The following is a 144,179-nucleotide window of genomic DNA, read 5'->3' as shown; positions in this document are numbered from 1 at the left end:
CCGCGGCTCGGGCCTGGCTGCTGTTTGTAGTGTGTGTAAAAAAATAAATAAACAAATAAATCAACAGAAGGCGGCCCGGACGGGCCCCCAGTGGCGTAGGGCCCCATAGCCACTGCTATGGTTGCTATGGCGATCCCTACGCCACTGCTGCCCGGTATTTCACAGTAAATTCATAGTTGGCAAGGCGGGAGGCCCATCTTTGCTCCAGAGCCCCTAACTTGGCTGTATTCAGATGCGCCAGGGGATTGTTGTCAGTGAAGGCGACAAACGGAGTGGCAGCAAGGTAGTCCTTGAATTTTTCAGTCACAGCCCACACTAAAGCAAGGAATTCCAGCTTGAAGGAACTATAATTCTGATCGTTTTTCTCTGCTCCCCTCAGGGATATGCTGGCGTAGGCAATCACCCTCTCTTTATTGTCTTGCACCTGAGCCAACACGGCTCCCAGGCCTCTTTTACTGACATCTGTATAGAGGTGGAACGGCTTCTGATAATCCGGATAACCCAGGACAGGAGGTTCGGTCAGCTTCTTCTTCAGGAGCTGGAAGGCAATCTCCCGTTCTTCATTCCATTCAACAGGGATAGGAGTCTTTGGACTCTTTTCGGGATGCCCCCTCAGAAGTTCCTGGATCGGATCGCAATTTGTGCAAAATGCGGGATGAAGCGTCTGTAATACCCTGCAAAACTGAGGAAACTTCTCACCTCTTTCACGGTGGTGGGAGTAGGCCAATTACGAACAGCAGCAAGTTTATCAGGATCAGGCTGGACTCCTTCTGCACTAACAACATGTCCCAGGTACTTTACCGCTGGTTTCAGCAGATGGCACTTGGACAGCTTGACTTTAAGACCATATTTAATGAGGACTTGAAACACTTCAGCCAGATTTTTTAAATGATCCTCATATGTCTTGGAGTAGATAATGACGTCATCCAAGTATAGCAATACAGTCTCAAAGTTCTTATGGCCTAAACAACGCTCCATCAACCGCTGGAACGTCCCTGGAGCATTACACAGTCCGAAAGGCATGTAGTTGAATTCGAACAGGCCCATAGGCGTGGTGAAAATGGTCTTTTCCCGGTCTTCTGGGGCCATAGGTACCTGCCAGTATCCACTGGTTAGGTTAAGAGTTGAGAAACAGGCTGATGACCCCAGGGCTGTCAAAGACTCTTCAATGCGTGGCAACGGATAAGCGTCTTTGTGGGTGATTTGATTGATTTTTCTATAGTCCACACAGAACCTGATGTTGCCATCTTTTTTACGAACAAGAACTAGGGGCGCAGCCCAGGGACTATGACTGTCCCGGATTATATTAGAGTCCTTAATTTCTCGTATCATCTCCTTTACGGACTGGTAGGTAGTAGGTGGTATGGGTCTGTATCTCTCCTTGATAGGAGGATGAGAGCCAGTGGGTATGGTGTGTTTGATTACACTGACCTCTCCATAGTCCGTGGAGTGCTTGCTAAAGGCCTGGTGGTGCTCTTTCACCAGATTCAGGACTCCTTCTATTTAATTCTTCGCGGTGGATTCGTTCCCCACATGAAGTTCCTCCCACCAGGATACTGAAGAGGCGCTGGCAGGGGCACTGCTGCTCTGTACAGTTTGAGACGTCTCCGTGGCAGGCAGACGGATAACATCCTGGAAGGATACCTGGAAAAGCTGAGCAACAGGGCAGTGCTTAGAGAGAGCAACAGGGTGATCACTGAAATTAATCAGACCGACAGGCACTTTACCTTGGGATACGGTCACCAGGCTCTTGGCTGCTCGCACGAAGGGATGATTTTCAATTTGGATAGGCTCCACCAGGGCTTGATAGTTTTGGCCCTGGATCCCTAGTACAGCACGGCACCACAGGATGATTTGAGAATTCGGTTGCAGGATTACTGGCCGGTTATCCCGGATCCGTGCAGTACAGTTTTCTCCTTTTCCATTTGCGAATTTTTGCTGAGCACACAGCACACTGATAGTCTTTTGAATGACTCTTTTAGAAGCAGGTGAAGCTGAAGGTATGGATTGGCTCAGTGCCTCAAGTACCTCGGAGTAACAATTTTTAAAGACATTAGTCCCTAAGATCACGGGGTGCCCCCTTTATCTCCGGCTTGCACTACAATCACACCTTGCTGTGGTAACGTGGCTTCTCCCACCTGAAAGGTAGGTTCCCAGTACCCATGGACTTTCACCGGCTTGCCGTTGCTAGCAATGATATCCAGCCAGGATTCTGGTGGCTGGGTGAGGAGACTTGCATCCCAGAATTTGTCAAAGGTGGGTCGTTGGATGGTGGTGACCTGAGACCCAGTATCCAGCCAGCAGGGCTTCAAAAGGTATCCCGTTAATGCATATGTTAATTTTTGGACGAGATCCTACATATCTGGGCATCCAACTTGGATCTTTTGGACCTACTGTTCTACCTCCCGAGGGGCGGTCCTCGGCCTCGAGGGTGGCCCGTTTAACTGCCAGCACGTTGTCTCAGTATGGCCATATTTTTTACAATAGGTGCAGACAGGCTGCTTACTGTTCTTAGACCGGTAACTCGGTCGTCCACCGGGATCTTTGGAGTAGACCTCTTTATATGCAGGCGGGAAGAGCCTTTGAGGTAGGGGGCCTTCGTCTTCTAGTAACAATGGTTTCTCCCATTCCTCTATTTTCCTGCACACCTTCTCCAGGCTCTTAGTGAGGTGGTTAACTTGCTCCATCAATGCCGCCACCACATCCGTTACTGGAGCCTGGGCGGCTTGACTGGCTCCTGACGGCTTCACATCCATAATTTCTGGCTGGCAGACCGGTGGTTCAAAGTAGGCCGCCGGCCCTGTGGGTGGATTTTGACCCAGGATACTGATGGCCAGCTCTTTAAAGGGTCCGGTCCTGGTTCTCAGCCTCCCGGGGGTCCACCTGGACTACGGCCCTCAGGGTCTCTTGCAGGGACAAAGCAAAATTACGGAGTGACTCACCGGGCTGTTGCTTCTTGCTAAAAAAAACGCATCTTAACCTCTGACACCGTCCTAGCTTCAAACGTGGTGCCAAGGCGATCAAAGATCTGTTCCATGATATTTTTTTCGGAGCTGGGCCATGACATGACCTCCCTGCAGGCAGCCCCTTCTAACTGCGCTAAGAGAATTTCCATCTGTTGCTCAGCGGAGATAGGATAGAGCCGAAATAAGGCCATGATCTGATCTTTAAAGTCTTTCAAGTTGTGGGCTTCCCCGGAATATCGCGGGAACCAGGGGGCCCCAAAATAATATGGCATGGTCAGCGGCATCAGGCTAGATGCTGCCGCAGCAGTGGGCGCCCTGTTCTCAGCTGCGTTAGTTGCAGAAGGCTCGTTGGGGGCCACTTGCCTTGTTTCCTCAGATGCGGACATGGTGGGGTCTAGGGATGCAAGCTCTGCAGGCAGACTCACGCGGGACTTCGCTCTCACAGGCCGTTGTTAGGGGTGACCACGGAGAGTGTATGGCCCTTTAAGGAGCGGCGGAGCAGGCCAAAATCCAATTTGGGCATGCATTCCCCGAATCGAGTCCTTTATTACTAATGAGGGATCTCCCCCCAAACTTCCAGCAAGGATCGGAATCTCCCCGGTACTTGAACACAAAGGGGCCGGTTAATGCCGAAGCTTTACTCAGTCCGGTGATGCGCAGTCCAAGTCTCGCAAGGTACGTGATTACGTTGTGTGGAGGTCCCACGCGCAGCGTCAGGAGATAGGCGTGGCCTTCCTAAGCTTCAAGATTCGCGGTAGGCTGTATCTTCTTTGCAGGCAGGGCAGCGCCTTCTCTTCTTTTTCGCGCCAGGCGCAACAATAATTCCAGACAGCTTAAGCAGCCATCTTGAAGCATAACGCTGTCGATTCACTGACAGCAAGCGGTGGCTCGGAAACCAGCAAACAGTCCACAATGCACACTTTCACACCGCGATTTTCCACAGTTCTTTGGCCCCAAAATTTTCAGATAAACAGATAGGGCATCAATCACTTAGTAGGCAATTATGGCACACAGTTCAGATTCCACTATGGCTTAGAAATATTCGCATCCTGTTCGTGACGGCAAAATATGCAGTACGCCAGTCCTTCAGGGTGAGCGAGTGTGAGGTCACAGGGGTCAATTAACAGACCGAGGGTTACTCTTAGTACTCACAGTTTGTAGTATACCCTGGGCAGGCGTACAGTCAGTGATGAAGAGGCTGGCACGTAGATCCTCTGGGGCACTCTCTAGATATAGGGACCAGGCCGGGTGATAGGTGAGGTGCCCTGGGTGTTGAAGGTTTAGCGTGCCTGTGGCAAGATCACTTACAATTCGTGACGCCAGTGCCGGTAACGGTGGCACACCGATTGTTAGGAGGAATAATGGAGGTACACACGATTGCAGTAAACTAGAATTCTTCTTTACTGAACAGTTCAAACTATGTACAAACTCCAAACAGTTCCATATGAAGAATATTTAGTAGCAGGCAGGCTTTACCCAGGTGGCAGGTAGAATCCTAGCAAGATAACTCAGGGGGGATTAAACTCACAGATCAGGCTGTACTTTCTGCAGAATCCTGTCTGGCTTTCTCCAAGGCCCGTATGCCTAATAGCTGGCTTTATCCTTGGGTAAGGAAACCTCCTCTGGTATCAATTCTCTTGCTGACAATAAACTTCTGCCCCTCAGCTTTCCACTTGGCTGTATAGGATTAGCACTGCTCTGTACTCTGCAGGGTGCAGGATAACTCCAGAGGAAACTCCTCTCCTGGATTAACCTCTGAGCTTCACTAACTCAGGACTTCAGGCAGGCTAGACTGAACTGTTTAGCCTCCTGGACTAAACTGAACTTCCCTTTCCTGTCTGGGCCTAACTATGTATACTAGGGGGTTCCCTAGCTCCCTCTACAGCTCAGGAGGGGAAACTACACCCCTAGCAGGCCTGGTACACAGGAAATAACATGGAAATATGCAGTCATACAATACAAAATAGCATAAGCAATCTCCCACAGGAGGTGGGCAACAACATGACCCAATTGACCTTTAGTAGTGCCCACCTTTACGTAGTGGAACACTACACCAGCTTGGGGGATGTCCATGCACAGTCTGACAAAATAGCAGCACTGACTGGACAGAGTGAGACTGTGCAGGGAAACACCCCCAACTGGTTCACACCCCTCTGTACCATTACTACAGACTGCTCGCAATTCATTCATAACTCATAAGAGCAGATGCTCCAGAATGATTACACCAAGACAAAAGATAAATGTGTCTGTGATTTTTTTTGAGGCTGGTGGTACATGATTAGATTATTTTGGTGGTAATTACCATAATTTTACAGCTCATAGTAAAGGCTGGTAACAAGTTCTTATCAGTACAGGTATAATGAGCTATAGACATTCAACATTATGGTTTAACAATTCGTCTGTAAAAGATGTTGGCTGTCTGTGATTTTGGATAAGTTATCCAGAAAAAGAAACAATTCCTGGTTGGCAACCCTGATGAGTTGTCTGTGGCTTCAGTATCTTAGTGTACTGCCATATGGCCGCACCTGTGTGCATGAACCCTAATTTTGGGGTTTTGCTCTGCAGCATTTAATTACCATATTTTTCGCTTTATAAGACACACTATTTTTTCCCCAAAAGTGGGGGGAAAATGGCTGTGTGTCTTATAAAGTGAATACTAGTGACCATTATGGAAGCGCTCACTAGTATGCAGTAGGTGCGGGGAGCGGGCAGTGAAGCGCTGTGAGCGTTTCCTGTAGTCACCCTCCCTGGTCTTCTTCCCTGGGGCCGCTCTGCACTGCAGGTCCTGACTGCATACAGCTTCAGGACCTAGTGTATGCACTATAACCCTTTGCTCTATGGGCCAGGGAAAACAAGGGAGCGCAACTTCTGCAGAAACCACTAGACCTGGAGAGTAGTGGCGGAGCAGGAGAGGTAGGTGAAGTTATTTATTTTAATAGTCTGATCTGAAGTCTGATGGAGGTCTGATAATGGTCTGGCATGGAAATCTGATCTGAGGTCTGATGGGGGGTGTCTGGCATGGAAGTCTGTTGGGGTCTGATGAAAAATATTTTTTTATTTTCCTCCTCTAATACCTGGGGTGCTTCTTATAAAGCAAACAATACGGTACATTTTATAGACAAATCGCCAGGACCAGATGGCATACACACCCGTATCCTAAGCATTTTAAGTAATGTCATAGCCAGACCACTATTTCTTATTTAAGAACTCTATACTGACAGGGAGTGTTCCACAGGATTGGCGCATAGCAAATGTGGTGCCAATATTCAAAAAGGGTCCAAAAACAGAGCCCGGAAACTATAGGCCGGTAAGTTTAACATCTGTCGTGGGTAAACTGTTTGAAGGTTTTGTAATAGATGCTATCTTGGAGTACCTTAATGAAAATAAGCAAATAACGCCATATCAGCATGGCTTCACGAGGGATCAGTCATGTCAAACTAATTTAATCAGTTTCTATGAGGAGGTAAGTGTAAGTTCTAGACTTGACAGCGGGGAATCAATGGATGTCGTATATATGGACTTTTCAAAAGCATTTGACACTGTACCGCATAAAAGGTTAGTATATAAAATGAGAATGCTTGGACTGGAAGAAAATGTCTGTACGTGGGTAAGTAACTGGCTCAGTAATAAAAAACAGAGGGTGATTATTAACGGTACACACTCAGATTGGGTTACTGTTACTAGTGGAGTACCTCAGGGGTCAGTATTGGGCCCTATTCTCTTCAATATATTTATTAATGAATGTTGTAGAAGGGCTTGCACAATAAAATATCATTTTTGCAGATGACACTAAACTGTGTAAAGTACAGTAATTAACACAGAAGAGGACAGTAAACTGCTACAGAGCGATCTGGATAGATGGGAGGCTTGGGTAGAGAAGTGGCAGATGAGGTTTAACACTGACAAATTTAGGTGTGCACATGGGAAGGAATAATGCAAGTCACCGGTACATACTAAATGGTAAAACACTGGTAACACTTACATGGAAAAGGACCTAGGAATTTTAGTGAACAGCAAACTAAGCTGTAGAAACCAGTGTCAGGCAGCTGCTGCCAAGGCCAAAAAGGGGCATAGAGGCCCGTGATCAGAACATAGTCCTTCTACTTTACAAATCACTAGTCAGACCACACATGGAGTACTGTGTACAGTTCTGGGCTTCTGTGAACAAGGCAGACATAGCAGAGCTGGAGAGGGTTCAGAGGAGGGCAACTAAAGTAATAACTGGAATGGGGGGGACTACAGTACCCTGAAAGATGATCAAAATTAGGGTTATTCACTTTAGAAAAAAGACAACTGAGGTGAGATCTAATAACTATGTATAAATATATAAGGGGTCAGTACAGAGATCTCTCCCATCATCTATTTATTCCCAGAATTGTGACTGTGAATCTGGAGGAAAGAAGGTTTGTACACATAGAGGATTTTTTACGGTAAGAGCAGTGAGACTATGGAACTCTCTGCCTGAGGAGGTGGTGATGGTGAGTTCACTAAAAGAGTCCAAGAGGGGCCTGGATGCAGGGGGCGTAGCTATAGGGGGTGAAGAGGTAGCAGTCGCTACCGGGCTCAAGAGCCTGAAGGGTCCAAAGACTCTTGTGCCACATGAGAAGACACCGGTACTATAGAAAGTGCTTTATGGTCAAGTCACACCTCTAGCTGGAGGGAAGGGGTTAGGTCAAGAATTTGGCATGGGTGGTGGTGACGTGTCTCGGGCAGCACGAAGGCTATATGCTTACCTGTCCACAAAGCATTGAGTAAAGGGTGGCCCAAGCTGAACCCTTGCACCAGGGCCCATGAGCCTTTAGCTACGCCCCTGCCTGGATGTATTTCTGGAGTGTAATAATATTATAGGCTATAGCTACTAGAGATGGGTCGTTGATCCAGGAAGTTATTCTGATTGCCTGATTGGAGTAGGGAAGGAATTTTTCCCCTTAAGTGGGGAAAATTGGCTTTTACCTCACAGTTTTTTTTTGCCTTCCTCTGGATCAACTTGCAAGATAACAGGCCGAACTGGATGGACAGATGTCTTTTTTCGGCCTTATAAGCTATGTTACTATGTTATTGTAACATGTAGTGCATATCACAATATGGCGCATGTCTACTGAGGGATATGATACAGCTACTAAACTGCACCAGGCATACATCGCCACTACAACGCTGAACAGAAACATGTCAGAAGAAGGCAATGTCCCTATTTCTGACATACTGTACATGAAAATTCTGATGATGATAGGAAAAAAAAAAATGGAGGCTGGCCTGCTAAATCCAGCGCCCATGCTGACCTCCATTTTCCATGTTCCAGGAGGCGCTATATTCACAGAACACACGACAATGGCATTTATACTGGGATGTAAAAAAAATTCAGATGGAGAAATATTGCTTTGTCGCCAGGGTCACAATAAAGTCTACGCACAAATTACCAGTCATATTAGCTGAATTATCAGTGATCTTGGCCAACCTCACAATAATATCTTATTAGGATAATGCATGAAACACAAAAGGGCCACTCATTATAGTGCTTCTTTATAGGGGAACCAGCAGGGGGGCAGTAATAATCCCCATGCCCTTACTATAGGTTCACGGCCCCCAGTTCTGCCATTCCAGGCTCCCCAGCTTCAGCAGCGCTCTATCAGGATCCTTTCCACTCTCAGCCCCCAGGCTCCCTGAGGTCAGCACTTCCCCAAACTGTTGCATCTAGAATGGTGTTGTTTCTGGTAGGTCCTCCCTACAGCACCTCCACTCTTGACAGCTCACTAGTTGACTAGACTGGAGTTGCTGGTGATAGGATCTACCAGGAGCAACTCCATTCTAGACAGTCAGTAATGAGGATGCTAGAATGAAGTATATATATATATATATATATATACATATATACATATATATACACTGTATATATATATATATATATATATATATACTTAAATGCTGCCAGTAATGCCCCCCCCCCCCCATCACGGGTGCCCCCCCAGCTGCTGAATCCTCCTGCAGGTACCTGCCAGCGCGCTGACAGGCGGGAGATGTCGCCCGGATAACTGGACGAATGTGTCCAGATGCGGGGCACATCAAAAGACAGAGGATCAAAGAGAACCCTCTGCCTTTTGCTAAACACCTCCGGCAGGGGCCGGAGATGTTTGGGTATAACAAGGACAGGGGGAACAAAGCGCTCCCCTGCCCTTGTTTGCCGTGTACCTCCGGCCCTGTAATTATCAGTGCCAGAGGTACGCGGTCAATTCAAAGGCTGGAAGCGCCAGGATGCGCGGGCTGGTGCGGTGATGTCATATCACCGCGCCTGCCCACGTGCACTTGCCTGCAGGCGTGCTCGCACACCTGCAGTGCGTGCTGCTTGGGAGCGAGTGGCGCCGAATTTAAATAGTCCGGCGGCTGAGCACTCATCAGTTGAGCTTCACAGCCCCACTGAAGCATGAATCATTCTCAGGGCGACGAGCATACATGCGAGAATCATCCCCTGGAACGATCAGTAACCCTCTAGGAACCCCTTAAGGTTGACTGAGTATTATTAACCCCTGAATCCATGCATTTTTATCCCACTGCCACCAATCCCTTTTTGTAATTACCCCTTGCATTACCTACCCATAATAAACCCCTGCCCTGCATTGCCCTGTACCTCTGAATCCACCCTGCTTATACCCCTGGCCTGCATTGTTCTGTACCCCTGAATTGGTATTAACCCTTGCAGTGCCACTACCACACACCACCTGTTAACTCTCTACTGCATTATTGCATTTTACCCTTTTTTTCCTGTAGGGACAGCTCATAGTTAGGTTTGGGAGGGTGCTGCTGCGGTTACGTGTGTGTGTGAGTGTATGTCTAGCTAGATTTTGGGGTGGAATTATAGTTGGGATTGTATAGTGTTAGTGTAATTAGGTTTATTATAGTGCTGTTAGTATATTACTGTGTGCGTCTATATGTATATATATATTTATATACCCATTGAAATAAATATATATACAGGGAGTGCAGAATTATTAGGCAAGTTGTATTTTTGAGGATTAATTTTATTATTGAACAACAACCATGTTCTCAATGAACCCAAAAAACTCATTAAAGAGGACCTTTCACTTGTAAAAACAATGTGAACTAAGTATGCTGACATATAGAGCGGCGCCCGGGGATCTCACTGCACTTACTATTATCCCCGGGTGCCGCTCCGTTCTCCTGCTATGCCCTCTGGTCCCTTTGCTCTGTAAGTTATAGTAGGCGGGTCTTCCCTTGTTCTGTGGGCGTATCCTTCTCCTAGGCTGCAGTGCTGGCCAATCGCAGCGCACAGCTCACAGCCTGGGAGGTTTTTTTCTCCCAGGCTGTGAGCTGTGCGCTGCGATTGGGCCATCGCTACAGCCTAGGAGAAGGAGACGCCCACAGGACAAGGGAAGGCACCGCCTTCTATAACTTACAGAGCAAAGGTACCGGAGGGCATAACGGGAGAACGGAGCGGCGCCCGGGGATAATAGTAAGTGCAGTGAGATCCCCGGGCGCCGCTCTACATGGCAGCATACTTAGTTCACAATGTTTTTACAAGTGAAAGGTCCTCTTTAATATCAAAGCTGAATATTTTTGGGAAGTAGTTTTTAGTTTGTTTTTAGTTTTAGGCTATTTTAGGGGGATATCTGTGTGTGCAGGTGACTATTACTGTGGCATAATTATTAGGCAACTTAACAAAAAAACAATATATACCCATTTCAATTATTTATTTTTACCAGTGAAACCAATATAACATCTCAACATTCACAAATATACATTTCTGACATTCAAAAACAAAACAAAAACAAATCAGTGACCAATATAGCCACCTTTCTTTGCAAGGACACTCAAAAGCCTGCCATCCATGGATTCTGTCAGTGTTTTGATCTGTTCACCATCAACATTGCGTGCAGCAGCAACCACAGCCTCCCAGACACTGTTCAGAGAGGTGTACTGTTTCCCTCCTTGTAAATCTCACATTTGATGATGGACCACAGGTTCTCAATGGGGTTCAGATCAGGTGAACAAGGAGGCCATGTCATTAGATTTTCTTCTTTTATACCCTTTCTTGCCAGCCACGCTGTGGAGTACTTGGACGCGTGTGATGGAGCATTGTCCTGCATGAAAATCATGTTTTTCTTGAAGGATGCAGACTTCTTCCTGTACCACTGCTTGAAGAAGGTGTCTTCCAGAAACTGGCAGTAGGACTGGGAGTTGAGCTTGACTCCATCCTCAACCCGAAAAGGCCCCACAAGCTCATCTTTGATAATACCAGCCCAAACCCGTACTCCACCTCCACCTTGCTGGCGTCTGAGTCGGACTGGAGCTCTCTGCCCTTTACCAATCCAGCCACGGGCCCATCCATCTGGCCCATCAAGACTCACTCTCATTTCATCAGTCCATAAAACCTTAGAAAAATCAGTCTTGAGATATTTCTTGGCCCAGTCTTGACGTTTCAGCTTGTGTGTCTTGTTCAGTGGTGGTCGAAATATGGCCAAACTGGTGGCAAGTGGCATCTTGGCAGCTGCACGCTTGACTTTTCTCAGTTCATGGGCAGTTATTTTGCGCCTTGGTTTTTCCACACGCTTCTTGCGACCCTGTTGACTATTTTGAATGAAACGCTTGATTGTTCGATGATCACGCTTCAGAAGCTTTGCAATTTTAAAGAGTGCTGCATCCCTCTGCAAGATATCTCACTATTTTTGACTTTTCTGAGCCTGTCAAGTCCTTCTTTTGACCCATTTTGCCAAAGGAAAGGAAGTTGCCTAATAATTATGCACACCTAATATAGGGTGTTGATGTCATTAGACCACACCCCTTCTCATTACAGAGATGCACATCACCTAATATGCTTAATTGGTAGTAGGCTTTCGAGCCTATACAGCTTGGAGTAAGACAACATGCATAAAGAGGATGATGTGGTCAAAATACTCATTTGCCTAATAATTCTGCACTCCCTGTAGATATATCAGAAATAATTGACTGTAGACTTGTTAATTGTTTAACCACCTCCGGACCGCTGTACGCACAGACGCGTCCTGGAGGTGGTTGATTCATTCCTCCTGGACGCGCCGGCGCGTCCTCTCGCGAGACGCGAGATTTCCTGTGAACGCGCGCACACAGGCGCGCGCGCTCACAGCAACGGAAGGTAAGAGAGTTGATCTCCAGCCTGCCAGCGGCGATCGTTCGCTGGCAGGCTGGAGATGTGTTTTTTTTAACCCCTAACAGGTATATTAGACGCTGTTTTGATAACAGCGTCTAATATACCTGCTACCTGGTCCTCTGGTGGTCCCCTTTGTTTGAATCGACCACCAGAGGACACAGGTAGCTCAGTAAAGTCCCACCAAGCACCACTACACTACACTACACCCCCCCCCCCGTCACTTATTAACCCCTTATTAGCCCCTGATCACCCCATATAGACTCCCTGATCACCCCCCTGTCATTGATCACCCCCCTGTCATTGATTACCCCCCTGTCATTGATCAACCCCCTGTAAAGCTCCATTCAGATGTCCGCATGATTTTTACGGATCCACTGATAGGATGGATCGGATCCGCAAAACGCATCCGGACGTCTGAATGGAGCTTACAGGGGCATGATCAATGACTGTGGTTATCACCCCATATAGACTCCCTGATCACCCCCCTGTCATTGATCACCCCCCTGTCATTGATTACCCCCCTGTAAAGCTCCATTCAGACGTCCGCATGATTTTTACGGATCCACTGATAGATGGATCGGATCCGCAAAACGCATCCGGACGTCTGAATGAAGCCTTACAGGGGCATGATCAATGACTGTGGTGATCACCCCATATAGACTCCCTGATCACCCCCCTGTAAAGCTCCATTCAGATGTCCGCATGATTTTTACGGATCCACTGATAGATGGGATCGGATCCGCAAAACGCATCCGGACGTCTGAATGAAGCCTTACAGGGGCATGATCAATGACTGTGGTGATCACCCCATATAGACTACCCTGATCACCCCCCCCTGTCATTGATTACCCCCCTGTAAAAGCTCCATTCAGACGTCCGCATGATTTTTTACGGATCCACTGATAGATGGATCGGATCCGCAAAACGCATCCGGACGTCTGAATGAAGCCTTACAGGGGCATGATCAATGACTGTGGTGATCACCCCATATAGACTCCCTGATCACCCCCCCCTGTCATTTGATTACCCCCCTGTCATTGATCACCCCCCTGTAAAGCTCCATTCAGACGTCCGCATGATTTTTACGGATCCACTGATAGATGGATCGGATCCGCAAAACGCATCCGGACGTCTGAATGAAGCCTTACAACGGGCGTGATCAATGACTGTGGTTATCACCCCATATAGACTCCCTGATCACCCCCCCTGTCATTGATCACCCCCCCTGTCATTGATCACCCCCCTGTCATTGATCACCCCCCTGTCATTGATCACCCCCCTGTCATTGATCACCCCCCTGTCATTGATCAACCCCCTGTCATTGATCAACCCCCCTGTCATTGATCACCCCCCTGTCATTGATCACCCCCCTGTAAGGCTCCATTCAGACATTTTTTTTGGCCCAAGTTTAGCGGAATTATTATTTTTTTTTCTTACAAAGTCTCATATTCCACTAACTTGTGACAAAAAATTAAATCTCACATGAACTCACCATACCCCTCACGGAATCCAAATGCGTAAAATTTTTTAGACATTTATATTCCAGACTTCTTCTCACGCTTTAGGGCCCCTAGAATGCCAGGGCAGTATAAATACCCCACATGTGACCCCATTTCGGAAAGAAGACACCCCCAGGTATTCCGTGAGGGGCATATTGAGTCCATGAAAGATTGAAATTTTTGTCCCAAGTTAGCGGAACGGGAGACGTTGTGAGAAAAAAATAAAAAATATCAATTTTCCGCTAGCTTGTGCCAAAAAAAAAAAAATTCTATGAACTCGCCATGCCCCTCATTGAATACCTTGGGGTGTCTTCTTTCCAAAATGGGGTCACATGTGGGTATTTATACTGCCCTGGCATTCTAGGGGCCCCAAAGCGTGAGAAGAAGTCTGGTATCCAAATGTCTAAAAATGCCCTCCTAAAAGGAATTTGGGCCCCTTTGCGCATCTAGGCTGCAAAAAAGTGTCACACATCTGGTATCGCCGTACTCAGGGAGAAGTTGGGGAATGTGTTTTGGGGTGTCTTTTTACATATACCCATGCTGGGTGAGAGAAATATCTGGTCAAATGCCACTTTGTATAAAAAAATGGGAAAAGTTGTCTTTTGCCAAGATATTTCTCTCACCCAGCATGGGTATATGTAAAAAGACACCCCAAAACACATTCCCCAACTTCTCCCGAGTACGGAGATACCAGATGTGTGACACTTTTTTGCAGCCTAGGTGGGCAAAGGGGCCCATATTCCAAAGAGCACCTTTCGGATTTCACTGGTCATTTACCTACTTACCACACATTAGGGCCCCTGGAAAATGCCAGGGCAGTATAACTACCCCACAAGTGACCCCATTTTGGAAAGAAGACACCCCAAGGTATTCCGTGAGGGGCATGGCGAGTTCCTAGAATTTTTTATTTTTTGTCACAAGTTAGTGGAAAATGAATGATTTTTTTTTTTTTTTTTTTCATACAAAGTCTCATATTCCACTAACTTGTGACAAAAAATAAAAAACTTCCATGAACTCACTATGCCCATCAGCGAATACCTTGGGGTCTATTCTTTCCAAAATGGGGTCACATGTGGGGTAGGTATAATGCCCTGGTATTTTAGGGGCCCAAATGTGTGGTAAGGAGTTTGAAATCAAATTCTGTAAAAAATGACGAGTGAAATCCGAAAGGTGCTCTTTGGAATATGGGCCCTTTTGCCACCTAGGCTGCAAAAAAGTGTCACACATCTGGTATCTCCGTACTCCAGGAGAAGGTGGGGGAATGTGTTTTGGGGTGTCATTTTACATATACCCATGCTGGGTGAGATAAATATCTTGGTCAAATGCCAACTTTGTATAAAAAAATGGGAAAAGTTGTCTTTTGCCAAGATATTTCTCTCACCCAGCATGGGTATATGTAAAAAGACACCCCAAAACACATTCCCCAACTCTCCTGAGTACGAGATACCACATGTGTGCACTTTTTTGCAGCCTAGGTGGGGCAAAGGGGCCCATATTCCAAAGAGCACCTTTTGGATTTCACTGGTCATTTACCTACTTACCACACATTAGGGCCCCTGGAAAATGCCAGGGCAGTATAACTAACCCCACAAGTGACCCCATTTTGGAAAGAAGACACCCCAAGGTATTCCGTGAGGGGCATGGCGAGTTCCTAGAATTTTTTATTTTTTGTCACAAGTTAGTGGAAATGATGATTTTTTTTATATATATTTTTTTTTCATACAAAGTCTCATATTCCACTAACTTGTGACAAAAAATAAAAACTTTCATGAACTCGACTATGCCCCATCAGCGAATACCTTGGGGTCTCTTCTTTCCAAAATGGGGGTCACTTGTGGGGTAGTTATACTGCTCTGGCTTCTAGGGGCCCAAATGTTGTGGTAAGGAGTTTGAAATCAAATTCTGTAAAAAATGACGAGTGAAATCCGAAAGGTGCTCTTTGAATATGGGCCCCTTTGCCCACCTAGGCCGCAAAAAAGTGTCACACATCTGGTATCTCCGTATTCAGGAGAAGTTGGGGAATGTGGTTTTTTGGGGTTCTTTTTACATATACCCATGCTGGGTGAGAGAAATATCTTGGCAAAAGACAACCTTTTTCCCCATTTTTTTATACAAAGTTGGCATTTGACCAAGATATTTATCTCACCTCAGCATGGGTATATGTAAAATGACACCCCAAAACACATTCCCCAACTTCTACTGAATACGAGATACCAGATGTGTGACACTTTTTTGCAGCCTGGTGGGCAAAGGGGCCCACATTCCAAAGAGCACCTTTCGGATTTCACTGGTCAGTTTTACAGAATTTGGATTTCAAACTCCTTACCACACATTTGGGGCCCCTAGAATGCCAGAGCAGTATAACAAACCCCACAAGTGACCCCATTTTGGAAAGAAGAGACCCCAAGGTATTTCGTGATGGGCATAGTGAGTTCATGGAAGTTTTTATTTTTTGTCACAAGTTAGTGGAATATGAGACTTTGTAAGAAAAAAAAAAAAAAAAATCATCATTTTCCGCTAACTTGTGACAAAAAATAAAAAGTTCTATGAACTCACTATGCCCATCAGCGAATACCTTAGGGTGTGTACTTTCCGAAATGGGGTCATTTGTGGGGTGTTTGTACTGTCTTGGGTCATTGTAGAACCTCAGGAAACATGACAGGTGCTCAGAAAGTCAGAGCTGCTTCAAAAAGCGGAATTCACATTTTTGTACCATAGTTTGTAAACGCTATAAACTTTTACCCAAACCATTTTTTTTTACCCCAAACATTTTTTTTTATCAAAGACAGTAAACAATAAATTTAGAGCAAAATTTATATATGGATGTCATTTTTTTTTTGCAAAATTTTACAACTGAAAGTGAAAAATGTCATTTTTTTGCAAAAAAATCGTTAAATTTCGATTAATAACAAAAAAAAGTAAAAATGTCAGCAGCAATTAAATACCACCAAATGAAAGCTCTATTAGTGAGAAGAAAAGGAGGTAAAATTCATTTGGGTGGTAAGTTGCATGACCGAGCAATAAATGGTGAAAGTAGTGTAGGTCAGAAGTGTAAAAAGTGGCCTGGTCTTTCAGGGTGTTTAAGCACTGGGGGCTGAGGTGGTTAATAAATACTTTATTGTTCAAGTACAGCATATAGTCTTTTGTGTATTCAGGAGAGAGATGAGAAGGAGACAGCGGCACTCACCAATTCTAAGATAAAACGTCCAGTTTATTAGGCTTCTATAAAATAGGGTACAGGCAGGTCTGTGCACATAGATCAAATTGGAGGTATCGGCTACAGCTGTTTCAAGCTAAGAGCGCTTCATCATGCCTTTCATGCTGTGGAGGTGAGTGACTGACCTATAAAGGTCAGGTCAGGCCACTCCCCCCACCGCATCACATAGAGGAACACAGTGTTAACTCATTCAATACTCTATTGCACCAAAAAATCACAGTGTGTCAAACAAAAACAAATAAATCATTCCTATTATTAAAATCTGATGGTCCCATCGCTTCTGTCTTGATGATCCATAATGCTTCTCTCTTTAGGAGAAGCTCTTTTCTGTCTCCGCCGCGAGGCGGTAATTTTTCACTATTTCTAGACCTCAATCTGTAGGAGGTCCTCGCGGTTTTGGTGCGATTCTTTCATATGTTGATTATCTAGTGGCTTCCAATTTCTGTTTTAAGGCTATACTTGTGCTCTCTAGAGAGAAGCATTCTCCTAAAGAGAGAAGCATTATGGATAATTATGCATAATTCAGCGCACGCAGTTCAGGAAAGAGGGAGAGCAACAGGTAGAATAAAGAATAAATAGGCGGAGTCAGCAATAGATTATCTACGTCTATTTAGTTATATTAATTATTAATTAATATTAAGCCAAAATATTAATAATTTATATTTCCTTTTGCATTGGCGAGCCAAGCCCACTGCTAGGAATTTGTTTCTGTGTTTGGCTTTGGTGAAGAAAAACGCTTACTCTGTGAACTAGTCAGGCAAGAGAGACGCGGACAGTGGATTCTGTGTGTCCAGAGCCTGATAGTTCGGACAGGTAACTTGGTTTTTCAATCAGAGCTGAACACAGAGCAATATCTATAGCAGAGTACCTAAATCTTTTGTTTTGTATTTAAACAATTTTCTGTTGCCTTACAAGCCCCCTGAACACATGCGAGCGTCCATAGAAGAAGTCGCATACAGTCGCTTTGAGAGAACTATCGCCGTTGGTGCTGATCAGAAGAAGTCCGGCTGGTCGGGAGAAGGCGTTCCGGGTACTAGAGGACCTCCTCCAAGCAGCAAATGAAGGACCGGAAAAGACAGCACCAGAGAAGATGGCATCTCAAAAAAAAAGTATGGACTTCTCGACACTACAGCACTTGGCAAAACACAGTACATTTAACCCCCACCACTTACAAATCCACTTTGTTGGACCAAGCATACGCTCACGATAAAATATGTATCAGTAAAAGTGTCTTTAATAAAACTAACAAATGGCTCCAAATGTTAGCTAAATTGGTGCACCCCTTTGAAGATACCATTTGGAAGCCAGAACATGCAGAGACACTCACCAGCATAAGAAGGGCAGAGGAAATTTCCAACACGGCAAACTTTCACTGCAATTGTTGTGTTGAGACCATCGGACAAGTACACACATTAGCATCTCAACTTCAAGAAAAGGCCCAGTGTACAATCGAGAGGGGCAGAGAAATGTGTCCGCAAACGCAAACAATCTTGAATCTGTCACTGGCTGGTGCTAACGTCATGTTGCCCACGAAACAGGTTTTGCCTTTCGGGAACAGCACAGGGGAGTTAGCGGCAACGGAGCCGATGTCTCCCACGGATCAAACATCCGACACTCTAGACACTAGGGGACAGGTGAAATCGAACGCTACAGTTCTCCCCAACACCCAGGGAGAACAGATATAGCAGCCGTATCCCAGGATTAGGACAAACACTTAGGGAGGGGGAAGTGGTCGCAATATACCACTTCCAATCCGCTAACTCGTCCGGAAAGACAGGAGGAATTTTATCCTAACCACACCAGTATGGAAAGGATACTTTCCTGTTACGGATCTGCAAGGAGATCCCAAAATACGATCCCAATGAGATCTGTTCACTTCATGCGATATCTTCGAGGGTCATTGTAACAAAACATCCAGTGGCCCCCGAATATCGTATGGAGTTATTCAAATTATGGTTACCTACACACCTGAATCAAAGGTATGAGGTAACAGGGAGGACGCAACGCAAAAATGGACAGTTTCATGATAAGGAGGAACGTCTCTCTATGCTCATGAGACTAGCAATGGGCCATTGGGACGCTACTACAGATATCCTTACTAAATTCAAACCCACTATACATGATGAGCCTTTGTCTCTGTGTAGTCGATTTGAAGCTATGTACAGAAAGGTTACAAAGGATCAAGGTATCGGAATTCCACAGGGTATGATCAGCATGTTTGTAGAAAAATTCCCATACCTTGATACTGCAATCCAGCTGAGTGCAGCTCACGAGCCATCTCTCACGGATGTGGCCATGATTATTGAGCAGCATAGACAAGATATACTGCACATAAAAAAATCTGTCAAAGTGAGGGAGCATGTGCCTGTACATGTTAAATATCAAGATGAACATATACAGGACACTAAATTAAATTCAACTGTTCGCCCTACGGCCCTGCCATTGGAAAAGACAGGAAGCATTCAATGCTTTTTGTGTTTACAATATGGGCACATAAAGAGGAATTGTCCACAATGGCCACTAAATAATCGTGCCAATACTGAAAAAACTGGCAATAATAATGGTTTCAAAATGAAACCTAATTATGCCAAAACAGGGGGGGGGAACAGGTTGAGAAAAACTTGGGGCATTTACAAGGGCAGACACCAAAACGTGTGGCCATTGTAAATACCCCAGCCCATACAGTAGGGGGTGTGAAATCCAAGGAATCCACACCAAGTGTTCAGGGTGATAACCCACAGGTGGCAGTATGTACCTCACAGGTACCTACTGGGAGTCTGGTAGAAATTGATTGAAGATCAGGGATCCCTAAATATCTGGCGCCAGTATGTCCCATTATACTGGATTCTTCAGGGAGACCCCACATTAAAGCCAGAATAAAAGATCAAGATACTAAAATCATGCTTGATACTGGTGCGGAAATTTCCATTACCAATGTCAAACATGATTTACACCCCAACAGCCCTCAGTGTGTTGTGATCGGATTTGATCACTAACAAGGAGGGGTGAAGGCCCACAGAATTGAAGAAGTAATCGTCCAGATTGCCAGATACATGACCCTCAGGATCCCAATGTGGTATTACCCCCCGGTTCTGACAACATCATCGGGGACCCACGTAATGACCCAAAATGGGTGGATCATAGATCTGGCAAACTGCATTGTATGGAAGGGCCCCAGACAATCAGGTGTTTGCCATTCAACGCCAGTGTCTGGGACCACCTTTGCCAACAATAGAAAATTCGACTGACATGCTCGAGCACAAATGGCTGGAGGTCTCACACAATCCAGACCTCGAGCCCATTGTGTATGAGCATCCCGATCTGTGGGCCCAGAGCAAAAATGACTGTGGCAGACTGATTGAAGTTCAGGTGGACATACAAGGACCTGACACTTAATTTCAACGCCAATACCGCTTTCCACTAGAAGAACAACCCAGCAATTATGGACACGAGGGGTGTGAGTCCATAGAGGGAAATTCAAAATGCAAACAATGCTCTTTGGCCAGTAAAGAAGAAGGATCACCAGCTGCATGGAGGCTCACCATAGACCTCCGGGTACTTAATAAGTACACCCCATGTCCACTATCCGGACATCACGGCCAGAATAAGCGGCAAAAGTCGTGTATTCTCGACCATAGATGTTGCCAAATGGAGTTCTTTTCCATTGAACTTACAGACAACTGCAGTACAAATTTTCCTTTATGATGGGAAACAAACAGTACATGTTTTGTGTACTCCCCCAGGGGTTCCACAGCAGTCCCACGTAATTTTCACCAGGCATTAGTGGCTGTATATTGAGTGTGTTTTCACGTCCAGAATGTCTTCTCTGCAATATGTGAACGACTTGTCTCTTACATATAGAAACCATGGAAGAACACTTTGGTTCTGTTGAGAGAGCTGTTGGGACTTCTGGCTAGGGCCGGACTCAAGTTGAATCCCCACAAGGCAAATTTGGCTATAGCAGGAGGTGACTTTCCTTGGGGTTCAAATTTCTTTTGAAGCCAAAAGAATAATGGAGGCCCGAGTGGAAAGCCATGGTAAAGTTACATAGGCCTGGCACTTTACAGGATTTGAGAAAATTCCTGGAGTAGGCAACTTTATGAGTGAGTTCATAGAAGATTTCGCTGTCCAAAGCGAAACCTCTCTATGAACTCCACCGAGGAGAAGAGCCTTCACTCAAAGGTTGGACTGATGCTCAGGAAGAGGCCTTTTCTACCTTGAAAAGGGACCTCTCCTCTGCCCCTGTATTGGCCACTCCCCATCCAGCAGGGGAAATGGCCATACAGGCGCATGCAGGGATGGAGTCTATCTCATGGGTCCTTCTACAGCAGATAGAGTACGAGACTAGACTGCTGAGATACTTCTCCAGGCTACTTTCGCCCATTGAATGAGGGTTCGATGAGTGTGCTAAACAACTGGCAGCCATACATTATGCCATCAAAACCACTAAGCATATTGTAGGCTTCAGGGCCCCATCACCTTGCAGACTCCACATTCTCCTTTGGCCCCTCTTGCTCCGTGATACACTTCCCGAGTCTCTCAACAGAGATTCGGGAGGTGGATTATGGATCTCAGTGGCGCAATCTGAAGGTCAACACACAAAGCCAAGTATGTCTGTCCCAATACTGAACATGACTGGAACCGAACATGACTGTGCGCAACCAGAGCAAATCAAAGCGCCACAAATTTTCATGACCGACAGACATCCAGAAGACAGAGTCATCTTTGTTGATAGCTCTCTATTCTACATGGATAAGTCCTATTTGATGGATTTTGCTGTGCAAGATGAGATCACAGGTACCCAGAGTCTCGTCAGGTTGCCAGGTCACATGTCGGCACAGCGGGCAGAACTAGAGGCTGTCAAGGGAGCACTGCTCCTTCGACCCCCATGGAAACAAACTATATATAGCGACAGTTCATATGTAGTTCGCTCCCTCACCCTGCACCTGGACACATGGAAAAGATGAGGATTTGTGGACAGCCAGATCAAACCTCTGGCCCATGTGTCGGTCCTGAAAGAACTGTGGGAATGGGGCATTGCACACCCAGCGGAAGCAGCCATGATTAAAATCCCTGCTCATCAGAAAGGGGGCAAGCCCTTGACGCTAGGCAACAGCGAGGCAGATGAATTGGCCAAACTAGCAGCAGTGTCTGGAACCCTTCGGGAACCAGGCACTGAGCCGCTAGCAGCTTACCGGATTGCAGTAAGGCGAACCAATCTGAAAGATGGCCCTGTGTCATTTGAAGAGGGACAAACAAAAGATCCTCTTCTAATGACACACATCACATCACCACAGCATCCCTGGTCAATACGACAAGGGATCCTGTGTCATGATACTGGTACGCAACTTCCTCTTCCTGTGGTCCCGCAGCATCTGCAAGCAGAAGTGACGAGACTAAATCACATACTGTTTGGACACCGTGGCCGGGATAAACTCTTGTCTCTTCTAAAGGACAAATTATACTGGCCAGGAATGTCCAGTACGGTGGAGGAAGTTACCCAACAGTGCCTGGTATGCACTCAGGTTAACCCAAGGGCGTCAGCCCTGAAGCCGGTGTTGCAGCGAGTTCCTCCTGCAGATGGTCTGTGGTCCGCAATCCAAATTGGGAGACCTCCTCAACGATAGATTCTTCAATCAAGATGAAAGGAGAAGTGTCGTGCCTTTGCTGCAAGGAGGCCATTCTATGGTTGACATACTCCACAAAGAAGGAGGTGCTACGTGGATCGACCTAGAGACTGTGAGGGTGAAGCCATCCCAGAGTCTGACCCTAACCCTAACCCTAAAAGACGACATTGGGAGTAGCTGATTCCTGAAGATATCAGCACTGACAGCAGAAATGAAAGAGCTTGATTCTGGAGCAAAGAAAGTTCCAGAGCAAGATTCTGTGGATGGAGATGTTGGGTGATGGTGAAGGGTAGGGAAGAGGTCACAGCCATGAGGGGTGATGTCAAAGTACCTAAGGGCCGAAATATACTGAATTGTGGGGTTTCGCTCTGGTAGATAGGGTAAGCGGGCGCAGTACAGAGGCAAAATACAAGTTCTTAACCTAACTAGCCTATTCCTACTTGTATCTACAGTAGGTGTTTCTGACATTGTGTTTTTAGCACGACAGCGTCGCGCTGATACTCGGCGACATGCTGCCGAGATCTCGCACTCACTGGGATAGTGACAGCACATCCCCAGCAAGCGCGTCATAGAAGCGACGGGAGATCCGACTTGGATTCCCGCCAATTCCACACGTGTGCGGCGTTTGTTATGAATCCTGAGGGGGAAGTCCCCGCCGGATTTTAAATAAAAATCCGGCCTGGGTCCCGCCCTCAGGAGCATACCGGGCCCTTAGGTCTGTTATGGGTTGTAAGGAGAGCCCCCCCCTACGCCGAAAAAAACGGCGTAGGGGGTCCCCCTACAATCCATACCAGACCCGTATCCAAAGCACGCTACCCGGCCAGCCAGGAAGGGAGTGGGGACGAGCGAGCGAGCGCCCCCCCCCCCCTCCTGAGCCGTACCAGGCTGCAATGCCCTCAACATGGGGGGTTGGGTGCTCTGGGGCAGGGGGCGCACTGCGGCCCCCCACCTCAGAGCACCCTGTCCCCATGTTGATGAGGACAGGGCCCCTTCCCGACAACCCTGGCCGTTGGTTGTCGGGGTATGCGGGCGGGAGGCTTATCGGAATCTGGGAGCCCCCTTTAATAAGGGGGCCCCCAGATACCGGCCCCCCACCCTAAGTGAATGAGTATGGGGTACATCGTACCCCTACCCATTCACCTGCAAGAAAAGTGGTAAAAACACAAATAAACCACACAGTGTATTAAAATATTTTATTTTTCTGCTCCGGAGGCCGCCCCCTGTCTTCTTTATTAGCTTTTTTACCAGGGGGGGCTCTTCTTCTTCCGCTATCCCGACGGGTCTTCTCCGCTATCCGGGGGGGTCTTCTCAACTCTCCGGGGTTCTCCTTCTGTCTTCTCCTTCTGTCTTGTTGTCTCCTTCTGTCTTCTGTCTCCGGGGTTCTCCTTCTGTCTTCTCCGCTATCCGGGGGGGTCTTCTCAACTCTCCGGGGTTCTCCTTCTGTCTTGTTGTCTCCTTCTGTCTTCTGTCTCCGGGGTTCTCCTTCTGTCTTCTCCGCTATCCGGGGGGGTCTTCTCAACTCTCCGGGGTTCTCCTTCTGTCTTCTCCTTCTGTCTTGTTGTCTCCTTCTGTCTTCTCCTTCTGTCTTGTTGTCTCCTTCTGTCTTCTGTCTCCGGGGTTCTCCTTCTGTTTTCGCCTCTCTCTGTTGTTGACTCGGCGCACCCCGGTTCTTCGTCTCGCGAGACTCGGCGCACCCCGATTCTTCGTCTCGCGAGACGAAGAATCGGGGTGCGCCGAGTCTCGCGAGACGAAGAACCGGGGTGCGCCGAGTCAACAACAGAGAGAGGCGAAAACAGAAGGAGAACCCCGGAGACAGAAGACAGAAGGAGACAACAAGACAGAAGGAGAAGACAGAAGGAGAACCCCGGAGAGTTGAGAAGACCCCCCGGATAGCGGAGAAGACCCGTCGGGATATCGGAAGAAGAAGAGCCCCCCCCTGGTAAAAGAGCTAATAAAGAAGACAGGGGGCGGCCTCCGGAGCAGAAAAATAAAATATTTTAATACACTGTGTGGTTTATTTGTGTTTTTTACCACTTTTCTTGCAGGTGAATGGGTAGGGGTACGATGTACCCCATACTCATTCACTTAGGGTGGGGGGCCGGTATCTGGGGGCCCCCTTATTAAAGGGGGCTCCCAGATTCCGATAAGCCTCCCGCCCGCATACCCCGACAACCAACGGCCAGGGTTGTCGGGAAGGGGCCCTGTCCTCATCAACATGGGGACAGGGTGCTCTGAGGTGGGGGGGCCGCAGTGCGCCCCCTGCCCCAGAGCACCCAACCCCCCATGTTGAGGGCATGCAGCCTGGTACGGCTCAGGAGGGGGGGGGGGGGCGCTCGCTCGTCCCCACTCCCTTCCTGGCTGGCCGGGTAGCGTGCTTTGGATACGGGTCTGGTATGGATTGTAGGGGGACCCCCTACGCCGTTTTTTTCGGCGTAGGGGGGGGGCTCTCCTTACAACCCATAACAGACCTAAGGGCCCGGTATGCTCCTGAGGGCGGGACCCAGGCCGGATTTTTATTTAAAATCCGGCGGGGACTTCCCCCTCAGGATTCATAACAAACGCCGCACACGTGTAGAATTGGCGGGAATCCAAGTCGGATCTCCCGTCGCTTCTATGACGGCTCTGTCTCCATCGCGGCAAGCCAGCTCGGCGCTGGCTCCCGCGATGGGGCTCGTATGTGCTCAATCTCGCCGAGAAATACAGCGAGATTGACACAAAATCGGGTTCACCTACTGTATGTCCCTGTTACGCCAGAAATCTAACGTTTATAATATCCTAATTAGCTTATTAGATCGGCGGGGGTCCGACACCCAGCATCCCCGCCGATCAGCTGTTTGAAGAGAAGGCACACGCCGTGCCAGCGCCGACTCCTCTTCACTGTTTACCTTCTCGCCGTTGCATCTGCAGAGGTGAGTAGGTGTAATTACACCCAAGCCGACCCATTCATTTCTATGGTACAGATCGCTCCTATACAAGTGTATGGGAACGATCCGTCCCATTGAAATGGGACCTTGCTGGCAGTTCTGCCTCCAGTAGTCCATAGCAGGCTTTAGGGGGCCTGTTTCCCCAGCATGCGGCTCTCAGCCGTCCAGCACGGCACAAAGCCTCAGATCCCAAAAACAGAGACATCTCTGCTGTATTTAACCTCACCTGGCTGGAAACCAGTCCAGCCGCACATGCTGGGAGGAAAATACCTGCCTTGCCAGACACAACCCCTCACTGTGTCACATACCCCCCCCCCTTTGTTCAACCCTAAGGGGGTGGACCCACGCCAGACAATGCACCCGGTAAAGGGCATCTGCGTTTTCCTGCAACCGGCCTGCTCTGTGTTCTATCTAGAACTTAAAGGGGTTGTCCAAGTTATATTTATTGATGACCTATCCTCACTCACTGCGCCTGCGCCGAATACTAAACGGGATGGCGCAGGCGCGTAATACATGGCAGACATGGCCGGCAGGAGGAGACCAAGGCTGCCTGGCCCTGTCGATCAAGTGCAGCAGGGCACGTCCAGAGGTGGGAGAATGGAGCTTCCAGGAGCAACGCCCCCCCTGCTCCTAGAGGCTAATTAGCATATTATAAATGTTAGATTTCTGGCGTAACAGGGGCATAGATACAAGTAGGAATAGGCTAGTTAGGTTCAGCTGACATTAGCACATCGCTAATGTCAGCTAGTTTAATAGAGTTAATTCTGATGACAGAAATCCTTTAACTATGAGTTTGGCCGAGGTATGTCGCAGTGGCACCGCCTCCGGGTACCGAGTGGCGTAGTCTAGAATGACTAAGATGTGTTGATGCCCTTTGGCGGACTTCGGTACTGGGCCTATGAGGTCCATAGCTATTCGGTCAAACGGTACTTCGATAATCGGGAGAGGCACTAGGGGAGTACGGAAATGTGGCTGGGGGCTAGTTATCTGGCAGGTCGGGCAAGACTTACAAAACTTTTCCACTTCTTTGAATATGTTGGGCCAGTAAAACCGCTGTAGAATACGATCCTAAGTTTTCCGCAGCCCCAGGTGACCCCCGAGATCTAACACAAGCTTGCGATAACCTTGGGGACCACCAACTGTTCAATAGGCTCACCCCATAGTTGGTTTACCCGATACAACATATCCTGATGAACCACAAAACGGGGAAACACTGACTCTGCCCCAGGTTGTTGTGGTTCACCATCTACTATTAACACATTTTCCCAGGCGTGGGATAGGGTTGGGTCCTGACCAAAATTATTCCCGGAGACATTGAGGTCTGCCAATTCAGGACCCGGCGGCAAGTCCTCCACGTCTCCCACCATCACACTTAGCGGGGTTGTCTCCCCCTCTTCCACCGAAGTGGCGGTCACCCCTACCGCTGGCCCTTCGGTCTCAGGTACCCAGCCGGGCCACTCTGCTGGGGTTATCCCTGTCTCATGGGTATCAGTCACTCTCATAGCAGGCCAAAGTGCCAGGAAACCCGGGAAGTCTCTCCCTATTATAGGTTCGTAGTGTAAATTTGGGGCAACTGCAACTTCGTGAGTCCATCTGCCAGCCCCTGTGGTTAGAGACACCAGGGCGGTGGGATAGTCTTTTTTTTTTTTTTTTTCATAAATCTCTTTTTATTGTACAAATAAACAACAGCATCAGACATAAACATCTGATTGCAAGAGATCCGCACGCAGGCGGTCTAAGAATCATAAGAAATCAGAAGATATATCTCCATATAATACAGAAGGAGCCCAAGTGTGCATTCCATGCCCAGTTAAATGTCCTGAAGGGTGGATGATCCTGGCAGTGATACGACGATTGAATCTAATCCGGAGTATAAAACCATATATAAAAGGAACTGTTGCTCTGTTGTTAGACTTATATATGCACAATGTAGAACTAGATAACTAGTAAATGACAAATATAATATAAACAAAAATAATAGAATAGAATAGAATATCCGGGACACGCTGCGTACGAGATGGGACCCTAGACACCTGTAGTACTTGAATGATTAACAGATGATGAATGTTAGATATTTTTTGGATGACAATTGCCAGCACAGAGATACTAACAGGAAAATGGTATGAATTATAAAGCTATAGAACTATAGAGCTACATATGAGACATCAGATTTTACAAAAAGCCTTCCAAGGTTCCAATACCCGGAGACATTTCTCATGTCTATGTTCTATCCTTGAGGTAAGTTCTTCCAGTCTGCAAATTTGGTCTACCTTATTTAACCATTCCCGCTGAGAAGGTGGGGAGGAACACATCCAGTGTAACGGTATTAATAATTTTGCTGCAAGTATAAGAAAAGAAGGCAGTTCCTTCTTATCAGGCCTAAAAGGCAGGGAATCTTGTCATAACAATATTAATTGTGGCGATAAGGTCACAGGTACAGGGCAGACTTTCCTGATTGTTTCCTCCACACCTGACCAGAAAGGCCTAATTTTTTCACAGAACCACCAGATATGAGACAAAGTACCTGAACTGGTCTTACATCTGCAACAAACATCGATATCCACTACCCCTCTTTCATAAAAGAATACTGGAGTTTTATACCATCTAGATAAGGTCTTATATGAGTTTTTCTGCAAACTGATACATCTGGAAAATCCATGTGATCTAGAAAGTATCTGTTGGGTCTCTATATCAGAGAAGGAAGTATGTAATTCGTCTTCCCACTCTTTCAAAAAAGTTGGCAACTCATCTTTCCCAACCTTTAGTAATAGCTTGTAAATTTTGGACATTGCTTTCGGCCAGGGGCGAATAGATAACAGTGTGTTCTCAAATTCTATTTGGGGGTACCTAATAGTTTTTGCGAGAGTGATTCTTGCGACGGAATTATCCCCCCGAGAAGGACTGAGATAGGGGAGGAGTGTAGTTGTTTCCAAATTTCTCCTGTGTGAGACGGTGGGGGGGGAACACCCCGAATATAAATGGCAAAAAAGATGCTGGTGTTAAAGGTGATGGGAAAGGTGCAATATATGGATGATTCCTACTACCATGCCAGGATAGCAAAAGGCCCTTAGTCAAAATATTAATATTACGTATAGAGGAGTGGAGTTTGTCTTTAGACCATATCAAGGGAGAAAGTGAGCAGTGCAAACCATCTCTCTCCAGCAAGGCAGACAGGGATCAACCTATATATTTGTTGATATCTAACCAGCGTTGTAGTTGAATGGCTGTATAATATATTTTAATATCTGGTAGACCAATATGCAGATTTATTGGTTACAAGGTTATAAACATAAATAAGTAAATAAACACAATGATACATGCAATTGAATATATACAGCATTGATATAAAGCATTACAACAAGCTTAACAATACATGTGAGTGGAAATAACTTGTCACATTATAACAAAGCTATTATTAGGTTAGGATATCAAAATATGAACATAAGTTATATACATTACTTCTGTTCAGAGGAAACCTCATGATATCAGGATGGGCATGTCTAATCCTAGACATCAATATGGAATGCGCCCCCTTCTAACCAACTACACATCACATAACTTCATGCATGGGCAAATCCATTCAAGGATATAACTTAGAAAAGATAACTGTATCCTTCCGCCCCATCCTGGACTATTTTCACACATATGACTTTGGTAAGACTATTAAGACAAACAGGGATCTAGGATCTTTGCTAGACCATATCTTAAATGGGAAGGACTTGAAACAAGTCTTTCCTGTGGGAATCCATCACTTAGCTTGGCGAAGAATGTTCTATCAATATATTGTAAGAAGGAACAAGGAGCCATCATTGACGGAAGATACGTGTCACTGAGGTTCCTGGCCTCGGTGAGGTAAGAACCAGATGTCAGTTCTGTAGTGCAGTCTGACACTTCAGCTGTCAGAATGGCTGTAAAGCCAATCCGGGCCGGTTCTCATTGGGAGCAGCCAAAGAGCAGGGTGGGTGGCTGTTCCCCACGGTTCCAGGCCGGGTTTTGGCTGGGATATAAAAACCCAGCCAGCATGTTCAGCTGTGTGGATTATCCTCCATCTGCTAGTGGAGTGCTGGCAGTCTGGGTGTTGGAGCTTGAGTGTTTGGGCCTGGACTAGGCCTGCTACATTGTTTGTGGACAAAAGCACATGGACTACTGCTTCCTTCAAGGACTTATGTGCTGCAGCCTGGTGTGAACAAACACCAGACTCAAGGTGACAGTTTTTTCTTGAAACTGTTATTTTGTCACTTTACGTCTGTGTGAATAAAACACTGCACTATTTAAGTTAAAGACGTTATTATTGCCTCTGTACTGCGTCTGCAAGCCTGTCTACCAGAGCAAATCCCCACATTTAGTGTCGGATGCGGGCAGACGCAATGAGGCAGGCCTGAAGGCTGAAAAGTTTTAGTTTTTCCTGGCACAAGTTTATGTCCTATATCAAGCCGGCAAGGTTGCGACCCGTGTCCTCTGACAAAATGGAGGCGGCCGTGAAGGCCGTGAAACTTGCAGCAGCGGGAGGCTAATAAGCAGCAGCAGGAAACTAACCAGCTACTATTGCAGCATGTGATGGCGTTGCAAGCTGCAGGAGCGTCCCACAACATCCCCGATGCCCGGAAAGCTGTCCAGGCGGCGATCCCAAAGATGACCCCGTCTGATGACGTCGAGACCTATCTAGCGGTATTCGAAAAGGTGGCTGTGAGAGAAAAGTTACCCCGAGACCAGTGGGCTAAGGTCGTCGCTCCATTCCTGGCGTCTGGACCCCAGCAAGTTTTCTTTGATCTCCCTGATGATCAAGCGGCTGGCTACCTGACCGTAAAAGGTGAGATCCTGGCGAGACTTGGGGTGAATGTGTTGGTCCGGGCCCAGCGGGTGCATCAGTGGGAATTTAACCCGGCTGAACCCGCTAGACCACAGTACTATGAACTGTTGCACCGGTTGCAAAAATGGCTGCAGCCTGACGTTTTGACTCAAACGGCTATGCTGGACCGTCTGCTGGCGGATGTGTTCTGGAGGGCTTTGCCGTACCCTCTCCAGCACTGGATCGGCCAGATGTCTCCGGGTAATGCCCTGGAGATAATCGACCTGGTCGAGCGCTATGAGGCCACCAGAAATCTACAGGGGGGTTCTTTTGGGAGGGGGCCAGTCAAACCCCGGAAAACTCCACCCCAGACCAGGCGGCCGGTGCCAGCTAGACCCGCCCGGGATGTACCCCCTGCAGACCCAAACCTGCTGGTCTGCTGGTGTTGTCAGGAGCCTGGACACATAAGGGCCGACTGTCCCCTTCAGGGGGAACCCATGGACACCAACTATGGCTACCGCCACTCATTATATGCCAGAAAGTTGTGTGCCACAGGAACCTCCAAGACTATGGACAATAGCCACCTGTGCCAGGTGGAAGTGGGGGGTGCTCTGGTGGTGGCACTGCTGGATTCAGGGAGCCTGGTGTCCCTGGTAAGAGCTGCCCTGGTGCGGCCTGCTGAGTATACTGGCCGAAAGGTCGGCGTAGTCTGTATCCATGGGGACTTAAAGGACTATCCCACCGCATTGGTCTGTCTAAAAACAGTGGCCGGCAGATGGCTGGCGCCACAGGGCTACCTTATGAATTAATAATTGGGAGAGATATGAAAGTCACCAATACACATGAGACAGATGTAACCCTAGCAGAGTGGCCCGGCTCAGGGGGGAGACCAGAACCCTGGGAACCTGAGTCTGAAGGGCCAGCGGTAGGGGTGACCGCCACTTCGGTGGAGGAGGGGGAGACAACCCAGCTAAGTGTGATGGTAGGAGACGTGGAGGACTTGCCGCCAGGTCCGGAGTTGGCAGACCTCAACGTCTCCGGAGATAATTTGGGTACAGCCCAGCACCAGGACCCGACTCTATCTCGAGCCTGGGAAAATGTAGTAGTAGTTGAGGGTGAGCCGCAACAACCGAGCCGAGTCTATGTTCCCCCGTTTTGTGGTTCAACAGGAGATGCTGTACCGAGTAAATCAACTCAGGGTGAGCATATTGAACAGCTGGTGGTGCCCAAGGCGTATCGCAAGCTCGTGTTGGATTTAGCCCACCAACATGTTCTTGGGGGACACCTGGGCCAGCAGAAAACGCAAGACCGGATTCTACAGAGGTTATACTGGCCCAGTGTGTTCAGAGAGGTAGAAGAGTATTGCAAGTCTTGCCCAATCTGCCAGATAACCAGCCCCCAGCCACATTTCCGTAGTCCCCTGGTCCCTCTCCCGATTATTGAGGTTCCATTCGAGCGGATCGCTATGGATCTCATAGGCCCAGTACCAAAGTCAGCTAGAGGGCACCAGCACATCCTGGTCATCCTCGACTACGCCACGCGGTACCCGGAGGCGGTGCCACTGCGTCATACGGCAGCTAAACTCATAGCTAAGGAGTTGATGGAAATGTTTTCTAGAGTGGGTCTGCCTAAGGAGGTTCTAACTGACCAAGGGACCCCATTTATGTCCAAGGTCATGAGAGAACTCTGTAAGTTGCTCCACATAAAACAATTACGGACATCCGTGTATCATCCGCAAACGGATGGCCTGGTAGAGAGGTTTAACCAGACGCTAAAAAATATGTTGAAAATAGCGGTGTCTAAGGATGGGAGGGACTGCGACCTTCTTCTGCCCTATCTCATGTTCGCAGTGCGAGAAGTGCCCCAGGCCTCTACCGGGTTCTCGCCCTTCGAACTGCTATACGGCAGACACCCTCGTGGTTTATTGGATGTCGCCAAAGAGGCGTGGGAACAACAAACCACACCGCACAAAAGTGTTGTTGAGTAAGTCACCCAGATGCAGGGACGGATGGAAACAGTGTTACCTCTGGTTAGGGAGCATATGGAGGCAGCGCAGTGAGCCCAGAGTAGGGTCTATAATTGGCAGGCTCGGGTCCGAAAATTTAACCCGGGTGATCGGGTGTTGGTTCTGGTACCGACTGTAGACAGTAAGTCCCTAGCTAGGTGGCAGGGGCCCTACGAAGTACTTGAAAAAATTGGAGAGGTAGATTACATAGTACACCAGCCAGGGAGGAGAAAGCCGCAGCAGGTGTACCATGTGAATCTGCTGAAGCCGTGGAAGGAAAGGGAAACCTGTACGGAAGACAGCCCACGACCAGGGTTTCTAGGGGATGCGGTTTCGGCCCCTCGGTCTGAAGCAGGGGAAGCGGCTGCCACCGTGAAAATTGCTGACAGCCTCTCCTCTAAACAGGCTCAGGAAGCCAGGGAGTTCATTAGTCGGAACACAGATGTGTTCTCAGATCTCCCTGGACGCACGTCCGTAATCTGGCATGACATTATCACTGAGCCTCAGATGAAAGTCCGGTTAAACCCGTACCGGGTACCCGAGGTTCGGCGACAAGCTATCACGGAGGAAGTGCAGCTAATACTCCAGCTGGGTGTCATTGAAGAGTCAAAAAGTGATTGGGCCAGTCCGATAGGCTTAATACCCAAGCTGGACAGGCTGTATCAGTACAAGGTATTACCCTTTGGTCTACATTGCGCTCCCGCCACGTTTCAAAGGCTAATGGACATTGTACTCTGTCCACATCGTCGGTAGCTTCGGCGTGCCTGGACGATATCGTTATCCTCAGCACCGACTGGGAAAGTCACCTATCTAAAGTACAGGCTGTAGTGGACTCGCTTAGGAAGGCTGGCTTAACCGCTAACCCAAAAAAGTGAGCGATAGGGTTAGAAGAGACCAAGTACCTCGTGTATGTAATTGGGTGGGGAATTATCAAACCTCAGGTGAACAAAATTGAGGCAATTAGTAATTGGCCCCGACCTGTCACTACTCGGCAAGTAAAGTCGTTCCTGGGAATGGTGGGGTACTATATGAGTTTTGTCCCCAATTTTCGCCGCACCATTGACAGGCCTTTTGAAGGGACGCAAGTCAGTGATGGTTCAGTGGAATGAGCAGGCGGAAAACGCTTTCTCCGCTTTGAAGTCTGCCCTGTGTGGGTCCCCAGTATTGGTGACTTCGGACTTGAAGAGGGAGTTTGTGGTACAGACCGATGCCTCTGAAATAGTCCTCGGAGCTGTACTCTCTCAGGACACCAATGAGGAAGAACATCCTGTTTTCCTGAGCTGAAAGCTTACCCCAGCCAAGACTAGGTATAGTATAGTGGAGAGAGAATGCCTGGCCATCAAATGGGCACTCAAATCTCTCCGCTATTATCTGTTGGGGAGAAAGTTCAGTCTGGTGACCGATCACTTCCTTCTCAAGTGGATGAGCCAGGCCAAAGAGAGGAATGCTTGGGTCACCAGGTGGTTCTTGTCATTAGAAAACTTTAAATTTTCCGTGGAACATAGAGCAGGCAGGTTACGGGGAAACGCAGATGCCCTGTCCTGGGTACACTTTCTGGCGGGTGTTCAGCCCCTCAGGGTTGAACAAAGGGGGGAGGTATGTAGGAAGGCGCAAGGGGCCGTCATTGATGAAAGGTATGTGTCACCGAGATTCCTGGCCTCGGTGAAGTAAGACCCGGTAGTTTTAAGTGGCAGCGGCAGCTAGTGCTGGTTGACACTGTTTGTTGTTAGTGTGGCCGCAAAGCCAATCCGAGCCGGCTATTACTAAAAGTAGCCAAAGTGCTGGGTGGGTGGCTTCTCCCCACGCTCCAGGCCGGGTCTTTATTGGCCGATATAAAACCCAGCCAGAAGTCTCAGCAGGGTATGGATTATCCTCCATCTGACAGTGGAGCGCTGTCAGTCTCTGTGTGTTTTGGAACTGAGAACTTGTGCCGTGCTAAAGGGCTGAGAGACGCCTACTGGGAAACAGGCCCTAAAGCCTGCTGTGGACGGCGGTTGGAAAAATTGCTGACCAGGTGAAGGCTTTTGTTCTGTGGACTTTTTATGGTGTGAACAAACACCAAGACCGCAAACCGTTTCTTTTTATTTTTCCTTATGTGTGAATAAAACACCAAACTGTTTAAGTTAAAGTCTTTGTGGTTGCCTCTGTACTGCATCCGCTAGCCTGTCTACCAGAGCAAATCCCCACAATATATACTTAAATGCTGCCAGTAATGCCCCCCCAACTGCTGAATCCTCCTGCAGGTGCATGCCAGCGCGCTGGCAGGGGGGAGATGCTGTCCGGATAACTGGACAAATGTGTCCAGTTGCAGGCACATCAAAAGACAGAGGATCAAAGAGATCCTCTGACTTTTGCTAAACACCTCCGGCAGGGCCGGAGATGTTTGGCATATAACAAGGACAGGGGAACAAAGGGCTTCCCTGCCCTTGTATGCCGTGAGAATCATCCTCTGGAACGAGCAGTAACCCCCTAGGAACCCCTCAAGGCTGGCTGAGTATTATTAACCCCCAAATTCGTGCATTTTTATCCCACTGCCACCAATCGCTTTTTGTATTAACCCCTGCATTACCTACCCCTAATCCCTGATTAACCCCCGCCCCTCTGAATCCACCCTGCCTATACCCCTGCCCTGCATTGTACTGTACCCCTGAATTGGTATTAACCCTTGCAGTGCCACTACCCGCCCCTTCCCATTAACTCTCTACTGCCTTATTGTATTTTACCCTCTTTTCCCTGTAAGGACAGCTCATAGTTAGGTTTGGGAGGGTGCTGCTGCGGTTACACTTGTGTGTGAGTGTACAGTCGTGGCCAAAAGTTTTGAGAATGACACAAATATTAGTTTTCACAAAGTTTGCTGCTAAACTGCTTTTAGATCTTTGTTTCAGTTGTTTCTGTGATGTGGTGAAATATAATTACACACACTTCATACGTTTCAAAAGCTTTTATCGACAATTACATGACATTTATGCTAGGGATCGACCGATTATCGGTTTTACCGATATTGAGGATTTTGAACGTTATCGGCATCTATTTTGCCGATATTCCGATAACATATTGGGAACACAGAACGCGCTGCTCTCAGCGCTCTCCGTGTTCCCTCCGCAGCACAGGGGAGAAGGAAGCATTGTCTCTTCCCCCTGTGATGCTGCTGCTGCCAATGGCAGGAGAGGAGACAAGAAGAGGGGAGGGGCTGTGGCCGCTGCGCCACCAATGAATATGAGTCTTTCATTAATTCATATACAGGAGGCGGGAGCTGGCTGCAGAATCACATAGCCGCCTCCTGACCTCTATGAACTGTAGCTGCGATCCGCGGTAGTTAACCCCTTAGGTGCCGCGGATCGCAGCTACCGCTCATAGAGGTCGGGAGCCGGCTATGTGATTCTGCAGCCAGCTCCCGCCTCCTGTATATGAATTAATGAGAGACTTATTTTCATTGGTGGCGCAGTGTGCCCCCCCCCCCCTCAGTATTAATCATTGGTGGCAGTGGCCACAGGATCCCCTCTCTCCTGCTCCTCCGATCGGAGCCCCAGCAGTGTAATCCTGGGGCTCCGATCGGTTACCATGGCAGCCAGGACGCTATTGAAGCCCTGGCTGCCATGTTACTGTTACTTAATATTTTTTTTTTTTTTTTACTAACTTTTAGCCCCCTTAGGGACTAGAACCCTTGTCCTATTCACCCTGATAAATCTCTATCAGGGTGAATAGGACAAGGGTTCTAGTCCCTAAGGGGGCTAAAAGTTAGTAAAAAAAAAAAAAAAACACACAACACAAAAATATTAAGTATAAATGAAAAAGATTTAAAAAAAAAAATAATAATAATACACGTTAACAATGAACATATTAATTTTCAGCAGATTTGTGTAGTAAAAAAAAAAATTTTCTCAAAAATAAAAATACCCAGAATATCGGTATAAATTATCGGCTATCGGCATGAAAGTTGACAAATTATCGGTATCGGCCCTAAAAAAATCAATATCGGTCGATTCCTAATTTATGCAAAGAGTCAGTATTTGCAGTGTTGGCCCTTCTTTTTCAGGACCTCTGCAATTCGACTGGGCATGCTCTCAATCAACTTCTGGGCCAATTCCTGACTGATAGCAACCCATTCTTTCATAATCACTTCTTGGAGTTTGTCCGAATTAGTGGGTTTTTGTTTGTCCACCCGCCTCTTGAGGATTGACCACAAGTTCTCAACGGGATTAAGATCTGGGGAGTTTCCATTACATGGACCCAAAATGTCATAGTTTTTGTCTCCGAGCCACTTAGTTATCACTTTTACCTTATGGCACGGTGCTCCATCGTGCTGGAAAATGCATTGTTCTTCACCAAACTGTTGTTGGAAGAAGTTGCTGTTGGAGGGTGTTTTGGTACCATTCTTTATTCATGGCTGTGTTTTTGGGCAAAATTGTGAGTGAGCCCACTCCCTTGGATGAGAAGCAACCCCACACATGAATGGTCTCAGGATGCTTTACTGTTGGCAAGACACAGGACTGATGGTAGCGCTCACCTTTTCTTCTCCGGACAAGCCTTTTTCCAGATGCCCCAAACAATCGGAAAGAGGCTTCATCGGAGAATATGACTTTGCCCCAGTCCTCAGCAGTCCATTCACCACACTTTCTGCAGAAGATCAATCTGTCCCTGATGTTTTTTTTGGAGAGAAGTGGCTTCTTTGCTGCCCTTCTTGACACCAGGCCATCTTCCAAAAGTCTTCGCCTCACTGTGCATGCAGATGCGCTCACACCTGCCTGCTGCCATTCCTGAGCAAGCTCTGCACTGGTGGCACTCCGATCCCGCAGCTGAATCCTCTTTAGGAAACGATCCTGGCGCTTGCTGGACTTTCTTGGACGCCCTGAAGCCTTCTTAACAAGAATTGAACCTCTTTCCTTGAAGTTCTTGATGATCCTATAAATTGTTGATTGAGGGGCAATCTTAGTAGCCACAATATCCTTGCCTGTGAAGCCATTTTTATGCAACGCAATGATGGCTGCACGCGTTTCTTTGCAGGTCACCATGGTTAACAATGGAAGAACAATGATTTCAAGCATCACCCTCCTTTTAACATGTCAAGTCTGCCATTTTAACCCAATCAGCCTGACATAATGATCTCCAGCCTTGTGCTCGTCAACATTCTCACCTGAGTTAACAAGACGATTACTGAAATGATCTCAGCAGGTCCTTTAATGACAGCAATGAAATGCAGTGGAAAGGTTTTTTTGGGATTAAGTTAATTTTCATGGCAAAGAAGGACTATGCAATTCATCTGATCACTTCTCATAACATTCTGGAGTATATGCAAATTGCTATTATAAAAACTTAAGCAGCAACTTTTCCAATTTCCAATATTTATGTAATTCTCAAAACTTTTGGCCACGACTGTATGTCTAGCTAGATTTTGGGGTGGAATTATAGTTGGGATTGTATAGTGTTAGTGTAATTAGGTTTATTATAGTGCTGTTAGTATATTACCATGTGCGTCTTTATGTATATACCATTGATATAAATATAGCAGAAATAATTGACTGTAGACTTGTTAATTGTTTAATAAATACTTTATTGTTCAAGTACAGCATATAGTCTTTTGTAGCCGCCGTAATTCAGCGCACGCAGTTCAGGAAAGAGGGAGAGCAACAGGAAAGAATAAATAGGCGGAGTCAGCAATAGATGATCTACGTCTATTCATTAATATTAACTCCAAAATATTAATAATTAATATTCCCTTCTACAAAACTCCATTCTAGAGGACTCCCTACAGAAGGGGCTGGAGTGGACATCCTGTATGGAAGCAAGTTTATTAATACGCAAAGTGTAAAAATAATGTTGGCCTTACTTTTTACACACACACACATATATAAACTTAATTTTTTTTCATTTTTTTATTTTTATTTTTGCCTCCCTACCTTCCAAGACACATAACTTTTTTACTTTTCCATTTACTCAGCCTTAGGCTCCATTCACACATCCGCAATTCCATTCCACATTTTGCGGAACGGAATTGCGGACCCATACATTTCTATTGGGCCGCACAACGTGCGGCTCCAATCTGGAATTGCGGACCCGCACTTCCGGGTCCGCAATTCCGATCCTGAAAAAAATAGAACATGTCCTATTCTTGTCCGCAATAGCGGACAAGAATAGGCATATTCTCTTAGTGCGGTCCGTAAAATGCGGAACGCACATTGCCGCTGTCCGTGTTTTGCGGACCCGTGGATCCGCAAAACACACACCGATGTGTGAATGGACCCTTACAAGGGCTTATTTTTTTTCCAGGACTGGTTCAATATTTTAATAGTACATTGTTTCTTTTTTTTTTCCATTACAATGTTCCCCACACCTTTTTATATTTTAAAAGGGGTTGTCTCACTTCAGCAAATAGCATTTATTAAGTAGAGAAAGTTAATACAAGGCACTTACTAATGTATTGTGATTGTCCATATTGCTTCCTTTGCTGGCTGGATTCATTTCTCCATCCATTTTACTGTGGTTATGACCACAGCTCAGACTCAGTAAGGAAAGTCTCATCATCTATACTAGTTTGATAATCGACATCAATGTGGGCATGATAAAAAATAAAAGAATCCTTTAAAAGGAGTATTTCGGTTGGTACAAGTTATCCCCTATCCTGTGCATACGGGATAACTTGTACCAACCGTAATACCCCTTTAACGAAATCTGTCAGCACTATCTTTGACTATTATGCGCAGTGAAACATGAGTACCATTTTTTTCCCTTAATGCCCTCCATTACTCATCTCAGGGACAGGACTCATCTCAGGTTAATTTGCATACGTATCAAATCGTTTTTTTTACACAATAAAAGCACACAGAGCTATGGGGACTGGGTATTGCGGATGTGCTAGCGGCCATCCAGCAACCCATGTCCTCAGCTCTATACACAAAATCCCGGTGACAGGTTCCCTTTAACCTTTTCTAATAAATCTACAAAAAAAATAACATTTTGAAATTTCACCTCCATTTTCCTTTAATTCTTGTGGAACACCTCAAGGGTTAACAAAGTTTATAAAATCAGTTTTGAATAATTTAAAGGGTTGTAGTTTCTAAAATGGGGTCATTAATGGGTGGTTTCCATTACGTAAGCCCCTTAAAATCCCTTTATAACTTAATAGGTGCTTAAAAAAATAGTTTTGGAAACTTTCTTAAAAATGTAAAAAATTGCTTCTAAAGTTCTAAGGCTTCTAACGTCCTAAAAAAATGAAATGACATTTACAAAATGATCGAACATAAAGTAGACATATGGAAAATATAAAGTACCGTATTTTTTGCCCTATAAGACGCACCTAGGTTTTAGATGAGAACAATAAGAAAAAAATATTTCCATTACACCTCAGGTCAGACCAGCAATCAGGCCCCCATTGTTAATCAGACCTCCGCTTACAGCCCCAATCAGACCCCTAATGTCAATCAGACCTCAGATCAGCCCCCCAATGCCTCAGATCAACCCCCCAAACTTCAGCCATCTATCAGTCCCCATATGTCAGCCATCAGCCCCAGCGCAAATAAAATGAAAAAAAACTCACTTACCTCTCTTCTCCTGGACGCCACCGCTCCTCACCATCGCGATCCTCTTCATCCTGCTGTCGGCTGTGTATCGTGGCGCACAGTGTGAGGTCACAGAGCACCCTCACGCTGTGCGCAGCCAATAGCTGAGCCGAGGACCAGGTAGCGGTGAGTACAGAGCCTTCACCGCTTCCCGGTCCTCCCCCCCCGGTACTAATGAAGCGCTTCCATAATGGAAGCGCTTCATTGGTATTCGCCCCCACTGGGGGGGGGGGGGGGGGAGAGAGAGTGTGTCTTATGGGGTGAAAAATACGGTAATAGCTATTTTGTGAAGTATCACTATCTGCCAAAAAAGCTGAGAAATTCATATTTAGAAAATAGTGAATTTTTATGAAATGAATGAATTTTTTTTGAAAGTTTTGGTTTATCTAATAAATAAAAGAAAAGAAAGTTCAGCAGCTCTCACCTGCCCCACCTTCACCTGTGAGCACGGTGGACCCGTGTCAGGCCCGGGTAACGTATTGCAATATGGTTGAAGAAATCCAGCTCCACTTCGGAAAAGGAAAAATTTATTTTGCTTGCGGTAAAATCACATCCAGTTACAAAGTCGTTGTCAATGACTTTGTAACTGTAACTGGATGTGATTTTACTGCAAGCAAAATAAATTTTTCCTTTACCGAAGTGGAGCTGGATTTCTTCAACCATATTGCAATTTTATAAATAAAGGTAAAACATATTGGGGGACATTTATTAAAGGGTTTCTATCACTTCGTATGACATAATTAGCTCTCAGACACTAGCGATCCGCTAGTGTCTGCTCTGGCCAACCATCCTAATATAAGAGCTTTTTGGGCAGCCGTTTTGCTAAAAAAATAACTTTTATAAATATGCTAATGAGCCTCTAGGTGCTATGTGGGCGTCATTAGCACCTAGAGGCTCCGTCTACCTTCATACACAGCCACCGCCCAGCGCGTCCCTCCAGCCCGCCCATCTCCTGATGAATGCGATCCTCCGTGTGACGCAACGGACGAATTCTCGCGCATGCGCCGTGCGCGGCTGTATTCGGCGCATGCGCAGAGAATGTCTGACCGCTTCCCTGCTCAGACATCTCCACTGCGCCTGTTCCTTGGAGCACTATGACGTCATCGGCGCAGGCGCAGTGGAGATGTCTGAGCAGGGAAGCGGTCAGACATTCTCTGCGCATGCGCCGAATACAGCCGCGCACGGCGCATGCGCGAGAATTCGTCCGTTGCGTCACACGGAGGATCGCATTCATCAGGAGATGGGCGGGCTGGAGGGACGCGCTGGGCGGCGGCTGTGTATGAAGGTAGACGGAGCCTCTAGGTGCTAATGACGCCCACTTAGCACCTAGAGGCTCATTAGCATATTTATAAAAGTTATTTTTTTAGCAAAACGGCTGCCCAAAAAGCTCTTATATTAGGATGGTTGGCCAGAGCAGACACTAGCGGATCGCTAGTGTCTGACAGCTAATTATGGCATACGAAGTGATAGAAACCCTTTAAGCATGTTGCACTAAAATTATGGTGTAAAATGTGCCAAAAAGAATGGTGTTTTAATTTGCACCAAACACATCAACTGTTTTCTCCACAATTTGCACCATAAAGAATGCATCACGCCAGAAACAAGTTATAAATGTCAAAAAGGGCGGGGCTATCAAATTGGCGCACATTACGCCTCATTTATCATCATGTTATGGACATACATGCCTCAAATTGTTGCAGACAATTAAGCCAGCTTATGTGGTGGTGTTGTGTGTAAAAAGTCACATTTATAGCATAAACATGCAACTTTTTGTCAAAAAGTCGCATTTATGAAAAGAAAAACCAACTCGTCGTGGAACAAGTGATGGGTAAGTAATAAAACAGGATGATAGAAATTAGCTAAACAGCAGGGTCTTTGACAGTAAATTGTCATGAACTAACATGACATGAAGTACAACGTGTGACGAGAAAACAATCTCAGAATGGCTTGGATAAGAAAAAGCTTTCCAAAGTTATTATCACAAAAAGTGACATGTCAGATTTGCAAAAGTCGACCAGGGATTTAAAGGGGTTCTGCAGGTTTTTTAAACTGATGATCTATCCTCTGGATAGATCATCAGCATCTGACTGGCGGGGGTCCGACAACCGGGACCCCTGCCGATCAGCTGTTTGAGAAGGCAGTAGCGCCGCGGCCTTCTCGCTGTTTACCGCAGACCCAGTGATGTCACGACTTATATCAACTGGCCTGGGCGGGGCTAAGCTCTGTTCACTTGAATGGAGCTTAGCCCCACCCAGGCCAGTGATACTAGTCGTGACGTCACTGGGGTTGCGGTAAACAGTGAGAAGGCTGCGGCGCTACTGCCTTCTCAAACAGCTGATCGGCGGGGGTCCCGTGTTTCGGACCAACGTCAATCAGATGCTGATGATCTATCCAGAGGAGAGATCATCAGTTTAAAAAAACTGCAGAACCCCTTTAAGGTGAAAAGTGGCTCGGTAGTGAAGGGGTTAACAGTATAGATATGTAAACTAAAGCCACTTTGTAAATTTGTGACAATAAAAAAAAATATCACTACAAGGAGGAGGACAATGCTGGCATTAGACCAATAGGGGAGCGGGGGCTGCTGTTCAGTGACAACACGTCAGGCACTCCGCAGGTTCACCGACCACTTCTCCACGTAACCACGCTGCGGGCTCATACGCTGGGGAGGAAAATAAAACAGCAAAAAAAGTTACACAATCATTTGCAACCTATGAACATAGCTTTATATCTAGTGTTAAGCGAACTTGTGTTTTAAGATCGGCGTCTAAAGTTCGGGTTATCGAAGAATTGCGTTATGGATTCTAAATTCCGTTATGGTCCATGGTAGCGGAATCCATAACGCGATTCTTGGACAACCCGAACTTTAGACAGAACACAAGTTTGCTCAACATTATTTATATCCCATTCTGCAAAACATACAGTCCCATGTAAATACCATCTCTCCCTCCCTTCAGCCCCCCTAACATACAGTCCCATGTAAATAACATCACTCCCTCCCTTCAGCCCCCCTAACATACAGTCCCATGTAAATAACATCACTCCCTCCCTTCAGCCCCCCTAACATACAGTCCCATGTAAATAACATCTCTCCCTCCCTTCAGCCCCCCTAACATACAGTCCCATGTAAATAACATCACTCCCTCCCTTCAGCCCCCCTAACATACAGTCCCATGTAAATAACATCACTCCCTCCCTTCAGCCCCCCTAACATACAGTCCCATGTAAACATCATCCCCCTCCTTTCAGCCTCTCCAACATACAGTCCCATGTAAATTACATCACTCCCTCCCTTCAGCCCCCTCCAAAAAAAACAGTCCAACTGAAACAAAAAAAATTCAAGACAGAACACTTACCTAAGGGGCATGTTTCCGCACCACATACAGTCCCATATAAACAGCATTACTAGTCCCATGTAAATCACTGCCTCCAAAAAATAAACAGTCCCACTGAAAAAAATAATCCAAGACAGAACAAAACCTAAGGGTACGTTTCCGCACCACTCGTCTCCGACTCACATGGCCTCGTCACATGACCGAAACCTCTCAGAAGCCCATACATTCTAGGCATAGGCTGATGTTTCCTGTACCCTGGAGGCTCCGCCTCTTCCTGTGACATTATACCTATCAGGAATAACTCCTCTCCAGTCAGGACCACTGCCGTGTTTACATGTGAGGAACGTGTGACCCTCGGACACTTGCCAGTCACTGGCCGAAGCCGGGAGGAGTCCGGGGCTGGCGGATCTGAAGGTCTGTCTGCATGTGATAGACGTGTGTGTAAATGCATGGGACATTGGGACCCCTCTATACTTTGGGGTGTGATGGACAGACCCTGAGTCTTTATTGTGTGGGGATTGGGTACATGTCTGCAATGTTTGGGAAGGAGCAATACATAGGTGATATGGGTGGTTAGCATAGCACTATCTGTTACTTATAAGGCGGTATGTGGGTGTACAGGGAGAAGGTGCAGGTGGGGTATGAGGGCGTGCGGGACACGTGGGGTATGAGGGCGTGCGGGACAGGTGGGGTATGAGGGCGTGCGGGACAGGTGGGGTATGAGGGCGTGCGGGACAGGTGGGGTATGAGGGCGTGCGGGACAGGTGGGGTATGAGGGCGTGCGGGACACGTGGGGTATGAGGGCGTGCGGGACAGGTGTGGTATGAGGGCGTGCGCGACAGGTGGGGTATGAGGGCGTGCGGGACAGGTGGGGTATGAGGGCGTGCGGGACAGGTGGGGTATGAGGGCGTGCGGGACAGGTGGGGTATGAGGGCGTGCGGGACAGGTGGGGTATGAGGGCGTGCGGGACAGGTGGGGTATGAGGGCGTGCGGGACAGGTGGGGTATGAGGGCGTGCGGGACAGGTGGGGTATGAGGGCGTGCGGGACAGGTGGGGTATGAGGGCGTGCGGGACAGGTGGGGTATGAGGGCGTGCGGGACAGGTGGGGTATGAGGGCGTGCGGGACAGGTGGGGTATGAGGGCGTGCGGGACAGGTGGGGTATGAGGGCGTGCGGGACAGGTGGGGTATGAGGGCGTGCGGGACAGGTGGGGTATGAGGGCGTGCGGGGCAGGGAGGTAGGACAAGTGGGGTATATGAGTTTACTAGAAAGTGGAACATGTGGTGAGGGGGGACATGCTGTATCGTGGGGGATGCACTGTGAGTAGATGTGTTGGGAGGTAAGACGCCGGAAGCAGAACATACCCCGCATGTCCTGCCGTATATGGAGAGGTGAATGATTGCGGGGTACATAGCCATAGGACGGATGGGGTAAATGGTTGTGCAGGGAGAATGGACACATGCAGTAACAGATGGCAGGTGAATATCACTGTCTGGCCTCTCCTTTGGTGCCTTTCCTGGCATCCTTGGTGGCATCTTGTCCTCATGTTTTGCTCAGAGACTTGTATTTTCTACAGACAGGATGGAGGTTCACCGGCAGGAGATCTATAGCAAGGGACAAGAAGATGCAGTTATCATGCAGACCAATGCGACTCCAGATGAGGCAGACCTGGCATTCAGGGTTTACAAGATGCTGGATGGGAATGAAGCCTTCAGTAACATGTCTGAATTCCACGTGATGCCCATACAAGGAGAAGACGGCACAATCGTCAGCGTACAAGTCTCTGGCATCCAGCGAGGAGATGACAGCGAGAGCGGCACCCTGCACACACAGGTGTTTGACATACATGAATTAGGGGACATTTTGCACCTACCGGGTGAACCTTCACAACAGGAGAGAGAGGAGCTCTGCATGGATGCTCCTGATGACCAGCCTGTGAGCCCTGCACAATGTCAGGTAGGTGGAGTCCAGAGGTAGATTATACAGCAAGTTGCTGCGCCAAATTCACTTTTTTCTTGTGCTGTTTTGGTGTCACTTGGAGTCTTGCCTCTCTGTGGAGAGATCCTGTACTTGTGTAGTCACTCACCATTGGGATGAATTGGAGTTACAAAAAAACGTCTCAAATGTGGATGACTAAAAAGACCCTTTAAACCTGTATAATGTAACAGTGTTTTTCAATCTCTTGCAGGACGTGTCCCAGGAGACTGATACCCCAGAGACAGCAAGAGCAGAACCCGAAGAAAGAGCAGAGCCAGAACAGTCCACTGCAGAACAGCCTGTAGCCACAGAGAACACTGGTACGGGTTTATTGTATACTCGGAATTGGCTCTTGTAGGTTTGTGTTGCTTTTATGTATTTGTCTAAGGGCTCATGCACACAAACATATGTATTTTGCGATCCGCAAAAAATACGGATGACATCCGTGTGCATTCCGTATTTTGCGGAATGGAACAGCTGGCCCTTCATAGAAAAGTACTATCCTTGTCCGTAATGCGGACATTAATAGGACGTGTACAGAAACGGAATGCACACAGAGTAACTTCCGTTTTTTTTTGGGGACCCATTGAAGTGAATGGTTCCGCATACGGTCCGCAAAAAACCCCGGAACGGACACGTAAAGAAAATACGTTTGTGTGCATGAGCCCTAAGTCACGATTGATGGTATCCTCATGCCTGCTCTCCATTCAAGACCAGAACAAGTGACGTTAATAGGGTTTCCCTAAAATTACCTTTATCCCATCTCATTGGTGAGGGCATAAACACTAAAACCCAATGATCCTAAGAGCAGGTATTACCTATCCCATAATACTGGTGGAGGCATAGCCGTGGCTGTATATATGGGCTGTTCGTATTGAAGTGAATAGTAGCAGCACTGCAGTAACCAGCTCCGTCCAGTACACTGTGGTTGGGGTCCCAGGTGTCGGACCCCTGCCAATCAGATATTAGGCCATCAACGCCAAAATGGGCTTCAATCTCAAAGGGGTATTCCCAATTCAAGATATGCCTCATAGATCTGGATCCCACAGTTGTCTCCAAAGAGGGATCACTGAAACGGCAGACAGCACTATTGTTTCCATAACTCCTATAGAAAGGAATGGGAGTTATGTCACCTGCATAGTATGAGCTTTGCTGTTTCCATAGTCCCGTCCACCTCTCCTTTTGCAGGTGGGGGCCAGGGTACCAGAGGTGGTGCCCATATCTATCAGACATATATGGCATATCCTTTGAGAAATACCCCTTTAAGGGGTTAAATGTGTCCCACTTCTTATGGTCTACCGTGTGTTCCAGTGACGAAGACGCTGTACAGCTGTGGTCAGTGTAAGTTCAGCTCCTGTAACCTGGCCGCGCTGAGGCGACACATGCGGAGACATTCGGACAAACACAAATGCAAGTTATGTGAGAAAACGTTCGCTTCTGCGACAGAACTGCGGCTTCATGTCAATTTCCACCTGGGTAAGTAAAGCAGAGTTGACTGCTTCTTTCTGTTTAGTGATTGGATTAATTTTTTTGTAAGCAAGATTAAACTTTTTTTTTTCTTATTTATTTTATTTTTTACAAAAAAAATTCACACATTTTTGGCGCCTTTTTTCTTCAGTATAGAAAAAGTTATGGGGAAAAAGGCTTTGAGAGAAAAAAAAAAAGTACTGCAACTGAACAAAAACACAAAAAAACTGTAGTATGTTTCATCATTTTGTATTTACTTTATAACTTCTGACTAGTGGAGATTTTTTTTTTATATTTTTTTTGTGGCAAAAAGAAAAAAAAGACTAAGAAAACACTTTTTCCATCTCCTAAACCCCCCACTCAGAAGCTGAGCGGGCATTATAGCCAGAAGGGGGTGCAGGCTATTTTCCACAGCAGACGCTGTGACTGGAAGCAACTCTCACAGACTTTTAACCCCTCAGAAGCCATAGTCAACGGAGACCATGGCATCTAGGAGGTCATTTATGCCACGCATACGTGACCATGTCCAGGTCAGAAGAAAACGAGCAGGGGACTGGAAGATTGACAAGCAGGAGCCAGCGTGTAGGGCTGGCGCCTTGGGGAGGAAGTAAGTATGAATCTTTCAATAGGTGATACAAGCAACAGAGCATATGTAAAAGGTGCCTAATTACCGGTAAACTCCTTCAAGGAAAATCTTTAAGGTAACAGAGCTGTAAGTAAGCAATGCGGCTCCTTCAGGATTGGTGGCGGTCTGTGAGGTTGGACCCCCAACAATGAATAAATGATTATACCCTAATAATAGGTTACCACTTTATCAGATTGGAATACCCCTTCACCACCTGTTATTTTAATTTCCTTAAAGGGGTTGTCTCACTTCAGCCTTTATCATGTAGAGAAAGTCAATACAAGGTACTTACTAATGTGTTATCCATATTGCTTCCTTTGCTGGCTGGATTCATTCTTCTATCACCTTATACACTGCTTGTTTCCATAGTTATGACCGCCCTGCAATCCATCAGTGGTGGCCGTGCTTGCACACTATAGGAAAAAGCGCCGGCCGAGACCATGGGAGTGAGCATAGACCGGCACTTTTTCCTATAGTGTGCAAGCATGGCCACCGCTGCTGGATTGCAGGGTGGTCGTAACCATGTAAATGAGACGTGTATAATGTGATGGAAAAATAAATCCAGCCAGCAAAGGAGGCAAAATGGATAACAGCAATACATTAGTAAATGGCTTGTAATAACTTTGTCTACATGACAAATGCCACTTGCCTTCAGCAAGTGGCATTTGTCATGTAGACAAAGTTATTACAAGCCATTTACTAATGTATTGCTGTTATCCATTTTGCCTCCTTTGCTGGCTGGATTTATTTTTCCATCACATTAGACAACCCCTTAAATTTTTTTGTATAAGTTGAAAATGAACTTTTTTTGCCTTGGTATTTATTATTACTGTATATTAGGATTCTTTCAGCAGGCCCAGTGTAACGTTGCTCTTTAAAATACAAAATTTGTATTTCAGGGATCAAACCTCATAAGTGCAGCGAGTGTGACATGGCGTATGGGACGGCTGCAGATCTTCTGAGACACACCAGATCTGTGCATAGTCTTGAGAAGCCTTACCAGTGCTGCTACTGTGATTATGCCAGTGCAGAGGTATGTGCGGTATGACAGTGTGCCCATTTTATCTAGTTATTGTCAGTATATTCTGCAGCAGCTTATTCGGTTTGTAATTACACCTGTTGCTTCCAATGAGCCTGTATACGTTTTTCACATAGTCAGAATTTCAAAGGGAGCAAATAAGAAATCAGAATTGACAAACGTTCTAGCCCTTCAATTTTCTGTCTCCGTTAGGATATGGCCACACTTGGCAGAAGAATTTCTGCTGTGGATTTTGCTTTACTTCTTCACCCAATCCATTACTGAGGTTGAAATCTGCACATAAAATATACAGCGTTGGAGATTTAAAGTTCAGCACACAGGTCAATTTATGCTGCAGATTTTCTCACAGATAGATGAGTTCTTAAAATCTCTACTGTTTTGTTGCTACAGTAAAATGCTGCGGGTTTGCCACTCACAAATCTGTAGCGTATCTGGTGCATGTGAACAAACCCTAAAGGGAGCCATTTCCTCTCAAGCACCAAAGACTAAGGCCTCTTTCAGACGGGCGTTGCGGGAAAAGGTGCTGGAACACCCACGATTTTTCCGCGCGAATGCAAAACATTGTAATGCGTTTTGCACGCGCGTGAGAAAAATCGTGCATGTTTGGTACCCAAACCCGAACTTCTTGACAGAAGTTCGGGCTTGGGATCGGTGTTCTGTAGATTGTATTATTTTCCCTTATAACATGGTTATAAGGGAAAATAATAGCATTCTGAATACAGAATGCAAAGTAAAACGGCGCTGGAGGGGTTAAAAAATAAATAAAAAATATTTAACTCACCTTAGTCCACTTGATCGCGGCCCGGCATCTACTTCTGTCTCCTTTGTTGAATAGGACCTGTGGTGAGCATTAAATACAGTTACAGGACCTTTGATGACGTCACTCCGGTCATCACATGATCCATCACCATGGTAAAAGATCATGTGACGTACCATCTGATGACCGGAGTGACGTCATCAAAGGTCCTGTAACTGTATTTAATGCTCACCACAGGTCCTATTCAACAAAGGAGACACAAGGAGATGCCGGGCTACGCGATCAAGTGGATTAAGGTGAGTTAAATTTTTATTTATTTTTTTTAACCCCTCCAGCCCTATTTTACTTTGCATTCTGTATTCAGAATGCTATTATTTTCCCTTATAACCATGTTATAAGGGAAAATAATAATGATCGGGTCTCCATCCCGATCGTCTCCTAGCAACCGTGCGTGAAAATCGCACCGCATCCGAACTTGCTTGCGGATGCTTGCGATTTTCACGCAACCCCATTCACTTCTATGGGGCCTGCGTTGCGTGAAAAACGCAGAATATAGAGCATGCTGCGATTTTCACGCAACGCATAAGTGATGCGTGAAAATCACCGCTCATCTGAACAGCCCCATAGAAATGAATGGGTCGGTATTCAGTGCGGGTGCAATGCGTTCACCTCACGCATCGCATCCGCGCGGAATACTCGCCCGTGTGAAAGGGGCCTAACAGTTATGGAGCCAGTTGTAACCTTTTGACTTTTATTTGAAGTGTGGTGGTAAACTGGGGAACCCGGAGGAAGCTTCTGCCATGGAGAGCATGCAGACTGTGCATTTGTTGGCTAGATTATAATCCCAGCGTTATGTCAAGATGTTGTCCTGTAGGCGAATATTTCTGCACTCTAGAAAGGTTCCAGGTTCTCTTTTATTAATGAAAGTTGATGCTGATGTCTTTTCAGGTGAGTAGGATGAAAATTCACATTCGTTCACACACCGGGGAGCGCCCGTTCACCTGCACTGAGTGTTCTTTTGCCTCAACTGATGCCTTCAAACTGAGGAGACATATAAGGACGCACACAGGTCAGCTATCAATATTAAATTTGAATATAATACTGCAGCAAACCTATCTTCAGAGTACAACATAGGCACTGCTGCCGCACACACAAGCTGCTTGTATTGTGTGTAATAACCCTTGCTTTGTAAAGTTTTGTAGAAACCCTCAGGTGAAGACAGCGGTGACTCTCATCTCACCAACTAGATGCATTCTGATTCCTTATTGATTCATTGTTGTTCCAACGTGCAGAACAGGAGGTAGGGTACATAGCAGACTGCCTATGGCCTCGTGTCCTCCTGGGGGATGCATGCTCCCATAAATCTCCCACAATACATCAGTGGCAACAATATAACACAATTATAATATGATCATATAGAGATGTAAAATGGATACAAAAAGACAAACAAATAACATAACAATATACTATTATAATAAACGTAGAGGTTTGCAGGAATTGGGACAGATCATTGCGGTTATTCAGACCAACCAGGCTAAGTGGTCCGTTTTTATGATCCGATTTGATTCACGCCTTATTACGTTTTTGTGTCTATCTTTAGCATTGGATGGTGAGAAGACACGTTATAAGCCTGCAACCCCTGCCAATCTGATATTGATAACCTATCCTGAGGACAGGTCATCAATATAAAATCCTGGAAAACCCCTTTTAAATAGATGTATATTAGAAAATTGTTCAACATCCTATTCTTCTATACATAAATAACTAATCCTTAAAACCAGAATGCTGCTTTTAAGCGCATAGTCTAAATAGTGTAGACTCTACCTTGTTTTGGGTTCAAAGCCTCATTTAACCCCTTAAGGACCCATGACGTAGCTGTACGTCATGGGTCCGATCCCTAAACATGGCGCGTGCAGCGGGCGCCTTAGCCGCAGGATTTCTGCTATTTTAAATAGCAGAGACCCGCGGCATATGTATTCGATCAGCCATAAGGCTGATCGCATACATCTTACCTTTCAGATGCCGTGGTCAAATGTGACCACGGCATCTGCGCAGACCGGAACCAGAAGTCGCACGCTTCCGGTCCGGTAACAGCGTTCCCCGGCTGAGATCGGGGGACCTGTTACCTTGAGCTAATTGACTGAAGCCTCAAGCAGGATTCAGAGACAATTAGATGTATATATCAATACAGGCCACTAGGTGGCAGGCTTGTATTGATATAGTGCAAATTAAGTCTTCAATGATGGCTATTTAGCCATCACTGAATACTATGGGCAATCGAATGATTACCAGTTATTGTCACCCAAGGTGACTTTAAAAAAAAAAATCAACGTTTTTACAAATATATATAAAAAACAAAACAAAGTTCAAATCACCCCCCTTTTCTTAAAATAAAAATACTTAACCAATAAAAAAAATAAACATCATGGGCATCGCCGCGTGCGAAAATGCCCATACTATTAAAATATAACAATAGTAATGGTATACGGCAAATGGCGTAGCGGGGGGAAAAAATGAAAACTGCCAATTTGCCATTTTTTTGTCACCTCAACTACCCAATCATTTTTTAATAAAAAGTGATCAAAAAGTCACACACTTAAAATCACTGAAAAGAACAGATCGTCCCGTAAAAAATGCACAGCCCCGTACACATAGCTACAAAAAAGTTATAGGGGTCAGAATATGGTAATGAAAAATAAATAAAATTTTCCTCAAAGGTGTTTTTTTTTTTTTTTTTTTTGTATTAAAACGCAAGAAAAATTATACAAGTGACCTGGAGAATGAAGATAACAGGTCAATTTTACCCATGTGAATGGAAAAATAAAAAATTTAGGACTATGGGAAGGCGGGGAGTGCAAAACGAAAACGCAAAAATGGAAAATCCCAGGGTCCTTAAGGGGTTCATTTGCATAAAAATGTCAGTCGCACAAAGGAACAATTTTTCTGCATGGGGATTTTATTAAGTGAATGAAGAAAATCCGGTCAGGAAAAATAAAATAAAATTGACATGCTGCGGATTTTAAAATCCGTACCGCAGGTCAAAATCCACATTGAGAATTTTAAATTATCATAGAAATACAATGTACATGACCTACGGTGCGGATTTTCCAAACGCAAATCCGCACGAATCCTGATCGTGTGCATTTAGCCTAAGTTGCGGACTTCAATATTAATTTTTCCTACCTGATATAAACGTGTGGATTTTTTTATTTTTATTATTATACAGGTGAGAAACCGTACTCGTGTAACATCTGTCAGGCCAAGTTCACACAGAGAAACAGTATGAAGATGCACATTCTCAGGAAACATACAGAAAACTTACCCAAAGAACGCTGTCCTATCTGCAGTGCCGCCCTGTTTGGGAAACATGACATACGTAAGTACTGTCACTCGCTTATCTGACAGCAAAATACAAGCGACACAATAAATGAAGCACAGTTCTGGATAAGCTCCGCTCCAAACTGATAAACAGGAACAATAGCACAACAGCTTATGTCCTTAACCCTTCACCACAGCTGCCGTACATGGAAAAAGCTCCCGAGGCCTGAACAGTTCCCCGCATGGCAATTCAGGTCTTGGTTGTTGTGAAAGACCTGGTCTGTCTGAAGAAAGCAGGGCTTTCATAGCTGCAAATCTGCAATGAATTGCAATAGCAATTCATTGTATTGTAGAACAATCTAATGATTGCTTATTATAGTTATCTAGGGTGACTTTTAAAGCAATATAATTTAAATCATCACCCCTTCCCCAGAATTATAGAAAACTAAACAATAAAAGAAACCATCATAGACCATTGTATTAAAATACAAAAATGGGTATCCCATACAGTGAACAACATAACAGAAAAAATAAAATGCTGATTCACCATTTTTTTTTCTTCGCTTCACCTTCCACAAAAAAATTGAACAACAGGTGTTCAAAAAGTCATACACACTCCAAAATTGTATCAATAAAAACACAGATCGCCCTGCAAAAAATGAGCCCTCATGCAGTTCCTTAGACATAACTACAAAAAAGTTATGGGGGAATATGGCAATAAAGAGTTGTTGTTTTTTTTAAGTATTAAAACACAAGAAAAACTATATAAATGTGTTATTGTTGTATTCGTGCTGACCCAGAGAATGAAAATAACAGGTTAGTTTTACCGTATAGGGAACAACATAAAAACAAAACCCATAAAACTGTGGCGGAATTGTTTTTTTATTTTTCCGGTTCCTTTCCCACTCCATTGTATGCAATATTTCCAATAATGTGATAGAAAAATGAATTCAGCCAGCAAAGGAAGAACATATGGTTAACAACAATACATTAGTAAGTGGCTTGTAGTAACTTTCTCCACATGATAAATGCCACTTGCTGAAGTGAGACAACCCCTTTAAGGGAACATAACATTACTTATCTTCTTTTAGCACGTATGCTGGGAAACCTCCCAATGTACACACCAAACGTATCCATAGGCTTCCATTGCCAGATAGAGGCCAAAAGAGTTTTCTTCTAGTTTCCATCTCTCTGGTATGTCAGTATACCGGGGGAAAAAAAAGTATGGTATTGTACACTATTCCATCCTAAAATGTGTATGTTAAACATATACTTTTGAGTCATCCATCTCAGCCCTTCCTGACGTGCGCCGTATGTTCCTGCTGTGCCATATATGTACACTGTTCTGATCGAGTGGACACAGGGCAGATGCCAGGCCACTGCTGTAACAGCCAGCGTCAGTGAAAACTCCAATGTTGGCGATTTATCCCCCTAGAAGGGGCAGTTAATGCTGACTACCACATCAAAGCAGTTTATAGAGGGGGCTCCCCACAATACAAACACTACAAAGGCCTCTATGCCTGTCAGCAATGGAAGACTATGAGGACCAGCTCCAGGATGGGTCTCATAGGAGAACTAGCAATGTAATACTGACAGTTACAATGCAGTAATATACAGCATTTATTGTAATGCATTGTAAAAGCAGTCGGACCCTCAAAAGCTGAAGTCTCATAGTGGGACTAAAAAGTAAAAAAAAATTGTAAAAGTGTTTTATCAAAATAAAAGTTTCAAGTGAAAAAAAAACTTTTCCCCTCATCAAACCATTTACTATTGTAAAAATAGACATATTGGGTATTGCCACATCCATAATGTCCAGCTGTATAAAATAGGTAAACTCCATAAAAAATAAAAAAACTTATGCCAGAACTACCGTTTTGTGATCACATTGCCTCCCAAAAAAGAGATCACAAACTCTTATGTACCCCAACAATTGGCTTCCCAAAAATGGCGACACAAAAACATGTTTGTTCAAAAATGCTTTAATTGTGCAAAAGTATCAAAACTATATAAAACTGGTATCTCTGTAATCTTACTGCCTAGCAGAATAAAGTTGTCATTTTTCTATCACGGTGTATGCCACAATAACAAAAACCCAGAGAGAAATGGCTGAATTGCTGCCTTTTCTTTATCCTGCTTCGCAAAAAAAAAAAAAAAAAGTGATCAAAAACTTGTATATACCCCCAAAATAGTGCCAATGGTAATGGAAGCTTCTCCAGCAAAATATATGCCTTCACTCAGCTTATCAGAAAATGGTTGTACTGGTACCCCAGAGGCTGTTTGAAAGCAAACAGGCCCCATGCCAGTGCTCCAGACCAAAAAAAATGACCAGGAGCCATTGGCTCCTAAACGAAAAAATTTAGGAGCCAAATTACATTTTTTAGTCGCCAAATTTAAAATGCATATAATTTTTTTTAAAAAAGGACTTTGAGTAGATGAGACGCAGGTGCACTACATATAGGAGAAAACAGCACCACATACCTCTCACATCCAGGGACATTTTCTGGGGGACAAGGTGACTAAAAATGGCGAATTGCGTGGTTTAGAGTTTTTTTTTTTTTTCTGTTACGGCCTTTACCGAGCGGAAATATTTTAATAGCTCACACTTTTTGGGACGTGGCGATATGTAATATGTTTATTCTTTATTGTTTGTAAATTTTATATGTAAAACTGGGCAGGGGGCCATTTAAACTTTTAGTATATTGGTGTTTTTTGTTTTTTTTTACTTTTTGTTTAATAACCATTTCTTCCCTTAGGGACTAGAACCTGGATCTTTTCTTCCCTTGTCCTATTCACCCTGATAGAGCTGTATCAGGGTGAATAGGACCTCACACTCTCCCTGCTGCCCTGGGCTTTGTGCACACAGCAGCAGGGAGCTGAACATGGCAGCCAGGGCTTCAGTAGCGTCCTGGCTGCCATGGTAACGATCTGAGCCCCAGCAGTGTATTCTGCCACTGCCACCAATGAAGGGGATGGGACCCTGTGGCCACCATATAACAATGAGGGGGGGGGACAACGACAACTTGTGGCTAGTGATAATGGTGGGGGGGGGAGGCTTTGGGGGGGGCGCATTGCACCACCAATTAATGTTTAAAGAGGACCTTTCGTGGGTCCAAAGAATAGGAACTTAGTAGCAGGCTGCATAGAGCGGCGCCCAGGGATCTAAGTGCACTTACTATTATTCCTGGGCGCCGCTCCGTTCACCCGCTGTGGCCCCCGGTATTTTCAGCATTCAGAGCAAGGAGGAGGAGACGCCAGTGTCTCTCCTTCTCCCTGACAGCAGCGCTGTCCAATCACAGCTCAGAGCCAGGGAGGTTTTTTTTCTCCCTGGCTCTGAGCTCTGCGCTGTGATTGGACAGCGCTGCTGTCAGGGAGAAGTACAGACACTGGCGTCTCCTCCTCCTTCCTCTGAATGCTGAAAATACCGGGGGCCACAGCGGGTGAACGGAGCGGCGCCCAGGAATAATAGTAAGTGCACTTAGATCCCTGGGCGCCGCTCATATTCTTTGGACCCACGAAAGGTCCTACAATTGTCTGCAGCGGTATCACAGACCCAGCACCCGGCCTCAATAACAGGGCATGCGATCTGGGGCACCTGAGGGGTTAATGGCTGCGGATCACATGCCCTGTTATTGAGGCCGGGTGCCGGGTCTGTGATACCGCTGCAGACACTTATGTACATTCATTGGTGGCGCAGTGGCGACAGCTCCTCCCCTCCTCCTCCCTGCTATCTCCCCATTGGTGGCGCAGTGGCGACAGCTCCTCCCTGCTATCTCCCCATTGGTGGTAGTGGCGGCCGCGTCACAGTGGAGAGGGAGGGACTCCTTCCTTCTCCACTGTGCCGTGTGCTAGTGAAGAGAACGTAGGCTGTGCATGATCGCGGCGGTACAGTTGCAAATGGCGACAAGACTAAAAAGTCTTGTCGCCATCTGCAAATTTTAAGGCGCATTGGCGACCGTTTTGGTCGCCATCTGGAGCCCTGCATGCCTGTAAACAAATTCGTCAAAATCTATGCTGGAAAAGTAAAAAATTGGTCTTTTACTAAATGGAGTTTTTTCAAATGGCAATTTTCACTTTGCACCCAACTCTGCATATTAAAGAAGTTGTCTGGGCTTTTACTATTGATGACCTATCTGGTGTCGGAGCCCCGCCGATTTAATATTGATGACCTATCCTGAGGATAGGTCATCAATAGTAAAAGCCTGGACAAACCTCTTAATTTTTGCAGAATACCTTTTGGCATTAAAATGCTTACTCCACCCCTTAAAGGGGTTGTCTCATCTCAGAGGTGGTGGGGACTGTGTCTCATCTCACATTAGTAACAGTGAGATGAGACCACTTTAATACCTTGAGGGGCAGGTATTCAAAAATGAAGTAACTTCTCGGGGGTTCCATTTAGTATTTCACCCGAGAGCCTGTACACTTGTCAGCACAAGCCATGTAAATCACCATACTGGGCCTCAAAATGCACATGGTGTTTTTTTTTTGTTTTTGTTTTTTTACTCCTGATCACTCTAAGGCCTCATGCACACGACCGTGCTGTTTTTTGCTGGTCCGCAAACCGCGTATCCGCAAAAAACGGAAGACGCCCGTGTTGCCTTCCGCAATTTGTGGAACGGAACGGGCGCCGGCAATATAAATGCCTTTTCTTGTCCGCAAAGAATATTTTTTTAGCGGGGCCGCGGAACGGAGCCACGGATGCGAACAGCACACGGAGTGCTATCCGCATCTTTTGCGGCCCCATTGAATTGAATGGGTCCGCATCCGAGCCGCCAAAACAGCGGCTCGGATGCGGACCCAAACAACGGTCGTGTGCATGAGGCCTTACACTTTCAGGCAAAAGAATAAGGCTACATGTAGGGTGTTTCTAAAACCAAAAAACACAGCTTAGGCTACTTTCACACCTGCGTTAGGTGCGGATACGTCTGGTATTCGCACAGACGGATCCGCACCTATAATGCAAACGATTGTATCCATTCAGAACAGATCCGTTTGCATTATGAAGAACAAAGTCAAAACGGATCCGTCCTGACTTACATTGAAAGTCAATGGGGGACGGATCCGTTTTCAATTGCACCATATTGTGTCAGTGAAGACGGATCCGCTCCCATTGACTTACATTGTAAGTCAGGACGGATCAGTTTGGCTCCGCATCACCAGGTGGACACCAAAACACTGCAAGCTGCGTTTTGGTGTACGCATCCAGAGCGGAATGGAGGCGGAACGGAGCCAAACTGATGCATTCTAAGCGGATCCTTATCCATTCAGAATGCATTGGGGCAAAACTGATCCGTTTTGAACCGTTTGTGAGAACCCTGAAACGGATCTCACAAACGGAATTCAAAACGCCAGTGTGAAAGTAGACTTAAGGGCTCATTCACACGGTCATTGTTTGTTTGCAGTCCCCAATGCACGTGTGGCTGCCGCGACGGATCCAGACCCATTTAACTTGAATGGGTCCGTGATCCGACCGCACTGCAAGAAAAAATTGAACATGTTCTATTTTTTTGCGGTGCTGAGACACGGAGTGAAACTGCGCGGAAGCACTCCGTTCCGCACTGACCTTCCAGATTGCTGACCCATTCAAGTGAATGGGTCTGCATCCATGATGCAGGGTGCACGTGGCCGGTGCCCGCATATTGCGTACCCGCTGTTTGCGGGCCGCAATACTGGCACGGCTAGGCAACGGAGGGCTCACATTTGCACACACTGAGCTCAACATATTTGTTAGGCCTCCTGCACAAGAACGTATTTTTTTGCGGTCCGCAAAAACGGGTCCCGTTTTCCCGTGATCCGTAACCGTTTTTTCGTCCGTGGGTCTTCCTTGATTTTTGGAGGATCCACGGACATGATAAAAAAAGTCTTTTTGGTGTCCGCCTGGCCGTGCGGAGCCAAACGGATCCGTCCTGAATTACAATGCAAGTCAATGGGGACGGATCCGTTTGACGTTGACACAATATGGTGCCATTTCAAACGGATCCGTCCCCATTGACTTTCAATGTAAAGTCTGGAGTCCCTTTTATACCATCGGATCGGAGTTTTCTCCAATCCGATGGTATATTTTAACTTGAAGCGTCCCCATCACCATGGGAACGCCTCTATGTTAGAATATACTGTCGGATATGAGTTAGATCGTGAAACCTCATTTCCGACAGTATATTCTAACACAGAGGCGTTCCCATGGTGATGGCACCGTTTTGCAGCCGCATCCGAGATCCGTGTTTCCTGGCCGTGAAAAAAATATGACCTGTCCTATTTTTTTCACGGCCAACGGTTCACGGACTCATTCAAGTCAATGGGTCCGTGAAAGAACACGGATGCACACAAGATTGGCATCCGTGTCCGTGATCCGTGGCCGTAGGTTAGTTTTTATACAGACGGATCCGAAGATCCGTCTGTATAAAAGCTTTTTCATGGTGATGGGGACACTTCTAGTTAAAATACACTACAAACTGTGTACAAGACTGCCCCCTGCTGCCTGGCAGCCCTGATCTCTTACAGGCCGTGATCAGCACAATTAACCCCTTCAGGTGCCGCACCTGAAGGGGTTAATTGTGCTGATCACGGCCCCCTGTAAGAGATCGGGTGCTGCCAGGCAGCAGGGGGCAGTCTTGTACACAGTTTGTAGTGTATTTTAACTAGAAGTGTCCCCATCACCATGAAAAAGCTTTTATACAGACGGATCTTCGGATCCGTCTGTATAAAAACTAACCTACGGCCACGGATCACGGACACGGATGCCAATCTTGTGTGCATCCGTGTTCTTTCACGGACCCATTGACTTGAATGAGTCCGTGAACCGTTGGCCGTGAAAAAAATAGGACAGGTCATATTTTTTTCACGGCCAGGAAACACGGATCTCGGATGCGGCTGCAAAACGGTGCATTTTCCGTTTTTTCCACGGACCCATTGAAAGTCAATGGGTCCCTGAAAAAAAACGGAAAACGGCACAACGGCCACGGGTGCACACAACGGTCGTGTGCAGGAGGCCTTACTGAAATGGCATATCTGTGGAAAAATTTAAACTTTCACTTTGCACCATCGGCAGTGCAATGATGTTTGCAAAACACCAGTGGGGTCAAAATGTTCACCACACCCCTTGATACATTCTGTGAGGGGTGTGGTTTCTAAAATGGGGTTTTATAAAAAAATGTATTTTATTTTTTATACTTCACTGCAGAGCTTCTTATGACCACTTAGGTGGTATTGTCAAAATTTGGGGTGCTTTTTCTCCTATTACCACTTGTGAAAATGAAACCTTTGAGGCTAAAATGACATTATTGGAATACAATTTTTTTCATTTCATGTCCCAATTTTAAAAAATCGCACACCTTTTGGGTTTAAGACAAACACTAGAACCCTACCCTAGGTGAATTCCTTGGTGAGTTTAGTTTTCAAAGTTGAGTAACTTTTTGGGGTTTTACACTGTACTGTTACCTCAGGAGCTCTGCAAATGTAGCATGGTGCCCAAGAACCATTCCAGTAAAATCTGTGCTCCAAAAACTGAATGGCGCTCCTTTTCGTCTGAACCTGGCAGTCTACCAGTACAGCAGTTTACGACTATATATGGGGTGTTGCTGTATTCAGCAGAAAATTGGTAGCAAATTATAGTGTGCTTTTTCTTCTGTTACCCCTTGTAAAAATTAAAAATCTGGAGCTCACGCAACATTTTATTGGAAAAAAATGTAATTTTTCATGTTCACAGCTAGGGGTCCCTGCATAACGGATATGGGACGGGCGCTGTTTTGCAGCCCATAGACTTCTATTATGACAGAATGAATAACGGAATGCCTCTAAAGGCATTCCGTCATAGAATTGTGTTATGGTCCGTGGTAACAGAATCCATAACGCAATTCACCTTTTACCAACAAACTAAGTGCAAAACGAATTTTAAAATATGAAATTCGCTCATCTCTAGTTACAATCCTTGAGAGGTGTATTTTCCAAAACAGGGTCACTTTTTGGGGTGCAGCAGTGCGGGGTAAGTATATTCACTGTGAGGGGCCTGGCATATGGGGGACATTTTTATAGTATTGGTAACCCCTTTAACTTTGGACTCTTTCTGACATATGCCTCTAACATGTAGCTCCAAGTATGATGTAAAAACCCATTTATAATTATGTGGACACCTTCTTTTGGATTCTTATACAGTATACAGTGAGGAACAGAAATATTTGAACACCCTGTGATTTTGCAATTTCTCCCTCTTAGAAATCATGAGGAAATCACATTGTATGATTTTTAAAGAATGTATTTGTCTTGTACTGCTGAACATAAGTATTTGAACTCTTGAGAAACAGCAAGAATTCTGGCTCTCAAAGACCTGTTACTGTGCCTTTTAAAAAGTCCACCTCTACTCCATTCATTAATCTAACTTAGTAGCACCTGTCTCAGCTCTTTAAAGACACCTGTCCACCCCACAGTCAGTCAGACGTCAACCACTACCATGGGCAAGATCAAAGAGCTGTCAAAAGACACCAGAGACAAAATTGTGGACCTTCACAAGGCTGGAAAGGGCTACGGGGAAATTACCAAGCAGCTTGGTGACAATAGATCAACTGTTGGAGCAATTGTTAGAAAATGGAAGAGGCTAAAAACGACTGTCAGTCTCCCTCGGACTGGGGCTCCATGCAAGATCTCGCCTCATGGGGTATCACTGATGATAAGAAAGGTTTGGAATCAGCCCAGAACTACAAGGGAGGAGCTGGTCAATGACCTGAAGAGAGCTGGGAACACCGTTTCAAACGTTACTGTTGGTAGAACACTACGCCGTCATGGTTTCAAATCATGTATTGCACCGAAGGTTCCCCTGCTCAAGTCATCACAGGTCCAGGCCCGTCTGAAGTTTGCCAATAACCATCTGGATGATCCAGAGGAGGCATGGGAGAAAGTCATGTGGTCAGATGAGCCCAAAGTAGAACTGTTTGGAGGAAAAAGAAGGATGCATCCCAAGAACACCATCCCTACTGTGAAGAATGGGGGTGGCAACATCATACTTTGGGGGTGCTTTTTTGCGAAGGGGACAGGACGACTGCACTGTATTAAGGAGAGGATGAATGGGGCCATTTATTGTGAGATTTTGAGCAACAACCTCCTTCCCTCAGTCAGAGCATTAAAGATGGTTCGTGGCTGGGACTTCCAACATGACAACGACCCGAAGCACACGACCAGGATAACCAAGGAGTGGCTCCGTAAGAAGCATATCAAGGTTCTGGAGTGGTCTAGCCAGTCTCCAGACCTTAATCCAATAGAACATCTTTGGAGGGAGCTGAAACTCCATGTTGTTCAGCGACAGCCCCGAAACCTGACGGATCTAGACAAGATCTGTGTGGAGGAGTGGGCCAAAATCCCTGTTGCCTGGTCAAGAACTACAGGAAACGTTTGACCTCTGTAATTGCAAACAAAGGCTTCTGTACCAAATATTAACACCGATTTTCTCAGGTGTTCAAATACTTATGTTCAGCAGTGTAGGACAAATACATTCTTTAAAAATCATACAATGTGATTTTCTGAATTTTATTTATCTGTCTGTCAGAGTGGGAATGCACCTACAATGTGAAGTTCAGACCCCTCCATGATTTCTAAGTGGGAGAACTTGCAAAATCGCAGGGTGTTCAAATACTTCTGTTCCTCACTGTATTCATCTTTCATAAGTGAGTTCCATCCTTGTAGTCTGCATTTTAATGCCAGTATTCTCAATACTTTTTTTCAGAGGTGCACATCCGCAAGCAGCACACTTACCTTGAGACCCCAGTGAAGTGTCGCTTCTGCCCAGAGACCTTCCATGAGCGTTACAGCCTAAGGCAGCATCAGCAGAGTCACCGGAATGAGAAACAAGCTGTAAACAGACCTGGAATTCCCAATGGAAAGGTGGGCAAGAAGGTGAGGATTATTCCTCTATTCTATGTTGCTGCTATTTTTAGTGTTATTTTTATCTGCGATCAATTGTTATATTGTGGTTTTCTAACTTTGGTTTTTCACTAGGGTGAAGTTGCCATTATAGATGAGCAAGATGCAGAGACTGGTTCAAAAGAAAACCATTTAACATGGAATATCCTCCCCAGCAGCGAGGAGACACAGCTGTTTGTCCACCTTGATGGAAGCGAGCAGCCTGGCACTGAGCTGCACAGCATCCCCATGCAGGTGGAGGATGGCAGCATTGTGCAGGCATTAGTTGTGCACAGCACTGACCAGGTGGACACTGCAGAACTGCATGCTCAGGTGTATGAGCTGCAAGATCTGGGTGCCGTTCTGCAGCCACTGATGGAGCAGCAGTCCTCTTCTGGGTCCATAGTCATTGCTGTGAACAGCACCATGGATCAGTCTATACTGAATGAACTCGAGCAGGTAAATAATCGCTGAACATAGAACATAAAAAATGTCTTCACTGTAAGGCTTTGTAGAAATTTCTCTTTATAACGGAAGCCACAATGCTCTGCAAGATCCATCAAATGATAGACCCCATTGAGGTCTGTTGGGTTCTGAGGTGTCTTGTGAACATAGTCTAATCATGGGAAGAACATAGACATTAGAAGCAATAGAGTGGGCTTGTAATAATGTACAGCATATTACCTCCCTATACAACAGGGCTTGTCCGACAGCATGGTGTACTGAGTAAGTGAAGGCACGTGTGATGCATTGTGGCTAGGGATGAGCGAACTTGTGTTTTCAAGTTTGGCGTACAAGGTTCGGGTTTTCTAAGAATTCCGTTATGGATTCCGCTACCACGGACCATAACTTATGGTCTGTGGTAGCGGAATCCATAACGGAATTCTTGGATAACCCGAACCTTGTACGCCAAACTTGAAAACACAAGTTCGCTCATCCTTAACCACTTCCCGCTACGCTAACGCCGAAAGGCGTCATTGCTGCGGCGCTCCCAGGCTACACTAACGCCGATTGGCGTCATCTCGCGTGAGCCGAGATTTCCTGCACGCGTTCACAGGATCGGAAGGTAAGCGAGTGGATCTCCAGCCTGCCAGCGGCGATCGTTCGCTGGCAGGCTGGAGATGCGATTTTTTTTTTTTAACCCCCAACAGGTATATTAGACGCTGTTTTGATAACAGCGTCTAATATACCTGCTACCTGGTCCTCTGGTGGTCCCTTTTGCTTGGATCGACCACCAGAGGATACAGGCAGCTCAGTAATAAGTAGCACCAAACACCGCTACAATACACCCCCCCCCCCCCTGTCACTTATTAACCCCTGATCACCCCATATAGACTCCCTGATCACCCCCATGTCATTGATCACCCCCCTGTAAGGCTCCATTCAGACGTCCGTATGATTTTTACGGATCCACTGATACATGGATCGGATCCGCAAAACACATACGGACGTCTATTGTACATCGGGAGCTCTTTAGATTTCTGTGGGCAGGGAAAAATTCAAGACTGTCTAGATCCTTATTACATGTGCCGAAGGAAAGGGGGGGCCTGGGGATCCCTGACCTAAGAAAGTATTACGCAGCTTCTATGTTTCAACGGGTGGTAGATTGGTCCCGACATACTCAGTTCAAACAATGGATCTCAATTGAGCAACTCATATCACGGACTCCTTTGGCCCTCCTACCATGGACAGATAGGAAGATCCCTAGTGACCTCTCCTCTCATCCTTTCATAGGCCCTACCCTAGCTCAATTCCGTAAGTACCAACAGATCTCTACAATTTCCCCAGCGCCCTCTCCGATGTTCCCTGTCTTGGGACATCCGGACTTCCCGGCGGGTTGCTCAGGAGGTCCGTTTGCACAGTGGAGATCGAGTGGTAGGTGTAGGGCACCATTCTTTAGAACTTCTGGTAGGTGGCTCACTTACTCTGAATTATTAGGCCTGTCAGATCCATGTCCTCTGGGTCCTTGGAGGTCAAGACAGCTACATCACTTCCTTTCTTCTATCCCGTCCTCTCAGGGATTTGATAGGGCGCTCACTCCTTTTGAAAAGATATGTATAGGCTCCGGCCTTTATCGGCACTATCTCTCAGAATTATACAAGGCATTGGTAACGCCGGGTACGGACTATCTCCCCCCCTACTCAGCTAAATGGGCTCAGGACTTGCAGAGGGATATTTCCTCCGACCAGTGGCTTAGAATTTTCCAGTTTACTCATAAATCATCCATTGCAAGTAAATATCAGGAGGCCAGTTACAAATTACTATCAAGGTGGTATTATGTGCCTACCCGTCTCCAAAAAATGTTCCCATCGGCCTCTCCCCTTTGTTGGAGATGTGAAGCCAACCAAGGTTCCCTCCTACATATTTTCTGGCAATGTGACAAAGTCAAACCTTTCTGGGAATCTGTCCAAAAGGCCCTGGCCTCCATTTTTCCCTTTTCAATTCCTAACACACCAGAGTTTTTCTTACTCTTCCTTTCGGACTTGCCGTTGATATTATTTCGACGATCCTGTCTGCGTTATCTGGTTATAGCAGCCAGAGCTTGTGTCCCTGCAAGGTGGAAGTCTGGTTCTCCTCCCTCTGTGAGAATGTGGATTCAGAAGGTGGAGGAGATGCGGAGAATGGAGGAACTCACGGCATCTTTGAAAGGTGGTAACAGAACATTCGTGGCTATGTGGTCCCCATGGTTTTCCTTCCAGGATACCCCGGAGTATCGGAATTTACTGACATGAAAGTCTCGTCTGGTCCTACACATACAATCCAGTTACCCTCCCCAACCCTCCCCCTATTTTTCTGAACCCAGTGTCCATTAACTCTTCCTTTTGTATCACTGTCTTGTGTCTCCCCCCCCCCCCCCCACCCCTTTCTTTTTTCCTTGTTATTGTCAGTCGAATTTACTTTTATGTTCTGGCAGTGGCCACTTCTTCATTGGCCCTTTGATTTGTATATGGTTTTCGTTAAATGAATCAAGGGGCTTCATTGTCACACTAGGCTGAATACCAAACACAGACTAAAGTGTCATATTTGTTTGTGCGTTGTTGGATTATGCCTCAGATTTGTAATGTATGTGTTTCAACATGCAATAATTTTGTTATTTTTGCAAAATGAGAAATAAAGAATAAAAAAAAAAAAAATAAAAAACACATACGGACATCTGAATGGAGCCTTACAGGTGGGTGATCAATGACAGGGGGGTGATCACCCCATATAGATTCCATGATCACCCCCCTGTCATTGATCACCCCCCTGTCATTGATCACCCCCTTGTAAGGCTCCATTCAGATGTCCGTATGTGTTTTGCGAATCCGATCCATGTATCCGTGGATCCGTAAAAAACATACGGACGTCTGAATGGAGCCTTACAGGGGGGGGTGATCAATGACAGGGGGGTGATCACCCCATATAGACTCCCTGATCACCCCCCTGTCATTGATCACCCCCCTGTAAGGCTCCATTCAGACATTTTTTTGGCCTAAGTTAGCGTATTTATTTATTTTTTTTCTTACAAAGTCTCATATTCCACTAACTTGTGTCAAAAAATAAAATCTCACATGAACTCACCATACCCCTCACGGAATCCAAATGCGTAAATTTTTTTTGACATTTATATTCCAGACTTCTTATCACGCTTTAGGGCCCCTAAAATGCCAGGGCAGTATAAATACCCCACATGTGACCCCATTTCGGAAAGTAGACACCCCAAGGTATTCGCTGAGGGGCATATTGAGTCCATGAAAGATTTAAATTTTTGTCCCAAGTTAGCGGAAAGGGAGACTTTGTGAGAAAAAAAAAATCAATTTCCGCTAACTTGTGGCAAAAAATTTTTTTTTAATGAACTCGCCATACCCCTCATTGAATACCTTGGGGTGTCTTCTTTCCAAAATGGGGTCACATGTGGGGTATTTATACTGCTCTGGCATTTTAGGGGTCCTAAAGCGTGAGAAGAAGTCTGGGATCCAAATGTCTAAAAATGCCCTCCTAAAAGGAATGTGGGCCCCTTTGCGCATCTAGGCTGCAAAAAAGTGTCACACATCTGGTATCGCCGTACTCAGGAGAAGTTGGGCAATGTGTTTTAGGGTGTCATTTTACATATACCCATGCTGGGTGAGAGAAATATCTTGGTCAAATGCCAACTTTGTATAAAAAAATGGGAAAAGTTGTCTTTGCCGAGATATTTCTCTCACCGAGCATGGGTATATGTAAAATGACACCCCAAAACACATTGCCCAACTTCTCCTGAGTACGGCAATACCAGATGTGTGACACTTTTTTGCAGCCTAGGTGGGCAAAGGGGCCCACATTCCAAAGAGCACCTTTCGGATTTCACCGGCCATTTTTTACACATTTTGATTTCAAACTACTTCGCACGCATTGGGGCCCCTAAAATGCCAGGGCAGTATAACTAGCCCACAAGTGACCCCATTTTGGAAAGAAGACACCCCAAGGTATTTCGTGATGGGCATAGTGAGTTCATGGAAGTTTTTATTTTTTGTCACAAGTTAGTGGAATATGAGACTTTGTAAGAAAAAAAATTAATGTATAAAAATCAGCATTTTCCGCTAACTTGTGACAAAAAATAAAAAGTTCTATGAACTCACTATGCCCATCAGCGAATACCTTAGGGTGTCTACTTTCCGAAATGGGGTCATTTGTGGGGTGTTTGTACTGTCTGGCCATTGTAGAACCTCAGGAAACATGACAGGTGCTCAGAAAGTCAGAGCTGCTTCAAAAAGCGGAAATTCACATTTTTGTACCATAGTTTGTAAACGCTATAACTTTTACCCAAACATTTTTTTTTTTTTATCAAATACATGTAGAACAATAAATTTAGAGAAAAATTTATATATGGATGTCGCTTTGTTTGCAAAATTTTACAACTGAAAGTGAAAAATGTCATTTTTTTGCAAACAAATCGGTAGATTTCGATTAATAACAAAAAAAGTAAAAATGTCAGCAGCAATGAAATACCACCAAATGAAAGCTCTATTAGTGAGAAGAAAAGGAGGTAAAATTCATTTGGGTGGTAAGTTGCATGACCGAGCAATAAACCGCTAAAGTTGTGGAGTGCCGATTTGTAAAAAAGGGCCTGGTCACTAGGGGGGTATAAACCTGTGGTCCTTAAGTGGTTAATTGTGGCTGTAATAATCTCTGTTATTGTTTGACTTTTTAAGGACGTGAACCCAAATAGCAGTCCTCAGGAAGCAGAAGCTGTTCCTTCACCCCAGGCAAGCAAACGTAGGAGGCTTCAGCTGATTAACCCTGAAAATCAGATTGGTAAGGACAGAGTATGTGTATTGATTAGCAATTTGTTGATCTAATACATGTTTTATAATTTTCCATATACAGTAGAATTCCTAAAATCCAGCATCCTCAGGAGCAACAAGGTGCTTGATTATCACCTTTTTCAGACTATTCTGGTTTATGCATATGTGCTTGCTCCACTATCCTGTATACCTTTTAAGATTAATGTAAGCCCAAGTATGAGGCCTACACAAATCTATGCCTGGCTATATGTTGTTTTTTTTTTTTTTTTTTTCATGCAGAAATATTTAGTATTCCTTCCTTTGGTTTTGCTGACTGGAGAATTTGAGCAACTATGATTGCACCTGGATTTTCCACAAAAGTTGTGGATGCCACCCAGCTTTCTTAAGCTGCTGTTTCACTTTATTTGTGCTCTCAGAGGCAAGAAGCTTTGGCCCAGATTTTCTATTTCACAGGGTAGACCTCTAGATAAATGAGTCTTTAACCCCTTAAGGACACAGCCTTTATTTCACCTTAAGGACCAGGCCATTTTTTGAAAATCTGACCAGTGTCACTTTAAGTGGTGATAACTTTAAAACGCTTTGACTTATCCAGGCCATTCTGAGATTGTGTTTTTTCGTCACATATTGTACTTCATGACACTGGTAAAATGAAGTCCTAAAAATTTTTTTTTTTGCATAAAAAAAATACCTAATTTACCAAAAATTTGGAAAGATTTGCAAATTTCAAAGTTTCAGTTTCTCTACTTCTGTAATACATAGTAATACCGCCAAAAATTGTGATGACTTTACATTCCCCATATGTCTACTTCATGTTTGAATTATTTTGGGAATGATATTTTATTTTTTCGGGATGTTACAAGGCTTAGAAGTTTAGAAGCAAATCTTGAAATTTTTCAGAGATTTACAAAAACCCAATTTTTAGGGACCAGTTCAGGTCTGAAGTCACTTTGCGAGGCTTACATAATAGAAACCACCCAAAAATGACCCCATTCTAGAAACTACACCCCTCAAGGTATTCAAAACTGATTTTACAAACGTCGTTAACCCTTTAGGTGTTGCACAAGAGTTAGTGGCAAATGGGGATGAAATTTGAGAATTTCCTTTTTTTGCCTAATTTTCCTTTTTAACCAATTTTTTCCACTAACAAAGCAAGGGTTAACAGCCAAACAAGACTGTATCTTTATTGCCCTGACTCTGCTGTTTACAGAAACACCCCATATGTGGCCGTAAACTGCTGTACGGCTACACAGCGGGGCGTAGAGTGAAATGTGCGCTGTTTTGGTTTTTGGAAGGCAGATTTTGCTGGACTGGTTTTTTGACACCATGTCCCATTTGAAGCCCCCCTGATGCACCCCTAGAGTAGAAACTCCAAAAAAGTGACCCCATTTTGGAAATTACGGGATAGGGTGGCAGTTTTGTTGGTACTAGTTTAGGGTACATATGATTTTTGGTTGCTCTATATTACACTTTTTGTGCAGCAAGGTAACAAGAAATAGCTTTTTTGGCACAGTTTTTTATTTTTTTTTATTTACAACATTCATCTGACAGGTTAGATCATGTGGTAATTTTATAGAGCAGGTTGTCATGGACATGGCGATACCTAATATGTATGCAATTTTTTTTATTTATGTAAGTTTTACACAATGATTTCATTTTTAAAACAAAAAAAAAGTTTTAGTGTCTCCATAATCTAAGAGCTATAGTTTTTTTCAGTTTTTGGGCGATTATCTTAAGTAGGGTCTCATTTTTTGCGGGATGAGATAATGGTTTGATTGGCACTATTTTGGGGTGCATATGATTTTTTGATCGCTTGCTATTACACTTTTTGTGACGTAAGAGGACAAAAAATGCCTTTTTTTACACCGTTTTTATTTTTATTTTTTTACGGTGGTCACCTGAGGGGTTCAGTCATGTGATATTTTTATAGAGCCGGTCGATACGGACGCGGCGATACCTAATATGTATACCTTTTTTTTTATTTATGTAAGTTTTACACAATGATTTCATTTTTGAAACAAAAAAAATCATGTTTTAGCGTTTCCATAGTCTAAGAGCCATAGTTTTTTCAGTTTTTGGGCGATTATCTTGGGTAGGGTATGATTTTTGCGGGATGAGATGACGGTTTGATTGTTACAATTTTGGCGTACATGCGACTTTTTTGATCACTTTTATTACCTTTTTTGGAAAGTAAGGTGGGCAAAATTTCTATCTATCGTGCATGGCATTGGGGGACACAGCACCATGGGTACATGTCCAACTACCACTAGGAGGCGACACTAGACATAAAAAAGTGTTGGCTCCTCCCCATTGGGCTATTACCCTCTCCACAGACACTAGGCAGCTCAGTCTTGTTCTAGTGTCCATAGGAGGCAGACCTGACCTGCTTTTTTGTGCAGGTCATCCTGCTACTTTTTTTTTTTTTCTGCTTCCACAGTGGAATTACGGCAGTCCCACGGTTCCCGTGTTGAGTCCGCCGAGGGGGTGGTTACTGCTGCGCCTGAAGACGTCTGAGGGTGAGTATGTTAGTTTAGGGTCTCCCACCCTCCCCCCCCGGGCCTGGACGCGTTCCCTCATCTCCCCCCTTCCCCCATATTTGATACAGCTCCATTGCTGTGTGGGACAATGCCTTTGCCTCTGATAAGTGCCTTTGCCTCTGATAAGTGCCTTTGCCTCTAATAAGTGCCTTGCCTCTGATACAGCAGGTTGTAGGTTCAGACACTTTTTTTTTTTTTAAACTCGTTTTATTGAAAATTTAACAATAAGCATGGTTCAGCATATTTTGAAGCATTGACACCCCACGCAGGGGGGTCTCCAGCTCCACATAGTACAAACGTGATACATAATGTGTCAAGTGATTCTCAGCAATATTTCGCTACTTGGCATCAAACAATACAGCATATCTACTTTCTAGTGTTTAGACATTTAATGCAATGTTACCCTCCGACACAGAGTGCAAGTGCACAGGTTGCAAGGAGTGATTTGAAGAGCACCACTCTCCCCACACTTTCTGAAATTTCCCTGGGCATTTTCTATGTATGTATACTACTTTTTCCATATTCATTGCATGGTTCATCAAGGTCTTCCATTGGTTCACTGTGGGGACTCTATCCGCCATCCACCTCAATGCTACAGCCTTCCTAGCCAGGAAGAGGGCTTCCCCTAGGAATATTCTCTGGTGATGTGTCCACTGTTCCTCCTCTAATATCCCTAGGATACATATTTTTGGGCAGGCTCCTATCGATACAGGCACTATCGTAGACAGAATCTCTAGAACCTTGTTCCAAAATACTTGTAAGTGTCTGCATCCCCATATCAAGTGCCAGAAATCAGCGCTCCCCTCTTGACATCTATGGCAACTGCTGCTAGGTAGTCTCCCCATCTTATAGAGCCTGAGGGGGGTTAAGTAGCTTCTATGCAATATGAATAATTGTATCAGTTTATTATTTACCGACGGGGAAACCTTAGTGGGTACCAACATAGCCTCCTCCCATTCTTCAGCATCAAGAGTTGGGATATTAACCTTCCATTTCGCTTCTACTTCCAATGGCTGAAGAATCATGCGATCACCTAGTAAATATGTGTAGAGTATAGAGATAATGCCCTTAGGTCCCTGCGATCTTAGCACCCCTATCAGAGGATATTTGGAAATGCTGCGACCTGTCCCTCTAAACTGATCATTTAGGGCGTGCCGTAACTGAAGGTACCGAAAAAACAAAGAATGGGGAATCTCAAATTTCTCCTGTAGTTGTTGCAAAGTTCGTAATACGCCCTCTTCATACAGCTCAGCTAATGTCAACACTCCGCATCCCTTCCATATCCCTGCACCCTCCAATGTTTCCAAGTGCGGCCACATGGGATTGTCCCAGAGCGGGATTGCATCTGGTAAATCTGCATACGAATTTAATTTGGCTGCTTTCCATATTTGGTTAGCCAGTCTATGAGCAGGAAGTAGTTTCCTGGATACTGTACTTGGGGACTCCAAGACAGGCCACAGATTAGAAAGATTAAGATATTCCCTCAACCAATATTCCGGTCCTGGTAGTTCTCCCTGTTTGACCCATGCCGCTATATATTTCAACTGGCCGGCTAAGTAATATAGAAAAAAATCGGGTAGAGCCGCTCCCCCCCTCGTCTTAGACCTCTGTAATACTTTCTGCGAGAGCTTCCTCCTAGCCTTTCCCCACACAAACGCCGTTATCAGGGAGTGCAGCCTGTCAAAGAAGGCCTTTGGTACCGGGGCGCATGCATGTGACAGGAGATACAGGCCCTTGGGGAGCAGAATCATTTTGACTAGGTTCAATCTCCCCATCACCGAAATCGGTAATGCCTTCCAAGTTTTAAATTTATCAATAAATAAGGACTCTATCGGTTCTATATTTCTCGTCACAGACACTCCAGGGTCCCTTGTGATCACGATGCCAAGATACTTAAACTGGTCCACTACCGGTAAATTATGTATACTCTCCGGCCACCCATGATCCCAAAGAGGCATAATAGCTGACTTCGTCCAGTTTATGAGCAAGCCCGAGTATGTGCCAAATTTCCCTATTACCTCAATTGCTCTGGGCAGAGTCAGCTCAGGCTCGTCCATAAACAGAAGGAGATCATCTGCATATAAGCCTATCTTCTCCTCTCTGTCTCCTCTAGAAATCCCCATAAAGGACCTGTCCTGCCTCACTCTTAATGCCAAATGTTCGATTACCACCGCAAACAAAAGGGGGGAGAGGGGGCAACCCTGTCTAGTACCTCTATGCAGAGTAAATGAATCTGACATGGTGCCATTTACTAGTATATTTGCCTTAGGTCTCTGGTACAGTATCTCCACCCATCTTATGAACCCTGGGCCAAACCCGAATTCCTTCAGGATCCGAAACAGGAAAGGCCACTCCACAGAGTCAAAGGCCTTAGCCGTGTCAAGTGATGCCATGGCCCATTCACGCCCCTCCGCCACTCCTACCTGAGCAATAACCTGAGCTCTCCTGATATTGTCAGAGGTGGTCCTCCCTGGCATGAATCCCGCCTGATCCTGGTGTACTATAGACGTTATTACTTTATTTAAACGAGAGGCTAATAATCTGGTTAGAATTTTGTAGTCTAAATTGAGCAACGAAATCGGCCTGTAAGAGCCACATACAGTTGGATCCTTGTCTGGCTTTAATATAACAACAATAGTTGCATCATATAAGGTCTCGGGCAGTTGGTGACGCTGGAATGATGCTGAGTACATCTTAAGGAGTTGGGGGCTAAGAGTTTCACTATATCTAGAATAAACTTCAATTGGGATCCCATCCGGGCCCGGTGCTTTCCCAGTTGGTATGTCATGCATGGCTAGCTGGATTTCTTCCAGAGTTATATCCTTGTCCAGGAGGGTCACTTCCGCCTCGCTAAGCTTAGGATGTTCCACCTCTGAAATATAGTTACTTAACTCCCTCTCCGTGTAGTTAGCTGCTGTGCTGTACAGCGATTGATAAAACCGTTTGAAAGCGTCAAGTATTCTCTGCCCGGATTCCTCCAATTGTCCCTCAGGGTTCAGAATTCGAAGTACCGGGGGGGACGACTGGTTGGCTCTAGCAATCTGAGCTAAAAGCTTGCCCGCTCTATCACCAGATTCAAATGACTGCTGCTTCATAAAGAACATTTTGCGTTCACTTTTCTCCTTAAGATGCATCATATACTCCCTTCCTCTAGTCATCCACTCTATCCTATTCCCTTCTGTGGGGTCCGAACAAAACAATACCTCCGCCTCCCTACATTTATTATGCAATTCTACTTCCTGGCGGGACGTGTCCTTTTTTACATAGGATATTGAGGACTTCAGACATCCCCTCAGGAAGGCCTTCAGGGTGTCCCACAATAACAATTCCTCTGTTTCATCTCCCTGCACATCCAGGAATACTCTCAGCTGATCGGGGATTCTATCATTTTTTGTCAATAAAGAGAGCCAGAAGGGATGTATTCTCATCTTCCCCCCTCTAGATGCAATCCCGGGAGTGTCAAAACGTGCCACTACTGCAGCATGATCTGAGGGTCCCCGCGACTCATAGTTAATTGCAATCAAGTCCGTATAACTAGCAGCATTTCCCAGGACATAGTCAATTCTCGAGAGTGCCCCCCTAGCGGGAGTGAAACAGGAGTATTCCCTCAACTGCGGGTTTCTAATCCTCCACATATCTATCCATCCCATTTCTGCAGCAATTCTAAACAGAGTGGTCGTCGAGTGAACTCCAGTCTCTCTCCCTTCAGGCGGCCTAAATCTATCTACCTCTTCCTGCATTACCATATTAAAGTCTCCCATGCAAATCAGCCGGGTTGAGGGATACTGCGCCACAAACCCCAGGATAACATGAAGGAGTGAAATACTCGCCGGGGGGGGATTATATATGTTAATTATTACATACGGGATGTGGTCAATAAAGCCATACGCCATTATATATTGTCCCTCCGGATCAGCAACTGACTGCTGCGGTTCCCACAGGAGGCCCTTGCGCACTAATATAGCCGCGCCTCTAGAATTTGATGAGCCATATGACTGAAGTGACCACTGAACCCATTGTTTTACAATTCTGTGCCCCGTGTCAGCCGTCAGATGAGTCTCTTGAAGTCCCAGAATGTGAGGGCTATAGCGTCGTATATGCGAGAACACCGCTATCCTTTTGTTCGGATTTCCAAGTCCCCTCACATTCCAGGACATCACTACTAGAGGTCCCATAGTACAATCTTAAAGTTATCCTTCCAGTAGTACAGGATGTCATCCGGCCCTTGTGGAGTAACCTCACCCATTTTAATAGTTCGCCCCCCTCCCACACTACTGATGCATAATTGATGTGACCATGCTTTCAACAACTTACAAAACATATAACATAACAGATAAACTTCTAATACCTCTGAGCAAACATCCAGTGCATGCATCATAGTATTAACTAGGTGACAATCTATATTCGGAGACCAGTGCGGGGTGAAGATGTTATGCCCGCACAGGTAGCCGAGCATTCCCTGGTCAATGTGAGTTTCATAGCTGCAGGTACATCTAAGCCTCAATAGGTGCAGACACTCATATTCAGACAGCCTGTGAATCAACATCTACAGTAGGACTATAACCATGCTTACAATGATCTGCTATCTGAAAGAGCACCATATTGCATTCAAGTAATGCATATTGCATTCAGGTAAAGCTAAATATTGCACCATATAATAAGGATAAACCACTCAGTGACAAGGCCTCTATAAAGTGCCTTTTCAGAACTCAGTAATACTTGCAACTCAGTCCCAGTGTTTCAGATCAGTGCATTCTTGGACGTCTAGCAACCCAGTCCTCAGCCTCCTTTGGGTCGGTGAAAAATATCGGCCGTTCGCCATCCACTACGCGTAGTCGCGCTGGGTAGGCCATCGAGTATTGCAAATTTAATTCCCTGAGGCGTCTCTTGACTAAGACGAAGGTGGCCCTCTTTTTCTGCAAATCCGCGGAGAAGTCCGGAAAAAGTGACACGTTGGTGTTTTCGTGCATCAATACACCTTTGCTCCTTGCTTGGCTAAGAATTAAATCTCGATCCTTCCAATTTAATAAACGGGCGAGCAGGGGCCTTGGCGGTGCGCCTGGAGGTGGTGGTCTGGCCGGTACTCTGTGCGCCCTTTCAACTGCATAGGCCGCTGAGAATGTGGCTGTAGGGAACTGGGCCTTAAACCAAAGCTCCAAGAAGCTGGCAGGATCTCTCCCCTCCGCTCTCTCTGGCATCCCCAGGATTCTTACATTATTGCGTCGGGCCCGGTTCTCCAGGTCGTCGCATTTCTGCCTCCATAATCCAACGGCTCTTTCCACCTCCGTCAGCCTCGAATCTAGCGGCCTGGTGTAATCCTCCAGCTCCGACACCCGATCTTCAGTGTGTTTAACTCTTTCCCTCAGCTGTTGCACGTCATGCCTCAACAGGCCCAGGTCGACACGCACCTCCTCAATTTTGCAGGTAAGGGAGGATTGGCAGGAGGAGATCGCTGTGAGGAGCTGCTCTGAGACCGCTTTCAGCGTTATCTCCGGTTCTCCAGCCTCATCATTTTCTATCTGCTGCGCGGCCTGTCCGCGCGTCACCGCTGCACGTGGAGTGGCGGGAGCCGCGGCGCCATGTTGGTTTTCCTGGCGGGCATATTCTTTAAGTTTGTCGGCCGCGGTCTGCGCCTTGCTGGGACCCATATCTTGGTTCCTGGGTTTCCTCCGTCTCCTCTGCACTTGCCACTCTGAGTCTGAGGAATGCAGCTTGGCAGGATTAGTCAGGATTGATACCAGGGACCGGAGCCGCTCTCAAGTGCGTGCGGTCATGCCGGCAGTTAGCCACGCCCCAGGTTCAGACACTTTTAACTCTCTGCTGTATCCTGGCCCCAGAAGCCCCCTGGCCTTCCGTTTCTCTCTCTCTGGGGGTCGCTTCTTCTGTTCTCTCCCCCACCTGGCCCCCGTTCGTCGCGGCTTCTCTGGGGCACTATCGCGATCGCGGCCGTTCTTCTTCTTGCCGGCCGTTCTTCCACTAATTTAGTCCCCGGCTTTTCGGGCCTACTAGGCCGCAACTCCCCGCCCACTTTCTCCCTTCCCGGGCTTTCTCTGTCACCTCTCCTGCCTGCCAGTCCAGCCCCAGGTTCCTTCTCTCTCTCTCTCTCAGAGGGGCGGTTCTTCCTCTGGCTGTCAGCTCCTGCTCTCTCCGGTCGCCATCTTCTGGTCTCCAGCTTGGGGTGCGCTGCAAGTTACTGGGGTCTGGTAGGCAGCCTCTGGCTGAATTTCTCCGCAGGCTCTTTTCCCTCCCTCCCCTCTCTATTGCTGCATTCTCCTGCAGCCCTTCCACCTGCTCTATAGCTGCTGCAGCACCTCTTGGGGGACGGGACATCCGGGGACAGATAGGACAGCCCTGCTGCTCTATGGTGGCCTCCTCTCCCAGCCTCCCTATCGGATCGGCACGTATTTCACGCACGTCCGTTGTCTACGGAGGTTTCTATGTGGTCGCATTGTCCCCCTCCCACCCTTTTGTGTGTAGGTCCCCCCTGAATGGGCTCCCTCCATGTCAAGCCATGGGAACCTTGCCTGACTCGCCCAATCCCTGGCGGGGTCGCTGGAGCGCTACCTACAAATTTCGGTCTCCCCCTTTCCCCCCCCCAGGGTCCTCCCTACAGATGGTCACGCTCAGGTACAGAGTCACGCAAGGAGTAGCCCACGGACCCTCCTCGGGTGGTCTCAACTAGCTTCCACCCCTCCTCTGCATCCTCGGGTCCCCCCAGGACAGGCCTGAGGCTGGTGACGAAGCCTTCTCTGTCAGTTGCCTCTGGGGACACCTCTGCACCGATTCCCTCGGAACAGAGCATCAGGTCGGTCTTCCACCATGCAGAATCCCTCTGTGTGGTCAAGTCAAACATGCATGGTGGTATCTACCCTACCTAGGTTTGGTACCCCTCTAGTGGACTTTCGGATGGCGCTCTCCTGCCTGCACAGGTAATTACCGCACAGGTAGGGCTGCCATCTCCGTGCTTAACAACTGGCACACCTACACGGTGTCTCTGGTACGTACGTCCTCGTAGGCTGTACACGACAGACCTTCCTGGTTCCCCTATCCAGGGGCTATGTTCTAGGCAAGCTGATAATTCAGGCAAACGCCACTTGTAGGGTTGTCAACCCTTCTCGGCCTCTGAAGGTTCTTTTGTAGTGCCTGTACCAGAGAATACAGGCCGGGTTCTAGCCGTGGCGGTTACATCTGTCTGTTTCCAGCCGCCTTGTTACTTTCATTGGTAGAGTTCCTACACCTACTCCAGATGCTGTAGCCATTTCTCCTGACTGGCTCTATGGTGTTCCATGCGGCACTATTTCCCCCTTCCGGGCGAGATATACAGGCCGCCTTCAATTGCCATTGCAATTGCAGCTGTCTGTTTCCAGCCCCCTTGCTCTCTTCACGGGTAGAGTACCTACAGCATCTCCTGATGCTATATCCAGTATCCCTGGAGGGCTCTATTGTGTGCCGTGCGGCACTAATGCAGCTGTCTGTTCCAGCCCCCTCGCTCCCTTCACGGGTAGAGTACCTACAGCATCTCCTGATTGTGTTCCGTGCGGCACTATTTCTCCCTTTCCGGCGAGATATGGAGGCCACTCTCAATTGCTGTGCAATTGCCTCTGTTTGGTTCTAGTGGGCACCAAGCTGCCGCCTTGTTCCCTTCATGGTAGAGTACCTTCACTGTCTCCAGAGGCTGTTGCCGTTGCTCCTGTCTGGCCTTATGGTGTACCTTGCGGCACTATTTCCCCCTTACCAGACGGGATATTGAGGCCACCTTTTTATATGCCGCGGCCACTGCACCTACCTCATCATAGTGTGCAGTGCACCAAACATCCATCTTACTCCCTGCACCGTGGGGATCAGAAACTGCAGAAAGCGCAACAAACTGCAGGTCTGAACTGACCTGCGGTTTGTTGCGATCGCCGACATTGGGGGGGGGGAAGGGTCACGGGATCGGAACAACACATGACGTACCGGTACGTCATGTGTCCTTAAGGACTCGGGAAACATGCCGTACCGATACGTCATGTGTCCTTAAGGGGTTAAAGGGGTTGTTAGATAGCATTTATTATGTAGAGGAAGTTAATACAATCCACTTACTAATGTATTGTTATTAACCATATTGCATCCTTTGCTGGCTGGACTCAGTTTTCCATCACATTATACACTACTCATTTCCATGGTCACAACCACCCTGCAATTCAGCAGCGGTGGCCGTGCTTGCACACTATAGAAAAAAAGCACTAGCCCGTGTGTGCTCCCGCGGTCCCGGCCACCAGAGAGGCTTTTTTACGCTTGTATCATAGGGGGACACAGAAGACCATGGGTATAGCTGCTTCCACTAGGAGGTGACACTAAGCTGAAACATGTTAGCTCCTCGCCTCAGCTATACCCCTCCTGCAGACACTGAGCTAATCAGTTTTTTAGCTTGGTGTCTGTAGGAGTCACCTTTTTCTCTGCAGGTCTGCTGAAAATTCTAATTTGATGACTGGCTACAGGTGGTCTTGAACTGGCTGTTTTACCACACAAGAGGGGGAAGACTAGTGTGTTCCCAAGCCTGCTGCTTGTTCCCCCACCTCTGGAAGGCAAGGAGGAACAGCGGATCTACAAATCTCATTCGGGTCACCTTTGTCGCTCCTTGAAGAAGTCCCCCCTGTTACCGATGTAGCTGCCGGAAGGTGACATGGCTGGAGTCAGGGTGGGCAGAAACCATCAGATAGGTAAATATATTACCTTCACTTTTTCCTGGCCCAGGTTCTATGGGGTTAATTTCCCCTGCTGGTCCCCTCTTCCTCCCAGGGAATACATGGGAATAGGTTTTTACAACCTCTTTTCCCCTTACAGCTTGCACCCCCTTCTACAGGTGGGGTAATTGCACTTACACCGGATACTGTACAGCCCATCGTATTACACCCTCCCCCAAATGGAGTAATTGCACTACCACTGGATACTGTACAGCCCATCGTATTACACCCTCCCCCAGATGGAGTAATTGCACTACCACCGGACACTGTACAGCCCATCGTATTACACCCTCCCCCAGATGGAGTAATTGCACTTTCACCGGATACTGTACAGCCCATTGTATTACACCCTCCCCCAGATGGAGTAATTGCACTACCACTGGATGCTGTCGGTGCCGTCACATTACTCCCTTCCTCAGGCGGAGTAATTTCACTACCATTGGATGCTGTACATACTGTAACATTACCCCTGGGGTCTTTCTGCGCTGCTCCTTAACAAGCTGCCTATCGTCAGTCCTAACAGACTTCTTTTTCTTCTCATCCCATATTGTCACAGTTGATGACCCCAGGGTGTTTTTTCCTACGGCTCTGGTCCTCTGGTATCGGTTTCCTTCTACGTATTCTGGCCTTTGCTATGTCTCCTCTCTTTTTTACATTTTCTGTGGTCTCACGTCTGACTTGTCTTCAGGCTCATCTTTCCTGTGGATGTTCTGTGCTTCTATGCACATTGTCTGAAGTCTCCCGAGTACTTTGGTTTCGTTTTAGCTGGGCTCTCCTCTTTTTGGCCTGCCTAAGACACTGCGTATTCTAAGCTTTCTCTCTCTCTGGCTGGCCTTCCTGTTACATGCTCTGCTTGTCCTAGTCGGGATCTCCGGTGCACCCTTTTTCCCGGGTTTCCGCGCGGGACCTTATGGCCAGCCTTAGGTTTATTATTGTCTTTTGTTCTCGCCCCATGGTACTGCTCTTGATCGTCCTATGGTCATCTGTGTCCCCCAATGATACAAGTAAGAAAATTTTTCTTTTTTTTGTGCTTAAACTGTAAAATCCTTTTCTCACTGAGTTCATTGGGGGACACAGTTCCCACCCAGTAAATACATTGCTGGCTCTCCATGATGGGTCCCACCTTTCTTGGTTCGGACCCATCTCCAGCTCTCTTGCTTACTATTTTTTTCTGTTGGCCTCTCCTAGCTGCACCTACTGCTTTCATACAAACTGATTAGCTCAGTGTCTGCAGGAGGGGTATAGCTGAGGAGGAGGTAACACTTTTCAGCTTAGTGTCACCTTAGTGGCTGCAGCTATACCCATGGTCTAACTCTATACCCATGGCTTCCCATGGTAAGCACAAAAAATCCTATTTTCCTATAGTGTGCAAGCACGACCATCACTGATGGATTGCAGGGTGGTCATAACCATGGACACAAGCAGTGTATAATGTGATAGAAGAATGAATCAAGCCAGCAAAAGAAGTTAAATGGATAATAACAATACATTAGTAAGTGGCTTGTGGTAACATTCTTTACATGATAAATGCCATTTTCATGAGGGGACACAACCTTTAACACTTTAATAAGATTTGAGGTATCTGTATATGTACCTGTACCTGTTATATGTATTAAGGATTTGTATGGAGCCGGCTCACGCATTGAGCGCGCTCGATATGCAGCTGGTACCTGCCGGCAGTGACCAGGGTCTAGTCATTTAATCATTCAGATGCAGCTGTCATTAGGGATCGTAGCATCTTAGGGGGTTAGACAGAGGGAGAGTGCTCTGATTGGTTGCTATGACAGCCTGGGGCCTCATGAATACTCCTAGGCCTGTCGTAACAAGCTGCCTAAAAAACCATGCTCGAAGCACAACCTGACAGGCAGCCTGTGAAAATCCCATAGACTGCAATAGTATTCTTTTGCTGTCTATGGGACATGTCCTTTTGTCCCACAATAACCCTGCCCAAAAAAAAAAAAATGGTGATCAAAAAGTTGGATCTAAATGTTTCCTATAAAAACTGCATCACACCCCGCAAAAATGAGCCCCCACACAGCACTGTAGACAGTAAATTTAGAAAGTTATGGCGATGCAAAATGGAAAAAAAAATTAAGGTTTTTATTTTTTTTAAAGTAGTAAAACATAATAGTAACTATATAAATTTTGAATATCCATAATCATACTAGCCTGCAGAATAAGGTCGTTCATGTAATTTTTAGCACATAGTGAATGCTGTAAAAACAAAACCCAAAAAACCACAAACAGAAAATTAAAAAGGTATGTAAAATGTAAGAGTGAAACTGGATCGCACATCCTCAATACTATGCTTTTATCTAAAGACTGCTTCTCAGCATAATTAACGTCTCTTCTCAGTGCAATTTATAGTATACCTACCCCTATGTTGCATACTGTACATGAGTGGGTGAGTTTCACACCTGTTCACGTGGTGCAGTGCTTCGCGGTGGCCATTTTTGCTTTGCTGGGTTGGTGGGACCCAGTGCCAGGGTGGCTTTGCCAGACAGCGGGGGCGCTGTTTGACTGCTGGGTCCCGCTGCCTGCTGGTGCTGTGCTGCGGCGCCTGTAAATTTGGCGCAGTGCTGCGCCGCGACCAGAGTAGAATCCCATTCAAAGAGGCAACCTTGTCGTGGTGAGTGGGCCTATGCTTTTTGATCAAATTGTATACTAATACCTCATGTACAGCATGCAACATAGGGGTAGGTATACGATAAATTGCGCTGAGAAGCAATGTTCATTATGCTGAGAAGCAGTTATTAGATAATAGCATAGTATTTAGGATGTGCGATCAAGTTTCACGCTTATATTTGACAAGAAAATTAAAAAGGTTATAGTTTTTGGAAGGCGGGACGGGATTAAATGGAATCTGTCATCAGGAACATTGCGTTTAAACCAGGCACAATCATTTGTTAGGTCTGGCTCAGCATAATCTAATAATATCTTCCTTTTCCTGATCTGATGCTGCATTCCCAACAAATAATTCTTTTGATATGCTAAGATGCTGTTAAGTGCACTGATGGCAGGCCCAAGCCACTTGGTGCACCCTAGCTTCACCGTTATCCTCTGCTGGCTGCTTTATTGACAGGGCCAGGCTACTGCATTGTCCTGGCACCTGTGTCCCATGGGAAAAGAGCTCTACAGCACAAGCACCAAGGTGCTAACAGATGGAGCATGCACAAGAATTGGTGATTTTGGGTGCAGTAGTTTTGATTTGCATTAAATCCCCATTTCATTCTACTTAGGCTGCCTATGCAGACAGTAGTATTGTACCATGCAGGAAAAACTGTTTTTTATCTCCAATTATTTTTCAATGCAGTTTTTAGGCACACACCTTATTATAGGTAAAACTATAACCATGTGCTTCAGCTGTACACACAGTATAGCCCTGTGATGGCTAACCTCCGGCCCTCCAGCTGTGGTAAACTACAACTCCCAAGATGCATACTTGGAGTGCCGGAGGTAAGCCATCACTGGTATAGCCAATAACCGCATTAAAAACCTAAGCAATTCTACATTGTCGCTGCATATGTAGGCGCCCTTAAAGAATGATATTAACTAATTCTATTTATTTCTGGCAGAGGTGAAACTTCACAAGTGTAAAGAGTGTAACAAGTCATTTTCCACCGGCCTGGAGCTTGTGAAGCATAAAAAGTCCCATAAACCAGAAAATCAGTTTAAGTGCCCGTTCTGTGAACATGAGACCACAGAGGTGAGTAATGATGATATTCAGTAATGTCCACTGATAAAAGAACCTGCATTACTGATGCCTGATTAACGGATTGTTATTTTGTACAAAAAGGTAATTTGATTATTTCTGACTGATATCACAATGTTTGGAGAGATTACTAGACTCTCACAATAACAATTCAGGCTTTCTTATTTCTATATATTAGTAATGCTTTGTTATTGCAACATCATTATATTATAGATGTGATGTATTATTGCCTCTCTTTCTCACTGTTGGGGCAATAATACACATGGGCAAGGTGCTGTGTAATTCCAACCTCAACCAGCCTCCTCTTGCCCTCCTGTACCTTGGGGTGTGCTGCTGTCCTTGTGACTCCTGTGCCCTATGAGTATTCCACATAGAAAATCTGCAGCTGTATATATACAAGGATAAGTACCATCGTACTATAGAAAAGTATGTACCAGGACAGGCCGCTTTCACACTACACTAAATTGTGCCGTTGAATTTTGTCCTTGTCGAGGGAGAAGACCACACGGAGAGGGGGAGGTGGGAAGGGAGTTGGGGGGGACTGGGAGATTTAATAAAGGTTTATTTGATGCAGTGTTATTGACGTGCTGATTTGGATAAAGTATGATTGATTTTACTGTATTGATATCCTATTGTCATATAATGTATGGTTTATCTGAATAATTGGCTGTATGTAAAACCTTTAATAAAAATGATCTGATTCAAAAAAATTATGCCGTTGATGTAGGGACATATTGCATTGTGCTAGTTCACAGACTGGTGCATTGTAAGTGCTTTACAGCGTGACAGGTAGCTGATTGTGCTGTTGTGTGCTCTTCTGTCAACCCAAGGACATGCAATTTGTGATGTGATTGTTCTCGTCTTCAGGCTGAAGAATTGATCCTTCATATTCAAATTCATAGTGAAGACCGACCCTTCCATTGTGATCAGTGCAACTATGCCACCACAGATGCCTTCAAGCTGACGAGACACAAGAGGACGCATACAGGTTAGTAAAATGTAGGAACATGGAAGACCCCTTCATCTTATCAACATGCCCAAAACAATTCTCAAAACCATAGGGTACATTAATGGTGACACTTGTGAAGGCTGAGTTTTCAATATTACTTTCTAAACATCCTTTATGCTTCATGCACTGTAATCCAATTGTAGCTTCTATGATATCAGAAGGGGGATGAGGATCCCTCCTCCCCATATTTCATCAAGGTGTTCCTTCCTCAAGTGAAGACTTCTGCCTCCCTTAGGTGAACGGCCTTTCTCGTGCTCCGTGTGTCAGATTACGTTTACCCAGAAGTCAACTATGGAAATGCATGTTCTGAGGAAACACACAAAAGAGCTGCCCAAGCTTCACTGTCCCCTATGTGAAACGGTCCTGACTGGGAAGGTTGGCCTGAGTGAGTATCATCATCCGTTACCAGGAACTTTAGTTATAAAAGTATACAGGTAATTTGTTTTCTGTTTCTGAGTTAACACACATGATGCCCTTGGGAATAACTTCTGCAGAAGAAATTTGGCAAAAAAAAGTGTTAGCTCATTGTACTAGCTATACCCCTATTGCAGACATGGAGTTAAACAAGTTTGCACAGGGTCTGTGTTTTAAGGCAGACCTATCGACTCGGGGGGTACATCTGCCATTTTATTTTTATTTTTTTCCTACCTTTAGGTTGGGAATACAGGGTTGATGAGGTCTTCCGGTTTACCCCACTGTGAGACAGAACTGCCTCCAGAAAAAGGGAGTCGTATAGAAGCCCCTACTCCCCTGTGACGTACCAGTTATTGGAACACCCACCACTTGAATAAAATAACTGTGGGTGTTCCCTTCCTGCCCAAGTGGAGATGCGTCCAGGGTGTGACCCTGCTGGATTACTATCATATGGAAAGTTTGCTAGAACAGCAGACTCCCTCCCCAGGCAATCTGGCATGTCTTCAACCGGCTGAGCACTCTCCCAATGGACCACACAAAGACTATTCAAAAATTATTAGATTTATTACACCAATATATAGATCTAAAAACAAAATCACAATGAAACAAATTGCACAATAAAATTACACATTAAGAATAATATTAAAATTGTTGTTCAGATAAAAAGCATAAAATTTTATGATTGCGGTGGTATACAAAAGGGTAACATATACAACTTGAATAAAAAAGATGTGTCCTAATTGGAAAAAACAAGAGGATCGATAATGGATTTTTTCGACACTATGAGAATAAATTTTAGACTATAAGAAGATATATATTCGAATAAATATGAAAATTTTCGGATGAATGTCCAAACTGAAATTTTCGATTATGTGAAGATAAATATTCGAATGAATAGGAAAATAAATTTTCAAATGAATGTCCAGACTGAAATTCGATATAGACTTATAGTTATTCTATCGATAATAATCAGTCGATATTCCCTGTATGGCAAAACAAAATAACACTAATACCGTCTGACTATAGCACACGGTGGCGTCCCACGTGGCTGATGGAGTCAGAGTCGGCGGTACCTGTTTGTAGCAGTTCAGCAGGTGCAGTGTGAATATTGTAGCCCTCCGTGTAGAGATTCTTTGGTAAAGAGGTTGATTACAGCTCTGTCACTTCAAGGGTTTAAATGGTTTGAATGTTCGCTATATGCCATAAGAGTCCATCAGGGTGAAAAGGGGTCGATTCAAATCGTTAGAGTCAGGACGTCCATCAGCTGATGTGCGGGTCTTTTGAAACCAAATTTGATGGACTCTTATGGCATATAGCGAACATTCAAACCATTTAAACCCTTGAAGTGACAGAGCTGAAATCAATCTCTTTATCAAAGAATCTCTACACGGAGGGCTACAATAGTCACACTGCACCTGTTGAACTGCTACAAACAGGTACCGCCGACTCTGACTCCATCAGCCACGTGGGACGCCACCGTGTGCTATAGTCAGACGGTATTAGTGTTATTTCGTTTTGCCATACAGGGAATATCGACTGATTATTATCGATAGAATAACTATAAGTCTATATCGAATTTCAGTCTGGACATTCATTCGAAAATTTATTTTCCTATTCATTCGAATATTTATCTTCACATAATCGAAAATTTCAGTTTGGACATTCATCCGAAAATTTTCATATTTATTCGAATATATATCTTCTTATAGTCGAAAATTTATTCTCATAGTGTCGAATAATCCATTATCGATCCTCTTGTTTTTTCCAATTAGGACACATCTTTTTTATTCAAGTTGTATATGTTACCCTTTTGTATACCACCGCAATCATAAAATTTTATGCTTTTTATCTGAACAACAATTTTAATATTATTCTTAATGTGTAATTTTATTGTGCAATTTGTTTCATTGTGATTTTGTTTTTAGATCTATATATTGGTGTAATAAATCTAATAATTTTTGAATAGTCTTTGTGTGGTCCATTGGGAGAGTGCTCAGCCTCTCTGTATACAATATTAACCTTTTTGACTGGGTGAGTCATTAGGCTTAGCAGCACCCACCCATAGTTACAGGCGATAGTGAGCCACCATACTCTTTATATTATATGTCTTCAACCGGGACCATTTTAAATTGGGCATTCCTAGTCTTTTACTAATTCTTGGGGTTCAATTAAAAAACAAAAGACAATCACCTCCAGCCTCCGTCCTTAACACTTTCACTGCATTTGTGGTGTCCGTGATAACCCTTCTTCACTCTTGGAGTGATGTAGCCAACACCCTAATTGGACAATATTATGTTCAAAGTTTCATCCAGGTCGGCCAATCTGGAAAGTCTTCAGATCACTCTGGAGACTATCCTGCTTTGGTTGGATAATCAACCTCCTCATGTCTTATCTCTCCACTTCTTTGTGCTTAAAACCTTTCTGGGCATATGTTTCTATGAATTCAGGCCCAAGATCTCCCATTGTGAAAGTTCTTGTCCTTCAGCAAAGTGTCCAGTCTCTTCAGGGACACGGTCTATTCTCAGTTGATCAAGGATTGTGAGTGTTGGGACCGATTGTCTGTTTGCATACCAGTTTCACACTTGCCCCCTTCAACAAGCTATTGTAAGTCATTGAAACAAATCCACACACTCGTTGGTGCACACAATTCTCCCTTCGTTCTCAGTGCGTCACTTCTCTCTTTGAAACTGACCTTGGTAGCCCCGTTCTACCATTCCACTGACTGGTCCTGATAACTGGCTCCAGTCTCCTCAGCTGGGGATTATAACCTGACTGTTTAGGGTTTGTTCTCCCCTCAGGAGTTCTTTCTCCTGATCAATGTCCTGCAACTTTGGCCCATCCATATGTCCCTAGCTCCTAGGCAAGCCAGTTTGTCAAGGTTTAGACAGACAATGCAAAGGCAGTCACCTACTTAAACCATCTAGGAGGGATCTGCAGCTCCACAGCCATGTGAGAGACAGCCAGCATCCTGATAGTCTCAGGAGTGAACAATTTGATTGTCAATTTTCTTTGCCAAGAACAGATCGATCCAAGTATTTAGAAAGATCTGCTCTAGGTAGGGTCTCCTGAACGTGGACCTTGTGTCATCCACACCTAACATACACATTTGTATCCCAGACTCAACACCCTCAAGCACTGGTCATCTTGTAGAGCCAGGTCATGTTGCTGTACGTCTTCCCTCTTGTTCTTTTCCTGTATCCTCAAGAAATTCAACACATAAGGCACCCCACTGATTCTTAACACTACCGATTGGTCCTGTAGAGCCTGGTACACAGTCTGCACTCCAATGCTGACTGGCGTTTCCTCCTGTGGAAAATCTTTTCTGTCAGGGTCTACTCTGTTAAATGGCGTTGCTGTTGAGGCATACTGAGAGAGCATGGTTCCTTAGAGCTGGTCATTCAAACCATGCTTAAGGCTATAAAACCTTTCTGTCTGATCTACCACAAGACTACCTTGTGGTAAAAATCCTTTTTTCTTCTGATGTGAAGAGTGACAGCTCTTGCCAATTAAATTTTCCCTTTCTCTCCTGCTTTGTTTTGTTCAGGAAGGCCTGGATACAAGGTTAGGTATCAGTCCTCTCTGTTCTTTTAGTACCCCTTGGCATCTAAATTGGCTGTCCATTCTTTTCTGCATGAAGTGGCGTACGCTGGGTCCCCCTGATGGGAGCCCATTGCACAGCTCCTCTGCGATGAGTGACATGCATAGCATCCAACCAGGAGACCACTACAACTGTTATGCAGAGGGGAGGGGCTTGGAAGCAGCTCAATACAGAGATAATTTTATAGTGATGCTCCGCCTCCTGGACACTTGCAGGAGCAGAATCTGGTAGAAGAAGCTCCACAAAAGGTATATTTCTACAGCTGTCCCCAGCCCCTACTTAGTCTTCTACCGTTTAGCATGGTCAAAACTACAGACAGACCCTCTTTAATCTAGTCCTTGATGCTGCCCATGCAGTCTTCTGCATTTGAGGCCCTGGACAGCATTTCCCTCTGCTACCTTGCTTGGAAGTAAGTCTTTTTGTGGCTATTATCTCCATTAGTAGTGTCTCTGAACTGGCAGCCCTGTAAGGCCAGGGCTATTGGGCAATCTTCACTGCGACACTCATTGCATGACTGAAGATCTCACTTTCACTATGCAACATCAACATCGAAGCATAGTGAAAGTGAATGGAGTCACATTGCAACTCATTGGTTGCTGCAACCACAATAATATAGTCGGGTTGGATTTCTTGCGACTGTACGTTCATGGTTGCAGCAACCCGTGAGTGGCAACATGATTCCAGTCACTTTCACTATGCCGTGATATAGGTTAGTAGTGTAATCTTAGGTTGCTTGACGAGTTCCACTGCTATGATTGCTGTATGGCCCTAGCCTAAATCATAGTGATTCACCAAGACAAGGTGGTTTTCACTGTCACCTTCTTTGATCCCAAAGTGGTATCTGCATTTCAGATTAATGGTTATATTGTCCTCCCTTCTTTTTGCCCAACCTTTTTACATTTTAGGGAACTATCTCTCCACATTTTGAATGTAGTCCGTACATTGCGGATTTACCTTTCTCAAATGTCTTCTTTCTACCAGTCAGATTAATTGTTGTTCCAGGTGGTGCCTTGTGGGATTCAAGGCTGGATTGGACCAGCCATTGGTGATGGATACTGTTCAAAGGACAAGAAGCCCATCTTCAGGGCGATGATCCACTCAAGCATTTGGCGCATCGTAGGCAATTCAACACCTGTTTGTGCTATGCAGGTGTGTGCAGGCATCCTTTGATGCCTCAGTTGGTCACAGGCTCTTGGAGGTGGCCTTACACTGACTGCAGTCACTCTTTGTATTTCCCACCCCCTAGGGGCTGCTTTTGAAGGTTCCAAGGTCACTGTGTTTCCCAGTGATGCTGACAAGAAATTCAATTTTGTTTATTGCCATAAATCCCTTTTGTCATATTAATTGGGAACACAGCATCCAGCCAATGCTGTTTCTTCCTGGGTTGAGTCAGTTTTCTCAGAAGGAATGGGTTTTTTTTTGTTTGTTTTTTGCTTTTTCATTACTAGTTGTAACAATTTACTTCCTGTTTCCTCTGCTTTTTCTACTACTTATGTACAAGACTAGTTTGGCGCAGTTTCCACAGGTGGGGTACTTGCTTATATTCTGCCACCTAATAGCTGAAGCTATACCCAAGGTCATCATATGTGTCTCCCATTGAAAGTAATCAGAGGAGGCTTTTACAGTAGCAAAAATCCAATTAATTGTTAAACCGGTTTCTCTGCTGCAGAAGGTGATGGCATTATACTAGGATGTCTGATTCCTTATAATGAAGGGGCCGCAGTGCTAGTTAAGCACTGCTGGTCTGTAATAATGTTTCCCTGCATAGCGATGTCTTGGTTACATGTGCAGGAGAAATGCCAAAACTTATTTTCGGAGGGCAGGTCATGATACAGCTGTTTTCTCTTTGGTGTTCTTTAAATCCATGTGTCATGTTCTGCTCCCTCAGACCCTTCACTGGCTGCACCATCGTCTGACTTATTCACTCCAGAGATCCTTATAGTATAGTCTCCTATTTTGCAGAGATTCATATTCGCAGGCAACACTCCCAGACAGAGAAGGCGCTGAAGTGTCGTTTCTGCCCAGCCACGTTTCACGAACGCTTTGTCCTCCGCCAGCACCAAAAAGTCCATCAGAAAGAGAAGACCGTGAAATCTAATTTGCCCAGGGTCAAGAGGAAAGTGGTAATGAGAAATGTGAGTATGTGCTTGTGACCCTGTGAAAAAAACAGAACCAACCCTTAAATACGGCACTAGTGGGTCAAATGGCATCTAGTAAGGGACACCACGAGGGCAAAGATAAGTACTAGATGCAAATGAGGTGCTCCACCAGTCAGTGACTGCTTATGAGCAGTCAAAAGGGGCACACACACGTACTACACTACATTTAGGGATCAGGCAAAAATTCAGTTCACCTAATCCCCCTTTCCTCCCATCATCTTATGAGTTGTCAGAAAAGAAACTCATGGAAGCTTTCACTACGAGAAGATCCACCTAGAACAGGAGATCATCTGGCAAAAAACACGACTGAACTCAAGATATGACGTCTGCTTCTTTATTTTGATCTTCAAGACAACTTGAAGATCGAAATAAAGAATCAGATCGAGTCTGGTCGTGTTTTGTGACAGATGATGTCCTGTTCTAGGTGGACCCTCTCCTAGTGAATGCTTCTATCAGTGTCTTCACTGATCTCTTCTCCTGATGGCCGGCTGGATTGTAGAGGGCACATGTGACACCCACAGCACCAACCAGTGACTTTCACCATACATGCATTTCACTACTGGTGTGCCTATAAATTGCTCAACATTAGAAGGTGAACATTTTTTACTTTACTTGTGGAAATATTTATATATACACTACTCAAAAAAAGTTCAGGATGATGCACTCTAATCTTTACAGGTGAACTTAATGTGACCCTCTCTAAACTTTTGAATGCACAACTTGCTGTTTTCTAACAAGGAGCATAAAAGTCAAAATTCACAACAGGTGTTTGATCCATGAATCAAAATAAATTAAATTACTTGGAAGGGTTGTTTCGATACCAAAATTTTGATTCGGTTTCGATACCATAAAAAAGTATTGCAATACTCAATACCATTCGATACCATGCAAAAAAAAAAAAAAAACAACAAATAAAGCTGCGTGCATTCCGCATTTTATGGAACGTCCAGGCCCATAATCGAACAGTCCGATCCTATTTTTTGGGGGGACAAGGTGAAAAAAAAAAAAAGGGCGAATCACGCAGTTTTTATTTCATTTTTTTTCTTCTACGCCGTTCACTACATAGGAGATGTTTTTTAAGATTTTTATAGTTTGGACTTTTCGGACGTGGTGATATGTAATATTTTATTTATTGTTTATATATTTTTATATGTAAAATTGGGAAAGGGGGTGATTAATACTTAATATTTTTTTATTTCTTTTATATATTTTTTTTAATACAGTTTATTTAAGAACTATTTCCATCCTTAGGGGCTAGAAACTGGGATCTTTTAATCCCTTGTCTATTCACCCTAATAGAGCTCTATTGGGGTGAATAGGACTTCACACTCTCCCTGCTGCCCTGTCCATAGTACACACGGCAGCAGGGAGATTACCATGGCAGGCAGGGCTTCAGTAGCGTCCTGGCTGCCATGGTAACCGATCGGAGCCCCAGAATTAAACACTGCTGGGGCTCCGATCAGAAGCTGCCACTGCCTCCAATGAGAGGAGGTGAGGGGGGGGCGCACTGCACCACAAATGATAACTAACGTGTAATACATTACAAATGCAGGTGGCGGCAGAATCACATAGCCGGCACCCGACCTCTGACAGGGCGCTGCGATCAGCAGCAGTTAACCCCTCAGGTGTGGCACCTTTATGCCACTGCCTGCATTTGTAATGTAATAAACGTTATCATTGATGGCGCAGTGGCCACAGCCCCTCTGCGCTCTCATTGGAGGCAGCGGCAGCACAGGGGGGGGGAGGGGGAGACTGCTTCCATCTTCCCTGTGCTGCTGAGAGCAACGCAATCCATATTCTCTGATACTGGGCTGTGCAGTAGCACAGCCTAGTATCAATAAAAGACCAATCCCAGTATCTTATCGATATCGGGCTAAAAGTATCAATTGGGTATCAAAAGTTCGATACCTGAAACAACCCTATTACTTGGTTCAATCAGAATTGGTATTTAAACAGTCCTCCTCATCATGCTGTTCACATTTTTACATCATGAGACCAAGACGACACCAAACAATTGATCAACAGTACCTCACCATTGTGAAGCTTCAAGCAGGATGTTCTGAGACTGATGCTGTTACTGAGCTTAGAGTGTCACAGAGTGTCAAAAGCAGGTTGCAACAGAGATACAGCGAGACTGGAAAATTCACAGGAAGTGGACGTTCTTTGTCCACATCCCACACTGATGACTGCTTCATTGTGAATAATGCCCAGAAGAACTGGTTGTCGAATGCCACACAACGCCAGGCACATTTTAAGGGAGGTGAGAGAATATCCAAGTGTCACATCAGACCATTCGAAACCGTTCACATCAGCGTGGTCTGCGTGCTAGATAACCTGCAAGGGTACCTGACTACACCACCAGGCACAGGCATCATCCACTGGGTCAGGGAGCATCCACACAAGACGTCATGTGCCTCTGTATGAATAACACGGGCCCAATTTAATTTTCATCGACAACAATGCACCAGCTCATCGAGGTCACAACATTAGGGAATGGCTGCTGGAGACTGGGGTACCTCAAATGGAGTGACCTGCACTTGTAGAGGCAAGTGACCTGAGGGCCGCCCTTCAAGAAGAACGGGATGCCATGCCTCAGCAGACAAGAAGTCTACTTGTGAACAGCATGAGACGTCGTTGTCAAGCTGTAATTGATGCTTAAGGCCACATGACAAGTTATTGAGACATTTTACATTTTTTGTGGGATGGGGTGTGGAATCACCATTGCATGCTTCTACTTAAATGCCCTACTTTCATGATATAAATTTCACACAAAAGCCAAATATCCCTAACTTTTTGTGAGTAGTGTATACCTGTAAATATATATATATATATATATATATATATATATATATATATATATGTACATTAAAGGGAATCTGTCATCTGGTTTGACCATATTAAGCTCTCACCGTTGCCATGTTTAATAAAATACCTTATTTCCTGCAGTGGTCTTCTTTCTTCTCTTCATGGTTTCATTTTGTTAAAAAAGCAATTTTTGTATTATGCAAATGAACCTCAAAGGTGCCCAGAGGGGCGTTATTCATCACCCTCTGAGCCCAATAACCCCCCCTGCAGTGCCTAGCCCGCCTTTAATTTAGAGCCCAAGCACGCCTCCTCGTTATCAACTATCGTCCCACAGTCTAGTTTAATGGCGCCGCCCCCTCCGCTACGTCAACTAATTCATTCAAACTACGCACCTGGAATCTTCATTTCGTCCGCCGGCAATCTCGCGCAGGCGCATTACAGCCTCAAAAGTGTCACTAGGCATGCGCCGAGCCCAGTGACGTCGTCTTATCGCTGTTGCCCTCAGGAGCTTTTGGATCGCGCAGGCAGTAGGCGGTACTGCGCCTGAGCGAGATTTCCGGCGGACGAAATGAAGATTCCAGGTGCGTAGTTTGAATGAATTAGTTGACGTAGCGGAGGGGGGCGGTGCCGTTAAACTAGGCTGTGGGACGATAGCTCATAACGAGGAGGCGTGCTTGGGCTCTAAATTAAGGTGGTCTAGGCACTGCAGGGGGGCGTTACTGGGATCAGAGGGTGATGAATAACGCCCCTTTGGGCACCTTCGAGGTTCATTTGCATAATACAAAAATTGCTTTTTTAACAAAATGAAACCATGAAGAGAAGAAAGAAGACCACTGCAGGAAATAAGGTAGTTTATTGTACATTCCAACGGTGACACCTGAATATGCTCAAACCAGGTGACAGATTCCCTTCAAGGGACAGAAAAACGCCTATGCTAAGAAAAAAACTACTTAAAATGAGTAAAGGCAGTATATCACTATCATATGTAAGGATTCAGACAAGCTGCTACCAATAAGTTACTACTACGGTATATACGAGACAAAATCAAAGTAAGATTTCCACACGGAAATAAGTGTGGTATAGCGACAAAGTGATGGCATTAAGTAACGCAACATACATTTCGCCTTTGCTTCCCTGGGGGTTGTCATTACAAAATGAAGAGCATTCTAGTCGTCTTTGAGCATTTCAGGAGATAACAGCAGTATGAGGGCCCCCAATTGACTCTTTATAATGGAGAAAGGGGGGTCCTATTCAGCACTTGTGAAAAGGATTGTAAAAAAAAAAAAATAATATATAATTATTAGTGATTATTACTATATGAATGCTGATTGCTCTTTCATTTACTCTCAGAACAATAAACAGATTCTTCTGGAAAGCGAGAGGAGCTTGGGGCCACAGGAAGAGACATTTACCTGGCAGGTTGTCCCTGCAGAGCAGGAGACTGAAATCCACTTTCTGATCAGCGGTTCAGAAGAGATTGATGCACTGTCCGAGTATCATGTCCTCCCAGTGCAGACGGAGGCTGGCAGTTTCATCGGTATACAAGTGGCAGGGCTGCAGGAGGTGGAACAAGTGGATGCGGGCACTATCCACACACAGTTGCTTTTAGGGCAGGACGTCTTAGAAGCGTGAAAACTATGAAAGTCTAAGGGTGCCCAGCGCCCTGGAGACCATGCAGGGGCAGCAGGCCTGGCACCTGTCCAGCACAGAGCTGGTGAATGTAACTATATTAAGAGGCCTCCAAGTATCTTGGCTATGCACGTGTTTCACCTCCTGAGGAGGTTGGTGGCTCCAGAGAAGGGAAAATGTTGTTCTTGTTTCTTCTTCAAAAGAATAAAGTAATGCGTTTACAAACCTGAGTGGCCGGACCTGACTGGAAAGAAGCCATCGGTCTGGGGGGACCTAAGTGTTAATGGGTCACACATTCAGAGAGACCATGTCCAATGACTTCTTGATCTGAAGAAGTCACTAATCATAGTGATTGTTCATGTGAGGCCAGGACTGAACTGAGGAGCAGGAATTGGTCTGTAGGGAGCCCTGCATGTAGCAGTAGTGTACCACAAGGCCAACCATTGCATAGAAAAAATGTACAGTCGTGGCCAAAAGTTTTGAGAATTGCATAAATATTGGAAATTGGAAAAGTTGCTGCTTAAGTTTTTATAATAGCAATTAGCATATACTCCAGAATGTTATGAAGAGTGATCCGATGAATTGCATAGTCCTTCTTTGCCATGAAAATTAACTTAATCCCCAAAAAAACTTTCCACTGCATTTCATTGCTGTCATTAAAGGACCTGCTGAGATGATTTCAGTAATCGTCTTGTTAACTCAGGTGAGAATGTTGACGAGCACAAGGCTGGAGATCATTATGTCAGGCTGATTGGGTTAAAATGGCAGACTTGACATGTTAAAAGGAGGGTGATGCTTGAAATCATTGTTCTTCCATTGTTAACCATGGTGACCTGCAAAGAAACGCGTACAGCCATAATTGCGTTGCATAAAAATGGCTTCACAGGCAAGGATATTGTGGCTACTAAGATTGCACCTCAATCAACAATTTATAGGATCATCAAGAACTTCAAGGAAAGAGGTTCAATTCTTGTTAAGAAGGCTTCAGGACGTCCAAGAAAGTCCAGCAAGCGCCAGGATCGTCTCCTAAAGAGGATTCAACTGCGGGATCGGAGTGCCACCAGTGCAGAGCTTGCTCAGGAATGGCAGCAGGCAGGTGTGAGCGCATCTGCACGCACAGTGAGGCGAAGACTTTTGGAAGATGGCCTGGTGTCAAGAAGAGCAGCAAAGAAGCCACTTCTCTCCAAAAAAAACATCAGGGACAGATTGATCTTCTGCAGAAAGTATGGTGAATGGACTGCTGAGGACTGGGGCAAAGTCATATTCTCCGATGAAGCCTCTTTCCGATTTGTTTGGGGCATCTGGAAAAAGGCTTGTCTGGAGAAGAAAAGGTGAGCGCTACCATCAGTCCTGTGTCATGCCAACAGTAAAGCATCCTGAGACCATTCATGTGTGGGGTTGCTTCTCATCCAAGGGAGTGGGCTCACTCACAATTTTGCCCAAAAACACAACCATGAATAAAGAATGGTACCAAAACACCCTCCAAGAGCAACTTCTTCCAACAATCCAACAACAGTTTGGTGAAGAACAATGCATTTTCCAGCACGATGGAGCACCGTGCCATAAGGCAAAAGTGATAACTAAGTGGCTCGGGGACAAAAATGTTGACATTTTGGGTCCATGGCCTGGAAACTCCCCAGATCTTAATCCCATTGAGAACTTGTGGTCAATCCTTAAGAGGCGGGTGGACAAACAAAAACCCACTAATTCTGACAAACTCCAAGAAGTGATTATGAAAGAATGGGTTGCTATCAGTCAGGAATTGGCCCAGAAGTTGATTGAGAGCATGCCCAGTCAAATTGCAGAGGTCCTGAAAAAGAAGGGCCAACACTGCAAATACTGACTCTTTGCATAAATGTCATGTAATTGTCGATAAAAGCCTTTGAAACGTATGAAGTGCGTGTAATTATATTTCACTACATCACAGAAACAACGGAAACAAAGATCTAAAAGCAGTTTAGCAGCAAACTTTGTGAAAACTAATATTTCTGTCATTCTCAAAACTTTTGGCCACGACTGTAGTGTTGGCCATGCAGTGTGACACTGCTCCATGTACTTCCTCCCTCAAGTAGCAAAGCATGATGGTTATTGGTCTGTGTCTCCACCCCTGGTTATATTGGGCTTACAGGGCAGGTCCAATTTCATGTAAATTACTTTTCATTCTTATGTAACTTAATAATAGACTTCAACCCACTGTTTCCAGAATCTCTGCTTGCTGAGTGAATAGGAACATTCTTGTTTACAGCCAGAGGCTAAATACCAGTCCTGACTCTTCTCACAGCCAAGGGTTTGTTCCTTTTTTATCCATTCAGGGCAATCTCCTGTCCTTAAAGGGATTCTGTCAGCAGGAATATGCATATAGACCTAATTACATTTTATTGGAGGTCTCCTATAGCATGTCAGAAATATTCCAGTATGTAGCTTATGAGTGCTGTAGTTATCCTGAAAAATCGATTATTTATTTATTTCATGCACTTATATAGCGCTACTATTTTCCACAGTGCTTTACAGACATTTGCATCACACTTTCTCCACTGGGGCTCGCAGTCTAAGTTCCCTGTTGGTAGGTCTTTTTGGAGTGTGGGAGGAAACCCACGCAAACACGGGGAGAACATACAAACCACATGCAGATGTTGTCCTTGTTCGGATTCAAACCTAGGACCGCAGCGCTGCGAAGTAACAGTGCTAACCACTGAGCGACCGTGCTGCCCTTAGTCATTACATATATGCATCTGAGCGGCTGCCCGGTCTCCCATTGCTGTGCTGTCATCAACCTCATGGAAAGAACTGCGCATGCGCCAGCATTATTTATTTTAAGCTAGCGCATGCGCAGTTCTTTCCATGAGGCTGATGCCAGCACAGCAATGGGAGACCGCGCAGCTGCTTAGGTGACGAGTAAAAGTGCTCGTGCGACATTACAGTGCGGCCTTAAAGGGACACTGACAGGGCCAAAAAGCATATTAAGGTATATATATGACCGTACAGGTCTTATAAAGTGTATAAGAATCATGTAAGTATCCCCCCTGTCCACCTTATAACTACAGTAATGTCAAGTTTTATAACCTGCTGGAATCGGGTTCAATCTGCCCAAGGGGCGGTGTTTCACCTCAGCTTGCGCCCAGCCAGCCTCGCCACAACTGCCGTTTGAAGCGCCGCCCAGCTCATCAATATTCACTTCGCTGGGCGGCGACTAGTGTCCCCGGCTATCTTCAGCGCATGCGCCCGGCACCCTCACTGGCCGGGATCGCATCGCGCCTGCGCACAGTCTCATTCTCAGAGGCTGCCTCTGAGAATGAGACTGTGCGCAGGCGCGATGCGATCCCGGCCAGTGAGGGTGCCGGGCGCATGCGCTGAAGATAGCCGGGGACACTAGTAGCCGCCCAGCGCCGCCCAGCGAAGTGAATATTGATGAGCTGGGCGGCGCTTCAAACGGCAGTTGTGGCGAGGCTGGCTGGGCGCAAGCTGAGGTGAAACACCGCCCCTTGGGCAGATTGAACCCGATTCCAGCAGGTTATAAAACTTCACATTACTGTAGTTATAAGGTGGACAGGGGGGATACTTACATGATTCTTATACACTTTATAAGACCTGTACGGTCATATATATACCTTCATATGCTTTTTGGCCCTGTCAGTGGTCCTTTTAACAGTGTCTAAAATAAAACAAGAAAGCCCAGCTTTCTATAAAAGCGTAGTTAACCTTTATTTTTCAAATAGATAAAATCCAAAAGTGACACAATGCAAAAAAAATTGCGCTGAAGTCTACGCGTTACGGATATCAAACAAATTTGTATTCCTTACTCCTAATCCTTGTGATGAGTAAGGATTACATGTGTTTGATATCCGTAACGCATAGATTTCAGCACAATTATTTTTTATGTTTTTGAGACATGCGGCATACGGATCCGTACTGTGCAGAAGCAGAACACAGCCACTGAAGCAGAAGATGCAGAGCACTCTGAGAAACGCTGCTGCAGGGTACATGCTCGTCCTGCTGCTTCATCAGGACAGAGGGACTGGGACATCGCTCCTGTGGATAGGGGATCACGTTAAAACTCAGCCAAGGCCATTTAATTAGCCACTTCTCCACTTCTTCCCGTTTATAGACCTGTAGCTGCGCTGGAATGAATCTGATCCCTGCAGACCTTCAGATAACTGCTGAGTGAACATCTGTAAGGCTAAAATGCACTCTCATATCATAAATGTACATGATTAAATTGGCAAAGGATGGGTCATCAGTATAAAAAAGTCGGAAAGCCCCTTTAATTTTACAATTAAGCTGTAATATGATGAGCAGCAAACCTTACATTGCTGTGTGAAGTATTTCTGCTGTGGCCATTTTTTTATTTTCTATAAAGGGATCTGGAAGAGTGTACCCAGTGTACTCCCGATGTATTCCCCGCCTCCATCCGTAAGTGTACGCTGGTACTGAAAAACATCACATCTGATAGGCCACAAAAAAGTGGCAAGAGATGCCCACATGTGACACTTGGTGCTTATTTTTACGACATTTGGTGAACCTTGCCACTTTTAGAAGTGGAGTGATAAGTAGGTCAGAATTTCAGATTCGAACACCTTTTAAAGTAAATGTGTCACCAAAAATGTTACCTGTCAACTGAAACCAGATAGTAGCAAAGCTCTTTTTTTTAAATATATATTTATTTTATTTTATTTCCTGAACATGATTATGGGGGCGCCATCTTGCCTGAGCTGTTCTTAAAGGGAATCTGTCATCTGGTTTGACCATATTAACCACCTCAGCCCCCAGTGCTTAAACACCCTGAAAGACCAGGCCACTTTTTACACTTCTGACCTACACTACTTTCACCGTTTATTGCTCGGTCATGCAACTTACCACCCAAATGAATTTTACCTCCTTTTCTTCTCACTAATAGAGCTTTCATTTGGTGGTATTTCATTGCTGCTGACATTTTTACTTTTTTTGTTATTAATCGAAATTTAACGATTTTTTTTGCAAAAAAATGACATTTTTCACTTTCAGTAGTAAAATTTTGCAAAAAAAACGACATCTATATAGAAATTTTGCTCTAAATTTATAGTTCTACATGTCTTTGATAAAAAAAAAATGTTTGGGTAAAAAAAAAATGGTTTGGGTAAAAGTTATAGCGTTTACAAACTATGGTACAAAAATGTGAATTTCCGCTTTTTGAAGCAGCTCTGACTTTCTGAGCACCTGTCATGTTTCCTGAGGTTCTACAATGCCCAGACAGTACAAACACCCCACAAATGACCCCATTTCTGAAAGTACACACCCTAAGGTATTCGCTGATGGGCATAGTGAGTTCATAGAACTTTTTATTTTTTGTCACAAGTTAGCGGAAAATTATGATTTTTTTTTTTTTTTTTTTTTTTTTCTTACAAAGTCTCATATTCCACTAACTTGTGACAAAAAATAAAAAGTTCTATGAACTCACTATGCCCATCAGCGAATACCTTGGGGTCTCTTCTTTCCAAAATGGGGTCACTTGTGGGGTAGTTATACTGCCCTGGCATTCTAGGGGCCCAAATGTGTGGTAAGGAGTTTGAAATCAAATTCTGTAAAAAATGACCTGTGAAATCCGAAAGGTGCTCTTTGGAATATGGGCCCCTTTGCCCACCTAGGCTGCAAAAAAGTGTCACACATCTGGTATCTCCGTACTCAGGAGAAGGTGGGGAATGTGTTTTGGGGTGTCATTTTATATATACCCATGCTGGGTGAGAGAAATATCTTGGCAAAAGACAACTTTTCCCATTTTTTTATACAAAGTTGTCATTTGACCAAGATATTTATCTCACCCAGCATGGGTATATGTAAAAAGACACCCCAAAACACATTCCTCAACTTCTCCTGAGTACGGGGATACCAGATGTGTGACACTTTTTTGCAGCCTAGGTGGGCAAAGGGGCCCATATTCCAAAGAGCACCTTTCGGATTTCACTCCTCATTTTTTCCTGAATTTGATTTCAAACTCCTTACCACACATTTGGGCCCCTAGAATACCAGGGCAGTATAACTACCCCACAAGTGACCCCATTTTGGAAAGAAGACACCCCAAGGTATTCCGTGAGGGGCATGGCGAGTTCCTAGAATTTTTTATTTTTTGTCACAAGTTAGTGGAAAATGATGATTTTTTTTTTTATTTTTTTTTTCATACAAAGTCTCATATTCCACAAACTTGTGACAAAAAATAAAAACTTCCATGAACTCACTATGCCCATCAGCGAATACCTTGGGGTCTCTTCTTTCCAAAATGGGGTCACTTGTGGGGTAGTTATACTGCCCTGGCATTCTAGGGGCCCAAATGTGTGGTAAGTAGGTAAATGACCTGTGAAATCCGAAAGGTGCTCTTTGGAATGTGGGCCCCTTTGCCCACCTAGGCTGCAAAAAAGTGTCACACATCTGGTATCTCTGTATTCAGGAGAAGTTGAGGAATGTGTTTTGGGGTGTCTTTTTACATATACCCATGCTGGGTGAGATAAATATCTTGGTCAAATGCCAACTTTGTATAAAAAAAATGGGAAAAGTTGTCTTTTGCCAAGATATTTCTCTCACCCAGCATGGGTATATGTAAAATGACACCCCAAAACACATTCCCCAACTTCTCCCGATTACGGAGATACCAGATGTGTGACACTTTTTTGCAGCCTAGGTGGGCAAAGGGGCCCATATTCAAAAGAGCACCTTTCGGATTTCACAGGTCATTTTTTACAGAATTTGATTTCAAACTCCTTACCACACATTTGGGCCCCTAGAATGCCAGGGCAGTATAACTACCCCCACAAGTGACCCCATTTTGGAAAGAAGAGACCCCAAGGTATTCGCTGATGGGCATAGTGAGTTCATGGAACTTTTTATTTTTTGTCACAAGTTAGTGGAATATGAGACTTTGTATGAAAAAAAAAAAAAAAAATAAGCATTTTCCACTAACTTGTGACAAAAAATAAAAAATTCTAGGAACTCGCCATGCCCCTCACGGAATACCTTGGGGTGTCTTCTTTCCAAAATGGGGTCACTTGTGGGGTAGTTATACTGCCCTGGCATTTTCCAGGGGCCCTAATGTGTGGTAAGTAGGTAAATGACCTGTGAAATCCTAAAGGTGCTCTTTGGAATATGGGCCCCTTTGCCCACCTAGGCTGCAAAAAAGTGTCACACATGTGGTATCGCCGTATTCAGGAGAAGTTGGGGAATGTGTTTTGGGGTGTCATTTTACATATACCCATGCTGGGTGAGAGAAATATCTTGGCAAAAGACAACTTTTCCCATTTTTTTATACAAAGTTGGCATTTGACCAAGATATTTCTCTCACCCAGCATGGGTATATGTAAAATGACACCCCAAAACACATTCCCCAACTTCTCCTGAGTACGGCGATACCAGATGTGTGACACTTTTTTGCAGCCTAGATGCGCAAAGGTGCCCAAATTCCTTTTAGGAGGGCATTTTTAGACATTTGGATACCAGACTTCTTCTCACGCTTTGGGGCCCCTAGAATGCCAGAGCAGTATAAATACCCCACATGTGACCCCATTTTGGAAAGAAGACACCCCAAGGTATTCAATGAGGGGCATGGCGAGTTCATAGAAATTTTTTTTTTTTGGCACAAGTTAGCGGAAATTGATATTTTTAATTTTTTTCTCACAAAGTCTCCCGTTCCGCTAACTTGGGACAAAAAATTCAATCTTTCATGGACTCAATATGCCCCTCACGGAATACCTGGGGGTGTCTTCTTTCCGAAATGGGGTCACATGTGGGGTATTTATACTGCCCTGGCATTCTAGGGGCCCTAAAGCGTGAGAAGAAGTCTGGAATATAAATGTCTAAAAAATTTTACGCATTTGGATTCCGTGAGGGGTATGGTGAGTTCATGTGAGATTTTATTTTTTGACACAAGTTAGTGGAATATGAGACTTTGTAAGAAAAGAAAAAAAAAATTCTGCTAACTTGGGCCAAAAAAATATCTGAATGGAGCCTTACAGAGGGGGGGGGGGGGGATCAATGACAGGGGGGTGATCAATGACAGGGGGGGTGATCAATGACAGGGGGGTTGATCAATGACAGGGGGGTTGATCAATGACAGGGGGGTGATCAGGGAGTCTATATGGGGTGATCACCACAGTCATTGATCACGCCCCTGTAAGGCTTCATTCAGACGTCCGGATGCGTTTTGCGGATCCGATCCATCTATCAGTGCATCCGTAAAAATCATGCGGACATCTGAATGGAGCTTTACAGGGGGGTAATCAATGACAGGGGGGTGATCAGGGAGTCTATATGGGGTGATCACCACAGTCATTGATCATGCCCCTGTAAGGCTTCATTCAGACGTCCGGATGCGTTTTGCGGATCGGATCCATCTATCAGTGCATCCGTAAAAATCATGCGGACATCTGAATGGAGCTTTACAGGGGGGTGATCAGGGAGTCTATATGGGGTGATCACCACAGTCATTGATCATGCCCCTGTAAGGCTTCATTCAGACGTCTGGATGCGTTTTGAGGATCGGATCCATCTATCAGTGCATCCGTAAAAATCATGCGGACGTCTGAATGGAGCTTTACAGGGGGTTGATCAATGACAGGGGTGTAATCAATGACAGGGGGGGTGATCAGGGAGTCTATATGGGGTGATAACCACAGTCATTGATCACGCCCCTGTAAGGCTTCATTCAGACGTCCGGATGCGTTTTGCGGATCTGATCCATCTATCAGTGGATCCGTAAAAATCATGCGGACATCTGAATGGAGCTTTACAGGGGGGTAATCAATGACAGGGGGGTGATCAATGACAGGGGGGTGATCAGGGAGTCTATATGGGGTGATCAGGGGTGATCAGGGGCTAATAAGGGGTTAATAAGTGACGGGGGGGGGGTGTAGTGTAGTGTAGTGGTGCTTGGTGGGACTTTACTGAGCTACCTGTGTCCTCTGGTGGTCGATCCAAACAAATGGGACCACCAGAGGACCAGGTAGCAGGTATATTAGACGCTGTTATCAAAACAGCGTCTAATATACCTGTTAGGGGTTAAAAAAAAACACATCTCCAGCCTGCCAGCGAACGATCGCCGCTGGCAGGCTGGAGATCAACTCTCTTACCTTCCGTTCCTGTGAGCGCGCGCGCCTGTGTGCGCGCGTTCACAGGAAATCTCGCCCATCGCGAGATGACACATATATGCGTGACTCTGCGCAGGGCTGCCACCTCCGGAACGCGATCCTGCGTTAGGCGGTCCGGAGGTGGTTAAGCTCTCACCATTGCCATGTTTAATAAAATACCTTATTTCCTACAGTGGTTTTCTTACTTATATTCATGCTTTCATTTAGCTAAAAGCGATTTTTGTATTATGCAAATGAACCCTGAAGGTGCCCAGAGGGGCGTTATTCTTCACCGTCTGAGCCCAGTAACGCCGCCATCCAGTGCCTAGACCGCCTTAGTTTAGAGCCCAAGCACGCCTCCTCGATATGCAGTATCGCCCCACAGCCTAGTTTAACGGCGCCCTCCCCCCCCACCCCCACCCCTGCTACGTCAACTAATTTTCATTCAAGCCATGCACCTGGAATCTTCAATCAATTCGTCTGTCTGAAATCTCGCGCAGGCGCAGTACCAACCTCTCCTGAGGGCAACAGCGATAAGAAGACGTCACTGGGCTCGGCGCATGCCCAGTGACACTTTTGAGGCTGTTGCCCTCAGAAGCGGTTGGATCGCACAGGCAGTAGGCGGTACTGCCCTGCGCGAGATTTCAGACAGACGAATTGAAGATTCCAGGTGCGTAGTTTGAATGAATTAGTTGACGCAGCAGAGGGGGCGGTGCCGTTAAAGTAGGATGTGGGACGATACTGCATATCGAGGAGGCGTGCTTGGGCTCTAAATTAAGGTGTGCTAGGCACTGCAGGGGGCGTTACTGGGCTCAGAGGGTGAAGAATAACGCCCCTCTGGGCACAATCAGGGTTCATTTGCATAATACAAAAATCGCTTTTTTAGCAAAATGAAAGCATGAATATAAGAAAGAAAACCACTGTAGGAAATAAGGTATTTTATTAAACATGGCAACGGTGAGAGCTCAATATGGTCAAACCAGGTGACAGATTCCCTTTAACAGCATTTAGAAAGCATTAAAAAAATAGACACAATGGTCTGGAGGGGACCTCATTGACTTCTATGGGAGAGTTTTCTAGACATGTTCTGTGCCCTGTGCAGATGTCATTCTCGGAGCTGATCTATTCTTTCCTTGTACAATCGCCTATTGTGAATGGTGGATCCTGTCTTATCTATACACAGAGGTGATATCATTACAGGCAGCATTACAATAATAGATAACTACAGTAAAGTGATCTGTACAAACCAAGAAGTGGCTCCAATTATTAGACATAAGTGGCCAGTGTGAAAACTGCAGGATTTTTGGTTTTAGTTCAAATATAAAAAGTGACATGGAAAATAAAAAATATGTTAAACATAAAAAAGTGATTTAAACAGCAGGCCATTTTCTGATGACACATTCCCTTTAAGTCCTGTTTAAGATGTGCGACTTTTTAAAAAGTAGCATTTCCATGCCAGGCAACCCCCTGGTGTTTTTTTTTTTACAGACATAGGCGTACACTACGTTGCACTTGTGCCAAATATATTACTGTGTCCCGTTTCATAAAAACTGACACCAAGACCACCGCAAATGATAAACTCCCCCCTATACGTTATACTTCAGCTCAGCTTTGTTACAATGTATCCAGTGTAGAAACCTTTTGTGATTTATGTACACAAATCTCTCGCCTGTCCTGAGATGTATGAGTCTAGGGGTCAGGCTGTTTAGGTTATGGAGGATTGTCTAGACCAGGCATCCTCAAACTGCGGCCCTCCAGCCTACAGGTATCGGCCTACAGCAGGGCATTGTGGGAGTTGTAGTTTTACAACAGCTGGAGGGCCGTAGTTTGAGGATGCCTGGTATAGACTGACAAATTGTATTAAACCCTCAACCATTTGAGCAGAACCAAGTCAGAGAAGTTTTCAGCTTGAAGATGTAAGGGTACTTTCACACTAGATTTTCTTTTTTCCGGTATTGCGATCCGTCATAGGGTCTCAATACCGAAAAAAAAAAAAACGCTTCCATTTTGTCCTCATTCATTGTCAATGGGGACAAAACGTAACTGAACGGGAATGCTCCAAAATGCATGCCGTTCCGTTTGATAGCGTTCCCATACCGGAAAGCAAGCTGCAGTTTTTTTTTCCGTCATGGGATGCGGAACAAAACGGATCCGTCTTGGCAATGTTAAAAATAATACAAACGGATCCGTTCATAACGGATGCAGATGGTTGTATTATCAGTAACGGAAGCGTTTTTGCTGAGCCCTGCCAGATACAGCAAAAACGCTAGTGAAAAAGTAGCCTAAACAAGAATGTTCCATTCACTGGAAGCAAGTAGAGAAAATATTAAGGAATTCTATAAAAGAAACATGCAGAACTTGAGTTTAACTCTTTTGTCAAGTAAACGTTTTACTTAGCTAGTTTATAGATACACTGATGAGCAAAAGAGTAACAATGTTTAGAACTTTTGACTTTCAGGCTCCATATCTCACCATCCACTACCATCATTTTATAGACAATCATCTTGGCCATCTCATACAGTTGGGGCCATAAATATTGGGACATGGACACAATTCTCACATTTTTGGCTCTATACACCACCACAATGGATTTGAAATGAAACGAACAAGATGTGCTTTAACTGCAGACTGTCAGCTTTAATTTGAGTGTATTTACATCCAAATCAGGTGAACGGTGTAGGAATTACAACAGTTTGCATATGGGCCTCCCACTTGTTGGGGACCAAAAGTAATGGGACAGAATAATAATCATAAATCAAACTTTCACTTTTTAAGACTTGGTTGCAAATCCTTTGCAGTCAATTACAGCCTGAAGTCTGGAACGCATAGACATCGCCAGACGCTGGGTTTCATCCCTGGTGATGCTCTGCCAGGCCTCTACTGCAACTGTCTTCAGTTCCTGCTTGTTCGGGGCATTTTCCCTTCAGTTTTGTCTTCAGCAAGTGAAATGCATGCTCAATCGGATTCAGGTCAGGTGATTGACTTGGCCATTGCATAACATTCCACTTCTTTCCCTTAAAAAACTCTTTGGTTGCTTTTGCAGTATGCTTTGGGTCATTGTCCATCTGCACTGTGAAGCGCCGTCCAATGAGTTCTGAAGCATTTGGCTGAATATAAGCAGATAATATTGCCCGAAACACTTCAGAATTCATCCTGCTGCTTTTGTCAGCAGTCACATCATCAATAAATACAAGAGAACCAGTTCCATTGGCAGCCATACATGCCCACGCCATGACACTACCACCACCATGCTTCACTGATGAGGTGGTATGCTTAGGATCATGAGCAGTTCCTTTCCTTCTCCATACTCTTCTCTTCCCATCACTCTGGTACAAGTTGATCTTGGTCTCATCTGTCCATAAGATGTTGTTCCAGAACTGTGAAGGCTTTTTTAGATGTCGTTTGGCAAACTCTAATCTGGCCTTCCTGTTTTTGAGGCTCACCAATGGTTTACATCTTGTGGAGAACCCTCTGTATTCACTCTGGTGAAGTCTTCTCTTGATTGTTGACTTTTACACACATACACCTACCTCCTGGAGATTGTTCTTGATCTGGCCAACTGTTGTGAAGGGTGTTTTCTTCACCAGGGAAAGAATTATTCGGTCATCCACCACAGTCAGTGGCGTAACTAGAACTGACTGGGCCCCACACCAAATTATTGAATGGGCCCCCCCCCCCTCATGGGCAACTTCTTTCCCCCCCCCCCCCCCCCCCTCCCCCTATGCAAGCCCCAGTCCTGCAGCTAGTCAAAATCACTCTCAGACCAGGCCCTGCTGAGACTTCGTCCGTTTCCCACACATATACTGCATATCATGTCACTGTATATAATACTATTGTGGGGGCCCTTTTACAATTTAGTCCTCCTCTCAATTGTGTTGATGTCCCAATATTTATGGACCTGACTGTACATAAATTGTTACTCATTATTACTATGCCATCAGCAACACTGATGTGAATCCGCCTGGAGCAGAGAGCATTGCTGAGGAGGCAGGCCACCAATAGACTGTAACATTAGTATTAAAAGGATAAAAGAGCAGCGCCTCCAAGCAGTACAAAATAAATGTACAGGTGCAGGCTACCATGGCTGATATCCAAACAGACACTGCTTTATGTGCAGATTTTGAAATCTGTAGCATGTCAATTATTTGTGCGATTCAATTCTGCATTTGCTGTAGAGAGGTTTTCTCCATAGACTTCAATGGGGTTTTTAACATAATAACCCTAAGGCCCAGTGGCATAACTAGAAATGTCTGGGCCCCACCCAGCAACTTCATTGCACCCCCATTCCTGTGACTAGTCAAGATCGCTATCTCAGACCAGGCCCTACAGGTATAGATGTCATGTCACTCTATAAACTGTCACTGTATATAATGTCATTGTATAACACTGTTGAGGAGGCCCTGACAATAAAATCTTTTAGTCCTTCTCCTGAGGTTGGGCCCTAAAGCAGCCCCTTCCCCCTATAGCTACCCCCATGCTAAGGCCTCTTTCACATCTGCGTTAGAGCTTCTCTGGTCTAAAATAACGGATGTCAACTGTGCATAAAATGAGCATAACGGATGCCTAAAATACAGGATCTGTTTTTTTTTCTTTATTTTTTTGTTCTGATGGATCAGAAGAACAGAAAAATAAATGGTGATTTGAGCATGGCCTAAACAGTATTTCATTCATTTAATTCCTGCTCATTCTGAGCTCTGAATTCAAGGAGACCTATCATTGACTAACAGCTATCTCTGTATACACAGTGATAGAGGGAGCTGTCAATCACTGATAGGACCGCCTCCTTGACTTCAAAGCCTAGAATGAGCAGGAATTTAAATGAATGAGATACAAGTTTTACTGAATCTTTTCCCATAACAGTTCTATAACATGCCGCCTTCAGCTCAGATACCATGTTCAACACGACAGGTTCCCTTTAAAAGGACTGGAGCGCATTTTGGCAGTATATTTTTCTGTTGCTGGTCCTGGGGAACTGTACTGTCACGAGGGTGTCACGACCTATCGCTGACCCTGTTGTGCCTGGGGTCAGAAGGTCGCAGCTGGTGGCTACTCGCTCGGTTTCAAGAGATCGCTCCATGACCTAATGGTGGGAATGGATTTCGGTCCAGGTTTTCCTGCTTAGGTTTGCAATCCTTTTTGTCCAATTTATGAATCTGTACCTTTTCCTTTCAGCTGTTCTCTGTCAGCCACTCCCAGCTACTATATAGTCTCCCTTTCTGCTCCCCTTGTTGCCAGATATAGACCTTCTTTCCAGATCTTTTTATTCTGACCTCTGGTGGAGTTGGAGTTGCTGTGGAGGCGTTGGAACTGGAGCTGTTGGATCTCCTGTTGTCTCTCCTGTTGTCTCCCTTTGGGGATTGTTTGGTGTTGTTTGTCCTTTCCCTGTTGTTACCCTAGGTGTCAGTGATGAGGACTATGCTCCCACCTCCCTACTCACTACCTAGGGCTTATTTCAGGGTAAGCCAGGGACAAGGCACGTGATCGGCGTATGGTTTATCAGCCCATCTAGAGACGTCAGGGCAGCCAGGTGCTAGGTGAGTTATGGGTCACCACTACTCCCTCTCCCTAGTGAAAGGGTACTCCCCTTCCCTCCCCTCTGCGCCGCACGTCTGTTACCTGCCATATCAGACATGATATGTACTGCCAGAACAGATGTACATTAAAAACTCCTTCAAAGTGACTTTTTTTCATGTTGACCCTCTAAGATAGTCATCTTGGGGAAATTTGTGTGCATTCTATACCTCATCTCTGGTGTAGTCTGTACCCCTGGTTTTGGTTTACAATCACTGATGGAAATCACTGGCCAAACAGTGTGTGAAAGCCTTAGGCTATTAAAACGTGATCCTGCATGCATAACTTTTATGCCAGAAAGACGCTGGATCACATTGTAGTCAATGGGGATCCCTCTGTGCGTGGCCCTATCTGGGGCTATCCCGGATACAGTGAACTCCGGCAGTCAGTTCCTCTGCTGGAACAGGCTGCTGGAGTTCACGTCACCTATGTCAATGTAGCTTTAGGCCTCTTGCACATGACCATGTCCGTTTTGCAATCTGCAAAACACGGATACCGGCTGTGTGCATTCCGCATTGCCAGGATTAGAAAAACATGGATGCTTTCTTCCAGAAATGGCACCACATTCGTCCATAGGTTGTGTCATGTATTTCTGCTCAGCTCCATTGACGTGAATGAGGCTGAACTGCTATTCTACATTTTTGCAAGAAAACGGCCATGTTTTTCTGATCCTGGACAAAATCTCCTGTCACTGGAGATAAGGGGCCTAGGCCAACCCCATTATCCTTCCACCACCAAACCTTACAGTTGGCACAATGCGGTCAGGCAGGTAATGTTCTCCTTGCATTCGCCAAACCCAGACTCTGCTATCAAACTGCCAGATACAGAAGCGTTATTCATAACTCCACAGAACATTTTTCCACTGCTCCAGAGTCCACTGGCTTCATGCTTTACACCACTCCATCAGATGCTTGGCATTGTGCTTTATGAAAGGCGTGCATGCAGCTGATTGGCCATGGAAATCCATGCCATAAAGCTGCCGGTGAACAGTTTTTGTGCTGATGGTAATACCAGAGTAACTTGACAGTAATTGGGGGTCATTGGCCTTTTACGCTGGTCTTTTACTCCTCTTTTGTGCTCGCTTTGGTGGCTGAAGATGCGCCTAATTTATGACGAGGAATGGGAAGGCGGGGGGTAAAAATGTTCATAAATAACCCCCACTGAGTCAGCAGAGCACTGGTAACTTTACATGGTCTCCACTGAGATGCTGTGGTTCCTAAATGCTTCCATTTTACAACAATACCTCTCAAAGCTGATAGTGGAATATCTAGGAGGATATTTTTATTCACTTCTGACCTGCATCAGGAAACCTGACTGTGTCGTCGTACCCATATAGTGTATATGTAGATGAGTGTCATATTGGTGGGATTATGCTACTTTATATAGGTGGTGCCATTCTGGTATTGCTGTACATATTATTATTATTATAATTTTTTTTTTTTGTGTGTATGTTCTGCTTAATACGGTAAAGTCCTGGATGTGGACAGGCAAGGTTTTACCCATATGTGCTGCTGACCAGCGTTATATATAATGTAACTCAGGAGCAGTACAAAACAAGTAATATACTGTATGTACACTGACATAACAAAACTACCTGCCTAATATTGTATAGGTTCTGCCAGGCCACCAAAACATCTGTGGACTTCTGAATGTGTCCTAGAAGTTGCAGGCTGGGGCACCCATGGATTGGGCTTGTTTTTCCAGCACATCCCACAGATGATTAATCAGATTAAAATCTGGAGGACGAGTCTGCACCTTGAACTCTTTGTTATGTTCCTTAAACCATTCCCAAACAATATTGGCAGTGTGGCAGGGTCCCTATCCTGCTGAAAGAGGATACTGCCATTAGGGAATACTGTTGCCATGAAGTGGAGTACTTGGCTTACTGCAAGGTACAAGTAGGTGGTATGTGTCACTGTAACATTCATAAAAATGCAAGGACCCAAATTTTCCCAGCAGAACATTGTCCAGAGTATCACACTGCCTCTACCGGCTAGCCTTAGTTGCATAGTGCATCCTGGTGGATCTCCTCCTCAAGTAAGTGGTGCACACACTCAGCCGGTTCACATTGCACAAGCCCTCCCTATTCCATTGCTCCATGGTTCAGAGGCTGTTCCTAAAACTTTTTCTCTGCTAGCAGTGACAAGTAGGTATTACCATTGCCTTTTAAGGGCTGTGTCTGTACATCAAACAGTATGTAATCATTGCAAATACTCTTCGCTGTCCCATGCCGGGGATCCCGTGAATGACCCCCGAGACGTCAGGCAAGGCAAGATACGGGAAACAGGTTATGGACCACGGAAACTTTAATACCAAATAACAGAAGCAAATATCAGTAACAGAAGTGCCGAAGAGTACTGTACAAACAGCGGGAGAACCCAATGTGCTACTTACGGTTGGTACCCTGAAAAGGCGTGACTAAGCAGCTACCTGGACTTCACTAGGGCCCCTGGTGGTGGGGATAGACTTTGCCGTTAGGGGAAGCTGCTAGGTGCCACTCCAGAGCTGGACCCGTACCGTAGCAAATGGTCTGGAGGACCAGTCCAGGAGATACCTACAAAGGTACCGACAGTATATACAGTAACCAGGCATGACTGGAATCCAGGCAAGGACAGGAATAAGCAAATTACAGGCATAACTGAATACAGGAATAGACAGGACAGAGCCAGAAGCAGTTACCTGCGCCGCAAGCAATGGCGGCTAGACGGCCCCAGGCAGAGCTGCACACAGGTAGAGGTTCCCTCTCAGGGGAAGCCAGGGACCCACTTCCGCAGGCGGACAATACAGACATGAACAGAAGCAGAGTAAACTGCCACAAACAAGAACAGAAACAGATAACGGACGCAGTTACGCTCTACTAGGCGATAGACAGAACATGGCATACAAACAGGACAGATACAACACAGGCAAAACCACACCAAGGTATGGCAGGCAGGGTCTTGGCAAAAACAGACTACAGACAGAACTGAACCAAGGAAGACTGACCCAGACACTGAGGGAACACAGGAATAAATACCAGCCCTGTGAGTGCAGTACGGGCGTTGCCCATGGCACCCAGACACATGAAGTTCAGGATACAGAGACAGAACTACAAATACAGATGCAGTCAAAGGGGTACACACGTACACGGGCAAGTTCACACGTGAAGCCGCAGCCAGCACGCACGGAGACACCTGCAGCCAGTACGCCAGGGGACGTGCAGCCAACCTACACGACAACACACATCACGGTGAACCGCACCGTGACATTGGCGATGAAAATAGTAACAACCATATGTCAATTAGGCCTGGACTACACAAAGACTTTTTGTTGAATACAAGTATTTACTAAAATAGACATGTCAGGACAAATTGTAGAACCTCTATAAACCTAGTTACTCACAGATAATGTTTTATCTTTCCTTTGGCCCGGACCACCATAACAACTACTGAAAAATGCAAAGTTTGCTGCTAAGACTTCAGCCCCTTGCTACTGCAGCTATCTCTAGCTTCTTTTGGAATACAAAGAAATTTAGACCACCTAAATAAATACAGACCCATAAGCAAATAGGGTAAACTGGGCAGAACACACTGCAGATTTGTCAGGTTTTTTTTCTGGGTGGAAAATGTACTGCCTTGAGTTGCAAATTTTCAGCAAAATCCTTAGAATATGTAATGATTTTCCTAGTCTATTATGACGTAAAGTCATGGTTTTATTAAAGACACGGAGGCGAGTATTGCTATCTCTTACTTTACTGTCCACCAATAGCAGCAAAGAAATTTACATAAAGAACAATGTAACCATAGTAACCATTGTCCCTCCCCAGACAGCCCCTATAATAGGCAGTTCCTCCTCTGGGTCTTCCTCTTTCTTTGGACACCTGACACCATCACCGGAACATCAACTGAAACCGGAATCTGGAAACGACCATCTCAGCTCCATCCGAACAGCAGAACCAAAGCCAACGTGGCTAACACTCCTGGAGAAAACACAGAAGGATGTAGATCCCTGAGGTCGGCGGAACATCAGCCTGAAACGAAAATAAATAATATGGCCAGTGTGAAAACCAGGCGGAAACCCACAAAGTCAGACAGCCGTTAAACTGTAATGAACCGTAAGACCATATATTAAAATACAATATTACTAAATATACACAATAAACTTCCTCTAAATAAATAAATAAATGGGCGGGAAGAGAAAACCAGGGTGAGCAATACTCGCCTCCGTGTCTTTAATAAAACCATGACTTTACGTCATAGACTAGGAAAATCATTAAGTTTTACAGCAAGACACGGAGGCTCATATTGCAATTTCTAAGCTGATCAATAAGAGACGCGAACACATGAGGAGGACGAAAATAAAATTCTCTAAATGTCGTGACTCTAGACCAGTCAACCAAACGCAAGATGTCCTCCAAACGAGCCCCCGAAATCGCCAGGGAAGTTTCTGTCGTGCCTCTGGCCGAATGCGCAGTAAAGACAGAGGTATCTACTCCAGAAAGGGACATGATCCACTTCATCCATTGCGCTAGAGTTGGACTGGAAACCGGTCCAAAAGGATGACGAATGGAGAGAAAATAGCTACGGAACCTCAGAAGACCGGTGAGCCCTCGTCCGAGACTCATACTCCTTCAAACGAAAAAAGGGATAAGACACCGACCTCATGTTAGTCTTTGTGCGTCGGGAGATGTAGAACGTGACACCCTCAGGAGAAAAAGACCTGGCGTCATGATCAAGGACCCTCACATCAGAAACCCTCTTACAGGAGATGAGGCAAAAGAGCATCAATATTTTAGCCGACAGTTGACAGAGGGAGAGATCCGGAATATTCGGCCAAGTGGAGAGGAAGGAGAGGACCAAAGAGACATCCCACGTTGTAGTGAAGCGTGGTCGGGGGGGGGGGGGGGGGGGGGCGAGACAAACGAGAGCCATGCAACAAACGAGAAACAGAAGGATGCTGTCCCGCAGGGACACCGTCGAATCCCCGATGAGTGGAGGAAATAGCCGAGCGGAAGAGGTTGATAGTCCTATAGGCTCCCCCGCTTCAAAAAGGGAGGTAAGGAACTGCAAGATTTGAGTTACAGGTGCTGAAATGGGATCCATGTCCCGTTCCAAGCACCAGCTAACCCAAGTTCCCCAGGCTGCCCGATAAGATTTTCTGGTGACGGGAGCCCAAGCGGTGTCCAGGAGGCGCCTAGTTGCATCTGAAATACCCTTGACTTCTCCGGGCGTCCTGAGATTTGGCACGCCAGCAACTGAAGCGAGCCATCGATCAGCAGAGGATGGTGTATGCCTTGAGGTCCGTGGAGAAGATTCGTCTGACACGGAAGGAGTAGAGGCACCTCCACTAGAAGTTCCAGGAGGATCGGATACCAGGCTTGAGTCCCCCAAAAGGGGACCACCACCACCAATTTTGCCTCCTGGCGACGAGTCTGCAACAGCATCCTCGGAATCATAGCAAATGGTGGAAACGCATAATGCAGAGTAGTCGACCAGTCCTGAAGGAATGCACCCACCGCCTCCGGGTCCAGACGCCAACTGAAGAACCGGGGAAGTTGAGCATTGAGTCGCGAGGCAAAGAGGTCTATGGCAAAAGGACCCCAGACATCCAACACTGTAGAAAACACCTCCGGTGCCAGTCTCCAATCGCTGCCGTCTGCGAAGTATCGGGAGCTCCCATACGCCCGGTAGTTGTGTAAACCCGGAAGGTAAGCCGCTTGCACCATGATGTCCCTGGATAGGCAGTAGGACCAGAACTCCTTCGCCAGGCGCGCCAAAGTTGCCGAATGGGTTCCACCCAATCGATTGACATAGCGGACTGCCGAAACGTTGTCCATGCGCAACCTGATGCACGCATGGGCGACTCCGTTGGTAAAGCTCCGAATGGCAAATGAAGTTCCTCCCGTGCCTCCGTATCCAGGACCACTGTGTCCGCAACGTGGCACCGGACCGAAGGTGTGCAATCATCAGCCGCTGGAGGGCGTGATAATGGAGAGGGGCTGGGAACACCGCCTGAATCGAGGAGGCCGACAGGTCGATGATGCGGGCCAGGTGACGCAGGGACAGGTATGCAGCCGATAGAGCGTGTCTCAGTTCCTTGCGGATCAGACGCAATGTCTCAGCCGGAAGGCTGAGGGATTCCGAGATCGAGTCCACCGTAAAACCCAGGACCTCCATCCATTGTGACAGATTGAGGCAAGATTTCTCCAAGTTCAGGAGAAGCCCGAGACCCAAGTTCAGTAGAAGCAGCGTCTTCGAAGTCCAGCGAAGACGCTGCAACAGGACCAACCGAGATTGGTGCATGGTGAGGATGTCGTCCAAATATACAACAAGACGGACTCCTCAATTCCGCAGCCAGGACATGACCGGGTGAAACACCAAGGAGCCGAGGACAGGCCTAATGGGAGACAGGTGAATCGCCGGATCTCGCCTCTCCACCGGAACCAAAGAAGATCCCTGGACGGCACGGCAATCGGAACTGTGAGGTAAGCGTCTTTGAGATCCAACTTCACCATCCAGTCCCCAGGGATCAAAAAGTCTCGGAGCAGGAGAATCCCCTCCATGTTGAAGTGGCGATAGCGCACCACTGCATTTAAGGCGCGGAGATTTATAACCGGGCGCATTTGACCGCCCTTCTTTTGAACGAGAAAAATGTTGCTGAGGACTCCCCCAGGAACAGGGGAGCTATTTTTATTGCCCTTTTGTGAAAAAGGGACACGAGCTCAATTTCTACGAGCGTTACGTCTGGCTGCGATAGCGTCAGCGGAGGGGGAGGATGGACGAGACCCAGAGAGTCCGTGAGTTCTATGTGGAACCCTCTGACAGAAGTCAAAACCCATGTGTCTGACGTTATGTTTGACCAGGCGTGGAAAAGTGACGGAGTCTGCCCCCTACACAATGAACCAAAGAAGTCCCCACCGGGGACGGACTTACCGAAGGATTTCCGAAGGCTAGGGTTCCCTCTGAAGGACCTTGATCGCCATTGGTCACCTCTGGCCGGGAAGAAGGGCGACAGGTTCCTCTGCTCCTGGAAGGGCGGTCTTTGGGTGAAGGAGCCTCTAACCGCGCTGTGGGCTTGAAAGCTGGATCGGCCGGACAGGCGCCCCCTGCTACTGCCGACCCTGGTGGAGACCTGTCCCTGAAAGACCCTGCGCATGGAAGACTGGGCCTTGTCTAGGGCCATAAATGCCCCCACGAAGCGACTGAGGTCTTTGATGAAAGAATAACCAAATAACAGACCTTGCGCATCCTTACCTGCCTCGGTAAGGGCCAGGTTTGCCAGCTTAGGATCAATCTTGAAGAGAATGGCCTTACACTGTTCAATAGCTAGGGACGAATTGGTATTTCCCGCAATACAAATCGCCCTTTGGATCCAGCCGGTAAGCTCCTCCGGATCAATAGGAGAGCCCTCAACTCTGGCAACCTCGGCCATCTCAAATAGTTTGGCCAGGGGGCCAAATATATCAAGGAGCTTGTCTTGGCAGCTCCGTAAGGCAGAGTCCAACCCCTTATGGGGGTTCCAGCCCGTTTTTGACAAAAACTGTGTCATTTTAGGGTCAACTACTGGGGTCTCACAAACCTTATTGGGGACCAGGGGTCTGGGGCATTCAGCCCTGAGCTTGCTACGAGCCTCCTTGCTGAGGGGGGCGACGAACCCAGTGTTCGAGGTAATTGCTCACATGAGCAGCTGGCAGCCACTCCGCCGACCTAGGGTGGTGGAGGGCATCATGGTCAAACATAGGTGCGCCCGAGGGGTCCACCAGGAAAGAAGCCGCATCAGCGGCGGTGGAGACGGGTTCCTTAGCCAAAGAGGTGGAAGGAGTGGGGCACACAGGGTCTGGCACAAGATCAGGATCCTCCTCCTCTGAGTGGCAACTAGCCTCAGCAAAAACCTCAGTCTCAGACCCAAAGTCTGACTCAGAATCACTAGTATGTTGTGCTCTAGCACATTTCCACGTGCGCGCCCGTTCTGCCTGGCGCGGCAAGGCTCTCATGCGTGATCTAGGCACGCCATCATGGGTGGCTGTATTCACACCAGACACATTCTCCTGTGAGGTAGGAGGTTCTAAAACGGTAAGCTGCGGACTAGGTATTAAGGGTGTCTGCCGGGAAAGGCCAGGGGCATGGGCAGACAAGGCCTGTGAGATGGTCTGAGATAATATGGAGGACATAGACCCCATTGCCTCCATAATAGCGCTGGAGACAGAGCGCTGGAGGTCTAAGGCCTGGGCGTTAATGACAGTAGGCCTACAATCCCCTGGAGAGGGGGGGGGGGATTAGACTTAGTGGGCGGTTGGTCTGCTGCAGACATAGTGGGAGATATAGAAGCTAGGAATCTGTACAAACAACCCGATTTGGGCCCCAGGTGAGTAGGGGTAGATGTACCTAGAGGTAGCAAACCAAAGGAGGGAAAAGCGAGGGGTTAATCACCCCAAGAGACGAGCAGATAAGCAGGAGCGCGCGCGATGAGCGTCCGGCACGATACCGGAGAAGATGGCCGCCGAGATCCCACGAGATTAGGCGCGAGATGCGCCAAAAGATGGCCGCCGAGATCTCGCAACCACCGGAGAGCCGCACTAATCGCGGGAGGCGACGGGGAGGAAAAGTAAGTAAGCCAAGGTGGGAAACGGGCATAAAAGGCGTGCGGGAGAGGTCCCAGCAAAAGGGGGGAAGAGCGATAGCAGCGGTGGTCGCAGCAAGGAGATGGCAACAGATAAGCCGCACTAAGGAAGTCGCAGGGAGCCGAAGCCAGGACAATAAATTATAGGTGCAGAGAATAAGCAGAGTACAGAACCCCTGAACTAAAGGCTAATAGTTGAGGGGCTAAAATTAGGGAAAAACAAGATACCCTTAAAGAGAAAGTGCACAGATGTTACTTATCTGGTGGCAGCAGCAAAGAAAGAGGAAGACTTGAAAGCGCCCGACTGTATAGGGAGAGTGCTTAGGGACTGATGGTCACCCCATCGCCCCTTTTCCCCTCAGGGCATTCAGTGTTCTGGCCCCGCATGTTAATAGTTAAATAAGGTGGTAGATCAAGGGGCTGTTAAGGGTTAATTCTTTGGGGGATCCTCCTTAGACAGGATGGGGGCGGTGCAAGAATCCTGTAGGTTACATATACCCCCTCCCCTGTTCCGGCACTTCCTCTTGCATGTGGAAGCAAAATTGGTGAGGTGCTCCCCCCTTTTGCTCTGTCCATACCAAGTTTCCGCGGGAGATGCGGCCTCAGGTCCTCCTGGCGAGTTTGCATGTGAAGGGTGAGGGTTGGCTGGCTCATTGCCGGCTTTCCCTGGCACCCTTCTCCCCCCTGCTCCTATTCACAGAACTGGCCGGGAGCTGCCGCATTATGCAAGCAGCCCCAGCGCTATAACAATGCGGCCGGCGGATCCCCCCTCCCCCCGCTCCTATTCACAGGACTGGCCGGGAGCTGCCGCATTATGCAAGCAGCCCCAGCACTTTAACAATACGGCCGGCGGATCCCCCTCCCCTCCCCCCCCCTCCCCCGCTCCTATTCACAACTCTGGCCAGGAGCTGCCGCACCATGCGTGCAGCCTCAGTAATTAGGGGAGGGGCCGGCGGTCCGCACAGCAACCCTCCCATTCACCCATCTCCAAACAGCCTTAATTTTACCTGTGTTCCCCTCTTGGACGGCCGTGGGGACTCGCAGCGCTGCGGCCCTGTCCCTTTCTCTTGTAGCCCTGCGCAGCGCTTGTGTGGCTGGCAAGTATGATCAATGTGGAGGGTGCATAGGAAAGTTCTTCACTCCAACACCGGAGCATCCTTTAACGCCCCCCCCCCCAGTCTCTGCTGCCCCCTACTGTACAGTGTATATAATTTGCTTGTACTGGGCCCCCGTTTATTATTTCGTGCCCTCCTGAACCATGAGGCAATATGGGTCTCGGTTTATGCCTGTTAGGGCCCCTCCCTCCCCTTCTAGCATTTAGGAGCAGGGGTTCTTTGTAATTTCCTCCTCCTCGCAGGTGGCCGGGAGACAAGGCCGAAGTGGGTCCCGCATGCGCCAGTACCGTCGCCGTTCAGGGTTACCGGTAGGAGTAGGCGCTCCAGTTCCTCCAGGCGGCGCTCACCGTCATCTTCGGATGGATTGTCGGGTGCGTCTGAGGAGTCTGGTCTGATGTTGCAATCAAATCCGTAAGAGTCAGGTGCCTGTCATCTATCCAGGGTTCAGCCTGGTCGCGGTAGGGACCCTTTGGTTGGGGTCCCTGACTACACTACGCTTGGTGAGTACCAATGTTCTGGGGCTTGGGGGAGCGGGAGGTTCTTGTATGGAGATGGAGTCATTATTGGGGCACTCCGCCCCCCCCCCCCCCCCCCGCCGTGTTCGTTCTTATGGATCAGCGGTAATGTAATCTCCTATAACCCCTTTTTGTTGCTGCTTTATAGCAATAAGTATAAAAAAATAAAAATAAAAAAAAAAGGAAAATAAGTAATTAGAAAATATATATAGATTAGGTCATTGCTTCTAAGGTTCTAAAGGGCAGGGTTGTGAGTTATGTCCCTGCAGGAACTTTGGTACTAATAATAATAAAAAATAAATAAAAAAATAATAATATAATAATAATATATATATATATATATATATATAAAATATGTAGGCTTGCATGCTTTATTCTCCTTATATATATGGTACGTTGGGGGTTTTATGTTGCGATATACAGTGTCGCCATGGTTTGTGCTGTTGCCCCCATTTAGTAAGGTTGGTTCCATGGCGGATAGGTAGCTTCATAGTATGGTACAACGTTACCCATTGGTGTAGTGTCCCTCTGTGAGTATTCCCTGGGTTCTTGCTCAGGAGACAGGTATATAATAAAAAATAAAAAAAATAGGTAAATTTGTAATTAGATTCATATATAAATGTGATGAATATAATATAACCGTAGGTGAGTTGGGGGAGCGGTATATTTGGGTCCTTCCCTGTGTGAAGTAGTATTTCGGTTGTGTTCCTACCTTGGGCACTAGGCCGTGTGTATTAAAAAAATAAATAAATAAATAAATAAATAAAAAATATACATAAAAAATGAATTCTTAATAATTTTAATAAGTATATTATTTGTTCTACTTGGGTTTTCTAGACTAGAATATATGGCAGGGTTTTGTTCACTACACTACGTGTTTAGGGTTATTATATTTGTCTAGTTTACAAGGTTGGGAGTTTGAATCCTGTCTAGAGTTTTTTCTAACTAGAGATAACATTTTAATATTTATATTTCCTGTAGCTCTGGGCTATGATGCAGAAGCTGTGAGTTTGTATCCCCTTCACATACCTTTTTCTTGTTTGTATTTCAATTGTCTCATGTCCAGGTTCAGGAGTTACTGTTGGTGGTTTTCTGTAGGGACGAACCAAAGTGGGTCGTCCACTGTGTATGCGGTACAAGAGTCTTTGGTATGTGGGAAGTTATGTCGGAAGCCGATGACCAGTTCCGCCGTTCGTATATGGCGCTTGGGTGAGAGCCTTCGTAAGATACGATTATGGTTTTTCACTTTATGGTCTTCCAATTCCTTTCTGGGCTAGGTTTTGTAGCGGGTCAGTCACACTGATTGGTCCTCTTGCGGGGCCTTTTGGGCCGGCATGCTGTCCCTCCAAATACATTTTGCATGCTTCGTTCCTGTGTACGGTAGGCGATACTTCCATAGTTTGGGAGTATTTACTTTGGGCAGCACGTTTTATCTTCTTCAGCCTCCTGTTCTGGCTGATTTATATTTTATCCGAGGTGTTTGTCTCTTCATCCTAGGCCACGCTGCGTTGGGGTATTCCTGGTTTTGTATGGAGTAATAGTTCGCTTGGGATTGGGGCTGTCTTTACATGTGATCCAGTGAATTTATGGGGGGGAGTACTTTCCCTTGGTCCAGTTTTGATCCGGCAGTTAGTTGGGTATTGGGTTGTGACTTACCTATGTTGGGGTTTCAATTCTTTTTCCCTCGTTGGTCTTACAGTTTACCTTGATATGTTAAAATTAATATTTGAATATATATATATTAAAAAAAAAAAAAAAAATTTATTAATAAAATTAAATGTTAAATAGATAACTTAATTAAACTGTCAAAGAAATGAAAATGCATAAGGTAAATGAGAATAATAATGACGTTTGTATGGAATATAGGTATTCTGTGGGTAGTTGTATGGTCCTTTGTGTGTGGCTGCTCGGGCTGATTGTTTTTTCTTTCAGGTTCGTGCCGTTCTGCGTTTTGGTGTTTAGGTGAGAGGTGGAACTCTTTTGGAACGGTATCCGGTTATTCAGGTGGTCCTAACTTCTTACAGAGGTGGTTGGTATAGTTGTTTTAGGGGCGTGGTTATGCTGGGGACTAGCGCTGGATAGCTCCCCTGGCCTATTCCGTAGCTTTTGAGCTCATGTGTTCTTACATATGTTGATCCCGGTCATTTTTCAGGAAGTTGGTGGTAATCTCCCAGGTGGGTCGTTTCTGGGCCATATATAGGAATGGCGTTGGTGATACAATGCAGAGGTATGGATTAAGGGATGGCAGTTGGTTACCGTTGTCGGAAGTCGCAGCTATATTGTGAGGGGTTACAGTCCTCTGGATCGACGACCTCTCTTTAGTAACTACAGCCTGTACTATTGTTATTCTTCAGGTATACATCCAAGCCCCTTCTTGACTTTGGTGAACTCACCATCAACACCACCTCGGGCAGAGATTTCCGTAATCTCTATGCCCTTGTCGTAAAGACTCCTTTTCCATGTTGATGTGCAAACCTTTTTTCTTTCAAAGCAGGGAATGTTCTCTTGTCATGGTCTCAGCCTGGGGGATATTGATGGGAGAGATCTCTGTAATGACCCCTGATTTTATAATAGTTCCCCCCCCCTGAGTCGTATATTTTAGAGTGCATAGTCGTACTTTTGATATTCTTTCAGGGTGCTGTAGTTCCCTCATTCCAGTCATTACTTTGGTTGCCTTCTTGAGCCCTCTCCAGCTTCGCTATGTCTGCTTGTGCAAGGGAAACCAGAACTGTACCCGGTCCTTCATAGTGGTCTGACTTGTATTTTAAAATGGGGTTGGTCTATGTTTTCATCGCAGGTTTCTACCCTCCCTCCCTTTTGTTCAACCCGTTTTCTTATTGGCATTGGTTTTGTAATGGGACCTGATGGTGTTTTGTATGGGAGTCGGGGTATTTCCTTGTCGGCCTGTTAGTGGGGTTTAAACGGACCCTGTTCTGCTGGGTGGTGGTCGGAGCCCGTTTGTACGGGTCTCCTCCGTGGCAGCATTTGAGTACAGCGGAGATATGGTGGGAGCAGATGGCGTACTTGCCCGCTGGGAGTCCAGCTGTGGGCATACTGCTCTGATGATTACGGTTTAACTTGCCCGCTGGGAGTCCAGCTGTGGGCATACTGCTCTGATGATTACGGTTTAACTTGCCCGCTGGGAGTCCAGCTGTGGGCATACTGCTCTGATGATTACGGTTTAATTTGCCCGCTGGGAGTCAAGCTGTGGGCATACTGCTCTTATCATTACGGTTTAACTTGCCCGCTGGGCGCCAGCGGTGGGCATACCGCTCTGATGATTACGGTTTAACTTGCCCGCTGGGAGTCCAGCGTTTGGTATACTGCTCCGCTATTATGGTTTATTAATGTTTGCCGCTTTAATAAATAAGCTGTGGCCGATCACCATCCAGCAATAAAAGTGACACAGTTGTCGGTGTTGTTTGTTTTGGGTCAAGGTTGGGTAAAGGGGCCAGGGGTTAGTAAAGGTGTTGCCCCTTCCCAGGTTTCCCTGAATACCAGCAGTCCCAGAGGCGGAGCTGCCTATTATAGGGGCTGTCTGGGGAGGGACGATGGTTACTATGGTTACATTGTTCTTTATGTAAATTTCTTTGCTGCTATTGGTGGACAGTAAAGGAAGAGATAGCAATATGAGCCTCCGTGTCTTGCTGTAAAACTCAGGATCAGTATGAGATAAGTAATGTATGTACACAGTGACTCCACCAGCAGAATAGTGAGTGCAGCTCTGGAGTATAATACAGAATGCAACACAGAATCCGTAAAGGATATGTAATGTAAGTACACGGTGACCCCACCAGCAAAATAGTGAGAGCAGCTCTGGAGTATAATACAGGATGTAACTCAGGATCAGTATGAGATAAGTAATGTATGTACACAGTGACTCCACCAGCAGAATATTGAGTGCAGCTCTGGTGTATAACACAGGATGTAACTAAAGGTGGATTCAGGTCTATTTGAAAAGGGGAATGCTCACTAAATTCCAGAAGCAATGGGAGATTTGAATTTTTCATTCTGGTTTAGCCTCCCAAAAATTGACGACAACATGATTGGTAGACACTATGAGAATATCTAGTTCTCCCCAGAGAGGAAAGAGCACCAGTGGATGACCGTTGGGTGTAATGGGTGAGAGTAGAGTGGATACCTTTTAAGTGGATTGAGGTGTAGAGGTTTACTGAGAGAGGGGAGAGTGGGGGTCATTGTATTGTATTTTTGTACTGTTAATTTAACTGCAAAAATACAAATAATATTTTTTTTTAAGTGGAAGTAGACGGGCAGATAACGGTTATGATTCAAACACAAGCGATGGAAGATGGAGGAGAATTGTGACATGTAAATGTTTCTAACGATTGAGTGGTCTGACCAAATACACCCATTTCTACATCTGTGAAATCGTTGATACGAACAAATACAATCATCGTTTGTCGTTAATAGTGATGAGCGGCAGGGGCAATATTCGAATTTGCGATATCTCGCGAATATTTGGTAGAATATTCGTCATATATTCGCGAATTCGTGATTATTTTCTTGATCGCGAAAAATCATTACAATAGCTTTATATGCAGATAGAGTGCTCCAATATATTTGCGATTGCGAAATTGGCACTAATGATGTGAATATTTTGGCGTAATACATGCAACTTCACATTTTAACAGCTCTGACTACTTATTAGTGATTGGTGCACTAAGTATTGTTGTGAACTTGTGACATCACAGCACTATGTCTGTAGCATGTATGTATGGACAGCAGAACCTATATCACTATCTACCCTACACTGACTATCTCCCACTAACTATCTGTATTATATATAAGCTAACTATCTAACTAACTATCTATCTAAGGCTACTTTCACACTAGCGTTCGGGGCACCGCTTGTGAGCTCCGTTTGAAGGCTCTCACAAGCGGCCCCGAACGGATCCGTCCAGCCCCAATGCATTCTGAGTGGATGCGGATCCGCTCAGAATGCATCAGTCTGGCACTTACAATGTAAGTCAACAGGGACAGATCCGTTTGAAGTTGACACAATATGGCTCAATTTTCTAACGGATCCGTCCCCCATTGACTTTCAATGTAAAGTTTCACACTTAGAATTTTTTCTAAACTATAATGCAGACGGATCCGTTCTGAACGGATCCGTCTGTGCAGACACCAGACGGATCCGCTCTGAACGCAAGTGTGAAAGTAGCCTTACTAACTATCTAATGTAATGACACAGGAAAGCAGAGCGCACAGCAATAACACTGCTCTCTCTCTCAGATCTGCAAAATACTGCATACAAGGGCTGCTGGGGAGGTTCTTATATAGTAAGGGGTAGGCATCTTTCCTATTGGTTGCTAGGGATGTTGCTAAGCTCAGACAAAGACATTGCAGCCTTCTCATTGGCCCACAAGCAAGAAGGGAGGTTACTGATGAAAAAGAAATTAGCTCTGATAGAGGCAGGATTGGCCGGCTTGCGGACAGTCATAGACAGTGACACACGGGATGAAGTCCAAACAGTTCCAAATTATTGTGGTTTCAAGAGCAAAAATAAATGGCCTTAAGGGTCCATTCACAAGTCCGTTGAATGGGTCCGGATCCGTTCCGCAATTATGCTGTCCGCATCCTCATTTAAGGAGCACGGCCCCGAACTTCTGGTCCACAGCTCCGGAAAAAAATAGAACATGTCCTATTCTTGTCCGCAGCTGCGAACAAGAATAGACATTTCTATTGGGGTGCCGGCCCGGTGTTTTGCAGATCCACAAAACACTGCGGACGTGTGAATGGACCATTACATTTCAGGCAAAACACAAAACAAATGCTGCTCGTCTGAGCTCTATTTAAAGAGGACCTTTCACCACTCCTGACATGTCTGTTTTAATAGCTTCATGCATTCCCCATGTAATAACAATCCTGGACCATCTATTCTTATGGCTCTATGACAGGGGTAGGCAACCTCCGGCACTCCAGCTGTTGTGAAACTACAACTCCCAGCATGCATACTTGTTCTGCTCTTCTAAGAACTCTCATAGAAATGAATGAAGCATGCTGGGAATTGTAGTTTCACAACAGCTGGAGTCCCGAAGGTTGCTGATCCCTGCTCTATGATGTGCCATTCCTTTATTATTTCTACTAGAAGCTATGAATGAATTGCTATTAGCTTTCAGTAAGGGTACAGAGGGGTGGTAACCAGATGGAGGTGTGTACCTGCACAGTCTCACTCTATCCAATCAGTGCTGCCATTTTCAGACTGTGCAGGTACACCCCCCCAACTGGTTACCTCCCCTCTGTACCCTTACTGAAGGCTAATAGCAATTCATTCATAACTTCTAGTGCAAATAATAAAGGAATGGCACATCATAGAGCCATAAGAATAAATGCTCCAGAATTGTTAGTACGTGGGGAATGCATGGAACTATTAAAATAGGCATGTCAGGAGAGGTGAAAGGTCCTCTTTAAACAGTGTTTCACTAACTGTCCTAGGTACGGTACTGTTAGCACTGAAGTTCACCACAGCAAGTTACTCACAAGCACCAGCGATATCATCCAGCTCTCAGGCCCAGACTCTCTGCCTGGGTTCTCTTTATACAACTGGTTCAGGTGCAGCTAACCAGGCGGCAGGCTAGATCTCTACCAGAAGTGGACTGCGGATTGGGGAACCAGCTCAACTCTTCCCCAATCCAAAACTTCAGGCCCTACAGGGAGTGCAGAATTATTAGGCAAGTTGTATTTTTGAGGATTAATTTTATTATTGAACAACAACCATGTTCTCAATGAACCCAAAAAACTCATTAATATCAAAGCTGAATATTTTTGGAAGTAGTTTTTAGTTTGTTTTTAGTTTTAGCTATTTTAGGGGGATATCTGTGTGTGCAGGTGACTATTACTGTGCATAATTATTAGGCAACTTAACAAAAAACAAATATATACCCATTTCAATTATTTATTTTTACCAGTGAAACCAATATAACATCTCAACATTCACAAATATACATTTCTGACATTCAAAAACAAAACAAAAACAAATCAGTGACCAATATAGCCACCTTTCTTTGCAAGGACACTCAAAAGCCTGCCATCCATGGATTCTGTCAGTGTTTTGATCTGTTCACCGTCAACATTGCGTGCAGCAGCAACCACAGCCTCCCAGACACTGTTCAGAGAGGTGTACTGTTTTCCCTCCTTGTAAATCTCACATTTGATGATGGACCACAGGTTCTCAATGGGGTTCAGATCAGGTGAACAAGGAGGCCATGTCATTAGATTTTCTTCTTTTATACCCTTTCTTGCCAGCCACGCTGTGGAGTACTTGGACGCGTGTGATGGAGCATTGTCCTGCATGAAAATCATGTTTTTCTTGAAGGATGCAGACTTCTTCCTGTACCACTGCTTGAAGAAGGTGTCTTACAGAAACTGGCAGTAGGACTGGGAGTTGAGCTTGACTCCATCCTCAACCCGAAAAGGCCCCACAAGCTCATCTTTGATGATACCAGCCCAAACCAGTACTCCACCTCCACCTTGCTGGCGTCTGAGTCGGACTGGAGCTCTCTGCCCTTTACCAATCCAGCCACGGGCCCATCCATCTGGCCCATCAAGACTCACTCTCATTTCATCAGTCCATGAAACCTTAGAAAAATCAGTCTTGAGATATTTCTTGGCCCAGTCTTGACGTTTCAGCTTGTGTGTCTTGTTCAGTGGTGGTCGTCTTTCAGCCTTTCTTACCTTGGCCATGTCTCTGAGTATTGCACACCTTGTGCTTTTGGGCACTCCAGTGATGTTGCTTGACTTTTCTCAGTTCATGGGCAGTTATTTTGCGCCTTGGTTTTTCCACATGCTTCTTGTGACCCTGTTGACTATTTTGAATGAAACGCTTGATTGTTCGATGATCACGCTTCAGAAGCTTTGCAATTTTAAGAGTGCTGCATCCCTCTGCAAGATATCTCACTATTTTTGACTTTTCTGAGCCTGTCAAGTCCTTCTTTTGACCCATTTTGCCAAAGGAAAGGAAGTTGCCTAATAATTATGCACACCTAATATAGGGTGTTGATGTCATTAGACCACACCCCTTCTCATTACAGAGATGCACATCACCTAATATGCTTAATTGGTAGTAGGCTTTCGAGCCTATACAGCTTGGAGTAAGACAACATGCATAAAGAGGATGATGTGGTCAAAATACTCATTTGCCTAATAATTCTGCACGCAGTGTATTCTGGCTTTTCTACAAAGCCACCTCAGGAAAGCTTGAGCTTTCCACTGCATACTGGGCACTCCCTAGAGCTTAAGCTGCATATGACAGGATTCTGGGGGAAAGTACCTGCCATCAATCACTCTTCCTGTCACTGTCTCATATACCCTCCCCCTCTGTTCGAACCTGTGGGGTCAGACACTTTCAGCTACCAGTGTGTCCTGGACAGAGCATCTGCATTTCGTTGCAGCTTCCCTGCTCTGTGTTCAACAGAAAAGTTAAAGTTTGTAAAGTGAGAAACCACCTTGTCACTCGTGTATTTCTCTATTTTTGCTGACACATCCAATTAAGTGGAGCCCCAATAGGTAGTACTTAAGAGATTCCAAGGCCCACTTGATTGCTAAGCACTTCCGTTCAACAATGCTGTAATTCTTCTCAGCGGGAGTAAGCTTCCTGCTCAGATATGTCACAGGATGTTCCTCACCACCAACCTCCTGTGACAATACTGCACCTAGGCCTACAGCAGACGCATCAGTCTGGACCAGAAACTGCTTTCTGAAAACTGGTGTGACTAGGACCGGCTGTTTACATAGAGCCACTTTTAATTCTTGGAACGCCCTTTCAGCTTCGGCACTCCACTTGACCATGACAGACTTACTTCCCTTAGTAAGGTGTGTTAACGGGGCTGCAGTACTGGCAAAGTGAGGAATAAACCTGCGGTAGTACCTTACAATTCCTAAAAAAGCTTTCACCTGCTTTTTGGTTACAAGACGCAGCGACTGTTGGATAGCCTCAACTTTATTTATCTGAGGCTTTACCACTTCCCTGCCAATTATGTACCCCAAGTAACGTGCTTCCTCCAGGCCCAAAGTACACTTTTTAGGGTTTAATGTCAACCCTGCCGCTCTGAGAGAATCTACTACTGCTTGCACTTCAGGAGTTCCCCTGCAGGGGGCACTCATGGCTGACAGAGCCTCTCTGTTTTTCCAGGGCTTAGGGCTCTTTCACACCTGCGTTCTTTTTTTCCGGCATAGAGTTCCGTCGTCGGGGCTCTATGCCGGAAGAATCCTGATCAGGATTATCCCCATGCATTCTGAATGGAGTGAAATCCGTTCAGGATGCATCAGGATGTCTTCAGTTCCGGAACGGAACGTTTTTTGGCCGGAGAAAATACCGCAGTATGCTGCGATTTTTGCTCCGGCCAAAAATCCGGAACACTTGCCGCAATGCCGGATCCGGAATTAATGCCCATTGAAAGGCATTGATCCGGATCCGGCCTTAAGCTAAACGTCGTTTCGGCGCATTGCCGGAGCCGACATTTAGCTTTTTCTGAATGGTTACCATGGCTGCCGGGACGCTAAAGTCCTGGCAGCCATGGTAAAGTGTAGCGGGGAGCGGGGGAGCAGCATACTTACCGTCGGTGCGGCTCCCGGGGCGCTCCAGAGTGACGTCAGGGGGCGCCCCAAGCGCATGGATCATGTGATCGCATTAGACACGTCATCCATGCGCATGGGGCGCCCTGACGTCATTCTGGAGCGCCCCGGGAGCCGCACGGACTGTAAGTATACCGCTCCACCGCTCCCCGCTCCTACTATGGCAACCAGGACTTTAATAGCGTCCTGGGTGCCATAGTAACACTGAAAGCATTTTGAAGACGGTTCCGTCTTCAAATGCTTTCAGTACACTTGCGTTTTTCCGGATCCGGAGTGTAATTCCGGCAAGTGGAGTACACGCCGGATCCGGACAACGCAAGTGTGAAAGAGCCCTTAATGAGGTTCACATGGTACAGCTGTTCTGGCTTTCTCTTACCAGGCTGGTATACCTTATAGTTCACCTCACCCACTCGGTCAATTATCTCATACGGCCCCTGCCATTTAGCGAGAAATTTGCTGTCTACCGTGGGCACTAAAACCAACACTCGGTCCCCAGGGTTCAAGGTTCTTATTCTAGTCTTGCATTAGGGAGCTATGTTTTATCACACTCCTGTAAGGGGTGGGCTCTTGTTCCCAGGTTTCTTTTGCTATGTCAAGGAAACCACGTGGATGTCTGCCATATACAAGTTCAAAGGGCAAAAAACCTGTGGATGATTGAGGAACTTCACGGATAGCAAACATAAGATATGGCAAAAGACAGTCCCAATCCTTCCCAACCACCTTCCTTAACATACTCTTTAGTGTCTTACTAAATCTTTCTACAAGACCGTCAGTTTGTGGGTGATACACAGATGTACGCAGGTGTCTCATTTTTAACAGTTTACACAACTCCTTCATGACTATGGACATGAAGGGGGTACCCTAGTCGGTAAGTATCTCTTTAGGTATACAAGTACGGGTAAACATGTTAAACAATTCTTGTGCTATGGTCTTAGACGAGGTGTTTCTTAGCGGGAACTCCTCAGGAAAGCGGGTTGTGCAATCCAACACCACCAGGATATACTGATGCCCCCTAGCGGACTTTACTAAAGGACCAACCAAATCCATGGCAATCCTGTCAAAAGGAACCTCTATAACAGGCAGAGTAACCAGTGGACTCCTGAAATTTTGCATAGGCGCGGTCATCTGGCACTCAGAGCAGTACTCACAGTATCTTTGCACCTCAGTATACACACCAGGCCTGAAAAATCACTGTAAAATGCGCTCTCTGGTTTTGTCACAGCCTAGGTGTCCACCAAGCACATGCTTATGAGCCAGGTCTAATACCATTCTACGGTATGGCTTTGGCACCATGAGCTGCTCAACAACTTCCCCACGTATTTTATCAACCTGGTACAACAAATCTTGGTTAATAGCCATGCAGGGGAACATTTTATCGACCCCTGGAAATTGAGGCATACCATTTATAACTTAAACATTCTCCCTCGCCTTTAATAACGCGGGATCTCTGAGTTGGGCAGAGCCAAAATTATCCCGGGATACCTCTAAATCAGGCATATCTCCACTTTCTTCTGTCTTACCAGCAAGAACCTCTTAGGGAAAATTATTGGGTTCTGTGGTCACCCCTACTGCTGGCACCTCAGCATCCTGGTCAGTGGGTAGAGGGCTTATCACAGTACACACATTATTGTCATCAGGAGCCCTTACAGTGGAGCGCACACTTTTCATTCCCCACAAGTCCCAGAACAGGGGTGGCCAACCTTACAGACACAAAGAGCCAAAAAAAAAAAGTATGACTATCAGGAACCACAAGCTATAAATTTACACACATCGTATTTTTCGCCCTACAAGATGCACCTAGGTTTTAACAAAGAAAAATAAAAGAAAAAAAGATTTTTCATCTGATCTGAGGTCTGATAAAAATATTATTTTCTTATTTTTCATTAGCAGAGAAAAAAAGAAAAAATCTTTTTTTCATCAGACCTTAGATCAAACTCTTAAATCAGATCCCCAATCCTCATCTGACCTAAAATAACATCCCCAAACCTCATCAGACCCCCAAAATAAGAACCCCAATGCTCGGATCAGACAACACAAATCAGACTCCCAGTGTCAGACCCTCAGTACTCAGATCTCCACCCCCCCAATGCTCTGATCTTCCCCCCATGCTCAGATCTCCCCCCCCATGCTCAGATCTCCCCCCTTCTCAGATCTGACCCCCCCATGCTCAGACCTGAGCAACCCATGCTCAAACAAGACCCCATCATGCTCAGATCTGCCCTCCATGCTCAAATCTGAACCCCCGTGCTTAGATCTGACCCCCATCGTATCTTTCGCCCTACAAGATGCACCTAGGTTTTAACAAAGAAAAAGAAAAGAAAAAAAGATTTTTCATCTGATCTGAGGTCTGATAAAAATATTATTTTCTTATTTTTCATTAGCAGAGAAAAAAAGAAAAAATCTTTTTTTCATCAGACCTTAGATCAGACTCTTAAATCAGATCCCCAATCCTCATCTGACCTAAAATAACATCCCCAAACCTCATCAGACCCCCAAAATAAGAACCCCAATGCTCAGATCAGACAACACAAATCAGACTCCCAGTGTCAGACCCTCAGTACTCAGATCTCCACCCCCCCAATGCTCAGATCTTCCCCCCATGCTCAGATCTCCCCCCCATGCTCAGATCTCCCCCCTTCTCAGATCTGACCCCCCCCATGCTCAGACCTGAGCAACCCATGCTCAAACAAGACCCCATCATGCTCAGATCTGCCCCCCATGCTCAAATCTGAACCCCCATGCTTAGATCTGACCCCCATGCTCAGATCAGACCCCCATGCTCAGATCAGACCCCCATGCTCAGTTCTATCATTTAAAAAAATCTCTTTCCTCTCCTAATCAGGCACTGGTCGCCTGTTTGGGCACCTACTACTCTGCAGGTCTGACACGCTCTCCACTGTGACCTGATGAGCACAATGTCAGGCCATAGTGCGTGTCCACGTACTACGTTCTCACACTGTGTGCATCAGGACGCAGTGGAGAGTGAGCTGGAGCTGCAAATTAGCATCAGTGCCCGGTCAAGAGAAGAGATCTGAGCATGAGGTGGAGATTGAGCCGGCCTGACTGCTTCCCTGCTCCACAGCTAGAGCCGCACTTGAAAAAGCAAAGAGCCGCATGCAGCTCAAGAGCCACAGGTTAGCCACCCCCTGTCCCAGAACAATGAAAAGTCTCTCCCCAGGATCATACTGTGCATCAGAGACTTGACCACGTCCACTTCATGACAGGCAGTCCCACATTCAGTATCTAGTGTGACCAAGGCTGCAGGATATTCTTTAGTGTCCCCATGAATACATAAGACCCCAATGCAATGTCCTCTGAATGCCCCCGGGTCTACCAGACTGCCATGCACCAGGGTAACCAAACTTCCAGAGTCCATTAGAGCATTAACAGTACATCCATTTACTTTTGAAGAAAATAAATTGGTTGGTCCAGCTTGTATTCGTGGTAATCCAAAGGCTTTATTCAATATTCAATAAAATCCAGGTACAGGAATGCAGGTCTACATGTTTCGGGCACAATACAATCTTAGCCCTTACTCATGAGTAAGGGCTAAGATTGTATTGTGCCCGAAACATGTAGACCTGCATTCCTGTACCTGGATTTTATTGAATATTGAATAAAGCCTTTGGATTACCACGAATACAAGCTGGACCAACCAATTTATTTTCTTCATACTTATATTTCTCCTATTTCGGGTGAAGGAGCCGGTCCGTGCTATACCAGTGGAATCCCTGGCAGGTGAGAGCTGCTCAAACCTCTGATTTTTACTTATCCATTTACTTTTATAGCACACATTTGGTGTTCAGTCTCAGAAATAGTCTCAGCAGAACAAACAGGACGTGCAAACAAAGATAGTCGTCTGGCTGTATCAAACTCCATAGGCTCAGTAGTCAGGGGACAGCTTGCAGCAATATGACCATGTCCACGACACCGCCAACACTGTATGCGGCCCTGGTTCCCAAATTGAGAACCTGGTCTGGACTTCTGGGTCCCTCTGGAACCTCCAGTTAGCAGTTCCCCCTCTGAACCACCTCCCCTAACGGTACTTTACCCCTTTAGGAAAAGGAACAGTCTTACCGGGCGATCCGGGGGTTTTGCTGTTCCGAAGGTGAGTGTGTCCAGGAGGCACTTCTTGGAGTAGATCCTTAGTCGCTCTGTATCTTTTAACCAGGTTGACAGCTGATTAGCATCTGTTGGGTCTGTAACACCCCAGAGTGGTGTTACCACTACTGCAACCTGCTACTATCTCTAATGGGCTAATAGAATGTCATCTTATGTATGACTTTCAAGGTCCTCCACATGTAATGTGCCTGATTCACCAGCAGGTGGCAGCGTAAATGGCAGAGCTATCCTTAGAGAGAATGGAACTTACCATTCCATTCTCCCCCCTTTAGGAAGAAGTGGGCCAATCCTACTTGCTACCAGAAGGAAATGGGGCAGTTCTGGTTTGTTCTGGTTGGGACTCCATGTTGGAGCTGCCAGGATTCTAACCTACTTTTTGGCTGAACATAAGTCTGACTACAAGAGTGAAGTGCAGCATAAAGAGGTAACAAAGACACCAAGTAAGCTTGTCAGTACAGCAGAGTGAAAGAAAGATATAGCAGAGTTGAGTGTGCCTGCCAGTTTAATGCTAAAGCCTGCTGGAACCAAAACAAAGCCTGAAACTGTTTGGAGAAACATTTATTCAAGTAAAGCCGCCATTGAACTTCATCTCAAGGTCTGGACTCAAGTTATTTCTTCAAATCCCTCAATTATTCCCCCTATTTATTGTTTCGGAGCCAAAGCCTGGGGTCCAGCTGTATCCAGGTAGGAGCACCGTGACACACATAAAGAGACATTTAGACCGCACCACACCACTCTGCATTCCTACTAAACCTGGGACGTAGGGGGAGGCGCCCATTGCAATTTTGGCGCCACGAAACAGGATCTTTATACTGAGGCATTTTGGGAACAGTGGGTATATCTAGTTTATCGGTAACATTGTTGGAGTATATTCCTCCATCCCCTTCCCTCCCCCCTAGAAAAGATTAGTATTATGGCAGGATTCCTCAAACAAAAATTTAATCTGGATAATTTAACGAATTGAGGCAAGTCAAGTTTTCTCGAGTGCCAGTATCCCCCTGAATCAGACAGATATAAATATTGCCTTTAGGAATTTAAATCAAACTTATAGTCAGCATATTAGATCCTGGTGGGAGATAGCCAGTTTTGAGAGATACATACAGCAGGGGATTGTATATAGGGGATTACGAAACCCATTGAGACCTAATTCACACCTGGAAGATATACAGTTCACCAAGGGATGGGAACACATTCTTACTGACTGCTCCTTAAGATTAATGAATTATCTGTTTGAATATGAAAAAAGTCTCTTTTCCAAATTAGATGTACAACTTGAAAAGGAAATTAAGGAAATACAAGACTTTAATCACAATCCTGAATTTGATCATTTAGAACAAAAGATCAAGAAAAATATTGATCTTTTGCAGAACGAAATCAAGGAGCGCAAACATAAGAAATATATAAGGGACCGTCAAGACTTTGACAGCAACAGGGTGTATATTTGGAAAAATAGGAACAATACTAGAAATACGTATCAAAGATATACGGAAAATTCTGATACCGATACATCAGGGACTGAGGGTTCAATCCGGAGTTTGAGTTCCCAAAATACAAAGACAGGGACCAAATGTAAAACAAAGAAGGGAAGATACCAACCTCCTAAAAGAGCCACTCAAGAAAAGAGAGAAACTTTCAAAACATGCCCCCCAGGAGTGGAGAAACAAATAGGTATATATCCAGCCGTGACAAATCCCAGCGAAAACATCAATCCCCATACTGGTATGTTCTCTACATCTGCACATCCTTTCTCATTTGGACAGCCAACAAATACAGTAACCAATCTAGGGACCAGTCAATCCAGCAGTCAAATGACTACAATGCAGACAAATGCACCTTTAGCCCCCCTTTTTTTAGGACAAGCAGGGATTCAATTGAGGGATCGGGAGAAATGGGGGTACAGCAAATAGAACCAAGAGATGGAAGTAAAGAGGATAATGAGAAACAGATCATCAATCTGTCTGGATTTGTCATGACAACCCCACAGAGGACTCTCCTGAGTAGAGGCCTCACTTTTTCCCCAGTGCCACCGAGTGACAAATTTCTATGGGTTAAAGATATTAACCTATTTGCGCGTAAACTGGCCTTACATAAAGTTCATAAACAGGCCGAGTGGGATGTAAGGAAAATCTTTGAAAATGAAAAGAGATGTGTTCAAGATCTTGAGGACCTTTTGAGGGAAAATGATGGCCAGACAGTGCTTCCAGACCCCCCTTTTTCTACTCTCAAACCTAAATCCAAAATTACACCATCTTTTACACAGTTTAAGGAAATTGACACCTTTGTCAATCTCGTTACACGAGATATTAAATCCCTAAAAATGAGAAAAGATCACATTGAGCTGAACCTGAATACTCAGGAAGTTCTAGCCCTTGAGGAATAAAAGAAAAACGAGGATATTGTAATTAAACCTAGTGACAAAGGGGGAAATATAGTCATCCAGAATCGAGATGACTATATTGAAATGGTACAGAGATTACTTAGGGATAAAAACACTTATAAAATTCTCCCAAATGACCCCACAAAAGTATATACGGCGGAATTGAAAACTCTCCTATCTGACGCCAGAGATAGGGATCTTATAACAAAGGACGAATTTAAATACCTTTTTAGGAAAGACCCTACAATATCCACTTTTTACGCACTCCCAAAGGTGCATAAGGACAAAATACCAGTCCCAGGAAGGCCTATCGTATCTGGTAATGATAATTTAACCCAAGGTATCAGCGAGTATGTGGATCAGATTTTAAGACCTTTTGTTACCAGCCTCCCATCTTATACTAGGGACACGAAAGACCTTCTCTTGAAAATTAATGATATGGTATTAACACCAAATACCATTCTGGCAAGCTTGGATGTTGAATCCTTATACAGCAACATACAACATTCACTAGGTATAAAAGCCACAAAAAAAATTCTGAGCACCAAAAGCAGTAACTTTGCACAGCATAATCACTTAGTACTCTCCATGTTAGAATTTATTTTAGAGCACAATTATTTTCTTTTTCAGGGTAAAATATACCAACAAACAAATGGTACCGCAATGGGTACGTCATGTGCACCCACTTATGCAAACCTTTTTTTGGGGTGGTAGGAGGATAATTTAGTTTTCACGGATGGGATGTCGTCATATACCTGCCACATTATGTTTTGGGGCAGGTATATTGACGACATACTCATCTTCTGGGATGGCGACAAATCACTTTTTCACGAATTCACCCAAGCTTTAAATGAGAACTGCATAGGAATGAAATTTATGTATGAGATTCAGGAGAGGGAAATAGTGTTCCTAGATTTGAAAATTAAAATCACCGAAGATGGACATCTGAGCACCGAGATACATAGGAAACCGACCTCTACTAATAGCTATTTGCATTGGTCCAGTTGGCACCCCATACCTTTGAAGAAGGGTATACCCACTGGCCAATACTTGAGGGCTCGGCAGAACTGCTCAGATGAAGCCTCTTTTATGAGGGAAAGTGGACAACTACGGGAGAGATTCAAAAAGAGGGGATATTCTACAACCTCTATCAAAAGAGCCTTTAATAGGGCTAAGACCACTGATAGAGGAGACCTACTTAAACCAACGTCTATAAAAAAGAATGAGATCATCAGATGCATTGGCACTTTTGATGGATATAATAAAGAAATTTGTCGTATTTTAGAAAAGTACTGGTACATCATTCAGACAGACAGAGATTTAAAATCAGTACTCACCCCAAATCCTAGTATCACGTATAGGAGAGGTCCCAACCTGAAGGACCAATTGGTCCATAGCCATCTGAAAGAAAGAGAAACGGTAAATACATTATCAAGAGCAAAATATAGTGGGTCAACTCCATGTGGAGACTGTTCATTTTGTAAATATATCCCCCGTATTAAGAAATTCATTAACCCTGGAGACAGGAAGGAATATAATATCAGAGAATTGATTACATGTAAAACTACGGGGGTTATATATATAGCATCGTGTCCGTGCCCCATGCTATATGTTGGCAAGACCACACAGGAGCTAAGACGCCGTATCTCAGGCCACCTGAGCTCTATTGAGACGGGAAAAGATACCCCAATCGCAAGACATATCAAATATGTACATGAGAATAAAACATCAGTTTTGCGTTTTTGGGGTATTGAAAAATTAAATCTAGGCCCTAGAGGTGGTAATCTAGATAGGAAGCTCCTGCAGTGTGAAGCATGGTGGATAGATAGATTGAACACAATGAGCCCTAATGGCCTCAATGAAGGCTTCTCCTTTACAGCATTTATATGAATAGTGGGGGAGATATACCATCCCCAATGCTGTAAAAATGCCAAATATTAATTTATGAACGTACTAAAATTATATAAAATTATTTAGCTCTCCTTCTTTAGTTATAAATAATATATTTTTGAATACTAATAGTTAAATTAACACATTAAAACCAAAATATAGAAGTTGAGTACTAATAGGGCAAAATTACCGTCATTATATGACAGATGTATAGTATAGACTATCCCAATAGGGTCATACAACCTATGCAGAAATGATACAGGAATAGTGATATTTTTCATCTACAGGAACTGCAATTTATGAGGGCCATTCAATGGAAACATAGGGCAATGGTTTTTTGCATATATATAAGAATTTTTTTTGTTTTAATGGCTCCACCCAGTTTTGGCTGGACTGAAAAACAGGACTAATAGTATGGGACAATTATTATTCTATGTAAAATATCTGCCAACAGTCCTTAAATATATATTGAAACCCTCAAAAGACTAAAGATCGATGCGAGTCCAGGATCTCCTATGTACCTGACTTAGGAGAAGGTATAGATGAGCCATAGCACCCCAGTGCATAGGTGTATATGAGTGGATACCCTTATTTAAGTGAAAAGCAAACCTGTAATAGTATCACTTGGATAGCCTAAGTCCCGACGCATGCGCAAAGAGTCCTTTTGAAGTGTTAAGTTCTGACGCATGCCCAGCGAAAATCGGGATCTAGACAAGCCGATGTTTAAGTATAAGCGCAGGCGCATATGGCCCCCCTGGGATTGACCTCCACTAGATGACATTATAATGAAGAGACGGAGCGGTGATTGGCCCGAGTGACGCTGACAACACGGGTGTTTAGATCCTGATTGGACAAGATGGTTTAATGACCCGCCTCAGGATTAGAAAGTACATTGCGTCGCAAACACTCGTGTTGCCTGTAGCTCCATTCCCCTCAAGAAGCCACCGAGTGCGGTGAAACATGTCGGGGGGAGCTGCGTCGTATCACATTTTAAAAATATGTCGGGGATAGTTGATCTGTAGCACTGCGATCTGCAGACGCAGCGTGTCTCAAATCACAATACAAGGGTAGACTGATATAGTTGGCTGTGCTGATAGAGAGCAGGTTTCTATACCATCCCAGCAGGATTATTCATTCAAATAGTGATTTATACAGCGCAAACGGATCAGCCATTATATCAGTTGAATGATAGTTTCTAGTCTGGTGAGAGATAACACCAGCTGATAATCCACAGTGAGAATTCATGCCAGAGGCAAGCTCCAGTGGATACATTACTTAAAACTGAGGAAACATCATTCATAAAAGGATACAATTTCTACATAGCCAGTACCTAGTGACACAGTGTCACAAATCTACCTTTGTACTCTATTCCCCTTCATATATATTTTTAAGCACTCTCAACATATTTTTTTCTTTTTTTTGTGTGTCATATATGTTAATAAATATTAAAAGTTATTTTTTAAAAATAGACCAGAAACAGGAATTATTAGTCTTTTGACTATTGGATTATAAATATTGACCTCCTGGGTCCAGTGGGTCTTTTGGAAACAAGGATCTACTTTTGCACCTGGAAGGCCCCCTCTATCTGTAAAACCCCCTACAAGAGACTTTATAGCATCTATTTACTGCTGGAGAGTGTGAATCTGCATCATTTGCAGCACTGTGGCAAAACAGGGGTTAATCGTCCATCTTGGATTTGGGCATCCTGTGTTGGGAGGAAGACATCCACCCAGCAGAGGGGAGGGAACCAAACAGCTCGCCTCCACAGAGGAACCATTGTTACAGCAGAAGGAACTAAAGTACTCAGTACAAGTTCCCAGGACAGAGAAACCAATTGTACCCCCTACAGGAAGTAGAAGCAGTGGCCATCTTGGAAAAAGGAAAATACAGTTCCTTCTTTCCTGGATCCTGAGAAGCAATATCCAGAGGTCTGAGTGAGTACTGCTGGGGAAGATAACCTTGCTAGAGACTGTTAGGGGCTATAATCTGCCTGCCAGAGCATCATACTCCCCAAAATTGGGCAGTTGCAGCGACACTTAAAGAAGCCACGCACCAATTCTGCTGCCGTTAACCATAGCAACGTGCGCTTAAATTGCATTTTAGCTGACACTGACCCCTCTAGTCTGGTACACGGTACCAAGAACTATGTCTGACTGCGAAGTCCGGCACTAGAGAGGGAAGAGAATGATTCATCTAGAATTCTGGACTCTACCACTGGTTAAGATGGGTGGAAGTCTGAGTGGCATGTAACTTTGTCCGCCCAATGTGTACCCTGCTAAAGATTTAATCCTGTGTGGATATCATGTAGGATGGGAGACCGCAATACTGTCTCTTGTATTAAATACACCACAGTGGCTCCCCCGGCCACCGAATCAAGTCCTGGTGCCGGTCATTTGTACTCCTACCCCCCTGGAGACTCAATTTGGCATGGGTGATAACCCTGCACCACTAGAGCCTCTGCAAAGTCTACAGGTGATCAGTGCCAGCATAGCTACTCCTGGTGCCCCTGAGCCTCCAAATAAAGTCGAAGCACCACCTGAGCCCATCAGATGTGACCACCGCCCCGATGTGCGCAGGAAAAAGGAGGAGTCCACTGATACTGGTCTATGCACTCCGGAACCACCACCGAATCTTAAGCTCTTGGCTATGAAAGACCAAGATTGTATCCTTTACTGTTGTCCGGAGAATGCGTCACCTACCAGGAAAAGGCCAAGGCTTACAGAAAATCCTCCAGAAGAGGGTGATCCTGCAGTTCTAAATTCTGACACAGAAGGCAACTAGGAGATCGCAGATTAAGTTTCTGCTGGAGTTGCAGCTGCAAGATTAAGGAGATGCTCCGGGTGTATAGCCAAGAGATGCTCATTTCAGATTGTGGTTTAATGAGATATGATGTAAATGTTTAACTATGCCTCACGTATTGAAAATGATCCAGAAAAATGCTACATAACCTCTGCTTCCTTTCAATAAAGTTAGAACAACTTGATACACAGCATTGCGCCTGTGTTGTTAGTTTTTCTCTGAGTACTCACACATCTTCTAATTCGGAGTCCACCGCTCATCCGACATCGAGGTCTTTGCCCCAACAGGAACTTGGCGCCCAACGTGGGGCACGACTTAGCCCTTCCTGCTGAGACCCCCGATGCCTGGATGTGCCATACAAGAACAAACAGACGAAAATCAGCGCTGAGGCAAGAGCTTTTTCTTACAAGTAGTCTGTTCTTCCCTGTCTGGCATTTGTCTTGTTCGAGGGTCCGGCAGAGTATAAGGTAACTTTACAGTCATGCCTAGTTTGTGTTTAAGAATCTGCGACCCTGATAAAGGGCTATCAGATGAACACATGAGTGGTGGATGGATTCAAGCCAGGATTTTAGCTGGGAATTGCTTGGGATTGTTCTGGGAGTAGCTGTTTACGTATTTGTCAGTCTATTGTATAAAGAGAATCTGTCAGAAAGCTAGGGGAAGGGGCCAGAAGCCCGGAGAAGCTTTAATTATAAAGCAGCACGGAGGTACACCTCAGAGTTAGGGTGGGGAAGCCTCTGTGGAAGAATTAAAGGAGATTAAAAGAATAGACGTCTAGATTTCCCCTAGTAAACACAAATTCAGGAATAGACAATGGGTAACCAGAACAGCGTCCCTAAAGACTATGGAACAGCTAAACAACTGGTAGAGAAGAGAGGTGGCAATGATGGATTGAAGAATGTGGACAGAGTGTTAGAGAAGGCAGGGATGAAGTTTGAGAATCATAACTAGTGATGGACGAACATTGGCCGGGTCGGTTTGCGAACAAATGTTCGCGAACCGCGCGTTCGCGTCGGGCCCCATTGACTTTAATGGCAGGTGAACCTGAAAAACCTTCAGGTCATATTTTCAGCCACCAAATACTTACTAGAAGTGCACAAATAGTCCCACAACATGGACAGTGACATACAAGAGGGGGATCATTGGCAAAAATTCCCACAAAAATATGTATTTTAATCAGGGGCCATTTTTATGCATCTTAAAGGGAAACTCTCAAAAATGTGCCCTGCTGGAGCCTAGAAATTTTTTATTTTAGGTCACGGGAGTACAGGCCCCAAAAATTAGGCATTCACCTGACAGAAAAGAACTTGTGATTATGTGGCTGGAGGTACATTAGGCGGTCACTGCCTAAAAATTTTACTGTAGGCCAGTACAGAACTAAAAATTAGGCATTCACCTGACAGAAAAGAACTTGTGATTATGTGGCTGGAGGTACATTAGGCGGTCACTGGATAAAATTTTTACTGTAGGCCAGTACAGGCCCCAAAAATTAGGCATTCACCTGACAGAAAAGAGCTTGTGATGATGTGGCTGGAGGTACATTAGGCGGTCACCGGATACAAATTTTACTGTAGGCCACTGGAGTACAGGCCCCAAAACATAGGCATTCACCTGACAGAAAAGAACTTGTGATTATGTGGCTAGAAGTACATTAGGCGGTCACTGGATACAAATTTTACTGTAGGCCACTGGAGTAGAGGCCCCAAAAATTAGGCATTCACCTGACAAAAAAAGCCTTTTATGCCGCTGTATATACATAAGACAAGAACCATTCTTTGTTCTGGGTGGTGGCAGATATATGTGTGGGTTGGCATGAGGAAATTCAATTACACGTGGTCATCACAGGTGTTGAATTCCTCTGCGATCCATGCCTCATTCATTTTTAGAAATGTGGGGTAGTCCACACTGTTGTGATCGGTCACGATTCCCCCTGCTGCGCTGAACGTCCTTTCGGACAGGACACTCAACGAGGGGCAAGACAAGAGTTCCATGGCAAATTGTGCCAGCTCTGGCCACAGGTCAAGCCTGCACACCCAGTAGTCCAGGGGTTCCTCGCTTCTCAGAGAGTCCACAACGGCCGTTAACCCGATGTAGTCGGACACTTGTCAGTCTAGGCCTCACTCCACCTGCCCATCCCCCCAGCCAGACAGGCTCGGCTGCTCTCCTAAAAGCTGCCGTGGACTGTCTCCAGGCCGGAGACCAGGCATCCTACGAGATCCTTATGGCAGCTGCAGAGCATCGCGAGCAAGCGGAGGCTGCAGAGTGTCGCGAGTAAGAACGTTTCAAGCAGGCCGAGCGCAAGCACCAGCTCCAAATGCTCCAGCTCCAACTCCAGCAGCCCTCTCCACCCCGATGTGAGTCTCCAGAGATCCGGATTCCCAAACTGCAGGCGGAGGACTTTCCCCTGCTGGACAAAGATGGGGACTTGAACACTTTCTTGTTGGCATTTGAAACGGCCTGCCATCAGTACCAGTTGCCGGAGGACCAGTGCGTCAGATTCCTTACGCCACGTCTCAGGGGAAAAGCCCTTGAAATCTTTGGGTACCTGCCCAGCGAGACCATCCTGAGACGCTGGCGCGGCAGTGCAACTTGACCCCTGAGACATACAGAAAAAAGCTCAGGAGTTTTTTTTTTTAAAATATTTTTATTATAAGTTTTCAAATATAACAATAGGTAACAGGGATACCAAGGTTTCGGCTCGCAGGCCATATTGAGCTGGGGCGATCACATGCGGGCCTTGCTGAGAGTAGTCAACCAATGGACCACAGGATTGGAGCTCTCCACCGTCCAACAGCTGAAGAAGCTTATCGCCACAGAGCAGTTCTTGTGGAACTGCCCAGAGTACCTACAGCAGTACCTCCGTGACCGGAAGCTAAAGGGGGCCTTCACAACAGCTGCCCTGGCCGATGAATACACCAACAACAGGACTTCAGAGGCCCGGAAACCTGTCGGCTGGAGAGGGGGTAAGACGCACGCTGCACCTGCTACCCCTGCCCCTAGGCCCAAGTGGGCACCAGCCCCTGCTACATTTTCCATGTTAGTGGGGGAACCCTGCCACCTGTGAAAGCAGCCAGGACACTTCAAAGCCATGTGTCCCCAGTGCCCGAGGGACCCGTCCCAGTCGCCGACCCGGAAACCGTCCACTGTGTTGTGTGTGGGTGGGGGTGGTGGGAGGTCCCTTGACAATTTGCAACCGGTCACCGTGGGCCAGGCCGTGGCCATGGGACTTAGAGACACCGGCGCTGAGGAGACTCTGGTATGGTCTGAGCTTGTGGCACCCCATAATTTATTGCCAGGGAGATCACTTACTGTCTCCGGGATCGGAGGAGTAGAACCATCGCTGCCCGTCGCCAAGGTCTATTTGGACTGGGGCGCCAGTCGAGGAGTAAGGGAGGTGGGGGTATCCTCAAATATCCCTGCCAGTGTTTTGCTGGGGACGGACCTGGGGCGGCTTGTGTCTAAGTACGTGGCCGCTCACACTCCGAGGTCCAATCCCCCAGAATGTGATGGCATGTCCACCCCTGTTGATACTGTTATTGTTCATAACATGCCTGTTGATGGGGATGTGGGGGATGTAATGTGTGCTTCTCCCCTCAAGGGGGAGGGGGTTATTCACGCCAGCTGTGCGGAGGCCCCAGGGTGTGGCCAGCAAGCATGCTGGGACCTGTTGTCCTCAGGTGTGGCTACTGAGGGGACAAGCAGGGGGCAGACAGTTGCGGGGGAGGAGGATGCAAATAGGGTCAGGGCTGTCCCAGGAGAGATAGGGCTCCCAGGTAAAGCCTCAGTGCAGGATTCCTTCACAACCGGGATGTCAGAGGGCCAAGTTAGTCCGTTTGGACTGGCGACTTGGTCGGAAGCCAAGGGGAAGCAGGCACTACCAGCGGTGGCAGCGACCATAGCTGCTGTCACACGCAGTGGGAGTGTTGGGGCCCTATCTCTCCTGGGCTAACGCCAGACCGAACACTCTCAGGGAGCAAGCGGCACTGCCTCCCTCGGACTCAGACCTCGAGCGGGTAGTCTGGGACCAAGGACGGCTGTGCCGTATCACGGTCCAGCAGGGCTCACCGGAGGAGGGGCCAAGGGACCGGCAGTTAGTAGAACTGACAGGGGATGTGGCAGTCTCATCTATTCTGACCATGTCCCACCAGGGGTTTCAGGTGGCGTTAGGGGCTAGCGCCAGCTTGAAAGCACTCAAGGTGCAGGAGGCATGACCTCCCTTGGATTCAGACCTCCAGAGGGCGGTCTGGGACCAAGGACGGTTGTGCCAGGAAATGGTCCAACAGGGCTCACCAGAGGCGTGGCCTAGGGACCGACAATTTGTGGTACCCTATCCATTTAGGGTGGAATTTCTGTGGGTTACGCATGAGATTCCGGTGACCAGATACCCAGAGGCCGCTAAGACAGAGGCCTGGACGAGAGATGTAGCCACCGCTGGGGCATCGGTCATCAAGTATGTTGTGCGCTTCCAGGAAAAGGTGCAGGCCTTGTCGCGGTTGGTGCATGACCGTATGGGGCAGGCCCAGACCGACCAGAAGCGAGGA

General features: G+C 45.7%; 1 protein-coding gene across 3 annotated transcripts; it reads left to right on the top strand.

Moving 5' to 3' along the window:
* The first annotated feature begins 43,322 nt into the window (after nucleotides 1–43,322).
* Nucleotides 43,323–94,396, top strand: LOC121003848 (oocyte zinc finger protein XlCOF28-like). 3 transcript variants are annotated; one of them, XM_040435778.1, is made up of 15 exons: nucleotides 43,323–43,468; nucleotides 44,630–45,009; nucleotides 45,242–45,350; nucleotides 46,342–46,506; nucleotides 48,022–48,155; nucleotides 49,867–49,987; nucleotides 52,145–52,294; nucleotides 61,946–62,115; nucleotides 62,218–62,580; nucleotides 67,293–67,395; nucleotides 82,221–82,351; nucleotides 83,225–83,345; nucleotides 83,602–83,751; nucleotides 89,341–89,513; nucleotides 93,693–94,395. In XM_040435778.1, the coding sequence occupies exons 2-15, from the start codon at nucleotides 44,635–44,637 to the stop codon at nucleotides 93,972–93,974; spliced, it is 2,547 nt and encodes an 848-aa protein (XP_040291712.1). In that variant the 5' UTR covers nucleotides 43,323–43,468; nucleotides 44,630–44,634; the 3' UTR covers nucleotides 93,975–94,395. The 3 variants fall into 3 exon arrangements, with proteins under 3 accessions (XP_040291712.1, XP_040291711.1, XP_040291710.1); XM_040435777.1 differs by lacking the exon at nucleotides 43,323–43,468 and adding an exon at nucleotides 44,373–44,531 and having other exon boundaries at nucleotides 44,611–45,009; nucleotides 61,946–62,103; nucleotides 93,693–94,396; XM_040435776.1 differs by lacking the exon at nucleotides 43,323–43,468 and adding an exon at nucleotides 44,374–44,531 and having other exon boundaries at nucleotides 44,611–45,009; nucleotides 93,693–94,396.
* The last annotated feature ends 49,783 nt before the right edge of the window (nucleotides 94,397–144,179 follow it).

This window comes from Bufo bufo, chromosome 6 (genome assembly GCF_905171765.1).
Source record: "Bufo bufo chromosome 6, aBufBuf1.1, whole genome shotgun sequence".
Classification (NCBI taxonomy): Eukaryota; Metazoa; Chordata; class Amphibia; order Anura; family Bufonidae; genus Bufo; species Bufo bufo.
Note: the sequence above shows the minus strand (reverse complement) of the source record. Positions and strands in the feature narration are given on the sequence as shown.

Coding starts and splice junctions, on each gene's coding strand:
- LOC121003848 (XM_040435776.1), top strand. CDS start 44,505: ATGGACACATGCAGTAACAGATGGCAG. Junction 45,010..45,241: donor TGAGCCCTGCACAATGTCAG/GTAGGTGGAGTC, acceptor AATCTCTTGCAG/GACGTGTCCCAGGAGACTGA. Junction 89,514..93,692: donor GGAAAGTGGTAATGAGAAAT/GTGAGTATGTGC, acceptor ATTTACTCTCAG/AACAATAAACAGATTCTTCT.